We start from the raw sequence: 144,179 nt of genomic DNA, 5'->3' as shown, positions 1-144,179 counted from the left end.
TCTCCATTTGTTTTTTTGTCACTGTCTTTGAAATTTGTTCAATGTAAATATAGTCAGGTGTATTTTTAAAATCAGTTGTCAGAAATGAGTCAGGAGTATCAGTTGCAACATGTAACATTGACTTTTTAAGGATTTAGATTTTTTGCCAGTGACCATGACCGTGCTTGGAATAAAAAGGTAAATGTTACTGCATAAGTTAACGTTATAGTAATTGTTACCCATATAGCCCTGGAGAATGTGTCCAAATCAGTCCGACTGTGGAAGACGGCAGTTGAGCTGGAGGAACCAGAGGACGCCAGGATTATGCTCAGCAGAGCTGTGGAGTGTTGCCCCACAAGTGTGGAGGTATGCTATTGCTCATGTCATCATTTCATTTTGTTTCCTGCAACAGGAAGCAGTGTACGTATGATTAACTTCATCCTACATAAGGCAATGCAGCACAAACCTTTCCAGCGATGCCTAAGGATTTCTGTGTGTCTTCTAGCTGTGGTTGGCACTCGCCCGGTTAGAAACATACGAGAACGCCCGTCGCGTCCTGAACAAAGCCCGCGAGAACATCCCCACTGATCGCCACATCTGGATCACTGCTGCCAAGTTAGAGGAGGCCAATGGCAACACTCAGATGGTGGAAAAGATCATTGACAGGGCCATTACTTCCCTAGGAGCCAACGGTGTGGAGATCAACAGAGAGCAGTGGATACAGGTGTGTTCCTGTTGTTGTCTTGTTTTTTAAACCAGCTGGGATTTCTGAAGCCATTTATGTGTTAAAACTTCCTGTCCAGAGTTTTCTCTGGTCATGACAAATGTATATACCTTCAGTAATGGAAATCTTCAAGGAAGAGGAGTTCTATTTGACCAATGGCAGAATAAAATAATGTGTTACATTCACTGGTGCGAGTTTGTCAGATTTGAAGTGACAAACACAGGGTGTAGTGAAGGGGTTCTGCAGTTACTTCATGATTGTAGTTTATGAACTGTGTGAAAGCTGCATGGGGGGCTTGTTAGAAATACAAATGCTGTTATTATCAGCTACAAGCCATTAGCAACATGTGATGACAGTGAGTTAAATCAGTGTCTGCTTCATTCAGTTCAAAAGGTGAGCACCGAGCGGTGTCCTCAGGTGCTCTTCTTTGGTGCACCTGCAGTTACAATGAGGTGTTTGTAGTCTCTCATCAATACAGTGAACTCTAATAAAGATTAAAGTCATAAATTTATGAAGTGAATTATTGAATGCTCCAGCCTTCAGTTCTGGTGTTGGAGGGTGTTTGAACTGCTTCATGGGTTTGGCAGCTTTCATTGCTTACCAGCATACTTTGGCTGAGCACTGCTATTCCATCTGGGTGCAACAGAATGCGTGCCAGCATATTGTGTTGATTGCAGTTGTTTTGCAATCAGAAGCTGTATCTGCAGTGCTGTTTCATACTGTGTGTCGTTTCCTGAATACCTAACATGAAGTAAATGCACTCAACACCAGCAATAGCTTTATTATAAAATGGCATAAAATACTTTTTGTTACCTTAAACTATTTTTTTATTCTACTCACAGATATCGTCTATCATGACCGCTCATAAAAGACTGATTATCTCAATTATCTCAGTAATCTAAATTTATTCCAGTATTTCCTGCCTTCACTTTTCTCTGACATGTAAGGTGTATGTTTGGTTTTTGTGATTTTATTCACTCCTTCCATTTTTGTTATCTTTTCCTGTATGTTAACTGCATTGTATTTGCATTTGATGTTTTGCTGCAGGATGCAGAGGAGTGTGACAAAGCAGGCAGTGTTGCTACCTGCCAGGCTGTGATACGGGCTGTCATAGGGATTGGCATTGAAGAGGAGGACCGCAAACACACCTGGATGGAGGACGCAGACAGTGTGAGTTTTAATCAATGCTACAGATAATTTGTTTTCTCTTCTCTTACTTGTGTTCACTTAAAGTGGCCGTTCTTATATTCCTTCCTTTCCTGGCTATTTGTGTTTCAGTGTGTGGCTCACGGGGCGCTGGAGTGTGCTAGGGCTATCTATGCCCATGCACTGCAGGTGTTCCCCAGTAAAAAAAGCGTTTGGCTCAGAGCTGCGTACTTTGAAAAAAATCACGGCACCAGGTGACCAGATTCTTTTCTTTTTTACACAGTAACAATTTATATTTACCTTATTTATTAAAATTACAGTCACTCGTATAGTTTAGTGAATTTTCTCGTTTTCTCCACTGCTCTTCATCTCCACCGTGCTTTTCCAAGGGAGTCTTTGGAGGCTTTGCTCCAAAGGGCTGTGGCTCACTGTCCGAAGGCTGAGGTCCTGTGGCTGATGGGGGCCAAATCCAAGTGGCTGGCTGAAGATGTACCTGCAGCTAGAAGTATCCTCGCTCTGGCCTTCCAGGTAACAATAAGATGCTCGCGTGCCATCTCTAAATCATCTCAGTACAGTAATCTAAATTTATTCCGGTTTTTTCCTGTCTCAATCCCTGTAGCCAGGAATACTCCCGCTTTCATATTTTGCTGTTTCCTCCCTTCTTATCCTCTCATGCTCTTAATTTTCCTTTTTAGGCTAACCCAAACAGTGAAGAGATCTGGCTGGCTGCTGTCAAGCTGGAGTCTGAGAACAATGAGTATGAGAGAGCCCGTCGACTGCTGGCCAAGGCCCGCAGCAGCGCCCCCACAGCCAGAGTGAGTGTTTGACTGACAAAGCAGAGAAGTCTCTATTTTTTAAACTGTCATAGGGATCAAAACCAAAAATAAGAGCTGAAAGTTAAACGGATTTAGTGACTAAATGATGGACAATGGCCAGTTTGGATTTAAACACATTATCAAATAAAAGTTTTGGTAGATGTTGTCTTTTGATATTTGCTGGTGATAACACATCCAGAAAGATTACAAAGATTGACAGATGTTTCCTAAACTTTTTTGGCACGTCGTTTGTTCAGCAGAAGATTGGCTGTGCATCTCAACATTCCTCTTCGTTTACACTTTCCCTCTCCGTGACCTTTGTTCGAGTGCACATAATTTGTTTTTTATTATGAAATGCTCTCTGACCCGTGTTTTAGGGTTGGTTAGATCACCAGACTTTGTTCTTCTGGGAAAAAGCCAGTTTTTAACGTTTGGTTAATAGCGCACTGTTATTTTTTTGTTGTCTACCAACATGCTGTCAGGTTTCTACGTCTTAAATAGTCAGCATTAGTCAGGTTGATAGATGCTGTCAGCAGTGTTATAAAACTATCATTTGGAGCCACTGACCTGGCAACATCCCTGATGGCTGTATTTATTCCATTTGATGACAGACATGACAAAGAGTTTGATGTTCACTGCAGCGATTTTCCCCTAGAGACGTGACATCTATTGATGATTCCAGTCAGAATTCATCTGGTTTTGGCTGTACCCTCAGAGTGTGGTGTTTATTTTCCTTAGTTGGTATTTATAACATTTTAAGGCAGTTAGTTTCCAGTGTTTCCAGCGTTGTTAAAATGCTCAGTATTAGACCAACCCAGGGAAAATTGTAAGATGAGTTCTACTTCCTGTTCATATGTATTGTTTCAGCTGAATAGCTTTGGTGTTTGTCGTCTCTCCAGGTATTTATGAAGTCGGTGAAGTTGGAGTGGGTGTTGGGAAACATCGAAGCTGCCCAGGAGTTGTGCACAGAGGCTCTAAAACACTATGAGGACTTCCCCAAACTTTGGATGATGAGAGGCCAAATAGAAGAGCAATGTGAAAACATGGACATGGCCAGAGAGGCCTACAATCAGGGGGTGAGTACAGAGAGGCCTACAACCAGAGGGTGCGTTTAAGGGTGTCTTTGGATTCTGTACCCCCAAAGGCGAGAGGTTCGAGGGAGAAGTTAGCTTCCAAATGCATTTTTGATCAAATGTATGTTGTTAAAAATGGACATTTGCCCGGTGGCCAATGCATTTCTGTTTGTTGCTGCAGCTGAAAAAGTGTCCCCACTCAGTTGCCCTGTGGCTGTTGCTGTCCCGTCTTGAAGAGAGGGTGGGGCAGCTAACCAGAGCCAGAGCAATCTTGGAGAAGGCTCGGCTGAAAAACCCCCAGAGCCCTGAGCTATGGTGAGAACAGAGAAATGAACTTCTATAGATATTTACACTGAGAGGTTGCAAACAATTGAGCATGAATGCTATGTCTTGTTTAGAATGAAATGCACAAATATTACAAATAATTTGAACAATTTTTTTTTATGTCTATGTCTCTGCTTTTCAAAAATCTTGTTATTGTCATCGTTTTGATCAGGTTGGAGTCGGTCAGACTGGAGTTCCGGGCTGGACTGAAGAACATCTCCAACACGCTGATGGCAAAAGCCCTGCAGGAATGCCCCAATTCAGGTAAGACTTCCACCTGAGCATTTATTTGTTAACCCCTAGAGAGAATATCCTGTTCAGCAACAGGAAAAGATAAATTATTCATCAAGACAAATGCCGTTTGAAGTCATGTGTTATTTACACATACAAATGTTTCTATTTTAAACAGTATTCGTACTTTTAAATTGGTAGATTGGACTAAAATGCCGTGTTGATGTTTCACAATTGCCAAATGTATTATGTCTGTAATCTCTAGTCTCTTTCATCCCACTCTCATTTCCTTCCTACAAGGTATCCTGTGGGCTGAGGCAGTGTTTTTGGAGGCCAGACCCCAGAGGAAGACCAAAAGTGTTGATGCTTTAAAGAAGTGTGAACACGATCCTCATGTTTTGCTCGCTGTAGCCAAGTAAGACGGCAATCTTTTTGTTTTTTCAGCCCTCCTTCCCCAGGAATAAACAGTGTTCTTTGTGCTTCACCTCAAAATGTCTTAATGTTCTATGCAATCCGGTATGAAAATGAATTGAGCAAACCTGCATGGGGGTTCATATCACTTGTAATGTTAATTATGTGCACACCTTGTAGGTTGTTCTGGAGTGAACGCAAAATCACCAAAGCCAGAGAGTGGTTCCTTCGGACAGTAAAGATCGAGCCAGATTTAGGAGATGGTTGGGCTCTCTTCTACAAGTTTGAGCTGCAGCATGGTACAGAGGTAAAGACCTTATCTTCTGTGGGTGTAAAAATTGTTTAACTTTTACAAGATCCAGCAGTGACATATTGCTGGCTTTTACTACTTCAAAAGTAGAAACAGTCTCTCAGCCCCTCTCAGGTTTACACACAGCAGCTTCCTTTGAAGCATTCCTAATTTTTCACAAATGCAATTTATTTTTTTCATTGCAAGGAGCAAAAGTACAAATGTCCATGTTACGTGTGGGTATGCTTTGGGCATGCATGGTGTTATCGGTATCTGATGTCCCTGTTTGGCATCCAACAGGAGCAGCAGGAAGAGGTGCGGAAGCGCTGCGAAAATGCAGAGCCTCGCCACGGAGAGCTGTGGTGTGCCGAGTCCAAACACGTTCTGAACTGGCAGAAGAAGACGGGAGAAATCCTAGCAGAAGTAGCCAGTAAGATCAAGAACAAATTCTAAGAACGGAGGACGTTTGGACTGAAAACGCCCGAAGGACTCAGACAAAGTCCGACGGGGCGCTGCAGTGGACGGCTGGACTTTTCCTCGTTTGTGGAAAAAAATTCAAGTGTTCACGTCACCCTTTCTAGTTTTATGTTTTGTTTAATGAAATCATCCCACTGTTTGTGTTCAAAATGCTAGAAAATTATTTGATGTCAAAGCATTGTCAGTTGGCTCAAACTTCTAAAATACTCTCAGTATAAAACTCAAACTCATTATGTAAACAGCCTGACTGTTGTTAACAGTTCTGTGGTCTGTCCTGGGGTTTGCACCCCGGGTTCAGACTCAGACTCACCAGGAAGTTATTTTGTTGGTCTTAAAAACATTTTTACATTAGTTTTCCTTTGTGTTTAAAGTATCAGGTGGGAGGTCAACTTTCCTACAAATGCATCTCGCTGACAAGCAGGTTTTACTGATATTTTGGTTTAGTTTGCTTCTTTTCTCCACTCAGATTGAATCTCATTAAATTACAATAAATTGTTTTTGTCGTCACTTTGACATCCAAATTTTCTACTGTTTTATCTTTAGAATTCAAATTTCTGTTTTGACATTCTCCAAACACGAAGAGTCAAACATGGACATGAAAATAAATGAGACCTGTAAAAGAAATGTAGTGAACACCTTTACATCATATTTGGATTGAACTTTTTTGTATCGAGTAAAAATATATCATTCTCGGGGAAAAAAAAACCCCCTGTTTGTTAGATGTACAAAAATGATCAGGGGGAGTTTCTTTGTTGTAGGTTGGCCATCCAGCTAGTGTAAATAAAGTCGTCAAGAACTTCATATTAAAGCATTCATCATGTTGAAAGAATGAACAGCTTTTTTTTTTTACCTAGTTTGCTTCAGATGTGTTGAAATACTTTGCAGGTAACTAATAAACATTGTGTACTGCACAACCACATGTTGTAAGATTGTTATTCAACTTTTGGATGCACATCATGACTTCCTTGGAGACGATTTCAGGCCAACATTCTCACCCACAGTTATCATCCCATGCGTATCCAATACAAAATCAGCGTTTCAATTGTCCTGTATGGGATTTCAGTGTCATTTTATACCGGTTTTGTTTTTAATGGAACCACTTAGCACCGTAAGTGCAGTAGTTTACACTGCTAACAGGTGTTCCATTTCAAACAAGGAAGCTTTTTTGAAATGAATGCATAAAAACACCCACTCAATATCGCCCGATTTTTCACCTCCTCATCGGTGTCATGTCTCAGAACAGAAAGGGTAAGGAGAGTGATTGATTGCAGACGTTTCCCCCCGACTTGATCTGACTGGAGTTTGGTGAAATCTTAACCTTAACGCTTCAACAATCCATGACGGGGAGAGGAAATCGGAGCAGCTCTGGTGATTTTGGAAAACACGGAGCGTCTGTAGAGATCTTCCAGCCACCAAGACGAAGCGTGAGAAAACTGGGTAAAAGGCTTTTGACGACGATGAGCGTGGTTAGATGATCGGGGACTGCTTGGATATCTCTGCAGCTGATGGGGATGATTTTGCTCGTCTGATGGTCCTGCAGTAGAAGATGATAAATGGTACGTGTCGCTTTGACATCTGCTGCGTTTTTACGCACGACGAGTACTCGTCTAAAAAGTTATTGGGCATCTGGTTATGAAGTCAGCACACAGCTGCATTTAATGGGTTAGCATTAAACGTGATGCCACGTTCAGGAAACGGCATTAATCCAGCAGACACTTTAATGCACAGCGATTCTGTGTCGCGCTGCGCGCTCTAGCCAATTGTTCGATGCGCACATTACGCACACGGCTTCTCTTGGTGCGCTCCAGTCGCTTCTTTATCTCTTCTCTTCATTATGTCTCTTTTCCATAGTACCTGACTGGAACTGTACTCCGCGGTGTGCTGATGCTTCTGTTGATGGCGAACTCTTGTGATGTACGCAGATGTAACTATAAAGAAATCCTGAGATCCTACACAGGGGTCATCTTCGTCGAGCTTCAGAAGTTGGTATGATGAGATTGTCGTAAACATGTTTGTTGCTTCATGTTTGATCCTGATATATTTGTTGTTATTTCCTCAAATAAGAGAATTCAGATGATGGGAGTCAGATAGTTGTGACAAACTGGCAAGAGGTTTGGAAATGCCGTCAGATGACGCGGTTTATGTCACTATCTTCACTGTATCACTACAGCGCAAAATGTAGAGGTTTTTCCTCTTGAATCACAGTAAATTTCTTGCCTTTGGTAATTCCGTATTTGGATATTCCTCTGTAGAATATGACCGACCCATCCAACACTTCAAAAGAGAGGGACCCCTGCCGCTCAGGAAAGGTAAATACCACAACAGTATGAGCGCGTTCAGGTCACCAGAAAGGCTCACAATATGTATCAAATGAACTTGGTATGATTTTAAATGTATTTCTTTCTCTCTTTGTTTTTTCCTGTTCAATTTCCATCGCCCTTTCTGACACATTTACGCACTACTGCCGACGGCAGGCACGACACATTCTGGTCTCCATCCTCCGTATGACGCAGCAGATGCGGTGGTGTTGGGGTGGCAAGCAGATGCTCCACATCGATCTACCGCTGGAACACATGGAACAGCTCATCATTCACAACTGCAGCCGTGATTATCTGGTGAGGAGGACTTTAGAGAGTTGTGTTCTTCTATTTTCTAAGTGGAAGTTTCAAACAATGTTCCATTTCCCAACAACACGTGATGCCACAAAATTAAAGAAACATTTTTTTAACTGCTTTACCACCTCTACCTGCCTAATCATTGATGAGATGGAGATGAAGGCTTGTTTGGGTATGGACATCTTATAGTAATCTAAACAAGAAGTGACAATGAAAATTTTTAAAATAAATTTCTGAGTAAAACACTTTATTAATAGTAATGATACTTCTTGTGTCATTTCAGGGGAGTAAAGTGTCCTGTTCATCTGTGAAGAAAATAACAGGAAAAAAGAGAAAGAGGAACAGGTTAATGAGAGTTATTGAGGCATTGATCACTTGTTGGCAGAAGCTTCAGAGTGTTTACAATCACTCAATTTAGGATATATTTCTCTTTGTATCCTGTAAGCTTTGTGTATATTTTTCATGACGATGTCAGTCTAAATCCACTGATCATGTATTTCATGTAATGTATGTATCAGTGGATGTTTGGCTGACAGCCCACTGTTTGTACTTCAAATGCAGTACCACAAATGTTCACTGTAGTCAAGTTCTTAGCGTTTTGCATCTTATTATTTTTTAATAAAGAGTTGTTTAACAACCAAATATAAGTTAAAGATATACAATTAAAATGTAAAAACTTTTAAAAACAAGTAACATGCTACCATACATGTCTTTGAGTATAGATGATATAATAAAACGATATTAAAAAACTCCCAACTAATTTCTTTTCACATGAAGTCCTGGAACTGTGATGATGATGATGATGATGATGATGATGATGATGATGATGATGATGATGATGATGATGATGATGATGATTAACCAGTAGAACGATCAGAATGAATAAAAATGAAAAGAAAGAATGTGGAATATTTATTTTATATATATTTTTTTTTTTTTAGAAATACAATTTAAGGTATATTTTCATATTTGGTACACCTTTTCAAATTAAATGTTCTTATGTTTGTAATTTGTGAAATTTTCCCCATGCTTCACTTTTCTCCATGAGTATTTCTAATGAAATATTCTATGTAAATATATAGAACCCCTTTAAAAACGACAGGTCTCTATGTTTAAAAATATGGAGCTCCTCGGTATTGTCCTCGTTCCGTTTGAAGCGGAACTCTTATTTTCTATAAGCGGAACTCTGTTTCTTGTCGGAGCAAAAGTCCTGACGTACAGCCCTGACCAAACGATTTCCTGATCGCTGCGGAATATCAATAACTACGCTAGGTGTCGGTACAACACATTTACATCGTTACTGGCACCAACACTACGTTTAAAATCGGGCTACTTTAAAGAACCGTTTCTGATATAATTTTGCGTTATTTTAATTTGTTTAAGATAAATAGATAAGTGTTAAAAAGCAGCATCACATGCTGTCAGTTGTATGTAACTCAACGTCGTACACATGTGTTTAATGTCACAGCATCGTCTAAACATGAAAAACTAACACAAGACTTGAAAGTGTTGTCTAGTTTATACCCAGAATTGGATCAATAATCAGTAAGTTTGATTAAAGTTGCCTTTGGCCGAGCAGACATGGCCGACAGAGGTGCAGTAGACATGGATCCGGATCTTGCCCAGAGGCTGTTCGAGGAGGGAGCTTTCCTGGTGCTGCTTGGTGTTCCCCAGGGGACGGAGCTGGGGATCGACTGCAAGAGTTGGCAGGTTGGTCCTCGCTTCAAAGGCGTGAAGATGATCCCTCCAGGCCTTCACTTCCTCCACTACTGTTCTGCGAACCCGGCGAACTGTGGAGGAGAGATTGGTCCAAAAACAGGCATCTTCCTCAGTCTCAAACCCAAGGAAACCCTGTTGGCCAAATGGGATGCTAAAAATGAAGATTTGGACTTCTCAGCTTCCCAGAATGAAGAAGAGATGAGTCGCATCAGGGCGAACTTGAGAGATCTGGATCCTTTCCTGGGGCCCTATCCGTACGAGGTGATGAGGAAATGGGTGTCCCTCACTGACCGTCTGAGTCAGGAGCTGGTCGACGTCCTGCAGCCTCTTTCAGGTCGAATATGTGCATTTAGTGATGTCATCCCCGAGATTCAGTTCAGACACACCAAAGACAGAGCAGAGCAGCCGAGGAATGACACAGCCTGTCAGAGCATGAAGGAGGGCCTCAACAGACTCCCGAAAATGAAGCAGAGGGAAGGGACGGAGTTACGTTTCTCCGTTATCCCAGAGCGGACCTATCCTCCTGGGGCAACACCGGCCGAAATCACCCGGTGCAGCCTGGACCTGAGCTATGCCCTGGAGACTGTGCTGGAGAAGAACCACCAGCTGCAGCCTCTCAATCTGCTTGGTATGTGTTCGATACCTCCAATATGTAGGAAGAGACAGTTGTATTTGTGTGTATATAACAGATTTTTTGTCTCTTGTCCTCTCAGGTGAGTTACAGTTTGCCTTTGTGTGCTTCCTGGTTGGGAACGTCTACGAGGGTTTCGAGCACTGGAAGAGTCTCCTGGTGCTGCTGTGTCGATCAGAGGAGACGATGCGAAAATGTAAGGAACTCTATCTGGGGCTGATTGCTGTGCTTTACCACCAGCTCGGAGAAATCCCACCGGACTTCTTTGTGGACATTGTGTCTCAGGACAACTTCCTCACGTCCACTCTGCAGGTAGGTGCTCAGTAAATTTGATAAATTCTAGAATTACTTTAAAATGCGCACAACTGAAAGCGGTTATGCAGCACACACACATTTTGTCAGATTTTCTGGTGGGTTAAATAAAACTGTTTGGTTCCTATGGCTAGGAACCAAACAGTTTCACCTGTGATACAACACTTCACTTGTAAGCTGTACCAAAATAAGCTAAAGCTTAGTTAACTGTGTCGCTGATTACCTAAATCTTATTGTTGTCATGGGGTTATGCAGCTGCAATCCATAAAATTCTTTGTCTCATCTTTTCACAGGACTTCTTCCAGTTTGCTAGCGGACCGGGCGTCGATGCCACACTGCGTAAGAGAGCAGAGAAGTTCAAAGCCCACCTTACCAAGAAGTTTCGCTGGGACTTTGATGCTGATTTAGACGACTGTGCCCCGGTGGTGGTGGAGCTGCCTGGAGATGTTTCAGTGGACTGAAATAACAAAACTGGAATAATATCACTGTGAAGGAGACCAATGAACCCTGGTGTGTAATAGTATGTGGGTGCAACAGCATACAGATTTTGTCCCGGGTTACAGTATAAGAAGTTCTGGTGCTGCCCTCTAGCGGTGGTTTTCCTCCAATCTAAATAAACAAGTATTCTGTTGCTTGACATTTTATACAAGGTTATTTTGTAAATGTTGTGTTTCTACAACTGAAGTATTTAAAATAAATAAATTGGATTGTGATAAACTCTAATGGTGCCAAACTTTTAAATACTGATCATGGCAAAAGTCATGAATTGTCGTAATAATGACTGTATTCTCCTCTCAATCTTTCAATAAATATGTTTTAGTTGGCTTTGATTTATTGAATTTCAGTTTATTTTAATAAAGCACAATATAAAGTGATTCCGTACTGTTATCTCAGTCCCGTCCACTAGATGGCGTACATTGGTTTCATGTGAAACGGTACAGCTTGGTGTAACATTACCAATGTTGTGATTGGATACACACTGATGGTAAAGCTGTTGTGGGCAGAAGGGATAGATTTTTTTAACTGCAGTGGGTGCTCACACATGAATGTCAGTGTGGGAATAATCTGCTTTCTCCTGATTGTAATAAAGATGACAGGTGGAAGAATAAATGAGGGGTGAATCACACATTAAATGGACAATACAATTAAATACAATTTATTATCCCTGTGTGAGTGATTGTGTTCCATCTTAGAGAGGGATGAATGGGGCAGACCTGTTGGCCCATTGATCCACCCATTCATTAATTTAACTTCCCTTTCTCAATAATTTTTTATTTTCTCCAGCTGTATGTTTCAGCTTGAACGTGTTTCGGCTCCATGGAACCATCAGTAAACCCGAAGTCACTGAAAGAAAGAAAATCAAACCCGACTTATGGCATATGAATCAATAAAGTCTGGGCCTGTATATGAAAATTCAAATGCCAATGCATGCAAAAAGACATCTATTTTCTGTCCCAAAGACAGATTTTACCGCTATTGTCAAGGTAATGAATAAAATATCCCCTTTAGAAAATTTATGCACATCTTAAAAGAAGGTCAGAGCAGTATTTGTATTCCAGTGGGTCTAGTTGTTACTCTGCTTTTTTCCTTCTGAATGCAATTAGATGGAGAAAGTGGCTTGGAACACATGGTGGAAACACATCAAAACAACATGGAAGGAAATGTATAGCAATTATTTGTAGATTAATTTCTCTCTCATGGGGAATGATGACAGTCTCAGAAATCACTATAGGGACCCTCTTGGCATTCCAGCCCCTCCATTAGTGCTGGAATCACAATGTAAGGCAAGTCAGCGTACGATTCATTAAGTGTCCGGCCTTTTCTGGACCGCATGAACCCCTTTCACCCTCCGCTGCCATGTTCCGGGTATGGCAACCATTTTTCCTTTTAAACTCCTATTTGTTTCGTTCGGTGCAGTCACCCCCTTGGGACCGAGGCATGCTGGGAACCGGGTCGCTTTGATTGTGAAAGTAAGTCAAAGACAAGCGGGCTCTGTCAGTCATGGTGGAGCTTTCACTCCATTAAATGTGAGCTGGCCATTTCCATGGGGCTCACGAGCTGCTCGGCCCCGCCAGTGTAAACACAGGCCCCTCTGTTCCGTTCCCCAGTCATCCCCCCCCCCCCGGCCCTCCCGGCCTCACGGCAGAGAGGAGGCTGGATGTTCTTGACTGAGAATCGACTGCGGTTTAAATGTTGATTATTGCAGACCGAACTAATCCTGGATTCAATCAATCATCAATCGATACCTTTTTTTTGTTGTCCCCCTGTGATGGAAATTTAGAAATCAAGCGAGAGCCACACAGGTTTATCAGCTCCTAGAGTCGGTGTCATTCGACAGCTGTTGTTTCTTTGCCCTCCGTCACCTTATTTCTCCACATACTTCTAGGGATTTCAATTTCAGGCTGCTGTTTCTCATGTTCTGACTCTTTCTGGACAGATTTCTCCGCCTCCCGTCTGGCTTCCGCCCACGACTGGGAAGCCTGTTTCTCCTTGTGACCTCTTTTGATGTATGGCTAGATACATAATTATAACGAATAGCTTGTCAAAAGTTGGGCTTTTTTTTGGTAATTGCCCGTGTCCCACAATTAGCATGTGCGGAAAGAAGTTTGTACAGGAGTGGAACTCTGTGGCTCGTCTTCGGTGTTTTGCAGAAATTTGTTAAGGCAAAAAGCAGAGTTGCAAATATTTTGGCAGGATGGTGTTGCTGGGATGCTTTTCAGGTGTGACTGTTAACACAAACAAATTTCCCAGAAAACGTTCACATGACTTGCTTGCTGTAGTTAAGTATCCGGCTTCCTTCCAACCCCCATAAAAAACACACAGCTTAGGGGAATTGATCGCTCACAATGGGTGGGAGTGTGTGTGTGTGTGTGTGTGAGTGGGTGTTTGTCTTTCATGTGGCGCCGCCGTGCGCTGACGATGTGCCCGGAGTGTACCCCACCTCTCGGTCGTCAACTGCAACATCTGGTGACCCGCAAAGTGGAAAAGCGGCTGCAGACGAGTCGATTATGTTGGTCTGGACGGACGGATGGATGTTTTTACTCGTGCATCCGTGGTGTGGTTCTCTCCACCGTCCACACACACCAGTGTCAAGGCCTGTCATATGTATTTCCAGTATAACCGGACCTCCACATGTGTGTGTCTTCATGACCGGGGTGTGATTCACATGTCTTCTCTCCGTTTTGGCGGAGCTTCACATGTCTGACTCGCATGACCCGAATGTGGAGCGAGCACGTGTGCATTTTCCCAGGACGCGTACTTGAGTGTGCAGCGTGGGGCGTGTGCACAGCGTGAGCACTAGTACCAAAACATACGAAAAAAGGGGCATGTGTGTGTGTGTGTGTGTGTGTGTGTGTGTGTGTGTGTGTGGTTGGTGAGCCATAAAAAGCAAGGATGGACAAAATTAAAATTCCCTCCTTGAAAATCCATATGCACCAGGGGAATCGGGAGAGAACGTGCACAAGAGTGTGTGAACAATATGTTCTGTTATAGTGATCTGCTGAAGTGATTAGAGGCGGGAGCTCAAAACAAGGCGGTAAACCTTTGAGGCCTGGTCAGCAGGCATTCGTGTCTGTCAGCGTTGGTTCGTCTGATCGTGAGCGGCGTGAGGGCGCGACAGCTGGCCAGTAAACGTCACGGGACTCGAACCAACTTAAGGTGTAGAGGTGAAACCAGAACATGCTGTGATTAACACACACACACACACACACACACACACACACACACACACACACACACATAGAGATGTAGCAGAGCAACAAAGATGGAGCTCGCCGTTGTCACAGAGCTCATAAAAGCGTCGGCGCCTCCGCCGTAAATCATCCAGGAGAGATGAACCAAACGCTGGACGAGTCATTTTGAATCAAACGCCGTTTAGCCAAACCGCAGTAAAGCTCCTTTACTGGCCCCGGCTTCCCCCCCCCCCGACTCCACAGCCCATCAGATACGTTTCACCGCCCCCCCACCTGCCCATCAGATGACTGATCTCTGACTTCCATTTTTAGTGAGTGTTGTCTTTGGCTGTGGCACTCAAAGCATGAACTCTGACAGACCCTGTCACGGCAAAAAGGCTTTGAATGCCGCCGCACACCGAACACACACACACACACACACACACACACACACACACACACACACACACACACACACACACACACACACACACACACACACACACACACACACACACACACACACACACAAACCTCTTTGCTATTGCTCACTTTCTCTTCCCAGCTTTATTTTTCCTCAACAGTTGTGCGTCTGTGAGCGAGGCTTTTGGGGGTGAAAGCAGAGACCCCTCTCCTGGTGCCCCCCCCCCCCAACACCCAGGGGACGAGCCGTCGAATAGTTACGAGGTGGAGAGAGGAAGGGCAGGAGGGAAACCCTGAGCGGAGCAGGCCTTTTCAGACGGCGCTCTGCTCTGAGGAGGATGAAACATTCATCACTCGCTGTTTTCTGCTGGGTATTAAAGTCAATCCTGTTTCCTTCTGTCTTTATTTCTGCTATTTATCAATTTCCTCTATCAGTGTTCCCTTGACTATAATTCAGGCTTCTCAAGAATCACACAAACACACGTTGGTTTTGTCTTCTTTGAGCTCCGAACAGATGAATCCAAATAAACTGAAAACTATTTTTGAATTAAAATCATCAATCTGGAAACTAAATGTCACAGAATTATTCTTTTAATGCTCCCCCAAATTTATTTCTAGATTGAATCATTTATTTTAAGATTTCTTGACAAGTAAAAATTTCAAGTATGAAGCCATTTTCCCCTCGTATGTCAGTGTTTATTTCCTGTATTTTAGCAAGTCTTTTTTTTTTTTTTTTTTTTAAATTGCAGCGTTGGATCTCTGGGTCAGTCCACGTGTGGAAGAGTCTCTGAGCACCAAACCCAGATATTCTTGCAGGAATTCCAGTTGTTTTTTTTGTTCCTTCCTTTCATATTTCCTACCATTACTCTAAAATGTAATAGTTGGCTTCATTCCTTCAGCTTGTACTGCAATAAAAAAGAAAAAAGAAAAACCCCCATGATTTATTTATTTATGAAAATACAGAAAAGACATTCTTCCATTCATTCCGATCTTTTAACCCTTTGTGGAACCACATGCTACAGACTGAGAACTGAGAGGGATTTGAGCACACAGGTAGCTACCGTAACAAAATACAAAAACAACTTTTTTTGGTGTGTTTAAAAAAAATAAGTTGACTCTTTTCTATTTCCGTATTTTTAATCCCTGATTTTTCTTTTTTTTTGTGTGTGTGTCACATTTTAAAACTCTCTCCGTGGGCAGAGCAGATGTGTGTACAGTAGTTCTGTCTCATTAATCAAACGGTGTCTTATTCTGAAAGGCACAGGATTTGTTTTGTGACACAGGGAGCTTTTTAAAAAGCCTTCAGAAAACATCCGCACCGCCGCTGCTTTTTTTATTCCCGCATCTCTTTCACGCAATAGTAAATTTTCCTCTTTCCGTCTCCTCTGTGTATTTTATTCCCATCCCTCTCTCTGCTACCATATTCCACTTCCTCCATCCGTCTGCCGTTCCCAAGTCCCGGACTGATGTTGAGTTATAGGACAATCACCTGGAGTCGCAGAGCGGGTCCTGATTGTCTAGTTTGCTCTCTTCTACATTCAGTTCTCCAACTTTCAGTCTTAATCATTCACAGACCTAACACAGCGTGTTTATTAGGGATATTAAGGCGATAATTTCCTCTTCTTTTCTAACCCAAACTCTCCCTCGTCTCTAATCCCAGCACCGGTCGACTCTCGTCCCATCCTGCTACTGTCACCACTGCAATTAAGCCTGTCTAATAGTACATGCTTCTGTGTGTGTGTGTGTGTGTGTGACCACACACACACACGTGTCTGGCTTCACGTTGAAGCCCAGGCTCGTTGGAGCCAGGTGGCCACGTGTTTGGCCCACAGGAAGCCGTTTTTCTATGGATGCTAAACCACAGGCAATAAACACAGCAATGTGATGCACACAGCACAAGGTCTGATACCATTCCAAAGACTTGGCAGGACATACGTAGGAAGTCATAAGACGTTAGCAAGGAATAGGACGTTTTGGCGAGTATGTTTGAAATTTGACAGCAACAAAAAAAAAGAAAAAAGACCAAAACGCTGTCGTGTGAGTTTTATAGCAAAGATCTGGATCTGCGACGAGGAGATGATGACCCCCAGATCGGATCTGGTCATGTTGTACATTATTACAAACAAAACAGAATGACAACTGAAAGTATTAAAGCCGGTTGCTCCAGCAACCGTCCAGTAACATGTTAGGTGTGGTGTATTTGTGTCATGTCGGCTTAATGATAACCACGGCTTCAGCCGACCAACCCAGATCAGTAACAGCGTTCATAAGCTGATTGCCTCTTTCTGCGGTCAACCCAGCGGGAGTATCACTCAGATGTTTCCACAGACACTCGTCACTCTTTCTCCACACACACACACACACACACACACACATCGGCCCTGCCTCTCCTCACGTCACACCCTTTGTTCTGTGGCTTTGCCGGGAGCTGCTGGTGATGTTTACTCCTCTGATCCGCGGTGTCTGGCCAGTAAACACACACTTTGGCCACGGCCCCTGGAGCTGGACGGTCTCCATGTTTCTGTTGTGAGCCTTCTCCATATTTGCATTACCGCTGAACCACAGCGGGCTAATGAAAGTCAGGCCTTCGACGCAGCATTCCTGCACACAAACCGCCGCCGCGTCCTGAGAGGAATCTGTGTGGACGTGTAAATAAATATAGAAATCAAGCCTGGATTGGAAACAATGACATCAGGATGAGATATTTATTCAGATTATTAAAACACTTTTTTTTTTTTTTTACAGTAGTCTTAATAAATAAGATAATCTATTAATATAGATTAATCATATGGAGAAACGCTCCAGTTTTCTCTTTTCGGCTTCAAGCCCGAGTTTGATAAAGTCTTTACAAATGCGTAAGTATGCGTGTTGAAAGATTTTGTGCATGCATCCGTATGTATGCATGCGTGTGTGTGTGTGTGTGTGTGTGAGTGTGTGTGTTTTGGACATCCACTAAAACCATTTCCTCTGTTTTGCCAGGTGGGTTACTAGAACCTGAGAGGATTATCCACCTATCTGTTCAGGAATCAGGGTGTCTTGTTCTTGTAGGCTCTTGAAGGGAAGACATCCAGTCCAAAGCAAACATTTGATCCGGGCGCGGGTTCAGTTACACGAAAGCTGGCGCTACAATAAAGGCAGAGTTTTGGCCCTGTGTTTGAGTTTCTCTGCAGAGATGCAGGGTGAAGGTCTGTTTTATGACTAACAATATTTTACTCTCTCGGCTTCCAGTCCGCATCCTCTCCTGCACCCCCAAAACACAACGGCTGCCCCAGATTCACGGGTGGACAAACAACGAGCGATAAGGTGGCGGAAACACGTGCATCGAACTCGTCAGATTAAAGAATCAAGAGAATGGAAAGCCACCGTATTGATCTATTGATCGTCACACATCTCTTGGCGTCCGTTACATTTGGAGAGGTTCTTTTTCTTTGTAACTACCGTATTCCTGAGGTTCATTCTTTTTTTCTGTCATGTTTTAGAATCTCTCCCTCCTTTTTTCTTTTGGCAGGCCTATCCGTCCCCGTAAAAGCAATGGAATGATTGGCAAATCAGCGGGCCGTCACACCCGACCAATTTGGACTCCAGCCTTTCACACAATTATTTCACACGCCCAGGAGAGACCTCAGACTCCAGCAAAGGACATGGGAGTGTGCTGTAAATGTGTTTGTTTGAGCTTTAGTGTGAGGAATAAAGATCCTAACTTCTCTGTTAAAGGATTGCTGAGGGGATGAGGGGTTGGGGGTGGGGGTGGGGGTGAATACCGTGAGGTTGTATATCAGATGCATACATACCGCTGCTGACGCCCATGTGCTTTAGAGGGATTGGGGCTAATCTTACAGGATTCCTGACCGCTCCGATTGGGAATTGTTTTCACTTGCAGCCATGCCTGACATTCAGCATCAGTGATAAGTGGATCCAGTTTGTATCAAGGGTCACCCGTCACAAAGTCCCACCTTAATAACCAACCAGCTTGAAACACAATGAAATCTCCTTAATCCGACATATAAAGGTGATTACATGCGCATGCATGAACTGTTTTGCTGCCCCCCCCACCCATACACACACACACACACACGTGCTTGACTGGCACATGTTCTGTGATTGCTATCCCTCATATCCTGTCCAGTAAAGGGCATTTGTTATTTATTAATTTATTTATTTTATTATTGTTCTTTTTTTAGGCTCCAGGTCGTATTTAAACCTGCAATAATATATTTGTTAGTTTTTGAAATTCCTGGATGAGAAGCGAAATTCATTTTATCGCTGCTCTGTAAGGCCAGCGATTTTACTTCCATTAAATACAATCCTCTCTAAAGCAGGTGAAATAGCTATCACCCCTGTCACCATGTGTGGACTCAACTTTCACTTTGCCAGCAAACGTTTTGCCAGTTTATCCCAAATATATTGAATTTTTTTTTTTTTCATATTTAAAATCTATTATTGCTGAGGATGAGAATCAGTTGAACGAGATGAAATGAAAAGGAAGTTCATTAGTGCTGCGTGCCTCTCATTAAAGGCCTGAGAGCTCACCTAATAGGCATGAAGGTATTTCATATGATAATAATAGAGTCGGTCGATGGGGGGGTCTTCGGGTCACGGGATCTGGGTTGGGTTCAAAGACAAGGTCATAGAGTTACCAAGAAAGTTCATAGATGGTTTCCTCTGTTATGATGACTTGCTGGGGGGAGGAGGGGTTGTTACATTAGAGATAAGTTGTTAACAGTGTGGGTTTTTTTCTGTTTATGAGCCTTAAATCCTACTCTAGAGTGATTTGTGTCTCTAAAACCTGTTAGTTAGGATTTACATAGCATCAAATCCTTGAACCTTGTATTTAAAATCAGACAGAGACATCATCAACTTTTTAACAGACATTTTATTTGAGACAAATTAAAGCAGTTGTGAAGAAACGTCAATGTACATCACTCTCATTTTGCTCTATTTTTGGTCTCCACCCACTATTGAAAGACACCAGAAATCACTAGAAGCTCACGTCTACATTATATCCATTAGTGAAGAAGAGAAAGCATGATTCTTGTGAATTCAGCTCCAAGTTAATGCGACTCCTCTTTAGTCCAGGATCCATCCCTACGGATCAAAATCTGTTGACATCATTTTTAAGACGTCTTGCGGGCAACCAGACGATGTTTGGTGGATGTCTGTGCAGGAAAGGAGACCAGAGTCCACCGAGTTTAGAGAGATTAAAACGTTAAATACGATAGAGAAATGATCCTTCATAGTGGATTAAAGAGGCAGGTCAATATTCCAGTGAATCCTACAGATCAGTTAGTGGTTCCTGTGTGGGACTCCTAAATCTGCCTCCCGGCCAAACTGGGATTCAAGTCTTTTTAAATTATAGAGTATTACCTCAACCTCTAAGGAGAAAAGCTATCGTATTCAGATGTACGCCTGCCTGGACAGACGTTTGGGGCACAACCAGAGTGGAGAATGCAGTTATTGATCTTCCAAAGTCATTTTAAATATACAAATCACGTCGTCATACCTGAAAGCAATATGCATTCCCTTCAGTGTTCAATCCAATCAGGTCCCGGTCTTTGTTATAGTCTGGAGAAGAATTCCTGTCTTTATTAAAACGTGTGGTTTGTTTGGAATAGCACTCTGTCATATAAAGGATTACACTGGCAGACAAGAGGGTCTGTGTAAGCCTTCCAACGCTTCTACTGTTGCTCTCATTTAAAACCAACATACTCCAGTAACGTTGTGCGCTTCATTATTGATTTATCGACACTGAGCCATTAGACGTGATTACATTCCAAAACTGTGTTATGGAAACTTGTTTTGCACGCCGTGTGAGACTCGGAGGCCCCGCTGAAACGACGCGCATCACGTGGATGCTTTGGATTCTTTCGGATAGGGTGAAGCGCCGTGTACAGTGGAGTTCAGGCGCTGACAGCAGCTGCTGTATGTTTGGTATTCATCTGCACGGTGACCTTACTGGTGTCATTGAAAGGTTTGTCAGGCGTGACAGCAGGCTGGTGGAAAGGAAAGCAGGAATCGATGCTTCAGTTATTCTGGATTTAGAATGAATGAAGCACAGTTACAGATTGTGAGTATGCATGTAGCTGTCTGCTCAATACATATAGCACTCCCTGTAGAATTACACCTTAAATGCAGTCCAGCTGTGAGAGCCTGCAGTTGAAGGATCGATCAGTCGTTCATCTCAATCATTGATTTTTCACCACATTAACCAGACAGCTGTGTTTTCAGGCTTTAGTTTTGTCGACACGTTGTCAAAGTTTTTGCTTTTAGTTTTTTTTATTTCATTTCAGCCAAACCAGAGTTTGTGATTGTGGAAAGGCAAAAAAACAAAAAAAACCAATTTGGTTTTAATGATTTTTTTTGTTCTTTCAGTCAGCGTTGAGTAAAATTTATTTTACAATGAGTTAACAAGGGCATTGGCTTCTTTTGGTTTAATTAAATTCAGAAGTTGCTGTTTTATTTTATTTTTTCTTTTATAAGGGAGGTTTTTTTATTTATTCTTGAGACCAAAAAAAAATTATAGTGTTTGTAAAGTTAATTGTGTCTGAGCTGAAACTAAAGGAGGGCGACAAACTGTTGGATGATCACCTTTCGACCCACAAAGACGTGACGACAGGATGGCTGGCCGCGCTGGTAATCATGCTCATGTCTGCAAGTCAGTGTAATGAGTTTTCCCCACATGTTAATTCCTCAATTTCTGTTGTTAATGCTAACAAACATTACAGCAAACATTATTTGCCGGTTTATGAAAGGTCGTGAACAGATGTGGTCTCCCCACATCTGCTTCCACACGCTTTACAACTCACTGAGAAGGAACCAAATCAAACTAAAACGTAGGGATTTTGGATGAATACACAAACTGTCTTACATGTTTTTCATGCTAAATTGTATTCCAAGAGATCCCCCTTCCACACACACACACACACACACACACATACACGCCACCACCGTGTGATTGTTGGAGCCCCGTCCTTCAGAACTCTCCGTGTGTTCTCCGTTCTGACCTTATGCCAAAAGCTGTGAAATGAGATAATTACTTGGGAGCCCCGCTTAACTTCTTCTCGCGGTCACGACAGGACAACTCAGGGTTACAGAAGAGTTTAGAGAGATTAAAACATTAAATACAGGAGATAAAAGATCCTTCATAGTGGATTAAAAAAGTAGCTCAGTAATCCAGTGATTCCTAGATTAAATTAGCAGTTCCTGTGAGGGAAAAACCTCCCAAAATAAGATTCAAGATTCAAAATGATAAAATATCACCTCAATCTCAAAGGGTGAGGCGATACAAGCTGCTTTGTTCAGTAATGTGACGTTTTGGACGGACATTTGGGCACAAGAAGAGTGCAGGAGTGAGGTCACGACAGGACACCCCAGGGTTACAGACGTGTGATGGATGGAGCTGAGATGCTGCTGCACCACAGATGCTACGATACAAATAATAAATTCTCCCACATCACAACAATTAACTTGCATTTTTTCGTGCAACTCGAAGTGGGGGGGGGGGGGGGGGGGGGGCTGATCCAGCCAGATAGAGAGACGATGGAGGCAAAACCATCTCCCTCCAGTTCAGAGCTCCTCTCATAACCGAATCCAGATTGAACAAACATTAATCTGGGCGTGAAGCGCGCGGCGCTCACCTCTTAACCTACGACTCCTCTCTCGCTTTGCGGAACCTCTTCTCCCTCGTCTGCATGACTCTGCTTCTGATGGCATTCCCTGCATACCTGTGCTCTCAACTGATGGGGCCACATGCTCAGGTCACAGGTCCGCGGCGGGGAGCGGATGCACGCGTATTAACTCAAATCTCCAGTGACAACTCCACTTTGCCGTTATTGCGGATTAATCTTTCCCAGGCTGTGAAGGTAGAGGGGGTATCAGTCAAGCTGGGTGATGTGGGGGTGGGGGGGTCACGGTGGGTATTTGAGCGAGAAGTTTCAACACTGGTTGAATGTGACCTCTGACCTCCTAACGTGAACCTGAGGGATGCTCAGCGCAGACCGACCTCCTCTGACAGTAATTAGCGTGAACGATAACGCACAATTGGCTACAGTTGAATTAACTTGAACTAATCTAATAAGGCATGCGATGCACTAAGTGACTCAGTGAAGCGCTCAGGTTGGGGAGTGATATATGCTCTTTGATGCTTTAATGAAAGGCATCGCTCTCTCTTCTCAGTTCACTGCCTGCTTGATTGCCATATGCATTTTGGGTAATGATAGAGGTCTGAGGCTCCTGGAATGAAAGGCTGCAATGAGTGACCCACTAAACACAAAAGACTTTTCACAATATATTTTCTTTTGCCAACTCCTATATATAAATCTCGATTAATTAAATTTAGTCCCATCTCAGTTGCAAAAAGATTCTTCTCTGCATTCTTTGGACCCACTTTAACTCCAGGGGAACACATTCTTCCAATGATTCTAATGGAATTAAATGCATCTATCACAAGTCCCGTCTCGATTTGGTCTGGATCTTTTGATTTTGTAATTTATTTAAGTAATGTAATTATGTCAGTGCTATATGTTATAAATACGAGGAGGGCAGTTTCATTGGTTTGATTGAATGCAACGAAATCAAAACCTTCAAAAGATAATGTTTCGGTTTTAAAAGTCAGTAATCATAAATCTGCATGATCAGACACGCCTCGCTACGTAATTCTCATGATGCAACTACATTCAGCTATAAATTCTCAGTCAAATCTTTTGAATGCTGTTTTCTGTTTTTATTTATTACACAAAAGCCTTTGTATCGTAATGTGGAAATCTGAGTTGTTTTCTGCTATCATGAAAACAGATTATCAGCAAGCATTTCTTTTACAGCAAAAATGTAAATCCTGTAGTTCAGTTGGACAACAGGTTGTTTCAGGTCAAAAGGCCAAAGTCCAAGTGAAATCATGACTCATTAAAATGTCATCGAGACACGAGAGTTGGAAGTCCAAGTTGACGGACATCAGATTCATGACTTGAGGCTGACTTGCATCAAATTCATCTGACTTAAGTCCACATGCTTTCTTAAATCTACCTTGTCATCACATGTCTATCGTCAGTTAAATACAATCTGGTCCAAATTCACAAATCCTGTCGACCATTTGCAGGCGAGGGTGTGCATGAGGATGGAATAAACCTGCTGCAGCAGCAACCCCTTTCTGCACTTTGGCTAAGCTTCCCCTCCAAATCTAGTATAATAACCATCTATACTGTCGATTTTTAGTTATGTTGGTATTGCTGCTGCATGTATGTGAGCACAGTAGGTAATAAATACTTATAGCCTTGACACTGCAACAGTTGGTACACTGTTTGAAGCATATAAAAACACATATTAATAACAAATAATCTTATATATCCCAAAAAAGGTGAACATCTTGACGTGTGACCCTTCAAGAATGTCCCGTTTACACTCAGTCAACACACCGGACAGCACAACATTTTCCGTGAGCTTAATATATTTTAACATCCTGCAGGAGCAGATGGGGAATATTAATCAGATCCAGACTTGATTTGTGATTAATCTTCTGAGAATGTCATCAAGTAAATATGTCCAAGCATTGCACACATTATCCATGAAATTAGAAGCAAAATATTTGTAATCATCCCATTCCTGAATCAAGATCTGGATCACCACCAAAATCTGTTCCTGAAGCCGAAACCTACCTGTAGAAAATATCATCAAAATCCGCTCGTAACATATTAATAAACAGACAAACAAACAAGTACTGAAGTACTAAAATATGTCATATTGTACTGTTTTATTGCATAGTAACAAACATTTATTATTTGTTATTATACTCGTTTTAAAATTTGAATAAACTTTTGCTTGACTTATGATGTGAAGGCTAGGATCACATGCTCAGAACAAAAAAACAACAACAAGTAATAAATGCTTCGTAGACCTTTTCCCTCCATTTTCCACCTTGTAATTTCTCCCTCTATTGACTCCCATCACCTTTTTGCATCGGTTTAAGTAAAGAGGTCATAGCTATTTAGGATGTTGATGCTCTCCACCCACACTCCAAATCTCTTCCCAACAGGCTACTTCAGTAAACAGATGTGTTGATTTTGACCAAACACAAAAACAGCACTGCCCTCAACTGCACCATCTGCTGTGGTTTGTGGTATTTTCTCCCAGCATCCAACAGGAGTTTCCAATATTTCTTCCATTTAAGAGAGAATGGCTCACTTCCAGCCTGTAAATTAAAGGAATATTATTCAAATATTCCCATTACTTTTCCCCTACAATGACCTCTGGATCCCCTTTTAGAAATAGTCTTATAATAAACTATATATTTTTGCTGCTGTCATTCAATGCTGTATTATTATCACGTGCTCTGCTATACACTTCCGTTTCACGGAAAAGTTCATGACTGTGTGACCTTAACACAAATGATGAGGTGATCACTCACGTTGAACCCACACTCACAAGATCTTTGACAAAGACTTCAATGGAATTTCTTTTCTTTTTTTTTAACTGCCTGCAGTGATGATTGACTGCAGCTCTGTCATTGTTTACTGTGGAGATAATTCCAAAATTATTAACAGAACTGAGTGGACTCCAGAACCACTCTCTGGTGAGCAGCCTCTCTGTTGCTGTTTTCAGCTCCTGACCAGCATCCAACAAGCCTGGAGCTTCTCTCCCTCCTCCTTCCTTCTCCGGTCCACCTCTGCAGGCAAAGAAAGAGACTGTCTGAATGGAATGCACTTGATCATTTCAAATGTTTGTATTGCCATCTTTTGAATTTCCATCTTTTCCTCCCCTGGTTCATTTAAGCTTGTAAAGAAGTAAATGCTATATGTCTTCTAACAGGATGCATTAGAGGATATCCTGAATCCTTTTCATCTGATCAAAAACTGTAACGAGGGGAAGGGCATTAAAAAAAGAAATACAGAATCCCCGTTGAATGTGTGGATTTAATTGCAGTGGGAGAATGTCACGGGACAAAGCATGCTAGGCCGGTCCACGCAAGCTGTTTCCTGGGGAAATTACTCTGAGAAGCGCTTTCTGGCTTTCTGTTGATGCGGATCAGGAGCATATCACCAGTAACACATGCTGTCCTCATTCCCTAATGCTCCCTGAGGTTCACGTTCTTTGTTTCTGTATATTAACATATAGGCCGTGCAAAAACTAGATTTTGCTGATATGGACAAATCAGCTACTTATCTTGATTACTTTGCCTGCAGGGGAAAAGGCACGCAACAAGTTTCCTGTAAAAATTATAGTGTCTCTTCATAATTACGGAGTCTGGTCACGTGTTACGATGCAGTGGCAAAAGGTCTCGGCTCACAGCAGAATTAACAACCAGGAGTTTTATAATACACACTGCCAGTACTATTAAGTTGGAGCCCGGGTGTCATGGGAGGACTTGCCTCCATTACTTCTGATTGGCGATGCTGAAATTATTTCCATTCCTCCATCAATTAAGTTCAGTGGTAGAGGACCCATCTGTTTGTGGTTACGACGCCTGGCTCGAGATCCGTCTACCTTCCACCATTCTTTTATTCTAATACCGAGTGGGGTTTGTTATAATGAGAGAAGGCTTTAGATTATAAAATACCATTCATTACTTTAAACCTATCTCTGTGTGTATGAGGATATGCTCATAACTGAAAGTCGGCTCTGGTCCATTTGGCAGCTTGAAGGGAAACTTATCCAGCAGCACTGCATGAGTTTTCACCAGTGATTATGTTGTTTACCATGCTTGACTTTTCACACAGTGGACTCAGTAGTTTTGGTCCTGGTAAAAGGAAATCATCCCATAAATCAAGTTGATTAAATTAGGTTTATATTGCTGTTTCTCGCCTGTAAAGAGATTTACGACTTTACTCTGGGAATTACAGCAGTCTTGCTTTTAAATGCTTGGGAATTAAAAGTAGTTCAGCAAAACATAATTTTTTAATGCAATACTCATTAACTACTGAATAGTTTGCAAACACATGTGTATTTGACTTAAACTAGTTGTGCTCTGTAATCTAGGATTTGTTGGTATACAAAAGAGACATCTTATTAAGTCAGGATACTTGGTGGTGGCGGCGGCTAATAATCCTGCTGGGGTTAAATTCTGATGAAGATGGTGATTCCTGGGAGACTAGAAAGTGATGGGGAGCTGGAGGAAAGCAAAACAGTGGCATGAAAGAATGAGAGGAATTCAGAGAGTCGTTTAAAAAGAGCAGCAGCAAGATACTGGATGGGCGTGATTGGCTGATGAACAGCTGATCACTCATCTGACAGCAGAAAAAAAACCCAAGTCTGAGCATTCCTGAGAGGTGCAAATGACAGAATGAGAAACTAAACATAGCGTGTGTGTACAAAGGCTTCGTCCTCCTGTTTGAGCTTCTCCTAGAGCTTCAATTAAAGCTTTATTAAACTAAACACAAAAAAGAATTCAACAACACGAAAGTGTAGAATTAAAGATGTAGACTGACACATGATACACATACTTATTAATCCAATCCAATTACTGTAATCCAATAACAAGACAGTCAGTTTTTATAAACTGCCACTTCATTCAAAGTGACATTTGTCTTAATAATAAGACATGAAATCATAATAATCGTCATAAATCAGACAAACCTGGATTATACACGTGGACAGAGATTAAAAAGACAGCAAAAGTAAGACATGAATTATGTTTTGGTGAAGTTTTCTCTACTTTGCTTGGTGTGCTCATTTTCTTATATGGGTATTCTAATTATCTATCTTCCTAAATTGGTAGTATGCCCTTATATGGCATTGTGAGATAACAAATCTTGAGAGAACAACCCACTCCACACAGGTGGATGCACCACAGTAAATATCCAAATAACTCTCAATCTATTTTTCACTGAATGACTGAAATCTATTTAGAACGTCTTGAGTTATTCTTCTGATGTTTTTCCAAAAGGGGGAAAAAAAAACAACCTCATGGATCATGCATCACTGAGCATCAAAAGTGGTGCCATAATCAAAAGCCTCAATAACAGGAATCATCAGAGAAAATCAAGCTGTTTTAAATTAACTGATGTAAAAAAAAACAACTTGTATGTAGCACCAGGTGTTGCTAATTGAATTAGCAATGGCTCCGTGATTCAAGAGTCCCGGTAAATAATCCAAATAAAGTAAATTCTTCAGATCTTTGCTGTTCCCACAGTTTGAAGAGAAAGTGGGTTTAATGTGTACATGGTGTGTGTGTGTGTGTGTGTGTGTGTGTGTGTGTGTGTGTGTGTGTGTGTGTGTGTGTGAGTCACTGGAATGAATGTGTTTGAAATTCTTGGCTGTTCTTGTGGAGAGATGGCTTCGGTTTTTATGGCTGCAGTCGTATAAATTATTGTTCTGTGCCATCAGCTTAAACCACAGACTTCAAATTTGTTGGTAATCTGTTTTCATCTAAGACGATTTAAAATGTTGAGGGATTTTTTTTTTTTTAAAGTTACGAAGCCTTTAAGAATGAAAACAATCATTTTTACTCCAAATTTTGAGAATTTCTATTAAACACTTCAACGTCAACTTTTTGGGTGGTCACATTTCCTTTTCCTTCCCGGTGGATATCAAACATTAATATATTAACAATTTGCACGAGCACACATCCCATCAGCGGTTGATTTGCAGTTCCTCCATATGGCAATCATATTGAGTTCGAGAGCATAGAGAAAGGGATCATAACAGAGCAGAGCCGTAATGATGTGCTTGGCTAGTAGCCTGTGTTAGGAGGAGTTGTGCGGTTCAGTAGAAGTGACCAGAGTGATTTTCACTGATTTTCTTTAGCAATCTTGTCTTTTTCATGTGGCTCCAGAGCTTATGCAACAGCCTGGCCAGCAGCTGCTGCTACATCAGCATCAGCAGGATGGCAAAGTCCTTACAGTAACAAGCAAAACCAAAGCCGGGCTTGTGTGCATGTTGGCATTACAAGAGGGTGCTTGTTGTCTTGAGGTCATCTGAAGAAATGCTTTTCCATCTCCATCAAATTTACTGGAATGTTAAAAAAAAAAACTTGAACCAACTGGTTTCCAACGTTCGGTAAATGATGAACTTCTGTTTGCCCAAAAAGGTCAGTGGTCAAACTTCACGTATCTGCTTGTCTGTGTAGTTAATCTCACTATTGCCCCCCCATAAACAACCAGCTGTGTTAATAAATGTGTCTTCACGTGTAGCCATCTATAGCTCAGACCTTTGTGCGCTGACCTGCTTGATTTCAATGTGACACAACAAACAAGAAAGGTTAGATTAGGGGTTTGCAGCAGTGTGTCGGTTGAGTTTCAGGTTCAAACTGTGGCGATAAAAGTAATCTGGATCAAAATCTGAACGTAGAATTCTTTTAATAGGATTCCTTGTATAAATATATACTTCCCGTACTCTGCACTATACATAATTACCATGCATATACTGTTCATACTTATTTAATCACTGCTTACGCACTTATGGTTACATGCAATCTGCATTTCGTTGCTTTGTACCTGTGACATAATGACAATAAAGTTGAATCTAATCTAATCTAATTCAATCTACCACTGTACGGCAGATAAAATCACTTCATCGGTAATACCTGCAGTGATCTAGGTCTTGCAGTCGGTGCATTATATCATGAGGATCATGTTGTTTCTAGGTGTAATGACATAATGAGCTGTCTCAGAGAAGGAGAGGCAAAGAGGAGTTTATCTTTGTGCAAACAGTCTAACGTCGGAGTCACGGTGAAATGTGTGCTGCAACACGCCGGTTTTATAACCGACCGTTTCATCATACACACACAGGTCACCCATTCCTGTCATATTAACCGATGATGAATCGATGCACAGCAAAGATAAATGCCTTGGTAAGTGATATTTGTTGTCCGTAAATCTGAATCCATGTCGCTGTTGCCCTGAAACACAGCACAACAATGAAACACGCCCTCACCCTGATGGAGAGCCTAACCAGATGTTTGGCCAATATTTTTCTAACAACCTCGCCAATTTACACTCAGCCTCCTTCGTGACGTAAGATTGATTGTGTTTTTGCACTCTGAGAGACCTCTGCTGTGCTTCTCTAGCGACTATGACTCTGAAGACTCTCTATCTGCTCACATGTTCGGCTTCGCTCGATCGCGAGCATGCTAAGGCTCTTTTCTAATTGCTCGGAGATCTTGGGAATAACCTGCCTGGATAATTGCAAATTCGGCTTGGCGAGAAGCCACGCGGAGGCAGGAATACTAGATCATTATTTCGTCTTTCTCTGTGACCCTGTCTTGATGGATCAGCTTAAACTCAGGATTCAGAAAGAGATGACTGGGACCTGTGTTGACCCAGGTGGTCACTGTTACACCATGGCCACTGCAGAAGCTGTGGAGATCACAGTAGATTAGCGGCACTCAAGTCTTTTAATGAGGTTATTATATCATGGATAAAATACAAAGGGAGTGTGAAGATGATGTAGCATTGCAAATGAATATAAAATAACTTTGTGGAGAGGAAGAGAGGAAAAGGCAGCGGGGGCTAAACCAACAGTCATCAGTGGGGTCAAAGGTCACATTAACAACAGCAACATGGTGGTCCAAAACACAGATTGCAGAGATCTGGTGTCTAAAGAGGTCAACCGAAGGGGGAGATCAATGTTTCAGTTGGTGCTGGTGAATGATTAGAAAAATTAACTTTACATCTTTATGGCTGCATTGATGAAGAAAAGAGTGTTGGGGATGGGGGGGGTGGAAAACAAAAAACCGAGGTGCATGGGTCATGAGTTGTTTGGGAGTCAGTGAACTGTGTGACAGTGAGTCTAACAGCCGCTCTGCAGGACGGGTCTCCACCTGTGACTTTGATATTAGACCAGTGCAGAACAAGACTGTTTCAAAAACATTTCTGACCTATACCGCACAGAAGGAAGGCCATAAAAAAAAAAAAAGAATAAAAAAAAAAGAGAAACAAGCCAGTGGAGATATTTCCTGGTGGGAATGGGAACCAATACGGAATTCTGGAATTCCAGGATTCCTGAGTTCCCCGCTGCTGCTCCGGAGCTGCAGGAATCAGATTGTATTCAAGTGGCAGGATGGTGCAAAGTCGGCTTCCTGAGAGGATGTGCATCTCCGTAGAGGAAGGGGGGAAAAGATTTGTCTCGTATGTCTGCCCTGCTTTCCTCTCTGCACAGTTAATCCTCATTTACTACATTAGATTCAACCTGAAACTTGAATTTGTTTCACCTTTTTTTTATACTGAAACATTTTAATATTTTCAAAAACAAGGTTTCCTTAAAATAAAGAAGTCCGTACAGAAAAGTGATCACATTCCTGGACTGTCATTGTTAAAAGGAACTCCAGCAGAGATGAATCTGACTGTTTTCAAGTTTCACTCTCTAATGTCACTCATGCTGTTTGCGTTGATTTGACTTGTTATGCCACTTACGCACACGAGACCCCACTCCGACAAAACTACAAACACGTGAAGGGATCCAGTGGCTTCTTTTGTGCTGTTTACGCTTGAAAACAGTGAGTCACTGTGTTGGAAAGCAATTCTCGGGAACGATTTCTGATTATTTGCAAAGCATGGTAAAACAAAAAGCAGAAGATGACATAACATTTTAACAAAGCAACCACTAGAAGGAAACTAGTAAACTAGAAGAGGAGCCAGAGCACGAAGCACTCTGGGAAACGCTGAGACATCCAGACCTACGCAGGGTCACCCCAAAAAAAAAAAAAAAAAAAAGACACACAACTGTTTCCTGTCCTCCGGGAAAAAAGGTGCTGGTGTGTTACACATTAAAAGTCTGTGCTCTCACGCAATAGATAATGTGAGGAAACCGCTCTATCAGTAGTCTTGAACAAATTGCGTATTACAATTTGCTCTTTTACAACGTACGGTAGCCTCAAGTGCAAACAGAATGCAGTCAGCTTCTTCATTCTCGCCCACGCTACCAGTCGCTCCTGGCATTTTGTCGAGCATGTGGAAGCAGTGTGTGCAATAAAGGGCTTTTTACTTTGTTGGCCAGACATGAGAGACTACACAGTGTGAGAGATAGAATCTCAAACACTAATCTAGCTGTAAATTCAGAATGCAGATCGCGGTTGTGCTGCCTTTAGCCCCCTGTATCGCGTTTCACACTCGACTCTGGTGTTGAGCGCCAGCGAGGGACTTTTTTACAGTCGAGATTTGTGAAAATATGTGATATTTTATACATCAGGAAAAAAAAGTGATGCTGGGTTCACGTTTGTGTGTTTGCATGAATTGTAAATGCATCCAGATAGGACAGTGTCTACTTCAACAATCATAGTTTTTTGCTGAAGCATCCCTGGGAGTATCCTGATATCTGGCAAGGGTGGTGATTATTGTTCTCGAACACACTGAAAACACACACACACACACTCACACACACATGCACCGCAATCTCTGACTATCCGCAATCAAAACCCACAGGGATGTGTACCGTCTGTGAGAATTCCAGCTGATAGTTTCCTCTAATTTTCACAGTGGGACACACAGAGTTGGAATTTCTTTTGTGTTCCAGAGCATAATGATATCTCAATCTGTCTAGAAACAGTGATCAGATTATGGCCCTAGTTAACATAATTTGAAATTACTCTAATGTTCATTGACGTGTCTTGGATTTTCGTAGCAAAATGAAAACGGCAGAGAGGGAAGATAAATAAAATTCTTGTTTGGATGATTTTCTGACACATTTTTGCATTCATTTAACTTCTTATCTGAAAAGGCCAACCATAAAGGGATTACAGGCTGCAGGCCTGTAATCCCTCGTCGTCACTGTGGGCTCCGAGTGTCAAGCTGTGTTAGTGTCAGCATCCCACCAATAAACATATCCGTCCCCTTGAATTAAGCTATAAATCTACCCCCGACCCCGTGGCCCCCGGGACAGGCCACACCTGGTTTAACCTGTCCACAGAGGTTGAGTCTGTTTGGATGAAGGAGCAGAGGGCAGCTGCTGACATGGGGGGGGGGCGGCGCTGGGACGCATTCATTGGCTGAGTACCAATGTTTGACCCATAATCTAGTCTCCTCCAGCTCCTGAAGGACTTGAAGAGTTCAGAGGTTCTGTAATTTATTAAATAAGATACGTTAAATAATTTTATAACCTTGGATTGAGAAGACTGTAAAAAAAAAGTTTTAGATGATTGACCAGAATTGTAATTTTGATTGAACCATTTTTTTTTGTTCCTTTTTTTATGAGGAGCTTCTCGTTCATCCAGGTGACGCTAATCCCAATGGATAGAATCACTTCTCATTCTCAGAGCTTCCTCTGTTCTAACTGACTGAGGGGGGCACTTCCACATTTTCGTACCCCCTCGTAAGGTCAGACTTCAATGACCCCAACAATCCTCAATACTTCTAGGTGGGTCAATGACACTCATGTGACTAGAACTCCTCAACAATGGGGAGTCCGGCCTTAAAAACAGAGCTGTCCTCTTTTAAACCCATTAGAAATATATTTGTAATAAATTACTAAAAAAAACACCATTTTCATTTCGGGACACGAAAAGTGTCTTAACAGTCACGACAAACCTCCTTCTACCCTCATCATCATCATTCCCGTCTGGGGCAGTGAATGCATCGGGGTCTCAGGACAGGACGGATCCCGTACCCACATCTGCTGATCTCCTGGGTACTGATGGGTTCCAGCTGCCCCCTCCTCTCTCTCACGAGTCTAATGCATCCCAGATATCTAACGCTGACCAGCTGAACAGACTCACAGCTGGTTGGGAGACAGAGAGAGAGAGGAAAGAAATAGAGCTGAGGGTACCTGCCAGACCTGGATAGCTTTGGTGGTCTGTCACACCGAAGTCTTTAGAACTTATCTGTCTCAGCTCAGTACAGACCATACAATGCAACGGTAATCATCTCTCATGGGGGAAAAAAAAAGTGTGTATTTGTGTATTCTGAGATAACAACCCTTCATGCATCCGCGATCACAGAATCACAGATAGGTACGCGCTTGTTCTGCTCCAAGGCAAAAACGTGAAAATCAACTTTCCTTTGTTCTTCTGCCCATCACAGATGCTTTTCTATGGTGGTGATTAGCTATGCATTACTTTCAGGTTTGAAATAGACAGGAAAAAAAAAAAAAAAAAAAGAACCGGTGCGTTAAACCTCGCTCTCATTGTGCATGATGGGAAAACATTTTCCAGAGCAGTTTGCTGCCACAGTGTCAGCAATCCAACATGCTTCTAGAGTCCAGTCACACTGACACTCCCTGCTAAAGCTGCCTCTCTTCTTCTGTGACCCATAAAACTCATGCATGTGCTGCACAATCTGCAAACATGCACTGAACACACAGGCAAGCTGGCTCTCAGACAGCCTTTTGTCCCAAGTGCTTTTTTTTTGTCTGGAACAATCCATTAAATTGCGGAACACACCTTTAAAAGAAGTCCTCAGGGATGATACCTAATGTGTGTTTCATTAAACGTTTTGGCATGCTGGTTTTTTTATTTATTACAGTGGGTTTAAAATAGTCTTAAAGCGTTTTCCAACATGGCAGTTTGTCCATCTACAGTATTATTGTCTGTGGTAGAAAAGACTAGTGTGTCAAAACTAAACTATCTCCGTTTTTATATCTTATTAGGATTTATTTCACAAACACTTAAAGATGCTGAGAGATTCTGAGCCACACAAAAGAGGAAGTATAACTTGTGATGGATCTCGATGTTTAGTAAACTTGTCAATCCTGTAAATCCTAAGTGTTTTGGAAGTGAAAAAGGAAAAGAAAGTGAATACAGCTGACATCCAACCTTTGATCGAGCGTCGCTTAGGAAAATGAAACAAATCGGGACACTCGCAGTTTTTCTCACGGCGAATGTGAAAGTTCCTTTGAGGTTTTTTCCCAATTACCACCATTTTACAACAATGCATTCTCCGCTCACTGAATCACATGTTTAGGCTTTGACAAGGTGCTGGAATTCACGCGAGTGTGACCGTCAGTCCTCCCTGGGATTTCTTGTGGTATTTTAACAGCAGATATTCACGTCAGAGGCCCGTCCAAAAACAGATGGTCCTTCCATTACTTTCCCCCCAAAAAATCAACCTCAGGACAAGCGATGGCAGCACGTGGCGCGGCCAATGACATGTTGATATAAAAGTAATGAGGAGGAATGCATTTCTGCTGCCTGTATGTCATATCTAAAACAGATTTGTTTATGGCCAGATTCTCAAACATTTAGAAAACTCTTTGGTGACTTACAGACATATGAATCCAAGTAATTCACTTTTTTCCATAGTGTCACTGGACTTTTTTTTCATTACCACAGCAATAAAAGATGACTTCAAAAGTGGCATTTGTCACTTTTACCTAATTATTGGCATCTTTTACCAATTAGCTGAACGTGTTTCTGTGTTATAACATCTGTGTCAATAAAATCACATTGGGAGGCACTTTGTCGGTTGGAATTAGCTTTCAGTTGAGTGTTTCTTCACTCAACGTTGATTGACTAATCCAACATAACAAAGCATAGCAGGCCAGACATGCTTTGGACTTCCTCACATGCTAAAGTATTGTTTATGGGTCTGCTGTGAGAATGATGCTCCGTGTGGAGTCACGAGTGTGGATTTTGTTTAACGCTGCAAACATTAACATATGTGGTTGACTGTTTTACTTTCTATTGACTGTTTCAAGATGGGGGACATGTTTACCTCTCCTCTGACTGTGGAGAACCGAAGTCAAAATGTTCTGAACGCAGGCGTCGTCACGTTGCAATGCTGCCATCATTCAAAGTCTTGCGGTCAAACCTTCACAAGACTTCTGTTAACGCAGACGTCCATCTTCACTGAGAGCGAGTCTACGCAGTCTCATCACCTTATGACAGTGTTGTGTATGAACGTATTCAAAGAAGGCATTCTTAAACAGTGTTAACAGTTTTGATGGATTGAATGCATCACTTTTCAAATCAGGATTGTGAACATTAACGTGTTCACATGATGGTGCTGAAAAACCATATCGTTCCCAAAACAGTGCAGCTACAGACACTGAGGATGTTCAGTTCTATTATTAAAAATAGCAAATGCGAGGCATGATTTCTGTTAGTTTTCTTTACCTGCTGGTTCAGCAAGTTTTGGCCATCGAGCGGTAAAACTGATAAAATAGGAAAACTTGAGGGATCCGATTAGCAGTGTTTCTGGTCCTGGATACAGAAATAAGGATTTCAGGATGTTGGAAAGGCGACACAAGTTCTGGAGTATGTCTTCAAATATCTACACCTGTAGTACATTATTATTAGGAGGTGTGATGGGAGAGGTATCTATCAAACTCCACGCTTGTATTTATCTCTTCAAAGGAGGTGAAGCTGGTAGAAGGGCTGAGCATCAAATTTTAGAAACGTATCCATGGTTTCAAATATTCTTTAACAAGTTGAAATAGAGCCTAATTAAATTTTTTGTTGTTTTTTTAAAAAATCAATTCCACAAAGATAATTCCATTTCCAGTATGATTTGTTCGAAGAGTGGAAGAAGAAACCATTCAATTATGGACATGATGTTTTTTTTATTTACAGATAAAGGGCTGGATTTCTTTAACATTGCGAGAAAACTGAGAGCAGCTTTGTAAACGCTGCACATGTCGGGGGCCTGTAGGACCATGGCAGGAATGTGTTTTCCACTGAATGCCCATCAAGTTAGCATTACAGTTTGTGACATGTTTTCAAGTATTTGCAATGGAGTCATGTTTCTGTGGACCAAGTTATAAATTATCAGGAGGTTGGCGTGGAAAAATATCAGCGCTTATCAGTGACATCAAGCTAGACAGTCTTCAGTCGGACGTGGAGAGAAACACAAGTGGCAAAAAAACAACAAAAAGAGCAACAGCTGATGGGCGGCAGTATGCAGAAGATTGTTTTGTGATGTAGATTCCTGAGATCATATGTAGCTGTGAGCAGTGGCTGCATGTGTGAAAGAGCTCTTTGTCTGTAGACCAGGTTCTTGGGTTCAGCTAATCAAATGGATTAGAAACGGCTTTGAAAATGCGCCCGTTGGAATTGGCCATCCATCCACTAGGAAACAAACACAATGTAGTGGCGACGTTCGCCACGGCGCCTGTTTGCGTTTGTGCATAAGGGAGTTCACGTGTCAGCATACCAGCATGTTGGACTGTTAGTGTTTTGTGTGTGTGTGTGTGTGTGTGTGTGTGTGTGTGTGTGTGTGTGTGTGTGTGTGTGAGCGAGTTTATACGCAAATAAAACAAACGTGTTCTCTGAGCAAGATTTAGAAGCTGTATAATTCATTTTCACACAGGAAGACAATGGTATGGAATTAATTTGACATTATGCTGTTCATCATTTCAAACTGACATATCAATGCTTCAGTCCAATGTCTTCTCAATATATGGTGATTTAATAAAACCCAGAGCTCATTATTCCCCACCCCATTCTATGCTTTCACCAAGCAGCATCTGTTTGCATTGTGCAGTCAGATCTAATCAATAGTAATTACGCATAAGCAAATGATTGATTAAAATGTTTCAGGATGTTTTCTGAAAAAAGCTTTTGCTTTCCTGTAGATGGTTTATATTTGACAACAAATATTTGGGGCTTTCGGTCCATCGCCAAACGCAATTAAAAAGCTTTATATCTGGCACAGGGTCATTCCCCTTTCAGCTGTGCTTTGTACAAGATTTCAGTTTGTAGGAAAGATTATTTTCTGTTTGAAAAGTTGATCTAAGAGGATGGTTGACACCGTTTGAGGTCCCGCAGGTCAGAGAGTGCTCGGAGAACCGCTGAGCTTATCAGTGTGGATGCAGACTTGTGAAGCTGCTCCAGATCCTACAGCTTGATTACTCAACTCTCCCAAACACTAGGGAACACGAGGACTTTCCACTTGATAGTCCATGTGCATGATTATATGTATTTGTATTTTCTTTCCACTGTGTTCAAGAGTTTCCACTCAGTGTTTGCTTTAAGAGAGGAAAAGGTCAGATTGTGCAGGATTCAACTCACTCTGCTGTTTCAGACGTGGAATCCCACAAAGTCTTTCTTTTTTCTGCTCTCGTTAACTTTGGTTGTGTTTTTTTAAAAGCTAGGCACCCAAAAAAATGTGCATGGATACAAGGATTCACACAAAAACAAGTATCAACACACAGAACTCCCAGGGGGTCAGCGAACTGGAAGGGATCATGTTGGGCAACCTAGAGGAAAAACAAGTTTTTCCATAAAAGAGTACTAATATAGCACATCGTCAAAGTCTTAATGAAGATCACAGACATGCACATGCACACACATACAAACACATGCACAAAAGAACGTTTATATAGCTGTAAATGGATCAAATAACAATGAATACATGGCGCTAAACACGCTGCTCTCTGTACTTTAGATTTAATAGACCAGAAGTAAACTATTAGCTCTTTATCTTCAACACCAGTGAGTTTCAAAGTCCTGCCTTTACAGTGAATTGTTTTATTTTAAGCCACGATGGATTAGAATATTCTTATCTGATCTGCAGAGCATCAATTCAATTACCGACAACAGAAACAGTCTTAGAAGTTCCAGTGAAAGTGTTTGTTCCCCATTCTACATTAAATGTGCTGACAAGGCAGCATAAGAAGTTAATTATATGAAAGAAATTCTGAATATCAACACAGAGCGTAGACCCTCAGTGACTCATTCTCGCCATAGCAACTGTGACACAGCTGTAAGCAGCCTACACTACCTCTCTGAACTTCCTGACACTTAGAACTATCACAAGGTGTTAGAGGAGATCCTCGTCGCTCCAGGCTGGGGTTGACATCCACGTAGCCACGTAGCATGTACGTATGTATTCATCAGCATCTCGCTATTGATATGGGGACATCGAAATATCTTCCTAGTGAGACTGTCTTGTTGTTAAACTTCCTGTCAAACCATATTTTCTCTTAAGAGACGGGGTCTTTTAAACTCAGTGGGGTCATAGGCTTTGGATGTTGCTAACATAACATTATCTTTCTGGCTCAAAGTTAAGCCAAAGGGTGTCACGAGTGCAATAGAAACATCTATTGTTGCCAAGTTAGTATGAGGTTCCTCCTATTCAGTGAACTAGTTGAGAGATGTGAATAATGATTCTACTGCATAGGAACTTTATGAGATGGTAATAATTGCATCAGGGTATTACTCATAGAGTCAGGTGTTACCAGAGAACGGCTCATGAAAATCTTTCTATTAGATTGCAAAATGCATGAAAAAATCAACTGTAGTGTGTGATGTGAGTCAGGTTCACATGAACCTACAATCTCTTTGCTTTGCTGTGAGGCAAATATTCAACCCGCTATGGAACAAAATGAAAGTTGTCTCTGGCAAAATTGAACTGAACACTGCATCTGATCCACAATTGATAGAGTTGAAGGCATAAACGACTGTTAGCAGTCGCTATGTGGCTGTGTGCACCAGAGACCATAAGAAATGTAAGTGAGGGATTTCAAAGGAGGGATGTTGGCTTTCTACCCGATCGGATTCAGGAACAGTATTGATATATTCTGTACCAACTTTTCAATTTGATTGAACAAATAAAATGCAATTTCCTTCACTTTGGATTGGGTAGGAAAAAAGAAAAGTTCTGTGGTTTGAGGCCAATCTTGGCCCAATCTGCCAATCCCCTGACCTTATGGCGAGTGGCCACTTTACCACTGAACCACTGCCAAATCTATTTGCCATTATAATGTTTTCAATATGCCGACATACTGTTTAATGCCATTACTTTAGGTTTAGCGAGAGGTCACATGTCACAAAAGAACAAACACATTAAACTGGTGCTGATGCTCTAGCCTTGGACGACAAAAACGATTTTACATTTTTGCTCTGCATGTGACACAGAACTGTCATGACGAAATCATGCCGGCAACGCAAAATAAAAAGTTTCATATGTTCTCACTTTCTCTCTTGCCCTCCTCTTTTTGTATTATAAAATGTAAACGTGTCACTGCCTTCCCTGCTGGTATTTGTTTCTGCGCTCACTTGAATATATCTCTGGTCTGCAGATGCCAATATTTGTTTGTAGGGTTTCATCTGCGCAGCTTTTTGATGTCTGTCTCTGTATGCACACTGCTGAGGCAGGGCTAATCATATAAAAAACAAAAAAAAAAAAAAGACACTTGGCTTTATGTCGTCTTTTGATCATGATGACCATTCTGGTGATCATGTAAGCCCTCTGGATGAAAACTGCAATGAATTATGATAGATTTTGTGTCAAGGAGAGCAGAATGCTTGAAATATGATGATGAAATAAGGAGATAATCAGTGAATATATCAGCCAAGGTACTCAAATTTGGAAAATATGTCTCACTCCCTCCAGATGTTTGTAATTATGAACAAGCCAAATTTAAAAATAAGGACATTGCCCCTGGGGTCTCCTGGACTATTTCCTTTGTGTTTGTGGTGGTATAATGGCAGATGAATTAAAATTCTTTTCCTGGCTTTAATTGAAAATTTGCCTTGGGCAAAGAATTACTGTAATAAGTGCATTTGGACATTGTTCATGTCTATAAGAGCATTTTACAGTCACACCTTCTGGGGACAGAACAGTAGGAGAAACATGTCAAACAGCTAGACAACACTCATTATCTGTGTAAACCCTGACAGACAAGGGTATGGATGAATTCGATTCCACCGATGTGAGATCAATGACTATCATAAAGGCTGTCACTCTCGGGCCAATTCAGCAAGCGTTCTCCTCGAGTTTCCATTGAGCTTCATATCCTTTTCTCATTCATCTCACTCGGCATTGTCTCCCTTTGTTTTTCTTCCATGTATGAAAGCAGTGCCAAAGTCTTCACTTTCCACTGGATTTATCTCCAGTCGCCGCTATCTAATCCTGTGGATATTCTGAACTTTGCCTCTTCTGCTACCAATTATACCAGAATATCTGTTCCCAGTTTCTTTGGATTGTGTCCCTGCGGTCTCCCAGGGCCCAGGGCCTCGCTGCGTCCAGCTGGCATGGCTTAGGGAACTGGGACAGCTGGGATCTTTGACCACCCGGATTACAGCAACCCACTCCATCATCAACAGCCCATCAAGACAAGGAGTTTTCCACCTCAAACCCTGCGGAAATCTCTCCAAGTTCCCAGTCATCACTCCAACTGTTGTTTCATACTTGGACATAAAACAGAGCTTTTCTCAAAGCCACGACTTTATATAAACCTAACCACTTCCTCCAGTAAGTGAGTGTTTTGGATATATCAGTGATTTCATTGTTAAATCTCATACCTGGCCATTAAGAGTTGAGAGACAAGTCCTCCTCAATCTCCAGATTGAGGATGTGTGGACTGAGAACACATTCTGACATCCAGGCAATGCATCCTCTGTGGATATGTTTCCTTAAATGTGTGTGTGTGTGTGTGTGTGTGTGTGTGTGTGTGTGTGTGTGTGTGTGTGTGTGTGTGTGTGTGTGTGTGTGTGTGTGTGTGTGTGTGTGTGTGTGTGTGTGTGTGTGTGTGATCACAACGTGCATACGGATATGTGAATGAAGAACAGGAAACGGCTTTCAGCGGCGATACGCCACTCCAAAATCTAGCTTCATCAATCTACTCAAGTCATGGATCTTAATCTGTCAAACATTGATTATGTCAATGACAGGCTTGACAAGGGCTGTTACAGATGCAGCGTCATCGCTGGTGCTTTCCCAGCTCTCCAACTTGTTAAAAAACGATGGAATTGAAGTGTCAGGCAAATCACTGGTCATTATGAACACAAGGGAAACTCGTGCCCAGTGTAATTTCATTATTACATTCATTCTATAGCATTCCAGTGTATTTTCGCCAAGCGACTAGTGCTCAAGAATACTTCTCTGGGACTCCTGTTAAGTTACATTTGTATGGACATCTGCAAACAGATAAAGTTTTAGGGGATTAGTAATTATATATTCAATTTTCTGGATAGAATTTTCTCCTTGATGAAGCACAAACAAATGTAAGTGACATTTATTGTCGCATTAAATCATCAATTTGAGCTGCAGGTAACAGTGGTTTTATTGGGGTTTGTCACCCTTCCTCAAAACCAATCCAGATATCTTGTTGAGTCCCTGTCTACGTTTTGTATGGGGTGTTCTCTGACTGATATGTAGTTTGAGCTACCAAAGTTATGCCGTGTTGTTAAAGTATTCATCTTTTGAGTTAAGTCATTAATGAAAGCCATTCTTCTATTAATGTGGCTTCGTGATGTTGCAGAATCAGCTTTCAGAAGAAGTTCAGAAAAGAAAATTGAAATATGTAAAATGACACGACAACATGGTACGACACAAAAGGGAGTTCCATTAAAGCAACATAAGAGATGATAATACATAACTGAAAACTCATAAGAATTCTTTGTTTATCCATTATTATCCATTATTAGTGAGAGCTGCAGAGAATATTCCTATCATGTGTATATTGTGTCACTGATGAGTTCCATGAATCCCATCAGCTCACATAACCATCTTCTACACACCACCCATTGAATCATGAGGGTTGAACCCATTCTGGTTTGTCCTTGGGGGTCATACATGGGCAGGGGACATAGATGAATTGACCCCAGGCCCCTGTTTGGCATGGTGAGGGGGCCTCTCGGTGCAGACTAGCAGACTCCTGCCTTTGTTGAGTACGTCCCTGTGAGAAAGCCTCACATCCGAGGTCTGAATGTTAACCCTACGCGCTAATGGTAAACAACAGCTAAATGCCAAACAAACAAAAGCAAAAACAAGTAAAGATTCCTGTATGATCTCTGTAATGAGCTCTTTTCTATCTTTGCCCGTTCCATCGTCTTGTGTTCCCTGGAAAGCCTCAGCCGTTAGTGTGCTAAATTAACATTGGAACACAAAGTGAGAGGCCAGCACCGGCAGCAACCTGGAGTTCATTCAGACGTCTGATGAAAATCCGACTCAGCTTTGTTTACATATTCATTCCGGATCCTTTTTGGCTCCAAAACCGTTGGATTTTCTCGTCCATGTTGGGTTTCATTCACCCTTTCCCCTTCATTTACTGGATTTCTGAGAGCTTTGGGAGTGATTTGGACACTGAACTAACATACTTGACTTGTTGCTTGTTTATACCCTCTCATGCTCAGATTTACGCACAAATTTACACAACACAATTTAGGAAAAAAAATCACATTCATACGAGTGCGTGGTTCCAAAAGCGCCACTGGAACTATTTGGACTCGTGATAGTTCATGACTTTGCCTGACTCTGTCATGCACACAAATAAGCGACTAATCCAGTGCCAGTGTCACCAAGCCAAATGCTTGTTATGAGGTAGTCTGTGGCAGGAATCCATTGGTTCTGGCCTAAACGGAGGCACCATGTTCCAAGCCTTGACCAAGCAACACCGGCTCACTAGCCTCTAAACCCATTAGCAGACTAATGCCTCGTGGATTTGTAGTGATCGACAAGAGCGACCACACTTTACATTCCAGCGTTTGCCTGTAATGGAGAAAAATCCTGTAAGCCCTGATAGATATTATCACCAGTTTAAAAACCCACACATCATTTGATCAAACCTTGTTGCCCTGATCCTCTCGACATTTAGTGGTGTGTTTTAAAAGCAGCATAAGTCAGCTTTCATGTACAGTACTCCTGTTTTTGGTGTTTTTTTAATTATAGGACAACCAAGTAAAAATAATACATGCTGCTCTTTCTCCCACTGTTTCTCTGTCTCTCCGGTTGTTGTCCATTCAGAACTTTTTTCACTGTCTTTTCTTTTTTCTTCCTCCGAGTGTTTTCCTTCAGTTGACTACGCCTTCTGTTTTAGAGCTCTGCTTTTCATTGGCTTTATGAGACCAACTGTAAATTCCTGAGTGTGCTCTGTGTCACAGTGGACTCCATCCAATTTTTTTCCTTCACCCCACTTTTCTGCCCCTTCAACTTAAACGTCTGGCAACCACTAACACTGAAACACCTTTTCGCACATTCTGTTTGCCCCGTGAACACGTGGATTGCTAATTATGGAGTGATAATTATTTATTGCTGCCATTGAAGTGTGCACTGGTTGTGGTTTTTAGAATCAAGGCTCCATAATGAGCACAAATATTTCACAGACACAGTGGAAAGACAACAAAGCAACTTTTTAGACATCTTTCCGTATTTTATTGCAATGCAGAAATTAGGTTAGCCAAACACAAAAAAAAGGAAAGATCCTGTGAGGCAGTGAAAACATCAATACGTTATACGACTTTATCATTGATTCCACAATAAATCATAAGTCACTTTATCACAAAGAAACAATGCGTGAGAGAGGGATACATTTCCCGGATATCATGTTGTGTTGAAGTGAAGTAATTCCAAGCACCGAGGTGAGCGTGTGTGTGAGTAAGTTCCTCGTCTTTGAGTATTTGCATGTGTCCTGAGTGCATCAGCACGTGAGAGGGGATGGAATTGAGGAAATGCAAAGTAACGGAGCCAGACATGGCGACTAGGAAAATGGAATAATATAGTGAGGTAACACAGTGTGTATTTGTGATACGCCAGTCGAAAGGAGGCTCCTTAGACATCTGTTAATGATTTTGCGAATGCGTGTTAGGGACAAAGAGGGGTGAATTTCATTTTAACAACAGAAGCTGCATTGTGCTTTGTCTAATTTAGGTGCATTATGTTCTATTTTGTGAGCCAGGAGCGCCGAGCGTTGGCTCGCAGTGCTTACTGAGTGGATACCATCGTGGTGACTGACATGCCAGTATACTAATTCCAACTTGCAAGGCAATGTGCATCTGTGCATAAAAAAATTGTACAGGCACAGATGCAAACAAAAAGTAATATAGCAGTAATGCCATTAATACCTCAGGTATGTCCGGTAGCCCTTTGAACAATCTGACACAGCTTCTGTCTAATAGAAAATGGACAAAGGTCAGAGCTGAAGTGTCTTAACAAGAGGATATGAGGTTGGAGCTCAGAGCTTTGACCATGATATTAGCTGCAAACAAGAGACATACTTGACTTGTAAAAAGGGTTAACCTTTGCTGAAAGATATGTGGAAAAATCTGGAAAAGCTACGCTCGTCTGACTGCATTTGATTGGAGGAAAGACACGATACCCCATCCTTAAATCAAGAAGAGGCTGTGAATGACATTCCACAATCGGCCCCTTTCTTTATATGGTGATCCAGAGAAGCATGAATGAAAGACGTATAGAATGAGAGGCAAAGAGTGGGATGGTAGGTGAAAGAATGCACTAGACAGTCGTGGTGGTGGGAGGGGTCGTGAGGCTGTGGAGAACGAGGGGACGGTGGAGTTGAAGGGTTGATGGGTTTTGGTCTGATGGCTCGATGTGCATCACTGATTCTGGTCCACTATCAGTCCTTATACACTCTTTCAGTGGGGGACGGAACCACTTTCCCACTTGGAAGGTCAAAGCCTCAGCTTTGTTGCTATTTTGTTGTGCAGATAGTGAGTGGCATAGAAAGAATTTGTTTCTGCACCCCCTAGACTCCTACAGTTCCTACGTTGGCTGTCGCTGCTCATGTGCACTTGGATACTTCAGAATTACAATACTTTATTACTTTATAGATATATATACTCTGATGTTATGCATTAATGTTTATTGGCACAGGTGCATTCTGCAGCTTGGTGCACCCCTTTGAAGGTACCAGGGAGTCAGGAAGTCATAAGAAAAAGGAATTTGATGAAAGAGAAGTGGACCAGTGTGAAAGGTGAAGGTGTGTATCTTACTAACACCAGATGGACACTGCAGGTGGTTTTAGTATCAATGGTTGAATCTTATGTCAGCCGTATTCTTGTGGTGAATATTTAGACATTGGTGAATGACTTTAGACAGAGGATTAACATTTAAGGAGAACGGTTCTTCACCAGCTCTCAGTTCTGCAGGCCTGACTTGTGTTCTGTTCTGTGTGTAGCCATTAGTGTGTCTCATAGTGTTTCTGTTCAGATGGTAGCTTTGCTGTTTGACCCCCAAGCTGTGGAACCACCTAATTGTGGTTAAATTGTGAAGGGAAACAGATGCAGCAATTAGACTCTGCTCGGGTGTAGGTAGAGGAAGAGCAGGGGAGTCTTTGAAACCAGAGCGTGATTCTTCATCCTGAACATTTTAAAAGGTCCACATTGTCTTGTTCTGCAGGACCTGGTGAGGAAAAATCTTTGAAATCCTCTCTATTGTGTCAGAGTTTATAGTGTGCAGACTTCTTAAATCTTGGTAGGCCAAGAATTCTCATTCTGGATAGGTTATTGGACACGACACAGGAAGATCTTTTTGGTTTGTATTGAATTGGGAGGCGGAGGAGGACAGAATAAATCCGTATCAAAGGGTGCAATGACACCTTTTTATCAGGGTTAAAACAAGGCGTTGTGTTTTGTGTTTTCCTGTGTCACCAAGACTTGACACAGGACACACACTTTCACTTTAAATGTCTTTGATTTAGGGTGTCTGGGGTTTGCCTGAACCATTAGTGTGAACATAGGTTGTGTATGTCTGCCTGTAGTCGCACTATATTTGTTTGCTCGAAGGTTAATATTCCCAGATTATGAGTTTAGGTTTGTGATTGCACACATAAACAAGAATACTGTAATTTAAGCCACGTTATTAACTGGAAAACAATGATGTCATTTCCCAGACCCATTGGTTTTTTAGTCATTTTTCAGATTCTCTCAAACCTCACTAGAGTCTCTGGCTCAGGACTTTGTGGTGAAGTTTAACATAGCAATGGCTGCTGGCACAAGTCCGTGCGGCCTCTGTTGGGTTTCCTGGTTTTCTTTTATACCTAATTGCTCACCACATACTGTATGTGACAAATGACGCCAGATTCCACAGTGGAGAGAAATCAAGGCCTCTAGGATTTAATGGCTACAAAGAAACAGTTGGCTTTATTTATAGAAGCATTTTTACGAGACCTGGACCCAAGGAGCGGAGAGTGACTGGACTCTGTGCCAATCCAGTCTGTGGCACGTGTGTTCCATTAATTATACTGAGGTAATTCAGTCAGGTCTGTGGAGCAGTAGGTTGTATTGTGTCACAGTGTTTTTGCATATATAGAAAATAGTATAAATTCATGCATTTCAAAAGAAAATGTATTTAACAGTTCATTAAATTAACCACTAATCCACATTCTAACAAGAAATAGATGTCTGATAAATCAATGAAAAACATAACTATGGAACCACCTATTCATCCAGGAACTGTTTAAGCTTTAAGATGAAAAAGGCTCTACCAGGAAAGATTGAATGATGTGGAAAAAAAAAGTCATATATCTATCCGTTTTACTGGACGCAATCCCAAAACTTACTTCTTCTTTTTTTCTTTTCTTTTTTTACATGTCCCACCTTTCCTCCCAAATTCATGGCAATCCATCAAATAGTTTATATGGAATATAAGGAAAATGTTCCAGAAGTCTTGCAATGATCAAAAACACCCACTCTCCATCCCAATCCAGATCAACAGCAAAATATAATACAGTAGATTCTTCCTCACTAGGTGCACAACCAAACTACTGTTTACCAGGAACATATGGCTACTTATGAACAATAGATAATAGATCAGGTTAAAAAAGAGAAAGAAAATTCCTGATTCTGCCAATTTATCCAAATCCACTCAAAAACGGGGTCTTCCCTGTTAATTCTATTAATAAATTCTGACTCATCTTCTAAGGTTGACCCTGTTTAAACCTCTTTACCAGCTTGGTGAAGGTAGAAGATTGTGAAAACGGGTTGGGCATGTGCCCCAAAAGAAATGATCCAATTCTGGAACTACTGTAGATTCCTGAAGGAAACAATCTTAAGGAAAATAATAGAAACAGCAATGCGATTTTCAAACAGAGTTTTATTATCAATGAGACTCATGCTGAAGGTCAGACTAATGTGGGTTGTTGCTTTAAGGTGAAATGACACAATGGGGAAACTGAGTTGCGTTGGCAGATGTCTGCACTGGCTGAGTGTTGACTAGTTGGTCCACGTGTGTGTTGACTTTCTAGTCTCAATCCTTATTTCCCAGTGTGCCACAAGTGCAGCTGTGAGGTGAACTCCTTTGTGTCCATAGAAATAAGAGGAACATATGACTTCTGTTCGCATACACAAGCAAAGATGGGGTCGGTGAGGAGCCTTTGATGCTTCTCCCTTGTCTCCTCTATCCAGTCTCAGCTCCTCTCGGTATGCAGGCCAGAGGTTCTTGGCATTTACAGCTTAAGAATGCAGCCCAGATGAGCCCTGCTTTACTATATGTTTGCCTTGCTCCACTCACAGGAAATTAGGGAGGATGAAAGCAAGGCTTAAACTGAGAGGCATGATTTGACCATTTTAATTTAAAGTTTACTGTATGTGAACTCGGGTGACGGGGTTTTTCCATGAATAAACAAGCAGACAGGTGATGAAGAGTCGCAGTTAAAGCGCTCGTTTGGAGTTGAGCCCATTTGATGAGAGGTCCTCGGAGACAATGACTTCTCAGCATCCACGTTTGCCCTGGGAATGCTTAGGAAGTAATTTAAGTAACTGATAAATGTAATGAAGGGCAGGCTGATGTATTTTCTGTCAAAACAATGCCAGCATGTGTGTCCCAGGAGGGTTGTGTTGGTGATGAAGGTCAAAAAAAAAAAAAAAGAGAGAAACAGATTAAAAGCGGCTCTGCAATTTTCACTGGAATGATAAAAGCCTTCATCACAGTTGATCACAGCACGTTAAATCGTCCCTCTTGGCCTCCATCTGCTGCAAAATGAACCTCTTTTCTCCCTTTCTTCTCTGTCAGTGATGTTTATAAATCATTTAATCGCCACTCTGCCAGAGAAACATCTTCTATAGATACACATCCATTGGATGCTCCTTGTGTTTGCGTGGGGAACACATGGAGCTTTATAGAGTTTAGAGTGGCTCACATTTTGAGAGTTGGAATGGTGTCAAATCCAATCTCTAATTAGACTTGCTGTTTTACACTTCTTCTCACTCGTAGAACATTTCTGTACAAATTGTAAATGTGTTGTCTTCCTTCTTTGCTACTTGTCAGTTCTTACGTCACTTTAATTTGGCTTTGAATAATCGGTTCTAACTCATTTCCACCAGATGTATCTGAACAGAAACAATCCCATCAATGTTAGGATTTTCTATGGACAGGACACTGGGACCCCAAAATGCAGAATTAGAAAAGTTGTGAGAAGTTTATTGCTGAAGCAAAAAAACAAATTAAAACTGAAGGCAGTGGAGCAAAAATGTAGGGGAATTTTAAAAAAAAGCACACAAGGGGAAAAAAGGAGCAGGCAGCTGAGAGACAACCAGGTACACGAACACAAATGAATTCTCTGGAAGGTGAAGAGGAGGAACGGCTGGTCAGAAATAGGGAGGATGATGACGGATACGGTTCAGGTGTGTCTCATCTGCTGCCTGTTCGCCTCCTCGTCAACAGGAAACCGAAACACCTGCAGGCAGAGAAAACTCAACAGGAAGGAACAGAACACAAACACAAAACACATGATCGTAACAATCAGCATGTTAAATATTACCTTTATCACATCAAACATACATAAAAACATAAAAATAATTATCCCTGCTTAACATTTTAATGTCAGCATTGTCATTGTGTTTATATTCTTATAAATTTGTTTGCATTTAGCTGACGTGGAGACAATATGCCATCTCCTAAATAAGACACAACTCTGATTGACCTCTTGTGTTAACAGTCTCTGGTTTCCCAGATTTGTGCTGCACAGATCCTGGATCTGAGTCTGGAAGAGCAGCTGTCCTCTTATTTTGACTACTGCAACTCCCCCCTGACTGGTGTTCCTGCTTGTGTTACCCAACCGGTCAGGCCGCTGCATTCAGGACACAGCAGTTTGGCTGATCGTTGTTTTATCCTACACGACTCCTACACACCCTGCATTAATACCAGCGACATCACAAATCTGATTTGTCTACCACGATGTAAACGTTCCAGGCTGATTCTACATCCATCTCATGGTTAAAACACACAACCTGGCCTGCTCACAACACTCCTGCTGTTACCCATTAGTTTGCTTGTTCAAGGGGGGTCTAGCTTCTGCTCAACACAATCTCGACTGTTTTCCTGGAACTTCGGTAGGGGAAAAGAAAGCTGCCCATTGACATCCAAACAGCAGAAATTACAAATCATTTGTGCCAGACTGCAAAATCATTAGTTCAGAATGCAGGCAGGCCTAAGAAATTAGAAAAAGCTGATGTTCTTGCACATTTGGAGGTGTATTCCTTCACATTGGCGAATGCGTTTATTGGAAGCGATTGACATACTAGACGTAATGTCCCAATGCAGTGAAACACAGCTCGGTTATGTCTACTTTAGTATCTGCTAATCAGGTAATTCGATCGTGTTTCACTTTCTCCCTCCATGAAACCTTTTATCATTTGAGATCTTACTGTTTTTGGAGGCTGGCTGTCAGCAGCTGAGTGTTGAGAGCTTTGCTGGTTTTGACTGGCACCCTGAAGGGCATTTCAGTCAAAGACCTTTTATTCTAATGGGCCAGGAGAAACAAGTTGGCCCCATTCCTTGATGCTGTGGCAGAGCTAAAGCTAATTCCAATTCCTGGCACTTGGTTTGCATTGTAAAGGTTTTTGATTTTGGACAGTGTCCGATTGTTTCATTGGACGGTGACACCGAACCCAATGCAGGTAATGCATGGAAGGCTATGGAATTAGATAGCTGCTGCTGGAGAACTAAAAAATTAAATTCCTCTATTATGATGGAGTGATGAAGGGTGAAAAGATGGAGGGGGGGAAATAGTTAGGTATCACAGTATGGAATGGAAAATGAGTTTCTGTCTGTGTTGCGCCATAGGAGGAAATGGGACGAGGAGGAGAAGCAAAGAAGGATGCAAAACAAGTATTTCAAACAATTGAATGATATTTGAGGACGAGGGCAATGATGGCTTTATTATCAGGAGTTTATGACCCTTTAAAGTGCTGACCTCACGTGAACCATTAACAGCACCACAGTGTGCATGGGAAAAACACACACACACACACACTCAAGCTCAAACAAATGGGAGCACATGGAATCACCAACACCTTCACACACACTACACAAAGCTGCATGAGCGACTGGCTCATTGCTGTTGTTTTCACTACGAGGCAAAGAGAAGGAGAGCAAACGCGGGAGGACAAAGCTGCTATTGTGTCTCAATCTCCAGTGCAGGTAAGAAAAGGGTAGCATGGGATGTTATCAGCCCCAGAAGCTTATTTAAGAAAATTATTTATTTATGTTTTTAGTGTGAGAACCCACTCAAGTCATGCCATAACCTAAATATCACTGTGCACTACATCATATACCAAAGTATGAAAATATATAGAGAAAAAAAAGTTGTGGCCAAGACTTATTTCTCCTCTTCATCCAGTTAAACCACAGCAAAACTCCTAAACCTGCTGACCCTGAGTGGGCCAAATACTGAAAAACCCCGTTTCAAGTCTCCCCAATAATCTCTCCTGATCATCCGCGTCTATTTTGCTGCAGAAGAAGTTTCAGACAGACTGAAACAAAAGGGTAGGAGAGTGTTTCACACATGGAGAAAGTTATTCCCATTCAAACACCCTGCAGCGTTAGCATAAGACACAGCCCTGTTAGCTGGGCTCTCTAAGAAAAAACATGTACAGCACATACCAGTCTGAGCCATGGATACCAGCTGACTGAGAACTAATAATATTATCCTCACAATATACTGATGCTCAAGGATTTGCTTTTTGTTGGAACAGCAGGCAATGTTCTGACTTTTCTTGTTCAAATATAGCGACTGATGAGTCAATATTTTGCTGATAACAGGAATCCATCCATCATTGAACAGCAAAAATAAGGACAACAAGGAAAGCAGTAAATTAGTCATTTATATTTTTAAAACATTATTATGCAAATGCAGAATATAAATGCATTTCTTCTAAAACATGCCAAACATTTTCATCTCGCAGGGTAAAATAAAATTAAGAGAAATTGATCAATATCCAATTTTATGCTTCTGCACACCACTAATACAAAGAATAGACAGAGAGTTTCTTCACATGGTGCAGTAACAGTCAGATGGAGTTCAGCATCAGCAGAAACTGAACTTGTGGTGTGGTGAAAAATGCTTCAAACTTAGATGTGGCTGGAAAGAAAGTACAAATTCTCAAATGTGGACAATGAAATAACGTCACAGTTTCCACAACAGCAAGCATCCATCTGTTTTCTTGCAGACAAGGTGACTACACACAATTTTCCTCACAATACCAATCAATCAAATCAATTTTTTTTTTGCTAATCTTTGACTCTAATTATCCATCCATCCATCCATCCATTCTCTTCCGCTTATCCGGGGTCGGGTCGCGGGGGCAGCAGCTTAAGCAGGGAAGCCCAGACTTCCCTCTCCCTAGCCACTTCGTCCAGCTCCTCCGGGAGAATCCCAAGGCGTTCCCAGGCCAGCTGGCAGACATAGTCTCTCCAGCGTGTCCTGGGTCGTCCCCGGGGCCTCCTCCCGGTAGGACGTGCCCGGAACACCTCACCAGGGAGGCGTCCAGGAGGCATCCTGACCAGATGCCCGAGCCACCTCATCTGGCTCCTCTTGATGCGGAGGAGCAGCGGCTCGACTCTGAGTCCCTCCCGGATGACCGAACTTCTCACCCTATCTCTAAGGGAGAGCCCAGACACCCTGCGGAGGAAACTCATTTCGGCCGCTTGTATCCGGGATTTCGTTCTTTCGGTCACGACCCACAGCTCGTGACCATAGGTGAGGGCAGGAACGTAGATCGACCGGTAAATAGAGAGCTTTGCCTTTCGGCTCAGCTCCTTCTTCACCACGACGGACCGATACAGAGTCCGCATCACTGCAGACGCTGCACCGATCCGCCTGTCGATCTCCCTTTCTATTGTACCCTCACTCGTGAACGAGACCCCAAGATACTTGAACTCCTCCACTTGGGGCAGGATCTCATCCCCAACCTGGAGAGGGCACTCCACCCTTTTCCGACTGAGGACCATGGTCTCAGATTTGGAGGTGCTGATTCTCATCCCAACTGCTTCACACTCGGTTGCGAACCGCTCCAGTGAGAGTTGGAGATCACGGCTTGATGAAGCCAACAGCACCACGTCATCTGCAAAAAGCAGAGACGCAATACTGAGGCCACCAAACCGGACACCCTCAACGCCTTGGCTGCGCCTAGAAATTCTGTCCATAAAAGTTATGAACAGAATCGGTGACAAAGGGCAGCCTTGGCGGAGTCCAACCCTCACTGGAAACGAATCCGACTTCCTGCCGGCAATGCGGACCAAACTCTGACATTGGTCGTACAGGGACCGAACAGCCCTTATCAAGGGGTTCGGTACCCCATACTCCCGAAGCACCCCCCACAGAACCCCCCGAGGAACACGGTCGAACGCCTTCTCCAAGTCCACAAAACACTGGTTGGGCGAACTCCCACGCCCCCTCAAGGACCCTGCGGAGGGTGTAGAGCTTGTCCACTGTTCCACGGCCAGGACGAAAACCACACTGCTCCTCCTGAATCTGAGATTCGATTTCCAGACGGACCCTCCTCTCCAGAACCCCTGAATAGACCTTGCCACGGAGGCTGAGGAGTGTGATGCCCCTGTAGTTGGAGCACACCCTCCTGTCCCCCTTCTTAAAAAGGGGCACCACCACCCCAGTCTGCCAATCCAGAGGTACTGTCCCCGATGTCCATGCGATGTTGCAGAGGCGTGTCAACCAGGACAGCCCCACAACATCCAGAGCCTTTAGGAACTCCGGGCGGAACTCATCCACCCCCGGGGCCCTGCCACTGAGGTGCTTTTTAACTACCTCGGTGACCTCAGCCCCAGAGATAGGAGAGCCCGCCTCAGAGAACCCAGACTCTGCTTCCTCATGGGAAGGCGTGTCTGCGGGATTGAGGAGGTCTTCGAAGTATTCACCCCACCGAGTCACAACGTCCCGAGTTGAGGTCAGTAGCGCCCCATCCCCACTATACACAGTGTGGATGCTGCACTGCTTCCCCCTCCTGAGACACCTAATGGTGGACCAGAATTTCTTCGAAGCCGTCTTGAAGTCGTCCTCCAAGGCCTCACCGAACTCCTCCCACGCCCGGGTTTTTGCCTCAGCAACCACCAAAGCTGCATTCCGCTTGGCCAGCTGGTACCTATCAGCTGCTTCAGGAGTCCCACAGGCCAAAAAGGTCTGATAGGACTCTTTCTTCAGCTTGATGGCATCCTTTACCGCTGATGTCCACCAACAGGTTTCTGGAGTTGCCGACACGACAGGCACCGACCACCTTACGGCCACAGCTGCGGTCGGCCGCCTCGACAATAGAGGCGTGGAACATGGTCTACTCAGACTCAATGTCCCCCATTTCCCCCGGGACGTGAGTGAAGTTCTGCTGGAGGTGGGAGTTGAAACTCCTTCTGACAGGGGATTCCGCCAGGCATTTCCAGCAGACCCTCACAATACGTTTGGGTCGGACCGGCATCTTCCCCCACCATCGAAGCCAACACACCACCAGGTGGTGATCGGTTGACAGCTCCGCCCCTCTCTTCACCAAGACATGCGGCCGCAAGTCCGATGACACGACCACAAAGTTGATCATCGAACTGCGGCCTAGGGTGTCCTGGTGCCAAGTGCACATATGGACACCCTTATGTCTGAACATGGTGTTCGTTATGGACAGTCTGTGATGAGCACAGAAGTCCAATAACTGAACACCACTCGGGTTCTGATCGGGGGGCCGTTCCTCCCAATCACACCCTTCCAGGTCTCACTGTCATTGCTCACGTGAGCATTGAAGTCCCCCAGCAGAACGATGGAGTCCCCAGTGGGAGCGCTCTCCAGCACCCCCTCCAAGGACTTCAAAAAGGGTGGGTACTCTGAACTGCTGTTTGGTGCATAAGCACAAACAACAGTCAGGACCCGGCCCCCACCCGAAGGCGGAGGGAGGCTACCCTCTCGTCCACTGGGGTGAACCCCAATGTACAGGTGCCAAGCCGGGGGGCTATAAGTATACCCACACCTGCTCGGCGTCTCTCACCATGGGCAACTCCAGAGTGGAAGAGAGTCCAACCCCTCTGGAGAGGACCGGTACCAGAGCCCAAGCTGTGTGTGGAGGTGAGCCCGACTATATCTAGTCGGAACTTCTCCACCTCACACACCAGCTCGGGATCCTTCCCTGCCAGAGAGGTGACATTCCACGTCCCAAGAGCCAGCTTCTGTAGCCGGGGATCGGATCGCCGAGGTCCCTGCCTTCGGCCACCGCCCAGCTCACAATGCACCCGACCCCTATGGCCCCTCCCACAGGTGGTGAGCCCATGGGAAGAGGGACCCATGTTGTCCTTTCCGGCTGCGCCCGACCGGGCCCCATGAGTGCAGGCCCGGCCACCAGGCGCTCGCCTTCGAGCCCCACCTCCAGGCCTGGCTCCAGAGGGGGGCCCCGGTGACCCGCATCCGGGCAAGGGAAAACGTGTTCCAATGTTTTCCATCATCATGTGGGGTCTTTGAGCAGTACTTTGTCTGGTCTCTAATTATCACCAAATTTTTTTTGAACCTTTTTTTTAATAGTAAATTATGAATAAGTAAAACATTCAAACTGGCATTGAAAGGTTAAAATCCTGAAAATTATTTGATGTTCTATTGTTTTTAGCAGGTTTCAAGTTCATTCATGAAAAAAACAGAAAAAAATATTAATATATGATTAATATATGATTTGATAACTTTTTTTTTTTTTTTACACATGTATGTTTTGTAATGAACGTGTCCAGAGGGCAGTAAATTTGAGGAGGGCACAAGAGTAAACCTGGTGGATCAAGACTTTTACTTGTATTCACACTGCACACACTCATAGTATGCCCTGAATATGCCTGATTTTTGTTCCCTCGAGATCCAACCAATAGTACAACCCAAAAAAAAAAAGTAAAACAAAAAATGGTGCTATCTTGCCAGAAAGTGGAGAAAAAAATCCTGGCTCCATTTCTCTATATGGATCCACACCAAAATCTAATGAGGTCTATTTTGGCTCAAAAAACATTCTCCTGCCTAGTTTCATGAAAATCAGTTCAACAGTTTTTCCTCTTATAGACATCAACAAACAAATGGATGACAGTGAAAGCACAGTGAACATGACCTTTGACCATGGATGTATGTATGGATGTATATATGGATGTATGTATGGATGTATGGATGGATGTATGGATGGATGTATGGATAACCTTTAATTACTCTTACCTTGGTTATCGAAAGGTCTTAATTCAAGTAAGAAGGGTAGAAGTTTGACTTGTTAATGTTATTTCCCTGTTCCTTTATTTCTTTGTCAATGAAACAGGTTTTAACTAATGGATATTAACATCATAAATGTGCGAAATTCCACCTTTAATTTGATAAATGTTGTTCTTTAAAATATGAATTTGTCATCTGTGTTTAATAAATCTATGTTAAAGAATGCATCATTAACTGACTTCATGGTAAATTTGGTTATTTATCTGTCTTATTCATTCTGCAGGTTTGCTAAAGTCAGAGCCTCATCCTGCAAACAGGGGACCTCTTGTGTTCCAGTAGCGTAGCGTTTTACTTCCACTCCACATGTGCTTCGGTCTCCCTCTGCATGCATGTGCACGTGAGGCTGTTTTTGTGCTTACCAGTGCGTCTGCTTGTCCCTCTCTCTGCCTTCAGCTGGGCAAACCTGGAGGATTACATCACAGTTAAGAGAAAAGTGCAGTACTCGTCTTAAATTAATTTGAACTGAAAGCACGTTTTTGAGGAAATAAGGGGCTCATTGTGCGTACATGTTCATCCCAACACACCTCGTAATTCCTGCAGACCCCTGACCAGCTCTGCAACTTTTACAATAAAACGCAAAGCGAGCAATTAACATGCTAAGTGTTTTTGCAAGTACACCTTCTAAAACATGTGTGTGTGCTAATGTATCCTAACACTGGGTCAAGATGCTGTGTGTTGCAGCATTTAAGCACTGAGGATTAATGTGAAGTCACTTTGCCACTCTGCTTACTGCGCTTCTGTTTCTCAGAAAGAGCTGAGCATGATGAGGTATAAAAAAATTAGTGGGACCGTGTGTGTGTGTGTGTGTGTGTGTGTGTGTGTGTGTGTGTGTGTGTGTCTTTGTGTGTGTGTGTGTGTCTGTGTGTGTGTGTGTCTGTGTGTGTGTGTGTGTGTGTGTGTGTGTGTGTGTGTGTGTGTGTGTGTGTGTGTGTGTGTGTGTGTGTGTGTTTTGTCTCATGATAGATCTGGTTGGGTTGGGTGATGGTGGTCTGGCTTTAATGTAAACCAGATGTGGACCCAACTATTGTACCAACTGGAGGGAGAACGAAGATTGTGTGTGTCTGTGTGTGTGTGTGTGTGAGTGTGAGTGTGTGTGTGTGTGTGTGTGTGTGTGAGTGTGAGTGTGTGTGTGTGTGTGTGTGTGTGTGTGTGTGTGTGTGTGTGTGTGTGTGTGAGTGTGTGTACTGGTACATACTGAGTGCCAACACTGATTACCATTCCAGCGTAATTTTGCGTTGCACCAACCACAGTTGGCACAGGGTGGATACGGAGCTGGTTGGAATGAGCTCATTCTTCAGAGGACTGACCAACAAATCATATTGGTGGGGGCCAGCTTTTGGAGAATACAGATATTGTTTTGAGTGATTTAAATACATAAATAGATCAACTATGCCAATACGTAATGAGTCTGTTTGTCATTTAAAACCTAAAGGGCTGCATGTATTACGTTTCCTTCATTCATTCATTCATTCATTCACTCATTCACTCATTCCAGTGGCTTTTATCAGGGAGGCCAATTTGAAATCTATTGATATATTCAATCCCGCATTTTGTATCCGGCTGCCAATCTTTTCAAGTTGTGGTATCCTGTCCTGTCATATTTTCAGAAGCATCTTTGAGGGAGAAAGAATGGAGAGTCAGATGTTTTCCATCAAGACGCCAGGATGGAATGAATGAATGGGAATAGTCGTGGAGTAAATCAGAGTTCATTGCATACATTTCAATGAAACATACTCAGAAATGTATTCAAACCGCCTGTAAAGACTCTGTATAGTATATAAATTTTGGTGTCTGTGCCCTGACCTCAGTCTCCACAGATCCAGGCTTCTCTGTGTGGGAAAAGCAGCAGATGTTATGTGGCCATTCTTCAACCGGGCTCCTCCAACCGCTGTGGAAAATATACTTAACAAAGACTTTAGAGGGTTAAAATCAACAATCCACATGCCAAACCTTACTGAGACGTACCAACTGTGCAGCATTTAATGATTATCATACACACACTACAGCGGCCTCTTTTAAAATCTTCTTTAGCGTTGATAGTGAGCAGATACCCATCAGTGTGTGGATTTGTGTTTTAGGTTAGCGGTTAGTGCAGCTGTGTTGTAACAGCAGCGTAACGTGTGGAACAGGAACAATAGTAGTTTAGATGTAATCTCTGAAAGGAAGCTTAAATATCTGTTGGTGTCAGTGGTCGTTTGTCTCCCACCTGCAAAGAACTGGCAACTTATCCCAGTGTTTCCCCATTTCCTGTGTGTGACATTGACATGCTACAGTCCATAAAGATCGTATTGCAACAGAACATTCAAAATGGCAAAGACCTTCCCCCCAAAGGAAAATAAAATAAAATACATCCACCCACATGCATAATATTAACAGTAATATTTCAGCACTTCAGAAATCGGATGCATTTACGTATCAGTGTACATCTGACTGCACCTGTCAAGCAATAATGGGAAGAAAAATGACCTCAGCTACTACCAGGGACACGTTAATGAAAAGTGGTTTAGACTTCTGGCTCAGGTTAGCAACTCACTCAACCTCATTTTTTTCCCTCTGAAATTTTAAAACTTTTTAAAAAAAAGGCACCATTAAAATTGAAGAAAATCTGTGGGAGGAAAAAGAGGGCACCTTTACAACCTCATCTACTGGTATTTACAAGCGCATTTACACCTTCTGAACTGATCAGAGATCTGCTTCAGGATATAAGTTAGCAGAAATTGTTCTCTCCGTGTTTGTGGCGAGGGATGGATTGCTAAGTGTTCGTTTCTCTCTCTCTTTTTAGTCAGCACAAAGGAACTGATGTGCCATGAGTTATATATATATATATATAGCAGTATGAGTGAACAAAAGATGCACAGAATCATATTTTCACGAAATAATTTCACAGTGATGAAGGAGGTCTCTGTGCTGCAGTGTAAATGTGACCGGTTAATGAGAAAAGCTGACAGTTAATTGTCAGTGTTGGATGACGGCCACAGGAAAATAATGCTTAGCATAGAAGGGTATTATGAACAAACTATTATGAACATTGGATTATAGCAAAATTGTGTGACCGAATAATTTTCCACATGGAGCAACACCACTGCAATTTGTCTGTATCACAACCAGCCCTTCACTTAGTGTAATGTAGCCTCTGATGACCTCATACTGATGTTCTGGTGGTATGGTTGGTGCAAAAACTAGTGCAATAGTTCAGATCAACAAGGAACACACTGAGTCTTTCACTGCCGTGCATCTGCATCCTGTTGTAGTTCACTACCCAGTGTCAGAAACTAAAACCAAGTGCTCAAACAAAGAGCCACCATACTGGAGGAAAACTATGAGCTTTGTCGTCTCCGTCCGATGAAACCGCCAGGAAGTTTACAGGTCATCTCCAGCTCACACTCGGACTCTGTTTCAGCCACAGTTGTCACATTCTCACAGCCAGGATTGCTGCTGCCGCCACAGATCCAAAGAGGTGCCTCTCTGTCCCAAACACACACGGTCCTTCTTCTTTCTCTGTAATCCATTCATTCCCTGTTGGTCTTATTCTGGGATCTGGGCAGACAATAAATGGTCGCATACCTGACATGGAGAAGGGCCTTTTTTTGGTGGCAAAGAGAAAAGGAAAAAGTGACTTTTGTTCCTTCATTTAAACACAGTGAAATGTCATTCCGCTCCCACACCTACATCTTTATGAGTACATGTTGTATAATAGAAAAAGAGGATGCTTCCATCACAGGAAGGCCCCTTTGACCCCTGTGAAAATCCTGTTTGCTCCCTCATGTCTAAACACAATAGCTCCTCTTTAGCATATTGTTAAAAGAAAGAAAGCACTGTCAAACTCTTAGAAAGTAATCCAAAAATAGGTTTTACTCAAGAGCTACTGAAGGGAGCATAAAGAAAACTATCCAGTTTTTATTGGATCAGTCAAAACAAGCGAATAACGTGAAATCAAGCTTACTATGAGCATCGTATGAACACATATGTGAAATCTCAACCATCTCTGAGCCAATGTGGACCACTTACTCTGTCACCGGTTGAAAGTCACCAGTGGGTGTTTAATGCATGCACAGCAGAAAGTGAGTAATTTATCACTACCCATTTTGTATATGGAGGCCCAGTTTTACAGCTGGTGTCACATGGTGTGTGAGTGGATTTTACTGTGGAGGCGATAGAGGGTTAAGCCACCCTGAAATGAGCACACTTAGCGGCTCAACTGAATATGAAATTCATTTTGTAGAAGGTTTTGTGAGTGGTTTTCAATTAAAACTATAAAGAAAATATTGCTTTTTCATTTTAGGCTGGTTTTGAGGAGAAAGAATGTTTGTTTTTATATACATTCCAGCTGCGTTATAGTTCTGTTGCTTTACAGCATCTTTAGTGCCTGAAAAAAAATTTTTTTTTTGTGCACCAACTAAAAAAATATCAGCTATTCTCTTAGTTTTTACTTCATAAGGAAGACTGGTTCAAATCCCAGGTCACCAGTGTAAGAAAGGATCAAAAGTAGCTGATGTCACCAAATTGGAATCCATGCTTTTTTTTTCTTCTTCCTCACTATGACCCATAAAATCCTAAATTCATGAACTTTTTCTCTTATAGCTCACGTGCTGTGTGCAGAAAGTTCCCATCAGGCACTGGGGAGAGGGAAAAAGTGGACACAGGCTGTATATCACTCGGAATAGGATAAGATATCCTGTGTCCAACAACCGTATAATGATGGTAGATACTGCATGTTGAGCAGTGTAATATTTTATATGGATTTCAATTGACTGCAAAGGCAATATTATTATATTAGCCAAACCCCATGATACCACAGAGTTTTAAAAGAGTGCAAAGATTTCATCTCAGATCTCCATTGAGTATGTATAAGTATGGAATCCGATGGGAGCAGATAAGGATACTAGAAACTACTCACAGATGTAGCACAAAGGCATTAAGTCCATCATTGGCAGAATGACCATGTATTCTACACACAACACAAGGAAATGAGCAGAGAACAAACGCAGATTCACGAGACTTAAAGCCAACATAAACTATTAAAGTTCACTAATTACACCAAAAAGCAGCAAATTAGATTTTTTGGCTTATACTAAATGTTTCATTATGACTAAATGTTGATTCTTTTCATTTGCTATTTAACATGATGTGTTTTGTTTGGACTTTTATTTCACTCTCATGGCCAAAGCGATTCTCATTTCACATGCTATATTTTGGTTGGATTGTTTGTTCTTTTATTGCCAATATGATTCTACTTAACATCCTAAATTATTATGAACTCATAAGCAAATAGTGAAGATTTTAGAGATATTATTCCTCCACATCTGGACGGTGCTGTGGAGACATCTGCTTCAGACCGTCAGTCATTCCTGTGAAAAACAGGCTTCATTGCGGGACTGTCTGCCAGAGTAGACATGGATTTAGAAGAACTTTCCTTTTCACTGTCTCCTTGTTTTTGTGGGGTTTTTTGAGGTTGGAACTTTATAGAGTGATGAAATGAATCTTAATCGGGAGGTTTAACACTGCAGCTGCCTCACACATTGATCTGTGCAATAAACAAGAAAATGGTAGAAAAGAAGCATCATCAGGTTTCATACTTGATTTGCATAGAATAAAAAAAGAAAAATATAAATAACCACAACAAATATGTGTCATTTTTGATTGTTCTTCATTCTTGTGTCTGAGCTGGAAGGTCGTCCATGGTTGTGAGTCTTTTCATAGTGTGAAGCAATGTGTTTTTCTTTCGCATCACCCTGTAAATGAAGTGTAAATAAAGCAGAGTAAATGGTGCCCAGTCCACGCGCAGGTGAGAAGAACACTGTGGACCATTAGTGCAAACAAAGAGGTCATTTAAACCACAGGCCCCAAGTATTACTTCTCAGGTTAGTGACTGAAATCTGTCACTCTGATGATGCTGGGATTTGCCGCATTGTCGGTGTCATCATATTGGTAATATTGGCACCAAAAAAACAGGAAATTATGAATGATTTTCGGTCATTCATTCATCCTTATATCTGCTTCGTCTGCTTTTGTGGAGATTATCCCAGCAGGCTTACGATTTACAGATGGGCACGACGCTGGAGCACCGTGGAGCCACACAAAAGACAAACAATCGCTCACACGCTCACGGCTACGGACAATCTGGAACAATCAATTCACCTGAAGTGAAGTTTCATGGGGGTGGGAGGAAGCCGGAGAACCCGGAGAGAACCCTACGCAGACACGGGGGGAACATACAAACTCCAACTCGGAAAGACTCAAAGCCAGAACCTTCTAACTGCTAGGTGACACCAATGTGCCGCCCCTATAAATTTGAACTACAAAAGTTTGAATCATGCTCTCAGAAACGCTGACCTGCAAAGACAACGGACAATGGCATTGTTTCCCAACCTTTTATGCATAAAATTTTCATCTTATATAATTTGAAACCATTCTGAAAGTACTATTCAGTCTGGAATCACGCAAATTAAAAACGTTTTTTGATGAGAGTGTCTAGATTAATAGTAGTTTAAGCTAACACAGAGTCTCCTTCTGCTATAACTGAGCCTGGATTTTTTATTTTTGTCTGGCATGGGACTACAAACCTTCTGACAGATAAAGGAGGTAGCTATGCATGCACTGAGCTACATGTATGTGCAATAGGACATAATGAGTGGGCTGAGACACAGAGGTCGTCCATTGTGTCCAGGTCTGCGGTATGGATGGCTGCAGCTGCAGCCACTATGGTGCTGCATGCTGGGGCTTTGATGTGCAGCTAATCCCAGAGCAGATGGTGTCAGAAAGGGAAAGGCGACAGGAAATAAAATCATTATGGGATTAAAGACACGGAAATTAAGATAGGTGGAGATAGATCACAGATGAACAGAGCAAAAGAAAAGCATCTGTATTCTGTGGATCTGACTTAAATATGTGTGTTTATTTCTTGCTTTGGACGTGATGCACGAGGGAGGGAGAGGAAATGAAAGTAGGACGACTATTTAGTGATCACCAGATCACTTTCTTTTGCGGTGCAGTCAGCCTGGACGTTTGGGGTGGGATATGTAAATGTAGGCTGTCTCTGCCGGCCCCTCCGGAGGCAGCAGAGCAGCACGCTGCTTTGTGAACACACAGCCTCACTCATGCCTTGTGCAGAGGACTCGGAGGGTCCGGTCTAGTCAGCAGGTCTCACGCACAAATGCATGCATGCGTGTGTGGATCTGTAACTTTCTTAGAGACACAGGCGCACAGTCCTCCCTCCTCTCCTCTGTCCCGCTCCCCTCTTTTCTCCTTTCCCCTCCTTCTGCACACCTTTGTGTTGTTTTCCTTGCCCCTCTTCCTTCTTCCCCCTCCCTCTTCAGCCTCACTAGTTTTCCTTCTGCTCTGTCCTCCCAGCTCAGACCCGCTGGTGCTGGCGTGGACTGAAAGTGGACTGGATGAGATGCTGCTGATGCTACAGCTGTTTGTGCTCCATGTCTCCTTCAGGGCCCACTGAGGAAGGCGAGACTACACGTGAGCTGGAGGACTTCAACGCAACACTCTGAGAAAAAAACCCCACAACTTTCAGTTTACTTCATCAGACAGCTGCATTCTGGAATGAAGTGAGCATTTTAAAGATTTAAAGAAAGAACAGAACTGACAATGAGGAACAAATTGTGTCAACTGGCTGCACAGTTCTTCATCTTCGGAGTGTTGCTATCTGTGGTGAACAGCAAAGGAACTTTCTACGGGGGTCATGTCAACCCTTTCTATGGAAACAGATACAACCTGTACAAAGCTGGACTCAACCCTCACCATTCGCCAAACAAGCCAATGACCCGTCACAAGTAAGTACAGCATTTTTTGACAAACCACAGGCTTTAATGCTTGTTTCATGTCCTGCCTTTTTTCACACTGGCGAATATTGACTTTTAAATTCATTCCTCATACCTTAAGTGCTCGCAAACACAACCACGAGTCACTCTATTCCCCCTTGAGAATGAAATATCAACAGGAAGTTGCAAAAAAAATAAAATATGGTTTTAGTTAAGACATGGGTTTGGTGGGAGATCCTTGAATTGACTCTGTGTTTCTCTCTTACTCACCATCATCATCTCTTTTTCTGTGGTTCACACCTAAAACCATCTGCGGCTGGACTTTTAAACAGTATATACAGAACAACAATCGAATGCTGCCTTATGAAAACAAAGGCATCATTATAATCTTAGCAAAAGGAGCTGCACAGAAATGATGACAGGACTGTTGATCCCTCGCAGCCTCTGCGTTCCTGCATGTGTGCATGTGATGGGAGGGGCGCCTGCAAAAGGGAACGGTTTCGACAACAATCAATATTCAAGACGATGAAACGACGAGTTAAAACCGAGTTCATACCGAAGTGACTAATGAGAATTTATTTCCCGAGTCTGTAAGAAGATTTAGCTTTGCCTGTTTTTCATCAGGGATGTGTGATGTGTGTAAATACGAGCCTGGTGTCATCAGGACCTCAGAGAAATACAACACTCTGTATGCCTGTTATTTGAAAGCCACAAAGCTTTGAGGTGAAATACGGCCTCCCTTTGGTTTTTTCTCCTTCCTTTCTCATCTCATTTGCTTGACTTCCCTTTGAGAGCTGTTATGTTTTTGGACAGTTCCACCGCCGCCTGCTGCTTCACACAAACTTCTACACAACTCAGCTGATTGAACACCCCAACCTCCTCCAATGTGCACCTCCACCTCCGGGGAAAAGGGCTGCATGCACCCCGAGAGCAGAGTCCACATTCAGTCTCCAGCTTTACCATATAAACACCTTCCACATTCTATATATTATTTATTTTTCAATTTTTAAAAAAAATATCAATGTATTTTTTATGTATTTATTAATTTGTAGCTACCTAGCATTAACAAGTTAATCAACAAATGACTGTTTCGGAGAGAGAGAGGTTTACCCACACGTCACACAGTAATGGACAGAAGTCTAATGATTATATTTAGTCATGTGAGATGAGGTGAGGACAAGACACTCAATTAACTGAGACGTCTTAATGTGTCTCATCGTGTTTCTCCATCAATATTATTTATGTGTTATTTGATATTACATTTTAATTCACGAGTGAAAGTTTCTGCCGTGTGTGAATCCCCGCGATGAATCGGTCGTTCTGCTCGAAAGCTAACTTGGTCTTAATGATAGCTGGTCATTAATGATGTGCTGCTGCTGATATTCCCACTCGTGTGTGTGTGTGTGTGTGTGTGTGTGTGTGTGTGTGTGTGTGTGTCCAGCTCTGGTGTTAATGCCTGAGCTGCTGACCCACCTTGGCTACAGTGGCCCCTGGGGACATGTCTGTTTCGGACCACCACCGCAGATATATGAGCTGAGTTGTTGTCAGCCTGACCACTCAGTGGAAATAGAGACTTGAAAATAACACACGTGTCATTGTGTGTGTGTGTGTGTGTGTGTGTGTGTGGGTGTGTGTGTGTGTGTGTGTGTGTGTGTGTGTTTTGTGGCTTCTGTATTTGCTCCTTTATTTTTGTGAAGGATGCTCGTCATCCGCTTTCACTGCATCTAAATGCAAACTTGTTTCTGACTACGTCATCATCTCCAAGAGCATAAAAACTATTATTATCTTCATCACATTTAACATTTGTAACACAAAGAGCGACGACAAAGACAAGAGCCGACAAAAACGAGTCCAGCATCCATCAACCATCTCTAACCATGTGGGCTTTTTCATGATGTCATAAATCAGTTAGGATCACAGCGGTTGCCAAATGTCTCCACTGATCAGATTGAAACATATCCCATGATATGTGAGACAGAGATCAAAGGTTAAAGGTCGGTGTGTTGTGTCGAGGTTAGAGGTTATGGGTGGCGGTTACAAGTTTGTGTTGAGTGTCCAGTGGAGGACAAGAATGAAGCTTGTCTCCTGCAATGGGATCCTGGTTAGGAACAGAAAAAGATCTAATTTACTGCTCTCCCCCCACTTTGAAAAAGGTTGTTGTGATCTTTTTATCCACATTAAAGTCATCCTTAACCGACCCTTTCTCATGGACAGAAGCTCTGAAAATATAGATGGCGACGCAAGTATCTTTATGTGGAGCTACAGACGCTGCTATCGGCCCGACGGGTGACTCACATCTGGGTTCTGGGAGGCAAAACGCTTCAGCTCAGCTGGGCCCAGTAGCAGCTGTCCAATCAGCACAGTGAAAAATAAACATTATGTCTAATGTGGGGTGGAGGTGGTTACCTCTGGGTTTCCATCTAGCCTGTTTCTGTGGAGTCTCAATGTTCTCCACATGTCTGTATGCGTTCCCTCTGCGGTTCCCCTCCTACAATCCAAAAAAAAAAATCGACCACAGGGGTCAAACCTCTGGATCTCACTGGTCTGTAGGTGTGAATGTCAGTGGGAATGGAGTTTTTGTCTTTATATGTGTCAGCCCTTGTGATGAGTTCTCGCCTGATGTCAGCTGTGATAGGCTACGACCTCTCCGTGACCTCACAGAGCATGAGCCAGTTGGAAGAGATGAACGCTCAACGTGACATTGCTTGAACAATTACGTTCTGCGTTTGTTTGTAAGGGCGTCTCATTATCAAGAGCTGAATAATCTGGACATTTCTGGACAAAGCCTCGCCAGGATTAAATAGATGATGACTGGTGTTTCCTTCTAACATCTGGAGTTTGACTGCTGCGGCTTTTTAGAGACATGATAAACTGAATAAAGGTGAATCCAACACTTTCCTGCGGTTATATTCATTTGTTATGTTGAAGTCCTCCATGCTGGTTTGAGTCTGTCAGAGGCTGCGATTCTGACTGTGTGACCATGTGCCAGTGCTGATCTCAGATCTGATGTCAACTTAAATTATACTTCCTGCTACTAGTTCAGTGTGAACCAGAGCTGATGTTGCATCTTTAGAAATAGATGAGCCATAGAGTGTGGAGCCCAATAGACTTAAAATTGAAGGATTGTCCCTTTAAAACATCTTTTAATGACATATAAATAATCCTCAAACAAATTCTGAAGAATGAAAGTGTTTAATTTAACGTATAAAACACATGAAATTCTTAAAAATGCAACTACCAAATAATCGCAACATTTTTTTTTAACCTTTGCGAGCCGTTATCTCCCACAAATCACTTCTCTCAAATGCGTTTCTAGGTGCAGACAGAATAATAAGCCTAAGAAATCAAAAAATTCGGTTTGAATCCCCTTTTTATTTAAAGAAACAGCGAGCCATTGTTACTTCAAGAAGATTAAGTGCTTTGGGAAATGCCTGACTAAAAGTGTTTTTCCACTACTGTTTGTTTAAGCCTCTTAAGGAGAAAATTACTGCAGAACAAAACAACATAAAGAACACACCACGTATTGGCAGATGTAGCTGTCAGATTGAGTGTGATTGTAAAGTTGTGAACACTTCCCACATTTACATGGTTTTATTGCCGTAGTACAAATCACAGGCAGCGCATGTGTTAAAGTAGCATGTGTAAAACTAATGTTCTGTCTCTGAGCCGGCGGTGAATGATGACGTTATTCCTTTTTCGGTCCTGGAGCTGGGAGCATCACATCTTTCCTTCAACCCTAATCAGAAGCCACCAGAGTAGCATCAATCAAGCCCACACTAGTGGGCCTTCAAGACCTGCCAGTTGGCTAGAAATAAGTTTCATTTAGAGTGTAAAACAAAAAAGATGGGCCCTGAAGGAGAGCTGGAAGCCCGAAGACTGTCGTTAAAAAGGTCCTATTAAGATTGTGGGGTTTTCTATCTGGCCTGCTCCGGTCGTAAATCTGTCAGAGGCTACAAGCAGTGGTCTGGGTTCAAAAAGTCAGGAACTTTGCAGGTGAGAGAGCGGCCAGCAAATGTGGAAGGCGAGCCCTTTAGTGCCACAGTGTCAAAACAACAGAGGCATTGGAAGGAAAAGTGGCTTGTTAGCGCGCCAGAGATGTCAGAGTTATGATGAGCCAACACAGAGGGGCTGCGAGAGCAATCTAAATAGAGAGAGAAAACAAATTCCAAACAGAGGCAAGAGCAGAACTGGTATGCTTAGATAATAAACAGAATTACCTTCAGTTTGTAGATTTTGCAGTAAAAAAAAAAAAAAAAAAGGGATGGGGAAGGAACGTTATGAGAAAAAGGAGATTTGAAAGGTGAGTTGTTCTGGGCCCAGTGGAGGGTGGAGGTCTGGCAGCAATAATATTTGCCGAAAATGTTCCACAAGAGAATCTGAGATGGGAATTCTGCTTTCCCCCTGGGAGGCTGTGAAGCGATTTAGGAACTGTAATGCTATACTGGAAATATTTACAGTGGGACCAGACTAGAAGTCAAAAATGACACGGCGTAAGTGACGATAGTTTGGGGTTGAAAGAAGGATGTGAAGGTAGAGAGAGAGAGAGAGAGAGAGAGAGAGAGAGAGAGAGAGAGAGAGAGAGAGAGAGAGAGAGAGAGAGAGAGAGAGAGAGAGAGAGAGAGAGAGAGAGAGAGAGAGAGAGAGAGAGAGAGAGAGAGAGAGAGAGAGAGAGAGAGAGAGAGAGAGAGAGAGAGAGAGAGAGAGAGAGAGAGAGAGAGAGAGAGAGAGAGAGAGAGAAATTTAGCAGCTTGACGTTTTACAGTCTACTCGAAAGGAGGAGAAGTTTTGATATCATTTAGGGAGGGAGAAACTAAGGTCAGGAGGGTCACACAAAAACAGCATAATAGATTGGGATGGGTGGTTCAGTGCAGGGTCACATACATTCTAAGCTTCCAGTAATTTGTGTTTTCTTGCTCTTTGCAATGTGATTTGACAGATTCTGGTAAAAAACACTTAAGAGCAGAAAAAAAATTGGAAATTCTGCCAGACAGAAGTTTACGTTTACCTCCGTGTCACCTTCATCCAGGGTACCATAGCAACCAACTCAAAGTTAACATCATTTAAAAGAATAAACTGATGGTGAGATATAACATTCCAAAAGCGGATGATGCTGCAAAGAACTTTTAATGTTTTGGTTGGCAACTATTGACAAGATGTGAATTACAGCCCTTCAGTTCCTTTAAATCAATGTCAGTGTTTTGGCATCAAGTTGCCACTCTGAAATTTACATTTGACCATTTGGTATATGAAATGTCATCACCTCATCATTTTATTGCCAATTTGTGATCGTGTTGTCATAAGTGATAAATGAGTTTTGAAGAATTTCTCTCTAAAGTCACTTTTCAGATACAACAACCTAGAGAATGACAAGGACAACAAGCTTTATGGTGAATCATTGTCCAGTATATTGTGTTTATTCCCATCAGCATCACCTTACTGTGTTCAGTGCTAAAGAGGCTAATGCTAACATGGAAACATTTAACGTCATCATAGGAATGTTATAATCCTGACTTTAGCATTATCTCAGGTCCTCACAGAGCACAGCTCTAGGCTTTATGATGTGTTCTATTGCCTCCCTCCACCCTAACCCCCCACCTCTCACAGCCTGTGTTCCACATTATTGCCGTTGTTACCCCTCAGATTGGTTCACCTGCCTTTAAATCACGTCTTTAACTCTTGTTTGAAAGCAGTTCACCTCTCCCCAATATTTCTTTCATGCTTTAAAAATTTCTAATGACCTGCGACTCACCTCGTGGGTCACGGATCTGCTGGAGCCCATCTGAGAGGCGGGGTACACCCTGAATGAGACGCCAGCTCATCGTGGGGCCACATCAAAAACAAATAAACACCCATGCTGACACAGACAATGTGGTGTGACCAATTCATTCTAAGCTGCCTGTTTTCGGAGGAAACCGGAGAACTCAGAGAGAACCCACTCAGATATGTGGAGAACATACAAATCTTCACAGACAGGAATAGAACCCAGAACCTTCTCACTGTGAGGCGCTACCCACCACAAAGTCGTACTAATGGATCCTTCACACTGGGGGTGGTAGTGATGAACTCCAGGTGTAATTTGGGGACTAAAGTCCCCAAACAATTCACACTAAAATGACAGCTGGTAGAACTAAATTAAAATGAAATCTGACATGACAGTAATAATATAATTGGCTGATTTAAATAGCATCAAAATCTGATTGGCTTGAATTTTTTTTTAAAAAAAGGAAATGCCCTGGAACCTGTGATATTTATGAATCAGTGACCTCAAAGGTCGTTTTCTCATGCTGTTTGTTTGTTTGTAATGCGTTCTAATGCTGCTTCTATTTGTGTCACGGATCACGTCGATTTGATCTAAATGACTTCTACTGTCTGGCACTTCATCGGCTTCCTGTTCATCTGTCACTGAGCTAAAAGAAACATCACAAAGTATTTGTACCTTTGAAATCCAGTCTCCTTGTGTCGCATTGGCTGAGGGATGAGGTGTTAAAATAGCCCCGAGTTCCCGTGTCTCTCTCTCTCCTCTGATCATTCTGATTCATAATCCAGTCTTTTTTTAGGATTAAGTGCTATCTCCAGAGTGTTCTTCCTCTAAACACAGACATGATTGTGAAATGGAAGTGGTCACCAACGGGTCCCAGCTGGACAAAGTCTGAGAAAACTCCAAACACCCCCAAAAGAAATCACACTTTTCTTCCCACATTTGTCCACTGAAGCAGCTCAGGTTCATGTTTCTGGTAATAAAGTTTATACAGACCTCCTCCTGTGGAGTTGTGTGGTCTGCATAGATGTGACATAAAAGGCTGCGGGGCTTCAATATGTGTATAAAAACACACACATACACGGCTCACACACACACGCACACACACACACACACACACATACATACACAATATCACTATCTCTCAGCATTCATCCTTCAAAGTCTGTTTTTACACGGCGGTAACCTGCGGCTTGTTCCAGTCGACACAGAGACACGATTTTTTTAAAGCTTGACTTTGATTCTCATAAGCCAGAAACCCCCCCCCCCATCACCACCACCACCAACCCCCCAGTCTTTTCACAAGTGGGGATAAAATATCACTCACAGACCCAAATGGCATTGACAGATCTGTGAAAACAGGCAAAAAGCAGTCTGGGGGGGTGGGGATGGGGGGGTAAAGAGATGCAGAAACAGGGACGTCCAAGAGAACATAGTTGTTTTCTTTTTCATCCGTCGTACATCTGGATCCTGTGATGTCACAGTCTGAAGGTCATTGCACCCCCCTCCCCCCCCAGATGTGCACTTGACAAGCAAATCAGAGAACATGGTCACTTTACACAGCGCTGATCACCACTGCATGCAACGTGAGAGGGAGGGAGGGAGGGGGTCACACTCTGGCTGCACCGTATAACAGATTTATGCACATTGCTTTCCATCAGCTGTCCAAAAAATCCGTGTGTGGCTTTAGTTTTTCCGATACCCAAAAAAAAAAAGTCACAAAGCTGCATGTCACAGGTAATAAATCATTTATATATGAAGAAACCCACTCACTACTATAGAAGTTAACAGCATAATTTATTATTCTTAATGCTGGGAATCTCTCCTACCATCGGCGTGTGAATAGGACTCTATGTGAAGACACTTGTGTTAGGACTTTCTTTATTCTCTGTGAGCAGCACAAGAGATCAGTGCAACCAGTGTTATCACCCCCCCACCCCCCCCTTGGGATTTAAAGAAAAAAGCAGCCTGCAGGTGGGGTGTTGGCCAGGGAAAATGTATGAATGTCAATTTATTAGCAGCAATGTAACATTAGCAGACTGGGCCGTGAACCAGCGCTTTTTTTTGTTTTTTTTTACCAGATGTTAAAGTCTTGATTTCTTAAGCCTCAAATACAATCTGATACATTAAAGCAAAGTGGTCAAGCCCATAATAATAATAATAATAATGATAATAATAATCCTAAACAAATAGGAAGTGGCCTGTGCAAGTTTAAAGTGCTTTGAGAACACCCATCCTACCACATCAGCTCAGGTCAGAAGCACCACTTCCTTAAAAACACATGATTTGACAGCATCCTGTCAGGCTGGTATGAATGGAGCTCTGTCAGTCCCACTCCTTTCATTTTTTTTTTTTCTCACCGCATTTAACATATGTTAACACACACACACACACACACACACACACACACACACACACACGCTTGCCAGCACAGTCAGCATTTTGGAGAAAGCAACCACCACCGCAGTAGTTTCTCATAGATTCTGACAGACTCCGGCGCCTGTTGACTCTCTTAACCCGTTAACTGGTCATGCGGTCCCTCCACCGCCACCCCAACCCCCACCCCGGGGTCCCTCCCTGCCCCCTCCAAACACTTCTATTTGTCTTGAAACAGCTGTGGAGCACCATTAAGTACAGCATGTGTTACTAAATGTTCCCCTCTGAATGTAAGAAATGTCTCTCATGTGAGCCCAAGGAGCGCAGATCATCATTTCCTGTGTTGCACGGAGCCAGGGAAACATTTAGCAGTTGCTGTAGTTGCACTGGCAATGAAGCAAAAGGAGATCGAAGGTCCAACTCCAGCGTGATGCAACATCTGTTCAAAATAGAAAAATTGAACTTCTAATGTCTTGGTCCGGATACACACTGTATCTGACCACTTTCGGAATTGGAAACAGTCTTGACACAAATCTCATTACAAAACAAAATGTGTTTTGAGTGGGGAAAGAAGTTAACAAATTATCATTTTAAAGAACAAGGAAACAAACGGAGGTATCCATAAATCTGTGGTTAATAAAATTAAACATGGAAACATCACTCAAAATAATTATTCCAAATGCAATATAAAGCTCTTCTATGAAATCCGTTTCAAAAGTTGTAACATCTGGTTATAGGGTTCCAAACAAAGACGCAAAATGGAAATGAATAAATCTAATCTGAGGCTAACTTTATCAGGAACAGACACGTCCTTATTTCAATCGATTAAAACAGGAATTTGGGAAAAGTGGTGCAAAGCTGCTTATAAAAACTAAGAAAAGAGGAAAACAATGAAGGTGCAGAACAAGACAACACAGATTACATGCAGGGATATTAATGAGCATTACAATAGAGTTAATGAACGCTTCACACGCAAATAAAAACTTGTTTTCGAGCAGCTGGAGGTGTCGAGTAGCAGCAATGATACTAAAATAAATGAAACATTCTCCTTTCTGTAATTAATAATGTTAATGAAAGCAAAGCAGATGTTCTTTGAATTTAATGCACTCGAAACTTAAATCTTATGATGTCTAATGTTAGAAGCATTAAGTTTCATACAAGAGCACAACTGTTATTATTTTATCTGTGGTGTTGATGTATTTATTTAACGCTACCATCGCTCTGCTATCCACACAGAAACCACTGTGCCTATGTGGTCCAGAAGAACATCACATGCACCATGCAGGATGGAGTGTCCACCTTTGTGAAGGCTGAATACACCACCAAGTGCATCTGGGGTCAGAAGTGTCCTGTTGTCATGTGAGTAATTCAAGGAAGAAAAAGATAAGACATGAAACTGGAATAAATTAATCTGTTAAAGCTTCAATGTTAAACTTTTGACGGTTCAGTCGCAGTTATGAATGTATAATTCAGGAAACAGCAGCAAAGAAATAATGTAGACGATGGTTTGTGAGAATGCTGCCCTCTAGTGTTCAATTTATACAATGATAGGCAGTCAATGCTTGAGTGTACTGTATGTATGTATGTATGTATGTATGTATGTATGTATGTATGTATGTATGTATGTATGTATGTATGTATGTATGTATGTATGTGTGGATGGATGGATGTATGTATGTGTGGATGGATGGATACATAGGATGTGATAAACACTATAAAATGAAGTAAAGATGTCAGCTGACAGTTTACTGTGGTGCTTCCTTCAGGTACCGGACCTTCTTCAAGCCGAAGTATAAAGTGGGCTACAAGACAGTGACGGAGCTGGAGTGGAGGTGTTGTCCCGGTTACTCTGGAGAAAACTGCTACGACGGCCCCACGATGCTGCCTGATGGAATGACACCTTTTAAGGGTCCAGGGTTCCCCCATCGCCCTGGGATCAAGGGTTTCCCCTATGGCCCCAAACCCCCCGTGGAACCCAGACCAGGAGAGGGTCATCTGCAGCCCGGTAAACCTCTGCCTGGTGTTCCTGACCACAGAATAATCCCTGGTGGACAGCTGCCTCCTGGGAATGGAAGACCCAACTATGGTGAGAACACACATACACACACACACACACACACACACACAGCCTTGAGGTTCACACCTGCCCTGTGTGAACCTGCGTGTGTGAATGAATCTGGACCGAATAAATATTTTCTATTTCTCCTTTCAAACTCCCTTAATGTACAAAAAAAATCTCTTAATCTGTTTGATCCCTGGTTATACTGGAATCAGGGGTTTCGGGAGTGACTGGAGAACGTTTGGACCGCATGGAGGAGGACCTGCGACGCCTCACCCAGGGCCTGGACACACTGAACGGCGTGGTGGCCGGCCTCGAGGAAAGACTTCGCACGTCCCTTCGAGAAGATACCAACAAAATCCTGGTGTCCCTGATGCCTAACGGTCCTCGTGGGTCCGACTCGGTGGGATTTGGGGTGATTCCAGATGGGACTCCTGGTGGGCTGGACGTGGAAGGAAGCTTTATTGGTTTCGGAGACTTATCAGGAAGAGTGACGGAAGTGAGGGATGAGCTGCGTGCCAAAGTTCACATGATAGAGGAAATACAGGTAAGAGCTTGTATTAAACTCATTGAATTCATCATCAACATGGATTGATTGGGTTTCATTCATCCTTCTCCTCTTAATCCCATCCTTGTGTACCCTTAGGGGATGGTGTTGGGTCATGATGGACAGCTGAAGAAGCTGTTGGAAGGAGCTAGAGGCAGACCCGTTCCTGGTCCCAGTTCCACCGCTCATCTGGACGAGATCTTGGACGTCAAACTGGCCGGAGTGAGAGCGGAGATCCTGGACGGCTTCGAGCGCCGCGTGACCACGCTGGAGAACCACTGTGACACAAAGATCGGAGAGGTGCAGAGGCAGTGCCACAGGGATCACATCGACGGTCAGGAGCAGATGCAGCAATCCCTGGATGGAAGAGAGACCGGGATCAGGGAAGAACTGGGGTCTTTACAGGCGCAGATCCAGGGTCTTACTCTGACTGAGAGCTGCTGTGGACAGGTATGACATGGATGGGATTCATCAAGTTTTTAAAAACACTCCAAGTGTGGTTTCATGTTAGACATAATTGACATAACTATTTATATGAAATGTAGGATTAGTTTAGCTTTAAAGCAGAAAAAAGGAAAACAAAAGGCTGAAAAGATCCATCAGCACCAGATGACCTGGAGGTGGGCTATCTCCCTTAAACTAGTATCTGAAATAGTCTCCTTTGTAAATCCAATATTGGATTGAGGAGCTATTTTTGTCCCAAGCTCTTCATCTTCGTTTGGCTGTAACTCAGTGCTTTGTGTTAAGGGGTAGTTCAAGTCTGTACCCCAAGGAGCAGAGACTGACACAAACGTAAAAATAAACAGTTTTATTGCTCAGGCAAAAACACAAGTGAGCAATGACACCAAAACAACAGAGCAAAAATTAATAAAAATCTACAACACTGAAAAGAGCATGTAGCAGCGAGAAGACTAGGGACACTAGCATTACGAACACAGGACAAAATAATCTGGCACCCTCTTAGGGAAAAGCCAGGCCTTTTAAAATGAGGCTGATGAGCAGAGTGGGAACTGGTGTGGCTCGTCAGCCGCTACGATCCAGACACGCCCTCTGCCACAGCCACACCTGTCAGGAGAAAATGAGTCTTCACAATAACAGACCTGTCAAGCACACAAACAGAACCATGACACTTTGCTTATAATTGATAGGAGTTTCTGCAAATAATCACATTTCTCTAAAGGTCAAACTGTTCCTTTTAATTAAATAGTACCATTTTCAGGGACTGTATGCCACAGGCAAAGCAATATGTCCAGTATGTACTAATACGTTGCTGGTTTTTGCAGGTGAACAGTCTTTCTCAGCGTGTGCTGCTGCTGGAGGAGTCCGTTAAAGGGTTAACAGAATCTCAGAGACACCTCCAGACCGCCATCAATGACCAGAGCTTCCACGTGGAAACTCTTATTGAGAACCGCCTGGTGGATATAGAAAGCCGCCTCAATACCACAGGGGATGGAGTTGACGGGGTAGCAGCGCTCCCTGGTGGTGTGGATGGCTTCAAGACCATGCTGGAGGACAAGCTGAAGACCTTGGAGGAGAGAGTGTTCGTGGCTGTGGAGGAGCTGAGTAACGCCACCGCTCCGGCTCTCCTGGAGGGTCAGGTGGTCCCGGCGCTGGAGACGGAGATCGAGTCCGTGAGGAGGAGAGTGGAGGGGGACCTGGATGGTATTCAGAAACAATTAATAGATCTGGAGCTCCTCTGCACCTCCTCCTGCTCACCCTCGACCCCATCGGCGTCAGGCGTCAGTGTCACTGAAGTAGATGAACACTGTGAGGGGATGGAGAAGAAAATGTCCAACCGCCTGGACTCCCATTCGGACCAGTTGCATCGCCTCAACAACACCCTGCAAAACGTGCTCTTCCGTATCGCCCAAGAGGACATGGAAGGCAACGTCCACGGAGAGATCACTCTGCTGAAGATCAACATCAACTCCGTCAACCGCACCCTGAAAGGTTTAAAGGAGTCTATTAACTTTATTGCGAGTGAAGTGGGTCACGCTAACGACACGTGGCAGCAGAGAGAGAACCAGCTCGTGAACCAGGTGCACGGAATCACCAAACTGGTGGGCCATCAAACGTCCCTCCTGGGGGCCGGGGAGAGGCGGCTGGCCCTGCTGAAGGAAGAGCTGGTGGCCCTGAAGAGACGGCTGTCCGGGGAGCTGCACGGCTGCAGGAGCACGGCCATAGAGGTGCAGAAGGAGGTGAAGGATGTCGATAGCAGGGTGAGCCGAGTGGAGGGCCAGTGCAGCACCCTGGGGGAGCTGGCGGAGCAACTGGAGAGGATCAGGGCAGAGCTTGAGAGACACTCGGACTCATATCTGGCTCAGCTCAACGGCTCCCTGGCCGTCCATTCAGAAAAGCTCGCAGAGCTGAAAGGGGAAGTTAAAAACTGTGCGGACAAGGAAGGTGTGAATCAAAAAGGAGACCAGTAGCATTTGAGCTATGGCGGGAAAAAAAGCAAACAAAACTTTTCATTAGGATGAAGTGACTTCCTCAGCTTCTTTACTATCTTTCATGCCCTATATGTATAGCTGCACATTAACTAAACCAGTCATTTCTCATAAGCTCCCTCCGCCGATGTCTCTAGTGAAGCGAGGAAGTCACAGGATACAAAGACACACTTATGATTGTATAGCTGGGCAATGTTATCCCTTGAGATTTTATTCTATAGGGCATTTTTTTTTTCTGATGTTGATTGTTTTGTCTTCACTTTTTACCTTTTTTTTTAACTTAAACAAAGTGACTGCATTGCTCTGACGTTAAACTGTTTTATTAGAGAAACTATATCAAAACAAAGTGGATTATATGGGACTAATACGCTGCTACGGGTTTCTACTGACAAGCACACTTGACATCCTCTGTGTGGACACTTGTCTGGTTATTTTTTTAAATTTTTTTTTCGTTGTTGTTTGAAAAAATACTGTAAGTCATCTTGGTGCTATTTACATTTTTTTGTAAACTTCTGTTTGACACATGTTTGAGAATGATAAGTATTTGTGTTTTGACAGTTTTTTTTTTTTTTTTTTAATTTCTGATTGCATTGCTACACGTTGCAGAGTAGTTCCAAAATTGACCATTAGAGGGCAGTGACAACATATTTCTTGGCGTGGTAGATGGAAAGAAATAAAATCTCAAACACTCCAGAGTAGAAGTGTTTTCTTACAGTAAAACAAAATCACTCCAATATAATTTAACTTACACCTGTAATAAGAGTTATATACATGATCAGCATTCTCATAATGTTATGGCTAAACTCTCTTCCCATTTATTTCTTTATATTTTTGAAAAATACGTACAACAAAAATGAGAAAAAAGGCAATTAGATTATTAGTTTCGAACTAAGGCTTCAAATTTGAAAAAAGTCATTTGTTTGTCATCACTAGAAGTGAATTGCACTTCAAGCGTGCAGCATGAAAGGAATGCATTATTCCAAAAAGTGCTCTCTGTCAGTCTGTGTCCTCTGTTCCAGCCACAATGTGGACATTCATCCCTGCACCTGTTAGAGAACTGGACAGTTAATTTAAAGCTCATCTAAATAAATGGATAACTAATACTCAGCTGCACCATCTAATGCTGTGTTGTGTTTTAATATATAAAATGAATAACAATGTAATTCTAATTTCATACTGGTTTTTTTTTTTGTTTTTTAGGGTGACTTTGTAATATCTCTCCGATGACTACAAATGAAAAATCAGATTTATTTACAGCTGTGCTCCTTCATGTGGATTGTCGCTGTTAAATATCCTACGAGATTAAAATGTAATTGAATACAAAACTAAATTAATATTTTAGTATACTACACCAACTAAAGCAATTAAGCATAACTTCACTGGTTATGCTACTTCATTTGTTGATGACAAAAATAAAAATCAAGTCTGTTTTGCTTTCACTAGAACTCTTTTTTTGGTTTGTTTCTGATATGAACAAATAATAGGAGGAAGAAGGAAATCTGTCATTTTTAGCAACACACACACACGCACGCACACATACACACACACAAAGGGATGCCCTTCACACACATAGTGGAGTTAAAGGCGGCCATCTAGCAGCCGCCTAGTAGCTCATTCATGTTGATTTTTTTTAAATAAATATGAGTAGTGCCGGCACGAGAAAACTGTGGAAATGAAACAGCGTGAATTCGTCCCGACTGACCACATTCATACTAAACCAGATCACTAGACTGTGGTCATGTGAGGCAGTCAGATGATAAGGTGAGGTCACGAGGTGAAGAGAGGGGGATCGTCGTGTTTACAGAGGCTGGCTGAGACTCAGCGATAAAGAATGGAGCTGAGTGATGTGAACCGTGAAAATTAGTCGACCTCATAACACTCACGCTCTGTCAGCAGATCTTCTATGTGGCATCAGCACATAGTTTTTATAGAGCACATCTCTTGGTGACCAGAACAGTATGAAGCAATCACAATATTAAAAAAGAAAAAAGGACTAAACTCAAAATAGAAATCTGGAGGTGCAGTTTGGAGTGAATGGAGAGGCTGGAGGTCAAAGACAAAAGCAAGAATGGATCCGGAGTGGTGAAGAAAAAAACCCAAAAACCTGTTGATGGATGATAGTGAGAAAACTGTGAACCAGGACACACAAAAAAAATAAAATAAAAATAGGACAGTGGGATGGCATCAGAGAGCAGACAGTGCATGAGTCAGTGTGGAGAAGAGGCAAACTCAGATAATGAGCCTGACTGGCTGAACTCCAGCCGATGGACGGCATGTGACGGCGAGGGAAAGCAGGAGCACAAAGGATGGACGCGGAGACAAAACAGTGCAGCCGTGTTGGGGGGCGGGGGGCAGAAAGAATGTCCGTATCTGAAACAGATTTTCCCACTATCTGGCCCCTCAGCTGTTTCCCTTGTATCCTAACAGGAAAGAATACGCGTGCACGCCCATAATGCATCAGCTGCATCAGGGCCAAAGGCTGCAGCGCCAAAACCGAACCACAAATACCTGAAAGACCCACAGCAGGAAGGGGAGGAAAGAGACTCGCCGTCCATCCATCCATCAATCATCCATCCATCCATCCATCTTGTAGATGGTACAACTGTAATCATTTCGCTTCTTCCACTTTAGGTCTCCTGGATCCTATCCTGGCTGCCAACGGGCGAGAGGCGGGGTACATCCCGGATACATCGCCAACGCTTTGTGGAGCCACATGAAGGACAACCACTTACACACCTACACACACACACACACACACACACACACACACACACACACACACACACACACACACACACACACACACACACACACACACACACACACGTAGAGCTCATGCTCATACCTGAGAACATGACAAACAGTTGTGTAATGGCAAGGTGACATTCTGAGGTCATGTGACAGCTACACACGGGGACAGTGGCATCATTGTTCCTCTGCATACAGGAAACGAGACAGAGTACGTACAACATCCCATGATGCACTTCTGCTCCCTGTGAGTCAAACATGAGACTTAATGAGAGGCAAGGCTCTTTGATCCTTATCAGTAGATAACATATCAGATGGAAGGTTAACACTACCATAACTACATTTGAATGGAATTACTGTTGTATGTATGTATGTGTGTGTGTGTGTGTGTGTGTGTGTGTGTGTGTGTGTGTGTGTATCTACATGCTTAAAAAACGCACAGAGAATCGACTCTGCACCACTGAAAGCCACAAAGTTCGTTATTTCCTGATGCAGAGTCTCCTTGCAGATGTAGTATGGGGTGCATCGCCACACACACACACACACACACACGCACACGCACACGCACACGCACACGCACACGCACACACACACACACACACACACACACACACACACACACACACAGAGCATATAAAGGCCAACGTGTCCCTGGTGTATTGTGCCACTCAGAGGCTTTGAGTGGCACAGTGGTCCAGGGGGCTGCGCGTGGATGAATTAATGGCGGATGCATGTGTGTGTTGGCATGTGTTCTATACACTTTCCGGAACAGCTCTTCAGATCTGAAGCGCTGCCCTTGTAGCCGCCTCTGAGAGCTTAGTGACGCTGGTGTCAGCAGGGCCTTGTGTTTCCCAGACTCCATTAAGATCTGGCCACTCCAGCCAGGCGCTGTTCCGCTGCCAAGCCACTAACACACACTGCGACTGCTGTTACGCAGCAGGAGAGCTGAGGACAGTGTTTTCAAGGAGGTTGAATTGATATTTTTTTTCCACACTTTCAATGGCAGCACATGACTTACTGTCTTATCCAACTCATTCATTTATTTATTTTTTTCCCCGAGGAAATAAATGCAGATATTTGTGCAGATATTTCATCCTGAGCACTTAGTATTTCCTTTTCAGAGAGCATAATTAAATTATCAGCTGTCACTTCTGTTAACAAGCAGAGATGTGCAGTTAATGTGCTAAATGCCACAGGGCTGGAGCCGCTCGGATTCAATGAATCTTAAGTGACCTCCCCTCAAAGCATCTCATTCTATTCTGGTCGTTCTGCTATGGGTGGCAGACTGTAAAATCCCAACAGGCATCATCTTTGTCTCATGCTTTTGGAAGTGTATACACACACACACACACACACACACACACACACACACACACACACACACACACACACACACACACACACACACACACACACACACACACACACACACACACACACACACACACACATACACACACACACACACACACACACACACACATACATACACACAGTCCATTATTCATTGGAAATGTTCCTCAATAATAATATAGCACCAGGTTTTAGATTATGGGGAGGCATTCCAGAGGGCATCAGTGAATGTAAAATACTCTTTTTGGGTACCGATGTGCTTCTGTAGGATTTTCAGTGAGAAAGTAAACTGTTTCTATTCCTGGAAGTCGTTTCAGTATCTTTTCATTAATGATCAAGCAATCTGTTTTTGGATGGAAGTGTCACACGACCTCTGTGTGGGTGAGGAGGTGTGTATTCTTGTATATTCTTGCTTACAGTGCAGAACTCATGCAGGTCTTCAAACTACATGGAAGCATAGCTCAAGATTCTTTTGTATTGGAATACTTATAAATATTCACACAAAATTAAACAGAGAAATATTAGATTTTTTTCCCCCCTAATATCCTCAGTCTCGATCAATCAACATCGCAGAGTGTTACCGTCGATCATTGCCTCTTACAGGATAAATGAAACCACAATATTCCCAGTAGGGCTCTTTCACTGGCTGTATTCTAACTGTGGTCAGACTGTGCTCTCATTTTGGTGTAAGTAATGAATAATAAACCAAATTTATTTTTACAGGAATCACATCTCTGTGCCACTGCCATAGTACTCAATATAGCCAAATTATTTAGAAAAATGTAAATCAAGCCACAGACCACTGAGAGAAAATGGTTCGGTAGAGGTTTGATAAATTAAACGGACTCCTGAAAGCCGCTGGACCGCTCTGGAACCAGAACTATAAGAGTCAATGAGAAAATATAGGAAATATAGAAAGAGGAAATATAGCTTTACATGTTTTAGTTTATTGGTGTACGTTGACAATAACAATGATGGTATAAAACAAAATGTCCATCATACAAATTTCAATAATCAAAAAAGATAATATGCTGATACACAAACAGATCCATGTTAGGCTGACATCAGGTAGGTTTTGACAAATGGCTTCAATTCAAGGATTTCTCCCCTAACAATCAGAGAATATGCATTTTAAATTTAGCTGTAATTTTTTTTGTTTTCTTATTAGCTGTCATAAAAGTTGTGTTGCTGGTTTGAATGCCTGTAATTCATTGCATTGTAAGCACGAGTTGGTTTCTTTTTTTTTTTTGGCTGACACATCATTAATTCAACTGATGTTGCCATCAAGGAGACATCACATGCTGAATGAAGGCCTGTGATACTTTTCTGACGATTGTCGCCGACATTCCTCATGCATGTTCCTCCAATGGCTGCTTAAGTGCAATGAGGCAGGCCTTTCAGGAATGCAGAACACCACAGACACAATTTTTAATTTATGGGACAGGTGTATTTCTTTTTTTTTTTTAAAGGGTATACCAGGAAGTACTGAATTAAAAAAAAAAAAAGTTTGCTGCATGAGCATCACTAGCACTCAAATGGCACTGAATGAACCCTCAGCCAGATCCCTCCCGAGCCTTGTTCTTTAATGGAGCATCCGTACTGATTTAAGACCTTATGGAGTTTCTAAAACACTACACACTATATTTACAATGATAGCTTTTCTTAATATACACTTTAAATGTAAATAGTTTTGCTTATAAAACAAATCTTATGTGAAATGAAATAACAACACTGCAATGAATTAAGAGTTAAGGCTGCTGGTCTTATCAGGCTCCAGGACGGCCCCTTCATTTAAACCAGCATCAAGTGGATTGGAGCAGGTGACATTATGATGACGCCTTGTGAATGAGCAGCAGGCCTGGACTATTTTAATTTATATAATATATATATAAATAGCCAGGGTGTCCTTCCCTCCAACTGAAAACAATAGACTGTCAGTTTTAAATAAAATTCAAACTCTCCCAAAAAACCCACAGTATTGATTGCAATGCTGCTCATTCTACGTAGTGGGTTTTAGACTCTGAGAAAATCTACATCATCCAGATGATCTTATCTTCAACGGCCAACTGAAACCATTTGGCTTTTTAGTAAACGTCCATCTAGTTAATTTAAAATAAAGAGGAAAAAAAAAACTTTACAGTGTAACTTTTAATTGTCATGAACTAGAAATGAACCTGCGAGTTGTTTACAGCCAGTACACTAGAAATATTCTTTTTTTTTTTTTTACTCAGTGCTGGAAAAACAGAAGGAAAAATCAAAAGCCTTGAACTCCAGATAGAGGAAGTTCAGACCCCTGAAAAAGATTCAGCCATTTCACTCAAACACACAAGGGAAAGAAAAACGTAAAACAAATTCTGCTACGGTCCCCAACTTTGACTGTGCACCTCCTGAGTGACTGGCTATGAGGCAGAAATGTGCTTCTGTTTGTGGTGATGAACCAGAAGGAAGAATGCACAATTTAGTGTAACCTATTACAATAAAATGGGTTACAAAAAAAACAAAAACACAGAATGTCTGCTCCACATATATACAGGTAGGAAAATGTGTTCCTCTATCTTTGACGGTGTTTTTCCTGCAGACACTCGCTTTAGTGACGTCGGGCCTGGTTCCAGTAAGCACGTAGAGAGAGAGACGCCCTTAAAGGGAGCTCTGGAAGGTTAGCACCATTGATTTATCAATTAGTATAAAGGAGGTGTTCAGTCAAAAGAAAGGAACCAATAGCGTCGTCTGATTGGTTGTCGTTCTCTTCCTGTGGTTGTCACACAAAATGGCCTCCTCTAACGTCTCTGTTCATTAGAATAATACACACTGGGCGACGGGGCCGTGTTCCATTTCATTTGAAAGGAAACAGCTCCCCGGCTGCACAAACCTGAACCTCACAATCTCACACAAATACACATACGCTTCAGTGCATCTGACAGTCCGTCACATGTCACCTACTAAATAATATCTTCAATCCTAAAAAATAAAATAAAAAAACAAATTAAAAAAAAAAAGAACAACCAAAGGAAAATAATCCACACACTATCAAATAAATAAAAACGAGGTCCTGCCTCTTCTTATTCTATTGTTGGAATACAACAGTTTGTCAACCACCCACAATTTTCCATCCATAAGAAACATCTTAAACGCATACAAGGCGATTTGTGTGGAATGAAGCTGTGAGACTAGAGGACAGACTGCGAGAAGAAAAGTGTCTGTATTTTTGTAAATTATCTATGTTTACAGTATTGGGATTTTTTTTTTCTCAAAAGCAAAACTGTCAAACACACAAATCAGACATCAGACATTTTTTTTAGAGACTGCCATCTGTGTTAGTGCACAGTGCAGGGCTGTATGCCACCGAATAAACCTCTGGTTAGTATGGATGGCTTACACAGAGACTCACTGGCTAAAGCTTGGTCACAAAGTAAAAAAAAAAAAAAAATCAGTGGTGTATCACTTGATGTCTATCCACATGAAGACATGTCAGTTAAAAAAATAAAGGCAGCTATACATTGGTTGATACAGTTTTTAACAGCATTTACAACGGAGAACACTAGACAATCTGAAAAAATAAAGCAAAAAGCTTCTGTAAACACCAGTGACAGCGACAGTGATCAAGTATTCTATAACTCAAAGTCTCTCCAGTAAAACATAAAAAAAATAAAATAAAATGACGTGAGTAAACATTAAGGACGCGGGATTGAAAACTAAAACAGCGACTGTATATATCTATCTCTGGTCTGGATTCCTAACCTGCATTCCAACTGAGGTCTTGAATCTGTCGTTCTCAGTTTCCTGAGGTGACGACACTTTTTTGAGTTCACCCTGAAGACCTTGTGTTAAGGATAAATACAGGATACAATGAGGACCATTTGCATAGCTCTCCCTCAGCAATATACAGACACAGACATGCACAGACACATGCAGGTTCTGAGAAAAAAACAAAACAAAGTGACATGTTTGCTTAGGCAAAGGTGTGTCGAATGTGAAGTTTGCATATGCAGTCACTCCTTCTCTAATTCAATAAGGGTATGCTAGCACCCATGCTATTGCAACTGTATAGTGAGGAAGTCGGATCCGAGTTCTGCTGTCTGATATTACAGCTTATTGCTAATAACATACAGCCACTTGAAGGCAGCCAGAAATTCCAATGCAACTATACGCAAACACAAACATCACAGTCTTTAAATGGTATGTTCACAGGACAAAATATTGTTGGTGAGAGATGACTTAGATATAAATACTCTCTAAACATAGGTCTTTTGACTATTTCACATATACACGACTGAAAGCACACACTCTGATTCTTTTTTTTTCTTTTTTCAGATCTTTTCTCTTGCTCTCTACACTTGTAGATTTGGCATACATTCTGCAGAACCAGCTGCAGGATTCCACATGAAGCTAAAATTGCTGTGTGGCCCCTGTGTGCATGCAAATTGTTTTCACAGGTTTACTGCATTTATTAAAATAATAAGTGCAAGAGCAGAGTAAAAATCAAAGCCTCAGGAACCATGTCACAATTGTGTGTGCGTGTATATATGTGTGTGTGTGTGTGTGTGTGTGTGTCTGTGTGTGTATGCGTCATGGCCTGTTTTCATAAGCAATCACAATAGTGTTGGAGTAAGCTAATCATTGACTGAACAACGTGAATGCGTGAATGGATGCTGAAGGCCAAAAATGGTGCAAAAAGCGTGTGGAGACTGAATGTTAGATAAGCCCGGATGAGAGGATGATGGTCTGTGGCAACAAGCAAGTGCAGCATTCATCCTTATTTTCTTTGATGATTTATCCAACAACACTTATTTGAGTCTCCTTTTTTGCATTAAAAAAAAAACAAAAATTCAAATAAAATGTCCCAAGCAGCGCTGCAACTGGTGAGATATGGCTGATGTCCCAGAGGACTTTGATTCCCAGCTGTTTTTGCAGTCCAGCTGAGCCGACATCAGTAGTCGGCTACCGGTGCCAGCTTTCTGCTCAAGCAGACTGTGATGTTGGTGTAGAGAGGCCTCCTGGACACTAGGGGGGAGTAGTTCAGGTTGTTGAGGCCATCTACTTTCTGTCTCTCCTTCGAATGCCGTAGTAGACTATACCTGTAAGAAGACAGGTGTAGGAGAGGAGATGAGGATTACGTGGCACCTGAGACAATATGTACAGGAACAGTTTTCATTATCATCTGTAAACGAAGAACTGAAATTTATTTTGACAGAGAGGATCACTGCAGTGTTGTTGGACTGAACGCAGTAGAAGTATCTTGTAAATCAGGCATGGCTATCTTAATATTTACACAGATAATTTTACATTCTTAGGCAACGCTTCACTGTTTTTACCCATAATAAATTCCCCAATAGCTTTTACTGACAAAAAAATAAAGAAAAAGATCATTTGGGTGCTTGGTTGTTTGAAGCAACTTAGCGTTTGATCAGACAGAACGGTTGCAATTCAGCCCTGGGCCATACAAGAATGTCACATGCAAATTCTTTGCAAGAGTTAAAATTCTCTCAAAGTCACGGTGTTGGCCGTGCATGTGACCGGCTTACACCACATGAGCATAAGCCTCATTCCAATTATCAGCTTCTACTTGTAACCAAATGGGGTGTGTGTGTGTTTGTGTCTCGGTGTGTGTGTGTGTATATGTGTTAAGAAATGTGTTTTGATTGTGCAAACACCGACCTGCCCAGGAACTGGGCTTCTCCACGATGGTGATGAGGGATGGACATGTAGCGCCCCTGCTCCCCGTGAGGCCTGCTGACTGTGTAGTTGGCGAATCTCACCCTGTGAAAATATTTAACATCCATTACTTCATAATGCATGAAGGCAGGCCGAGCAAAACACAGACGCGGTATACAACCCGATCAATTAGGAGCTGCTGGTGTAGTCTGAGAGCACAGAGTGTGTACAGCTGCCTGGGTGCTGTGTAGGTGGAGGGAGGGACAACAATGCAATGTGGAATAGGAAATGGAAATACTGAAACTATTACAAAAGCCCGTTGTGATTCAGCTCGCCAGTTCACTCTGTTTGACCTGCCTGAGCTTTAAGTGTGCGTTCTGTGATGTCTGTTTGCACAGACTGGCATTCATCCAGGTCACGGCAATCCCAAGAGTCAATAAAAACACGAAGCAGACTTTTTAATGTTTTAAGACGTATCAGCTCTTATCCAGGGGTCAAAGCATCTTCAAAATCTTCAAAATCAGTCTTGTTACTTATTATTTTCACCTCTTATGATATCTTTATAACTCCAATACGTGTCTATCTGTGTGTGTGTATTCAGTATTTGTGTGTGTGTGTGTGTGTGTGTGTGTGTGTGTGTACAGTCCTCACCTGTTCCACAAGTCATCATCCTCTCCACCCCAGCCCCAGAATGCATTAGGAAATCCATTAATCTTTTTGAACTGCTTCACTGTCAGGCCACTGACACCGCCGAAAAACTCGTTATACGGCAGCCTTGGGGGGGGGGGACAATTACACATATTAAAATGACGTCTGAGTGAGGAACATATTTGTTACGCACGCTCGCAGAAAACACGATAGGGGACCCACATGTAGGAGTATTTGTCTAGTTTGACCGCAAAGTGCCGGGGCATGTTTGTGCAGCCGTAGTAGTTCCGGTCGTTCTCCATGAGGTGGTCCACGTCGTGGAAGATCAGGCAGTCCCAGTCCAAGTCCTTGACAGCCTCTTTGTATCCCACGTTGAACAACATTGCTCGGTTGAACGGTTCAGTGCCCCCCTGCAAAACAACAAGAAAAAAAGAAACACTTTCATATAAGGAGTATTTGTGTTTTTAGGAGTAGTATCACTTCCTGCAAGTCCAATACTCATTACAGGAAAACTGTGGATACCTGCCAGTGACCCTGAACGGGTGGCTGCATACCTGCTCGATGAGGTAAAAGGCAAACTGGAGTCTCTGCTTTTGCAGCACTGGCACCAGGTGTCTCAGGAGAATGGGCAAGTGTTCGTGTCGGTTTCTGAATGGGACTAGGATTGCCACCTAAGGGACAAAAAAAAAAAAAAAAAAGGATAATGGTAAAATAGATATGAGATGACATGCATATAAATGTGAGCAGGAATCTCCAAAAAGTGAACTTAAACTTTGTGCACCCGAGTAGAGATGTAAGTTCTCAGCGGCAGGTTAAATGGGAACGTGGGGGTGAAGACTGATGACAGATGAAGGACATCGAAATCTCTTTCATGCAATGAAGGCGTTAAATGTTTGTGACGGGTGGTCACTTCTTCCTCGTGACAGTCAGTATTTTTAATCTTATTTCATCGACAAAAAAAATAAAACAAAATGCTAATTGTCTCAGGAAGAACTGAAAATGAGTAAAATGGAAAAGACTAAGAAGAGAGACGGATAGAGAGTTGGTTGTCAGATTGTAGACAGCCCCCCCCCCCTCCCTGCCCCCCGCCCGGGGCGGATGAATGAGACACAGACAGACAGATGGCAGGCAGGATCGCTCGGTTGGATGAAACACAGAAATGAAAATGAACACATCATAGGAGAGTAAGAAACTGCAACGACGAGCACAAGGCGAGGATTCATGTGTGGCCTGCTTGCTGTACACTTTGACCTATGACTACATGTGTAAAGTCCCTGTATTTGAATGTCACAACAAAACCAGTACATCGTCATTTGCACAGTGAGCAGTGGAGTAAGTGAGCACCCCAGCGGTGTAAAAGCATGTATGTGACAGACACTGTTTACAGTATAATTGTGGACTGTCAACGCTCTGACCTCCAAGTAAAAATACAATGATGCTTCTCAGATTCAACCTTTCAAGCAATGAAACTCAAAAACATGTTTTTCTCTGGCTCACTCTCCTGTCTGTGGGTTGAATGTGATCTTCTAAGAGGTTGGAAGCAGCACAAAAAAGCTCAAAGCAGCAACAATGCGTTTGAAATGCAAGAACGAGGTAATAATGGGATGTTCTGAGCTTTGAGCAACACCAGTCAAATGCTATTTGGTGCAGAACATTAAACTCCTTTTTGGTGGTTCATACCAGGCCGTTTCTTTTTTTTGTTGTCACACATGACACGTTCACTACGAAGTCAATACAGACGGACGAGCAAAACAATCGCTACATGTGTCGTCTAAGATGAGAAATCTAAACTCCAGCCTCTTTCACTCGGCTCCAGTTGCTTGCTGATCAATGCTGATTGGCTGCCGAAACCCCAGAAAGTGTTTTTTTTGTGGGGGCTGTTAAAACCCTCCTCTAGAGCACCTGTAGCTCGTATCCAGACAGGTAATCCTGCTTCAGATCCTAGCCAACAGCTGACAAAAGTGGCTCCTAGTCATCCGCTTGCACCGCTGACAGCGGGCAGCATCCAGATGCAGCTCCTGCATCTGCCGGTGGTGTTTACTGAGTTCACATCTGAAGGACGCTGTGCAACTTAAAACCCATCGGCGCCTGTGGGACCTCACATAATATATAAAAGCCAAATGCAATGAATCCAACATGCTGGAACAACAATGACACGAAGAAAGAACCAGATCCTCTTCCAGGCGTGAAAATCAAAGTGTAAAAGTGATGTCGAACAATGAATGACAATGACAAGAGCAAAAAACTATTGAGGCACCGAGCGTCAGCGGCAGAACAAAAAGTTCCAGTGTGAAAACAGCTCGAGTCGTTCAACAGCATCCCGTTCACACTCACCTTCCAGCGGGGTATACAGTCTCTGGGCTTCCAGTAGCCTCCTGGAGCCATACTGGGTTGACTCTCCAGCAAGGAGCGCTCCACCTCCTCCAGAGAAACCTCACTCATATTCACCTCCAACCTTCCCTCTGCGTGTGTCAAAAGCAATAAAAAGAGAGGGAGAGGAAGAGAACAGAAGGTATGAGATGAGATATAAGATAAGAAATATCAATAAAATAAATAAGGATGAGGGGGAAAAGATATGAAGAATGGAACGAACAATGGACAAGAGGTAGGAAAATGATGACAGGAGAGGAAAACAAAAAAAGAGTACAGTACTTGTCAAAACCTGCGACAGTGGAGCAATCCAGTGCTTAATTTGCTTGGTTAAGCTATTCTACGCTATTACAACACATTTTCATGCACCATCAATCAAAGCTGGAAGTGCAACACGAACGCTAGACGAAACTCATTATTAGAGCAAATATGTAGAAGCTCCATTAACATTCGCTTCAGGAAACATTTTTAGAAAAAAGAAAAGCAAACATGTCGTCGTCATACAAGATTAACGAAAGAAAACGCTGGCTTTTGGGTTTTTTTTCTGTTTGGTGTTTTACATATATTACATAATCATCAGCCAGAATTAAATCCAACACACAGTTTATCGGTCCACTTACTCATGGAGAACAGCCTCTCTGGGCAAACGTCAGAGGGGAGGTAGGTGAAGCCCTCTGGGAGGTAGGTGGTGGGGGGAGCATCGCTCTCGCTCATGTTGAAGTCATAGGAATAATCTGGGGTCACAAACAGAGGTAGATTATGGATTATATCACTGTTTTGATATATCTTTATAAGCTTTTTAACTTAAATGAGTTCATTACGAAGCAGTTACCTGTTCCATTGACGCTGTAGGCTCCCCTCACCACCTGCTCCAGAACCTGAGCCCCGATGGTCTTCACGTTCTCTCTGATCTGGATCCCTCTGGCTTGGACCATAAACACATATTCATTGACTGTGTGTGGGGGAAAAAGAAAAGGGAGAACATAGCCGTGTTATTATTGGACACAAGACACCCTAGCCTAAACAAATAAAAACTCATGACATCTGCATTTCATTCATCTTTCTTATTTGACAGTAACCCTAATTGTGATTCTCTGGTTTACACACACAGTTCCACCTGATATGAACCAAACTCACTACTGGCCTTGACAGAGGAAGAAGAGTTTCCAAAAAGGTGCTTTTATTGCAAATATAACAAATATTAAAATGTTAATCTGAGATACTGTGACTGCAGGACAAAGAGAATACTGTACAACTAAAGCAAGAACTGCGTTTAAATGTGGGTTGACCTAAATAAAACTACGGCAGAGGACATCCTGACACCGGTGCACAAGAACAGAGGGGATGTGGTAAAACTGTGAGACACTTCAGTTTCATAACTGGAATCATTCATAACATCTACATCCAAGCTACAGATAGCACTCATTTTGGAATACACAGGAAACGGATGTGTGTCGATTTTAAACATGAATGTAACAAAAACAGTCCTGATTTCAACAGATAATGAATGGACAAAACTGATTTTTCCTGAACTCTTGCTCTAAGTTCCAGTATCATTGACTTCTAGTCGTGCTTCTGTATTGGAAGCAGGATGCCAGCACTGTGCTGCTAAATTGATGGACCCAGTGAAACTGAATCCTGCTGCACAATCTCTCTGGCCATTAATCCAATCAGTATTCATCTTAAAAGCAATTCCAATGGGATCCACACCCCTCTGTGAATGCACATAGATGTGTGTGTGTGTGTGTGTGTGTGTGTGTGTGTGTGTGTGTGTGTGTGTGTGTGTGTGTGTGTGTGTGTGCGTGCCGGTAAGTGTGTGCATTAATGCTGCCGAGCTAAAAAAAATCTATGGGATGAGATTTGTCATACGGAATTGTATTACAGTTTCCATGACATTCATCTTGTTTTGTGCAAACGTCCAGGCCTGCAGGGCTAAAGACAAGTGGCTAAGCAGTAACTGGAATCAATGTTTTCATTTCATTTTCTGCAACACACACACACACACACACATACATACATACACACACACACACACACACACACACACATATCGCAAAGTGGCCCAAGCAAACCTGCAAAGGATAGTAACAATAGCGATAAACGAAAATAATACAGACAAAGAAGAAACCGGTCAATTTCACCCATAATGCACGCAGATTTAAACAGACACACAACACGCGTGAGCGTTCGCCGTTTGCGAGACAGCATATGATGGAAAAACGCTTGGAGGCTTCAAGAGTGTGATCCAGACCCCCACCCCCCCACCCCTTGGCATCATATTTGGAGAATGTTGGCATCTCCTCCTCATCTGCCTGCCAAATATAGTGAGGTATATTATATGTGTGTATTAATGAAAGAGCAAATCAGGACACAAATATGTTTTTACATGCACACTCGCAAAAAAAAAAAAAAAAAACCCTACAGGAGGCCAAGAGAGCCAACACGTGATGTGCGGTGTACAAAGCAGTGGGCATACAATTCTCTCTCTCATCAAACGTGCGCTCTGGAGGCTGGAGTGAGGGTTAGTGCTGAGGTATTCAAGGCTACAAACTGTGACAAATGCAATTAAACATGAGAGACCTGGACCTTGAGTGTAGTAGGCAACAACACAAGGCCATTAGCACTAGACAAATAAGCAACATACACAATACACACAAACATGCTGATGCATCACCCCCCTATAATAATAATAATAATAAAAAAAAGAAACAACCACACACTCCTCATCCCTTCACAAACGCCCATCTGTACCCCATCAAGCATGACAGGAGTCCTTGAACGACCTTGTCCTCTGTAGCTCTCAAAGAGCACGCCTGCCTGTTCGCCAAGCCCCGCCCACCACTTTTTTCCCTTCCTTTACTTCTCTACATCCCTCCTCCTTTCCACTTATCTGTCCATCCCTCTATTTTCCCCTCGTCCATCTCTCTCTCTCTCTCTCTTGTCCTGCCGTCTCTGCGTGACGTGGTTTGCATCAGTTTGTGTCGAGTCCTTTTGTTCCTATCATTTAAGTAAATCATCAGAAGGATGGATTGCAGGCTCGCGAGGACACTTCCAGGCAAGGACCCTGCATCTTATGGTAGAGGTCTAATGGAAAAAAAAAAGAAAGCCAACAATTAAAAAGACACACGCACACACATACACAAAACCCCCACCCTGCTTTTCCCCTAAAAGGCAATTAACTGAACACAGATAGTCCTGCAGTGGGAGGTGATTGGTCTCGTTCTGGTAGCTCTCTGATAACAGCTGAAATGCTGTTTTTACTCCCAGCAGAAATGGTTTGTGCATGCAAACACACACGCACGCGCACGCACACGCACACACACACACACACACACACTATGCACTCACTCATAGTTTTCAGGGTTTAAAGCTGTCACTGGCAGAAAGGGTCATTTCAACAGCGCACTGTATCAGTGACACCCACAGACCACACACGCATAAAAAGCGTTCAGGAACTGGGGCACGATGGGAACAAAGACATCACTCCTCAGTGAATGTTGGATGTTTGTCAGCGTAAAGGTTGAGCGAATGACACTATCAGCAATCTAACAGTCCAAACAGCCCGTAAAAAAAAAAAAAAAAAACATATTGGAAAGCAAACAGGCAATTACTCCGAGCATTAGCACTAAATTACTCACAACCAACCCAAACAATGACTGTTGTCTGAGCAACATCGACCTATTGATGATTGGAACAAGACGAATGGATTTGCCATCGGCTGCATGTTGATTTTTTTTAAAAAGACATACGTTTTGTTCATGTGCAACTATTGGAGTTTATTGTCTCTTGACCCTCTGGAACGGCTGCAGTGCATCAATACAAACCTGCAGCAGCGTCGATACGCAAAAACACACAGTGAGCAAATTATACATTTATTTCTCCTTAAAATCACACTTTCAGACTTTTGTGTTATTTTCATCAGGAAAAACATTGCTATTACAAGTTTTTATCTGATAACGACGACGACGACACTGAACAACGACCTGAATTTTACATTCTGTTGTTCATCTGCATTCACTCATTGTATTTTTCTAGTTCCTGTTCCTCATTTCTTTACACCCCCACCCTCCTGATTGTTTGGAATTTCAATTGATACGTTTAAAAGAAAGAAAGTTTATGGGAGTAATAAAATTTTATGCATGACATTTTATAACTGAACTGTAATTCTAATGTTATTGCATCTTTACTCTTTTTGCTTTTCATTTCTTATTTCTAAAGGCAGCTTTTAAAATCCTCATTCAGACAGGTGTTAAAAATTTGCATTTTCCTTTATATAACTGAAGCAAACTGAAGGTGTTGCATGGGCCAAGTAATACAACATTTTAAAGAAAAACAGCTAAATGTCTGGCTCAGTAGAACCACCTGGGTCTCATGGCTGATGGTCCCACTGCTGCTCGATGCTACAATAGGCTGCCAAGATGCGCTGCTATGCTCCTCCATATGATATGGTGCGCGAAGTGGAAGACAGATACACGCTTGGCAGATGGTATTTTCAAAAGATGTGAGAAAGTCGACAGGAAAAACAGTCTCCCGACATGTCTGGAGAGAAAAGTTTGGATTTATTCTTCCTGCAATAAGCTGCACTTGGCCAGTGTGTCTATTCTGTATTAAGTCTGTAGCGGCTGTGAAATAGGAAATGCTGAACGCCATTATGAAGCCAGACAAAGACACTTGGATCAAATATACCATCAAACATCCAAGGTGATGACTACATCTACATGGATGCTCGTTCCATCCAAGCATGAGTATACAAGCATTTGCTGAGAACACAATGGATATTAGGAGTACATTTGAGCTCTTTACAGATGGAGAAATGGAAAATGAGTGTAAGCATGTAATGTTTGAAATGCTTTCTGATGGAAAATAAAAACATGAACTCAAAGAAAATATCAAAATAAATAGATCTTTTCTACGATAGGCATGAGAAGAGCTGTAGGAGAGAATTAACACGGTCTGCATAGTGACAGATGAACGCTGCTATTCAGAGTGGATGAATGACGGCCAGGAAACCATGTCTTTAAACACACAGCGGTGGGTGCAGGACAATGACCTGGAATGGAGTGCACCGGTGGCAGCAAAGGGAAATTTGATGATTATATATTGCATACATTTGTATGACATTTGAGTATATAGGATCTGTGAGCCGTAGACAGCAAACTCAGATCCTCACACACACACACACACACACACACACACACACACACACACACACACACACACAGAAATAAATCTTACTTCCCGATTGACCAGTCCTCCGGGAAAATAAAAGGAAACATTAAAGTAATATTCTAATGTGTTTTGTAGTGTTCGTAGCTCTGTCCCTATTTTTTAAAAACTTTTAAATCTACAGTTCACACTTGATTCTGAAGGTGTCCACTTCCTGATGTGTAGACAGGAATGTCACGCCTGTATTCAAATGATAATTGTCTATAATAATTCTAATCTCAGCAAAGGAAAAGCTCACCTAGCAGAACAGGCACTCATACCAGCCCAGAACCTTCCACCACAGAGTGGGCTGCTGGCCTTTGCAGAGATTTGTGGTTTTCAACAGTCTTGTTGCCGTGACACAAACACTGTTTGCAGTGTTCTAGGACACAGGACTGACACCAGAGAATGTCCTTCCTGCACCCGTGTGTAATTTTCTTGGCACTATTAGAGAGTTCATCTTAAAAACTGTACGGGTCTCTCTCTCTCTCTCTTTTCCTCATCGTTTGTCTTATGATGCTAATTAATTAATGTGAGGATGACTCTGCCTCTCGCTCTGTTCATCAGCGTGTTTTTACAGTCGGGAATTGGGTTGACAGACCATGAGGTTGTTGACAAGATTTATTGATCGTGAAATGGAGATGTTTGCCACTTCATTTACGGAACGAGCAGCAACTACGTAAGAAGGTTGTAGGGAAGTGACGCATGTGACAACAAGGAAAACGCAACCGTCTGTGATAAAACAGTGAATATAGGAAGTAAACAGACTTTGTAGTTTGCCTAAAAATATACATATGAGACATTACTAACCACTATTTTTATACATGAAAACTTTATGTGCTGCTTTCACAACACTGAAAAAAAGACATTTGATATCTAGAATTTAAGCACTCTGAACATATTAGGAGATCGTGAAGCTAGAGGATGAAGGTGGTTTTGTACAGATGCTGAGGGCAGCTGCGAGAAGTTAATCCAAATTAAAGGCAAATAAATATCAGGTTTTTCCCTGTGAATGTGTTCCTTAATTCGATTTGCTGTCTTGCAGAAACAACATGACTCAGGTTCTTAATGAGGATATTAGTCAAGTGCTATTCAAGGTCACATGTTACTCAGCCAGTGGGTCACAAGACGTCGTCCACCACATAACGACAGACACACAATCACATGCACAAACACACAAAGGTACGCCCACACACACACTTTGAGTGTGTGTGTGTGTGTGTGTGTGTCTGGGTTTGCGCTAACCATTCGCTACTTCGCCATAGGCGAAGTAAATTCCAGATTGGCTACAAGGTTTTTAGACTGGGTAGCCACAGTGGCGTTCTTATTTTTACGGAAAAAAGGCTAAAACTTAAAACTTTGTCGCTCGCTAGCGTCGCTCGCTATTTCCGCTAGCGCCACTATTTCCGCATTCCGATGGAATTTAGCCGAACTGACCTGAACGCTCCTGATCATTAAACATGCACTCTGGTCATGACTTCCTCTCGTCCAATGAAAAACAAAATATTGTTTTTTTACAAGCTGAACCCGCAAATTTGTGTACAACAAGGCGAGGACGATCGATCAAAAGAATCCAGTGTTTTATAGTAGAGTTTGTGTTAAAGTCCTCATTAATAAACAAATGGTGAATGCTGAGAGGGGGTAGGAGTGGTGACAGACCGATCAGAAGGTCAATGAAAGATACTATCAATACTTGTTTGTAGTCTTAGACTTTTGTTCCCTATGACTGGCAGGAATAACCAGCGATGCATGTAAATGTGTATTCACCTCACTTGCTATTTTTCATGCCTTTTTAAATTGAAATGAAAAATCATGTTGTTGAATTAAAAAAAAACAACTAAACTATGGCATACCAATGGTGTTGGTGGTGGTAAAAGTTAAAATGTCTTCTAGTCTAAGTAAAACTTACAAGTAAACATTGAGTAATATTTTGTATGACTGTATCTTCACAGAGTGAATGGAAGTTTTCAATTGTTGAATCTCACGTTCATACCTGCATAAAGTAGGACAGAAATAAAGTTGACTTCAGTGTATTTTTGTAGGTAACCTGAACAGAAGATTTTGCACCAGAATGCAGGAAAACAACCCCATTTTCTAAAACATTTCCTGGGGGAGGCACCCCGGACTCCCCCAGGGGGTGTGTCCCCCCCACGCCCCACGTAACGAGCGTCGGTCATCCATGCACTGCGCCACTGTCTTGGACACAGAATGTGGCTTTTTGTGGCTTGCTCAATTTTTTTACACTGAGTGGCTTAGTCATACTACCTCCTAGTGCAAGCCTAGTGTATAGAACCACAACGACAGGAAAACAACATGATTGCATCAACAAGAATAGTTCCTTCATTGGACTGGAAGACAAACAGTTCGGCTTCGCTGATAAAAAGGACAGAGAAAGCGAGGGTCCGTGACACAAAAAAAATCAACATGGAGGAGACGCCTCTCGGAGCAGATGTCTCTTTTACAGGCTGAATGCTCTTTATTATCTGCAACAGAAATGACGTCAGCACTTATCACAGTCTGTGGCACCCTGCCCACTTCCTGAGAGCATCCGAACTACTTGTGCTTTCATTCCTCTCTCAGCTTCGGGCAATTTCTTTCATTCTAACTGTTATCTGTTTCACAAATTTCACTCTGCTTTGCCTTCACCACTCCGCGACTTCTTTATTTTATCTACTAAAAATTTCAGAAATACATTTGCTGTTGTGCTTTACAGCAATATCTAGAATTTATTTATTGTCTGTGACTTGAAGGTGAAAATAAAGACACACTCACAGTGTCCATGTATGTCAAAAGAGGAAAAAACAATTATTAGGTAAACCAGTTTTGAGCAATATGTGGCACATGAATGAATGATTTAGCATAGAGAAACACAGACGCTAAAATGTCCCCACACACTGTGCTTATAACATATTCAGATTTCCATCCACCTAAACGTATGAGATTACAAACAGTTAAGGGTCACTCCCCTGCTGTCAGAGTGCACCCGTGGGGGTGAAGGAAACCCTGTAACACAATTCATCATCAACATTCAAATTTTTGGGACCAGAAATCGAAAGAATCAAGTGTGGGTGGGTCAGATTAGCATAAATGTAATAATTTAGACCAAAACAAAATTAAATATTGGCAGCTACCAAATAGCACAGCGGCACACTTCAAAATTTTATCAGTCTCAGCAGAGTCATCAGCCACCACCACCACTACCACTACCACTACAACAACCATTGTCAAGGTGGTTTTATCTCACTGCTGCACAAGGTAGATGCCCTTCGTTCACACTGAGGAGAATAAATGACTTCAAGGCAAATTCCAGATGCATACTTCGTTGACTTATCCATTGAGAGGACTAATACAGTTTAAGACTTTCATTTCAATATCGATACCATTCTTATTTGCCCTTAAGAGTAAAGATAGAACCCTGACAAAAAGGGAATTTTTCTATGTTAATAGACAAAATTTACTCTGATAACAGCTAAAATGCTGAGCTTAAGGGACAATCGTTCAATACAAAACGAAAATTCAACAACCAACAAAAATAAGCCCAAGTACATCCCTTCATATAATTGGTGAGCTTAGTGCAATGAATTACAGGAGGATAAAAAAAAAAACTCTTTTAAATAGCAAATCAGACAAATCACCCTGCATGAACACATGCCAGCAGGGATGGCATTGGGTCCACTCCGAGTTCATTTTTGGTCTTGAACTAGGCATTCTGCCCTTCCATCTGCTCTAATGTTCCAAGTGTGTGTGTGTGTGTGTGTGTGTGTGTGTGTGTGTGTGTGTGTGTGTGTGTGTGTGTGTGAGAGAGAGAGACCCTCCCTTGTGTCATCGTATCTGCTGAGCCGCTACATGGCAGAAAACCACAGGAAGCAGACATGGTTAGATTTGCATAAATGACAACGATGTCAGGACCCCTTGTTGTCATTTCACTGCTAGCAAATACTTGAAACAGCTCTGAAGCAAGGAAAGAGAAGTGAGAGAGGAAGAGTGAAAGACACACAGATTGTGTGTATGTGTGTGTGAATATACGAGACATTCTTTTTCAAGCACAAGAGACACACTACCTCTTTCTGTCTGCATCTGTTCTATTTCTATTCCTGCCTGTTGAAGAGATATGAAGGTGGAATTAAAGGTTGGGACTTTCTTTAAATTTGACAGAGGCAACATGAATTATGGAAGAGAAATTGTACAAAAGGTTAAAGTTCCTGTATTTACACTAACTTTAAAAGAAATCAGCACATATACATCAGTTCGGCTAGAAAGAATACAGAGCGTATATTTAGCTGAGGTTCTATCTGGGTAACATCAGCCTCAACCTCTGCAGGCAAAATAGTCTGAAATGCATCTACTTGTAAATGAATACATACAGTAGTTGAAATAAAGATGTTTTTAAGCTAAAAGTAGGTTTCATTAATATTGAACTAAACAAATCAGACTTCACTCATCGTTGTTACATCGTCACATTTCTGTCATTGCAGGTGGATGAAGGGGCTGAAGATGAGATGATTGGGATTGTCTCGTCTACAAGGAAATGGATGGATGGATGGACTGGGTGGTTTTCCAACAACTCTGGGCCCCCACATGGTGTAAACTTTCAACAACCTTCCACCTACCTGTCCATCGCTTCTCTGTGCTCATTTATTTAGGGTGCAGAGAAGCCCTGGGACTGCAGGTGTCGTGATACTTCAATTTAGGTCATGTCAAATGCAACTACACGACAGGTTTCTCACGAATCCTTTCAGTCTCTTCCGTCTCTCTGTGGTCTCTCTTTCCTTTTCACTCTTTTTCTTAAGAATTCTTCTGCTAACCCAGGTCTGCTCTTTCTGCCGTCTCCCATTTCAAAGCAGAGCATTTATTGCTAAACATACACGTGCATGTATAATCTTACTGAAACCCAGTATGGCCCAGTATTTTCCCAATCAATGAGTAATAGCGGTGAGAGCGCTGTGGCCTGGCAAGCAGTGATTCATTCCTGCGGTACCATGCTGCTGCCATGTGCACGGCCCTTTTTCTTTTTTGTATATCTGGCGTTTGTCCAGAGCATTCTTTTGCTATTGGAGTGCCTCGATGACACAGTGTTTACAGGGCATGCATAAAACTACAGAGGACAGGTAGTAATATGCAGCAAAGCATACTGTACTAGCAGCCGGTTTCTACCCCAGCTCCTGTTCGCTCTGCTACCCCCACGCCCAACAGTCTCACAGCTGCAGGACACTCCTGTTGGCTGCACAAATGGGCCAAAGCAAGCAGCTCAAACACCTCCCTGCAGTAGTAGCTGCAAACGAGCAAGTCCGCTTGCCCGTCCCTATTGATCTCCACATTTAATTCTCTGCAACAACCAACAACGCTGCTATATTTTCATGCTCCTGCTGTTCAGCAAATATACAACAATTCTCCAGGGTGTTGTGGCTGGAGCACACACCCAAAATCCCTGTGAAACTAAAACAATTTGAATGATCACACCAATACAAATATGAACACAAGTGATTTTCATGACTGCTAGTACACTGGCAATAGTAGTACACCGAAATTAGTTAATGCTTGTCAGTTAAACTGCAAACAGAATTTGGCAGGCTTGCTTGCTGCAGTTTGTTTCATTAATATTTAAGAAGACGGTATTTGATGCTTTAATGCATTGAGTGTGGTTCAGTAGCATACTGATAGCTGGTGAAACGTCGAGAAGGTTTTTGGTTCTGATCCACCCTGGGACTATTCAATGTTCTCCCCACATCTGTGTTGGTTAAACCATTCATCGGCTTCCTCCCACAGTCCGAAAACATGCAGCAGATGTGCTCTGAATGGTATCGTGTGTGTGAATGACGGTTGGCCCAGTCATCAACCGTCAAACCCGTCCAACGTGAACCCTGCCTCTCAGGAAACACGTCAGCTGGGATGGGCTCCAGGCTCACGCAAGGATAAGTCTTGACGGAAGATGGATGGATGGATGGATGGAGTGAACAATTCAAAGAGGAGTCTCAGTTCATTTCTGTACAGCCCAAAATTTGATGCCTTAGAAATCAGTAAAACAACAAATATCTGCATTGAGTTCTAAATGATCAGAAAAGAAAACAGGGTGAACGGTCACCGAACAGGGAATGTTTTCTTTGCCACAATAATGCATCCTTTACAAAAACACTGCTCAATTCATATGTCGAGTGACATTGCTGTGTTAAACTTCATGCATACTTTGCTGGACAAATGCCAGCAAACCTTCTAAAAATCACACACCAGAGCATTGTTGTATGGTTCAGAGTGAAGAAACAAACAAAGGTGGCATGAATGCACTTTAGTACAGAGCGGTTGCAACGTGCTTCCGTGAAAGGAAACTAATTTGAATGATGTACCATTGAAAAAAACCTGTTTTACAGGAGAGGCTGGAATTAAATTGAATTGCTCGTGCATAATAGAATGCAAGTGATGGTGGGGGATTAAAATACCAAGCAGGAAGAAAAAGTTCTGTATTGTATTTATGACAAGCTGCTAAACATGTAATTATGTTTTCATCATCGAATGACAGATAAATTTGAGTCCATGGTCATACATGTTTGAAAAGACTCACCACCCAAAAAGATTTAGGGTCCCAATAAAGGATGTGCGAATTTACTTTGACTTTTATCTTTTTTTTGTTGAGGATATGGATAGAGTATTTTATGTATGTCCATAACATGTAAGATTAGTAAATGATACAAAATGAATGGGTAACCTTATACGCCCCCTACCGAAGGGGCATAAAGACATATTTTGTGCAATTCTACTTGAAGATTCACTCAACAGTGTCTCATCTGATCGCTTATAACCTCTAATCTAATGCAGTCCCACCAAAGCCCAATATGAAAAAATGCTAATACGCATTAAGTGAATTTGCTTTATTATCATACAGTGCATGCAAATCAGCTCTGACCTCTGCTGTGCTTTGTTAATCAACAGAGCCGCCCTCCTGGGGTGTTATTACCGGAGCCTTTTAATGACGCTCGTAGGTTTGGTGTTGGTTGTTTATGCGTGCTGCCATGGCCAACCTAAAGTGTTGATCTGGATACCCGATAAAGCGGCAGGTGTGCACCAGGACACGGTGCATTGATGACCATATTGTGTACAAGTTGGATTCACGTTGATTTGTACTTTGACTTGAACATGAAGCTTGGTGTTTCATCAACACACAGCAGCATAACTGTATGTAAATATCTTTGGTTTGAATTTGACTTATTTTCCATAACTTGGAAAATACATAGTCTATCTCTGAGAAATAGAGATAAACAAAAGGGATTTGCATTATAATTATGAATCAAAACTATCATGTGATTCAGATCACAACTGCAGTGCTGTGTGCAGATGTTCAATAAATCGCAACTAGACTCCCAAAAGTCCTTTCTTTCACTTGACGGAAAACATTTCACACACTAAGAGGACTGCAGAGGTTCTTTACCATCCATAGGATGACAGTCCTGTAACAAAATAGACAGGTTTTTCAGCTCTACATAGGAGTGACAAGGAGGAAATGAGAGCGTCAAAAGAACACTCAAAGATCACAAAGCAGACCATGTTCTCCATTACGTCAATTCAACTGAGAACGTCAGACCTGTGAAAAGCTAACCTTTACATTATGACTCCATGACCCTGAAAATGTTCACCTAGCAGCTTGCATCACATCAGGATTCTTTCATGATCAGTGGAGGGTTTTTTTTTCTTCTACAGGACCTTGCTCAATATTTTGACACCAACCTGAATCAAACAAGACCCATGAAGCTAATCAATCTGAATACTATCTCCAGATTTGGTGCTGGTTGGTTATAGATATGTCATCTGGTAATTTTGTCTAACATTCTGCATCAAAATGGCTGCTTTAAGGGTTCTGTTAAACTTTAACAGCTAAAGTAAGTGGTTGAGGGGGGGATCAATGACCCATCTTTTTAACTAGCCGGGGCAACTCCAGGACCTTTTTACGAGATAAGAACTACAAATAAACATCTTTCAATGAATGACACTTTCATTTCCACAATAATACCTTTATTGAATGAAAAAAAAGCGATTTTGACAAAACCAAGATCAATTAAATACAAGATGTTACATTAGAGGCAAACAAATTAGTCTGGTGGTCAGCAGTGGTGCAGAACAGTAATGGATCAGTTGGATAAGGTCATTCACTGAAAAATCAATTGGCGCTTCGCACCAGACGTTCAGGGCCAGCCCATCAAAAAAAATATACCAAAGATTTAACCATATTTAACGAAGCCTTTACTCTATGAATGTAAGATAATGCACACACCCATATTTTCACGTGACTTTTTCCTCAGCATTTTTGATATCCCATAACTTTCACATGGATTTTTTACGGGATGAGACTAATTCAGTTTTAAATCTACTCCAGGTATCTCAACTGAAAGCCAAGATCTGTTTTTTTTCAGGATCATTTCTTTTCTGTCAGAAATTTTGAGCATCAATATCATGACATACATCAGTTTCAGTGGCAAGACTGTACCAATATAATGACTATGATCTGGAATAACAGAAACAAGCACTAACTCAGATGTATTATCTGTTTTCTAGCCTTTAAAAGGAGGCAACCTTTAAAAAAAATAAGGCATATGAATCTTTATCTGCTTGTTGTCTTCAGGCTCAGGTTCTAGCTAGTCAAGATAATTTTAAATCATAATATTTAATTATTACAAAATTCAAGCAGGCCTAAATAGACGGACAAAACATACTCATGTATCCAGATGCTCTCCAAAATTCAATTCTTTTTAGGATATGTCCCACTTTTCCACGATGTGTCGTGGAAATCTGTCCAGCAGTTAAATGTCACTCAGGCTACCCCCGTTATTTCTATGGCAACGTGTCATTTAAACAATAGTATTGATTGTGACACGTCAATCTATCATTAAACTTTGATGGGGAAACAGGTGCAGTGATCCCATCAATGATCCCATCAACGGAAGTTAACCTGGGATGAACATGTTTGGATATCCTCACTGGCATCATCATCTCTCCTCACGACAGCTTTATCACAGGTTACAGCTTGACTGCCCACAAACACCAAAGTCACCATGGAAACAGTCTCAATAACAAAGGGAGGCTCAGTGCGGGTCAACAAAGACTGGGGTTCTCCTCAGGATGATTAGGTTACGTAAATGATTAGCGTCTCAACATGAGACCTCCAGTCCACTTCTGAAATGGCACGTAGGTTACGTCTCTGTCTAAACATTGGTATGCATCCACTCTCCTCATCTCCACTGCGCTCGGCTCTACCATCTGTCTGCGGTAAAGTATCCAAGTAGCAACACGAGACACCTTACACACAGCATTCTAATCCATAAAGCCAGACATGTGTGGACATGGACCACCTGCAGCAGAGAGGCCCCATCGGCTTCAGATACAGGACTCAGAGTCCAGAGAAAATAGGTTTACAAGTATTTTACACAGTAAATTGTTAACTGACAGGACTAAGACTGAAAGGGATTTTTATTTTACTATTCTTCATTGCATAATTTCATTTATTTTCATGTATTGCTCAATATTCTTTTTTCCCTTGTTACACAATTTTCTGTGTCTGATGCTTAATTAACTGAGAGGGATTAGGGGATTACACATCTGAAACTTTTCCATCCCCATACCAGCTATGTTTTGTCACTTGAGTAAGGTTGACAATCTGAGAAGTAGCATGCCTAGATTGTTCAACTTCAAATAAGCTAAAAAAAATAAGTAGATAAAAGTGACTTTCCATGTTTAACTATCCAAACAGTAACGCACCTAATAACTGGAATGATTACTGTGTACACATTATTCGGAAAATGTCACTGAAATGAACTGCTGATTAATCGCTTTAACTTTTAAATATTTATCAAAATTTAAGTCAAATAAAGAAAAAGCAGACACTTCCTTTAATAATTTGGAATATACCACCAAACAATGTCTTTTTGTGACTGAATTGATTGTGAATGTTTTGTCTACTCCTAAAATGTTATAAACTAACAGTGTTCCATGCTGTCTATAAGTCTTTAAAATACTAGATGGAGTGATCTCTTTATTCTGTTTGGGTTGTGCACAAGAAGTCAAACTTTGTCTTTTATACAAGAAAAGGAACATTTGAAATTCCAGCGTCAGCGTAAATACTGATGTACAGTAATCAAGTTTTGCTGAAGGAGCTGCTCAGTGGTCCTGCGTATTGTAGCAAACCGTGGTTGGAATGAGTGCAGGAGGTGTGTGTGTGTGTGTGTGCATGTTTGTATGATGAATGACTGCAGGTATCACGAGGTCAGAACTTTAAGAACATTGCACACACACACACGCACGCACGCACACGCACACACACACACACACACACACACTTCTGACTGACTTAGTGCAATGAACTGACACTTCAGTGACGTTTAACTACTGTCCTTTCTTAAGGAATCTCTTTGCAGGTGCGCAGCAGGGAAATTTTAAATATGCAATGTCTAGACAAGAGCAGCAAAAACAATTCTGATGTGTTTGTTCAAGTAATGAAGTGTTGTCTTGTCCTGTCATTGATAGTTTGCAACAGAAAATAAAGCCATTATCTAAAAGGTTTCATCCTAGTTGTAACAACTTTTACAGCAGAATCCCTTTTGTGTGCAGACGTCGTCCACAAACTGTCTGTTCAAAATCAGCCAAAGATTCCAGATCATCTTGGGAACCAGGGAGGCATGTTTCTGCAGTTACTGTGACAGAAAAAAAAATGTCTGTCCTGGATTGGAACAAGCCCTTGGGGAACCATGGCAACTACAGTTAAAATACCAAACGCCAGACCACAAGCGCTACAGCCAGAGGAATTTCACTGACTGAAGTGCTGTGTATCCAGCTTTCCATGTTTCCCTTTCATTCTGATTTGATACCATTTGCCTATAAATGTTCCATTTTTGCAGACAATAAAGTGTAGAGAATAAATAGAGGGGCTGCATAATGTATCGCTTGTTTATTCATAAACTTGTTTATTCACGACGGAATCTATGTGAGGCAGCTTGGCACCGAGTTAATATTTCACCCTGGCTATTCCTAGCTTCTGGAAATTAGCCTTAAGAGGCTGGCTGAGTCAAGCTAAATGGATGGATCAATTAAGAAGCAGGAGGAGGATTGAAGGTAGGGTGGGTGAGGGGGGTGGCGTTTACAGTGGGGCCTTGAGGACGATAGATGGATGGTTTTAATAGTGCCAGAAAAACCCGACTGCATCAATACCAGAAGCACATCAGCACTGTAACAACATGAGTGTTAAACACACATGGGCACAACTGCTGCCAATGGCACCACCTTTCACAGACACACACACACAAAAACACACACCCCCTAACTAAGCATTACCTTGCATGAAAGCATGCCCAACTATTTTACAACCAGAGGAATTGTGTGTGTATGAGCGCTGTGGTTACCTCCATCAACACCGTAAATTTTCAAGTCCATAAACCTTTAAGGAAAAGAAACTTCACAAGAATTATGAGAGACACTTAAACCACAGAAAGTGGTGATTTGGGGTTTATGTCCCCTGTGTCCTCAATGGTGTGAATAATATTCATCAAGTGAAGTCATTTATCAAATAGTGCAGTTTTAGCTTATCTGTGTGGCATGAAAAGGCTCCAGGCTTAAGAGGTTGAGCCGTACACCTTCCATAGCAACAAACTCAATGGATTACTGACGTAAAAACCCGGCTTGGGTAACAAAGGCATCTAATGAACGCTGTCACCAAAGCACGACAACCTGGATGAAGTGGAGAAACATCTTCTTCCTTCTTCTGATGCAAAGCAAAAACAAAAATCTGGAAGCTCTAAGATAGTCTCTACGAAAGAAAAGTTTTACCCAAATTAGAATGCAAATGTTAGTGTGGGAGAGTCAAAGATTGCGTTTGGGGAAATCAGGCCTAAAGGAAGTGGCTGCACGAACAAAGACACATGTGGATGGACAATCGCATTTGTGCACACTCACACATAGTTTCATGGGTGTGAGCACAGGAAATGTTTAAGACTGCTCTGGGAAAACGGCTTTCTCTGAACACTTTAGAGACCAGCGTGCTCAGCAGTGGTGAAGGAAGACCATCCAATTAAGGTCAAATGTGCACAGAGTGATAGTATGTACAGTAAGTGGCCTATGATATTTTAGTCATGAAAGTGATGACAAGGCAAAAATAAATCATGGTCTTTGCACACAAATTTAATTCCTGTAGGTAGGGGAGGGGTGAGAGCATCCAACACTCAACTATCAAATGTCATACTGTAATTACAGGATAATTCATGATACCTGCTTTGCCCATAATGACAGCATCACTGTTGAGATAGACCCCTGTAATTTATGATGTATTGCAAAAAAAAAAATCAACACATCATTACTGACTGTGACTGTACATAACCTTCAGATGACAAAAAACATTTTCCAAAAAAGTGGATATGTACTGATGACACACGAAAAAAGAAAAATCACAAACATGATATTCTTTAAAAAAAACAAAACACTTTCTCAGTAAAGTATTATTAAACTACTACTTCATTATATCATGCAAACATATTCCTACACTATCACCGGATTTGATAATAATTGCAAGATATATTTTACTGAAGACTACCAGATTACTTGTTAAGTTTAAACTGATTTATATTTTGAACTTTACCACAAAGTTCATCTTACATTACCTTAAATCAAAAGCCTGCTGTTGTGTAAATGGAGTGACTGATTGCTATTGAAGCTGTAAAAGCTGAGTGGTGACACTTAAGTGGAATGGTTCAGTCTGGCAGGCAAACCCTGAGGTTCACATGGATTTCTCAGGTAGCTTATAGATCCCAATACTAGCTCATCTACTTCTTTATCAAAGAACTGAATAATTGTTGTCATAATATTTTTTACAATAACAGACTCTTAACTTGTAATTTCATTGAGATGCACAGGGTATATGATTCTATATGGACAATTTAAAAGTCTAAAAATCGGGGGCATGCAAAATTTGACTGGGCAGCACAGATGTTTATGACTAACCGTTAGAGTACCTGCTGAGAAAGCAGACCACCAGTGGCACATCTGCAGTCATTTCCCGGCTTTACTAGTAGGAGGGGCCCTTATGTCACAAGGCTTTGGCAATCATTTGTTTCTGAGATTTGTTCTTACTTGCAGATTACACGCTCAAAACAATTGCAGTGAAATTACGACAGGTAGACGAGGCATTCCCTACATGTCAACCAGTCTTACGAAAAGGCAATAACACAACTGTAAGATTGCTTTCAAGCCATGTACACAATCACGAAGCGGAAACAACAACAGTCGAGGCTGCATTTCCATTACGCAATGTTTTGTTGTTCCATGTTGAGTAAAGGTAGTGTATCGCCGTAAACAAGTTTTGTAAAATTAACGATGCTTCACAAAAAAACGCCTGAGTCTGGATTGCTTCACACTGTCGAGGATGGCTTTTGGAGATTCACCACTGGCTGCGTGTGACCGAGCCGCACCTAGAAAAAAATCTGGTCCACATTAAAAGCACAGCATTACAGACACAGGGCCGGGACGGATGCGCGCACGCAAATGCACATCCAATCCGATGGGAGGATGAGAGCGGTTGCTGGAGACAAGAGGGAAGCACCTGCCTCCGCTGCTCTCCCAGGATGCAGAGACGTACGTGCATCTGTGTTCAACCCTATAAATAGAGCCTGTGTCTTCCCTAGCATTCACTCCGGTGGGATCCTCTCATGTTTTAATTAAATAAACTGCTGCAATCGGGGCCCAGCTGTGGCCTGCATTCCCAGCCCTTCATCGGTCTTGCGACCATGCTCGGGGTGGGGGTGGGCGACGTCGCTGCTGGGGCGACGATATGAGACGGAGAGGCCGAACGAGAGGCGGAGGAAGATGAAAATTAGCTAAGCCGTGAAACTGGGGCAATTCTGCTGCGAAAGCTGAGCTCAGGTGTTCACGATGGGTTCCCCCCGATGTGAAAACCAGCAGAACGAAAGCAGCCCAGCTCATCATTTTTCATTCTACCTTCTTTATTCCTCCCCTCCTCCTCCTCTTCCTCTTGGCCTTTCCCCATCTGTTTTTTCTTTGCTCTGAATTATTCTGCTGATTCTTTTGCAGCGTTCGTTGCTATAGGATCCCTGTTCACCTTTAATGTGTCACCACACGATGATAAATGGAGCACATTTGCAGAGAAAACTCCCCATTCTGGGGTTACAGGAGACTAAAACAGGAAAATTGTTTAGTTCAATTATTGTCATGCTGAAAGGTAATAATGGCTACCAGAAAACTGCAGATGATCACTTACACACACTTTTACTCGGACAGCATATTCGAATGGTGTTTATTACTATCATGAACAAGATATGATGTAAACAGACACCCTCTCTGAGAATTCCTTATTTATATGCTCCTAAGAGGTCAGGCCTATGTTCAGGCATACAGTCAGCTGCTACTTATCGGGAGGAAATATTGATGCAAAGACATTAACTATGACCACATGGAAAAGTCAAATCAAATAAGATCCACGGGGCACTCGTTAAACTTCTCTGCACAATAAAACCGTAGTTTTTGGTTAATAGAACTGTGATACCCGGAGGTCTAATGGACGATTCTACACTGAATATCACGTAGTCTGTTGGGGATTGTTAAATCGACTGCTAATGTTGTGTTGTGGCTTTAAATGTTGCCTCTGCTAGTTGCCGTTTTATCTGTCTGACAAGCTGTGGCTCTACTGGTGCATCTCCAAAAGCCTCAGATAATGATCATGTATCAATATTACTACTACCAGTGAGTAAGACACACCAGTTTGGGGTTGTTGTTGTTTTTTTTGCAAACTGGGTAACAAGGCCTCCTCAGACTTTGCGTCCCCTCATCAAATTGCTGATTTGACCTTAAAACTCATACATTATCCTATTACAAAACATGCAGTCTTCTTTAAAAGTCACCTTTACAGTAAAAAGATCCAGTTGATGTCAGTAAACAATATCTCTGTTCAATAAAAGTACTACAACTGCTTCAAAAATACAATATCCATGACAGATAGACCATCAAATGGTCTTATGCTGCTTTTGTTTTCACGTTACTTCAATGTCTCTTTGGGGGGTTCTTTTTGTCTGCATCGCCATCTTGTTGGCGCGCTGCGTGTTCCGGCGACATTTCATTCATCTCATGTTCAGGATCTGCTGACTTAAAAAATGAGATTCTCACTTTCTTGTGACCTTTCACGCAGCGCCAAGTGAAAGAAAGCCAAGGGCCATCGGGGGGGGGCAAAGGAAGGTTGGATTTTTTTTAATTTTTTTTTGCTTCTGACACTGAAAGCAAGATCAGAACATCACCAGGGATCAATTAAAAAATATGACATGACCCACTGGGATGCTCCATTTTTACCTCGAATTGTCACTCGCTCAGTTTGTTTTCCCTCGAAACTCCCTGCAGTTGATGTCAGAAATTCATTTAAGCCCCCCCCCCCCACACACACACACACACCACCTCATTTCCCTTTTCAGAACTGATGCAGGAGCTCCACCAGGCACTCCAAGTGTAAAACACTAAACTACAGCTTTTAGTAACAGCAGGATAAGCTGCTGAGACCATGGTTACCATCTATATTTAATGGACTGGTCCTTGTTATGTTTCTGAACAAACCACAAGTAAACCACGTGGCCATTACAACCCAACGGTAGGCGACACCCAAGAGGACGGATAAGGTCGAGAAGAGCTCTTTGTCAGTTACCATCATCAATATTTGAGCTGGAAAAAAAAAAAGAACAAGTGAATAAAAAATACTCTGGGTTATTTATCTGTTTATTAGTTTCCCATTTAGGACGTCACTGATCTCGGTTATTTTGACTCATACCAGCTATTCCCGTCAGTAATGTGTTTTCTATACAGGAATCGATCCAATTCATTGATCATGTTGTCCACAGCAGGTAGAAAGTGTGAATGGATCAATATCCATTTTGATGAGTAAAAAAGACCAGCCCTCTCTCTGATGTTTTAGAACGGCTACACTGGTGAGCATTAACACTAAAGTCACATGTGCAGACATTCCTCACGCCAAAAGGATGTCAGCCATCATAAACAATCAAAGTTGAAATGTTTACAGACATCCTCTAAATCATAGGATGTCGATGGGTGATGGGTCGTGGATTTATTACGGCTGATACCATCTTAGGAATTTTTCAAGCAAAGCACGGCCAATCGGGCCTGTTAAGCAAGTACAACAGGATATCCTACTCATCTTGGTTTTCACTAGAAATTTGTGAAACGTTCTAACAATCGGTGTCAAACTGTTCCTCGTGTTTCCTCTGGTTCCCGATCCATCTCGGTGATAAGTTATAACTGACTGATTCTATCACAGATTCAAGGAAGTAACAAGAAGTCTAAAAGACATCTACGAAGGAAGATATGCTTCATTGTTGCCAGCATGCTTGACTTATCTGGGCTGAAAAGATTTTTCACCTTTTTAAGATGCAAAAGGTTGGAGGTAATAAAGGTTGAGTTTGCTGAAAATGATTTCACGCACGGTCAAGAGAGATGGAAGGAGTGACAAACAGGGATGATTGGACACATTAATTAATGATAGGAGGGATCCATTACATGTGAGATAACGCGACGGCATGTGACTTCCAGGCAGCTGATGATCTCATGAATGATCCGCTCGGGTTAAAAATCACCACTGCTATTTAAAGGCTTATGCAAACATGAATGAAAACTTGTTTTTATCCAGCTAAATAAATAATAATTTTTTAAAAAAGCCAGACAGGCATGAGCTGCCTGTGGGCCTATATCCGCATCTCTCATGCCAACAATAATCCCCCCTCCCAATAAAAAAAAAAAAAATCAACGCTGGTGGAAGATGATATTTTTCCCCGCAGCGTCTGTAAGAGTTATAATCGTGGATGTCACGTCTGGGAACACGAGGATGATAATTGCGGTCGCCATGATGCTCATCAGTATCGCTGTTATTATGGTCTATATTATAGGCCTGCTTCCAGCATCAGCTGAGCATCAGCATCGATTGGGAGAGATGTGAGGCTCCGCAGACGCGCATGGCTCCTTAGCTGCTTTACACTCCCCCAGAAACACATGACCGAGCGACCCGCTCTAAACACCCTACAACATCCTACCGTGTAGGGGGGTAGGTAGCATTCACCATGTCCGTTCGGTTTGACTTACCTATTCCGGGGGCGGAGTAGATGAAATACAATGCAGAGGTGGACAGTGAAAACAGGAATAAAAGCCCAAGGAATGACCTTCTCCGGAACCGCAGATGTGTCGGCATTATCCAGGCAGCAAGAAGCGCGCACACACACAACACACACAACACACACAGCACACACAGGCACGTTTAGGTCTCGATAATGACGTTCGGCCAGTTCCGATGTGCCCAGATGCCACAACCAGCGGTCGGCCAGGCGGGTAAATGGGCTAAAGCAGGGTGGCCCGTCTGCGGCAGCCGTGATGAGGAAAATAGGCAACGAGGAAGTGTGCCTATGTCCGAGGCAGGTCGAGCGCTTCGGAACGGTCCTAACGAAGAAATCCAGATTCCATTCCGCTGAGATGGTTTGAGTTGCGGTGGAAAGACAACGCCAGTTATCGAAGAGAAAAAGAAAAAAAAGCTAACGACGGTTACTAACTTCAACCCGGCCTCATATTTTCAGTAACCGGCGAACATTTCGCTGCCTGCCCGCTTGGGGATGTTCAGCCACTACCCGCCCGCTTTACGTCCGATGAATGAGGCTGCCTGGGCGAAGTGAGCAGTTCCGAAGTGGGCGTTAACGGGACGCGACCGGAGAGCACGCGCTCACAACAGCATCTAACGTAACAACCCGGCGACGAGAAGCTCGTGGCGACGCGAGCGCTTTGACAAACGTCACGTGACGTCGTCTCCCCCCCCCCCCCCCCAAAAAAAAAGATGACATGCGACGTATTATGAGTGGCTGGCGCTTCGAGATCGATGTGAGTCACGGGAAATGTGGTTTAATTGGTGATTAAAAAGTAAACGCGTGTCTCTGCAGCGACTTGGACCCCATCGCGTCCTTTGGACGGAGAACCCACAACGTGAACACTGTAACTGTAATAAACCGCCAAGGTTATTTTTAATCAACTGAAAACGTTTTCATCCAAACGTGTATGATCTATCACGAACATGCATTTATGATCATTAACCTATGCTACTAAGAGTAAACAGTATAATTAGGATGAAATATTATTAGGTTTGACCTTAGGAAACATGGATACCAGAAATATTTAGACCTAATCAATATTGTATGAAACATGACATTCAGTTTAACATTAGTTCATGAAAAGAAAATTGATGTACTGTGTTACATGAGATTAACGAAGCCTGGTAAATGCAATGCAACTAGGACGTGAACTGCCAAAGTAATTCTCAGACTAATAATAATAATAATCCTGTGAAATTAAATCCTTAGATTAATGTAAAGTTGCTAATCTTGGTGTTATTTTCGATTCAGATTTAAAGATTAAGTCCTACTGAAAAGAGTACAGTTGTATCTGTCCTGAGCTGACTTTACAATTTTTTAAAATAGGGTTCTGTCCAACTGAATTTTAAAACGCTTCTTCACTATTTGCCCCAGGAACAATAGGATTTCCTGCTGTTTGGTTTTTGAAAATTCTGAAAAAGAAGCAATGAAAGGTTTTTTAACTTTTGTCATTTTTAGAGGGTCTGATTTCATTGGTATAATCTCAGTGCAACTAATGTTTTATTTGATTCATTTGGTGTACAATGTATTCTATGATGTCTTTATAGTCAACATTTATCCTATATGTGAAATTCCTATTTATAGTATTTTAGATTATTGTTACCTTCGGTGTTGTCACACATCTTCATCTTAAGTATTGTTATCAATTCTTGCAAAGATTTCACTTGATTTGGAAATGCTCTTCGTTATAGTGCACTTTTGAACATTGAGTCTTATTTTTTCTTCTTCCCTTCTTTTTCATTATTATTATTATTATTATTATTATTATTATTATTAGTAGTAGTAGTAGTAGTAGTAGTAGTAGTAGTAGTAGTAGTAGTAGTAGTAGTAGTATTTTTACGTGTTTTTTGTCTTTTTTACAGATCTGCTCATCGACCTTACATCCAGCAAACCCTGTGCTTGTTACATCGTCCACGGGAAGTAGAGCGTAGAAACTACAATTCCCTACGACGCCGTGACCAGGAAGTGAATTGATGTCAACGGCTACACGTAGCTGTCAACATGGAACTTCCAAGTTTATTAACTGTAACTCTTCGGTTTTGGTTTTAAACGCACCTACCCGGTATCTGAAAATGAGAGGTGTTTTTCATGCGTTTTTATTGCTGTTCGTTTTGCTGCTGAGCCTAAATTCATGCCTGTCAGAGCGAGAAGAGAAGAACTCGCCCGTCCTGTATGAGAGAGACGACGGAGGGGATGCCAACCATAAGGATAATGACTCTCCGTTTATAAAGCAAGTAAAACAGAATGAACTAGATTTACGTGAAAGAACACAACAGAAGAACGTACTGTCTACCAGGTGTGGGTCAACGAACATTGATTCAATGATTTGTCTTTCGGATTAACTTAGTCTGATGCAGCTAACTAGCTAGCAATAGCTTCGTTCGTTAAATTGATTTCAGGCAGAAGAGCTAACCGTGAGGTTGTTGTGCTCAACAGCCGCTGACAGTTATTCCACATTTACGTCTTCAATGAAAAAAGTCACAAACATTTTAATAATCCTTAATATGATGTTCAGAGTAAATCATTTAGGTTTATAGTGGCGTTGCCTGTTACGACTCAACACAAAAACAAAACTTTAAATAGAAGATTTTTTGCGTTATGTAAGGATAACTCAGTTGTTGTAACTTTATTATATATAAGAGACATTTTAGTAGAGTTGCCATATTTCACACTGTAAAGTTTTAAGAGGGGTCAACACCAACAATTTAAGGATATTTCCAGCTGGGACGCCTCAACACAAATTAAACAATTTCTGGGACAATTTCTTCAACAGAGCTTTTCATTTACATTCAGTCATTATATAATTATGTAAATTTAATTCAGGGCTTGATTTTTCGTCCTTTCTTGATTTTGAAGATTGTTTAATTTTATGCTTTGCAACAAACCTGAATTTTGTCCTGTGTTCACGCAGCAAGTCCAATGACACTGACGGCTATGGCAACGACACCCTTCACCTCACACCGACTACTGTTAAGCCGACCCTGGCACCCCCGACCCCGAAGCCCATTCTTCCTGTGCAGACAGGGGTCAAGGCCCAGGAAGAAGAGCAATCCAGTGGATTGACCATCTTCTTCAGCCTGCTGGTTATTGGTCAGTTGTGCCTCTGTTGCTGCATTGCTGAATATCTGTTTGATCTATCTAGAAAGAAAGGAGGACATGTGTACATGATCAGAATATTATTTTGTTTCATCCAATTAAAAAATGTCACAGCATTTACGGCAAATAACTAAACTCAAATGTATAGCCACCTTAGTGGATAATTAGAGCCTATGTGTCTTGCAGATTTGTGTGCATGTGAGGACATGAAGTGACACAAAAACCTATATGTTCCAGAGTTAACTAAAGATTGAGTCAATTCCATTGTAAAGGGTTAAACCGAGGAAATGGTATGGGTCATGCATGGGGTTACCAATTAGACAGGTTATTTTCTGTTGAACAAAGAATGCCAGTGTGGGAATTTAATTATGTGTTGTAAGTTAATTTTCATCATCAGTGGTTTGACACAGATGCTTCAAAAGATGCTAATAAATGGAGGATCACTGCAGACTCTTATCTAAAGACCACCTCCTAACCACACAGTAATCATTAACAGCAGTTCTCAGAAACTGCATTATCTTTGTGGCAACATTTGACACAAGTAGTATGTTTTTAATTAGATCTGCATTTACCATGTCCTATGACAGATCTCTGAGTTTGATGAATTAACCCCTGAGTGCTTAAGAGTAGCATACACCTTGTGTTATTAATATCTAACTTTACACACTACATTTTGTACCACATGCATGGCTTGCTATGTTTATGCTGTTGTGGCCTTGTGGTTTCCTAATAAAATTATATTGGTATGCATATGTCCAGACTTAAAGCATGGGATTGGGATCAGTTATCTTTTATTACATGATGAGAAATGTTAAGCAGCTGGTTTGCAGTCATTTTTATGGCAAGCAATTTATTTGACCTAATTGACATAAAACACTATTACAGGTGGACTAATTGTGATTTGAGATCTCGATTTAGATTTTCAGCAACAGGAAGTCAAGTCGGACATTAGTTTATATATTTTTTATGGCTATTCATGCTGTATTAGGTTATGTTGAGGAAAACATCCAGAGATAAGATCTTAACGCTCGATGACATGAGCCTTATTTTTCTGACATACTTGATGTGACAAGATTTTCTGGACATTTTTATATTTGTCCTGAATATTCGTTCAGCGTTCTTTGCTCTTCCCATTCACCCCAGGTATCTGTATCATACTGGTGCACCTGCTTATCAAGTTCAAGCTGCATTTTCTTCCAGAGAGTGTGGCTGTCGTGTCCCTCGGTGAGTTCTTATGTAATGTGCTTTCCTCAGGGAGTGCCGGTTCCTCTTTTTTATATTATTTCATTTTTTTCTACATTTTTTTTCATTTTTATATTGACCAGAACAGTTTCAGTGCACAAACAAGTGCTCAGAATTGCATGGAAGTTTATCAGAGTCATCCATGTTCCCCTTACCTACTTATCTGTAAGTAGCTTTTGCCTGTTATGTTTTCTCGCTAACATAGACAACATGTAAGTTGTAAGATAATTGGCAGTTTATGTGTTTCCTGCAATTAATTCAGAACAATAAAGATAAGATTACAAGAGTTAACAGTTTTATCTTTTAGATTATTCCTGTCTAATCTGTTCACATAGGTGACATTCTTCATTCATTTTGTGTACATACTGAGTTACACTCACTCAAACACACTGACACACACCCGCCTCGACCCAGAAGGACCTTTCCTTTGGCTTGCACTGAATATGACACAAAGCTTGTTTCGGTATTTTGAGTAGGCGACTCTGTGGAGGAGCGATAACACTGCTTACAAATCAGGAAGGACCACTTTTCCTTCCTCATTACTTCCTCTGTGTCGTCTACTTTTCATATGTCTCCTTCATGATTTTGTTCACTGTGCCTCTTTAAATCTGTGTCTTACACAATGCTTTTACTCCATATTGTTGCACCCACTTCCTTTACGTGAAATTGTGCTTTCCTCCTTTTAATTAATGTTCTGTTGGCCTGTGTAACAGGAGAGCTGAGGGTTCAAGGGGACTTTCTCAAAGGCAAAAGTAGTCAAAACAAAGACAGCTGCTCTTTTAAACTCTGTATTAAAGTCTTCTTCTTAACTGCAATGCCATTCGACTGTCATAACCACTCAAATAGCTATGTCTTAGGTTTGCATTCCATCTGTTATTTAGTTTTATCCAAATTTATATATTAAGTACGAAAATATTTGACCATTTTATTTTTCCTGTCTCCTTCCTTTTCTTTTCCCCCAGGAATTTTAATGGGAGGCTTTATTAAAATCATTGAATTTCAGGACCTGGCCAACTGGAAGGTAAGGATGAATTCCTTCTTCACACCCGGCTTCACTGCTCCATGTTTCCTGACTGCAGGTTCATTGTAAACAAAAGTTTCTGACCCTGGGTTAATTTATCCTGCATGAAGTAAACATTCCTAAACCCACCACAAGCAAACATGCAATTCAACAGCATTTTGCACAAGGATATTCAATGTCTATTGCATCTTATGAAACGTAATGTCTTAAATTGTTAAGAGTTGCTTCAAATCCATGAACCGAAGAATTATGCACACTGCATTCTTCATATTTGCTTTATTTTTTTACAAGAAACTAACATCAGCATTTCTGAATCTCTGGATTATTTAAAAAATGAGACATTTGAAAGGGTTTCCAAGTAATAGTAGGATGCAGTTTTTCTGAGAACAAACTCTTTGGACCCCCTCCCCTCCTACACTGTCCCCTCAACACAATCCAATAACCATCTTTTTAAGTTGGATTTTTATCTCCTTTTATGTATCTGCCTTTTTGATCAGTCATTCATTTCCTGGACACAGTTTCTAGTCACAAATCGCATCTCCCCATCTCATTCAGTGGCACACAACTCCTGGGCCGCCATCTTTCCCTTTGTGTCCTTATGAGCGCTCTCCTTTTCCTCTTTGTTCTCCCAACCTTTAATTAACATTCCTTGTTCTCTGCCCGTGTTTCAGAGAATGAATGAACAAGAGGTAGAGACAGACATGTACAACGAGGGGGAAGGGAGGAAAAAAGGACAGGTTGTGTCAATGTTTCTTGCACACTAGTGCCATTGTTTGCAGATTGGGGCCCCCAGGATGTTGCTGAATCATCCCCAATCGTAAGCAGAGCGCCCCTTTTACCCCTCTATGCCTTTCCTGTGAACCTCTGGGCTATTATCTATGTATTTGTGTTTATCTTACACCAAGCAGAGATAGGCACCTGTCCTTACAAGGGTCAGTACATTTGAAAATTGCTAAATGATTTCTTCAGAACACCTCAGGGTTTTACCACATGACGCAGAATGTAATACTGTAATGGACTAACACATTTGTTCATTGATTTTCTGCACTGCTTATCCTATGTAAGGTCAGGGGAGATGTGGGGCACTTCCTGGATAAGTTACCATTTAGAAAGACAAACAACCATTCACTCTTGCAGCCACTGAAAGTTGGCAATTCAGTTGGAGAGGCTTTTTTTTTTGGTGATGGGAGGAACAAATGAGACTCATGTAGATTCCCAGATCCTCAGTTGGATTTGAACCCAGGACCTTCTTGCTGTGAGTCATCGGTGCTGTTCACTGTGCTGACCTGACTAACACATAAATTAAAATCCATCCATCTTCAAATTAAATTCATTCATTCATTACTGCTTTAACATTATTTAAACATATTAAAAAAATTTAAAATAGTGAAATACATTTTTGATATCTTATACTACAGTATCTTATTTTAGAACATGCTGCACACTTCACACAACTGTGATGTAATCTGTATTTAACATGTGGGAAAATCCAATGTCAAAATTACTGTATACGTTAAAATGTTGTAACAGGAAACTAGTGTGCGATGAGAAAAACCACAAGATGACAAGCCGTTAACGTTTGATGGGTGGAACCGAGAACAGGGAAGGGAAAGTCCATCAGGCCAGCAACATGAAATCTTCTTCTGTAGTCAAACGGTTTTGTTAACATAAAACCATCAGCAAGTGTGAGCAGCAGTATGACACATTCAGAATAGTTCAACAAAAGAAGTCAAGACTTCAGTTAACTTTGTGTTGTAAAGTAAGAACCAAATATAATTTAAAAAAAGAGGTTTGATCAGAAAACAAGAGAAACTACTACCTGCTGTCAGTAATTCATGTAATTTCACTTTAAGCATTAAAAGAGGTCATTTTTCTTTTCAGATATCTGTGATCTGACATTTCTCAGAATGTCACTGAACCTTAAAGGTGATCTGATTTAATCAGAAATCAGCCTTGAGTCAGTCCAACAACATCAACAGGTTGTTGTGTTAGATTATTTGTGGAGGTAATATTGGCTGATCACCAAATGATCATGACTATATCAGAAATTGAAAATATGCCACTGAGCAACTTTAAAAAATGTTACTGAATAAGTAATGTTAAAAAGTTGTATTCTTTGTGTGCTTTGCTGGGATCTCTGCACAGTGCAACAAGTGATCTGTTGAAATTTTATAAAAGAAAAATGGCCGGGTTTCCGTATTTCAGTTTGTGGTCAGGTCCCAGGAAATCATCAGCCTCTTGTGCATACGTTTGTGTATGATTGCATATTGGTATTGATGTATTGAAATATTCACTTTGTGTTATTTTAAAAGTAAATTGTTGTTTAAATTATGGTTGCTAAACTTCAAAAGTCAGAAAAGTTATTACAGTGTTCAAAAATCAGATCTATTCCCATTGAATTGACATTTTTTCTTAAAGCTCATTTCTTTTAGATTTATGTTTATCTATTATTTATTTATTGCCATGAAATTTTTGCAGAAATACCATTAAGGAAAAACAAAAATCATTGTTTTGCACTGGATTCCAGTTTAATCGGTGCAGCTTAAGTCTTTCATGAGAAATGCCGGCGCTTTGCGTAGATGAAGTTATTTTGGAGCCCTGAAAACTTCAAAATACCCAGGCTTTGATGCAAATCCATTATGTCTGACCTATTTGTTGTTGAGAGAGCCCCCAAGAGCAGGATGCACCATGTAAACTGTTCCATGAGTAACACAGCCAATGGCTACACTGGATTCTGTCAGCATCGCTTTTTCAACCACGAGTCTTGAAACTGCATGCAGTGCTTGACTCGCAGGTCCATCTTTTGTCCTCGTCGTCGACGGAAGGCATCTGTCTTTATCTCACTGTCACTAGCTCATTGGGCAGGTAAAATCTAGATGCATCCCCATTCTTGCAGCTACATTTGACGTATGATGTCATCTTTTCCAACTGGCTTATTTCTAAAGCTGGCCCATTTCCCTGATCTCGCCAGCCTCAGGGAATGCCCACAAATGAAGGTTATACAAACCCCTCAGGCGTCAGCCTCCTGTCATCGCTGGCTTTGAACTCTCTTTCCACTGACAATCTGCCTCCTTTGCTGTTTCCTGCTGACATCTCAATCTCCACTTGTGTCCCTCTATTCGAACAAGTAAAAAAACGTTTTCCTTCAGCGCTTTCCTGCTTCTGTTCCCTGCTTTTTGATTTTGTCTCCTCTGGTCGACGCTCCCCTGTGCTCTGACACAGATCGAAGAAGAAATAGCATGCTTGTAAGAAAGAACACGTTAGGAGCGCTTAGAACTCACACAGAAAGTGATAGGTGGGCATATTTACGTTTAAATATTCTAGTTGTAGTGCTACTTGTTACCTGGCTCATTGTTTCCCTCAGTGGTTGCATTGGTGTGTTTGTCTCAGAGGAAAAAGTGACACAAGGGAAGCAGATTTAATTGTGGTTTCAGGGGCCCATTTCTCATGTTGTGATGTCATCACGTGTCAAAACCAGTCCTCCAGGGAATCTGTATTCCGAATGACGGTCTCTCCGTTGTTCCCTTTCATATCCTTTCTTTTATCTCCAAACCGTCTTTTAACTACCCTCTCTTCATCTTTGGCATTCATTTTTTCTCATTTAGTTCAAGTTCTGTCTCAGCACTTCCCTGGAGTACTCCCATCGTCTTCTCTCTGTTTTATCCATTTCATCTTTCATCTGCAAGTATTACATATATTTCTCTACTGCCTATCAATGTCGCTGTTTCTGAAATCTCTTTACACCTCTTTACACGCCACAGTTTCAAGACGAGGTCAATGCAGTACGTTGTGACCTCAAATCTGGAGTCACTGAATGGAGAGAAATTCAATCACAATTTTAAGTTAATATCAGCCTTTTTAATGGCATAAGTGTTAATTTTTTACTGCTTTTCTTATGCACACACACTCATATAGTTATATACATTCAGGATATACAGTACCTACAGTATATATAATGTGGTTGGCTCTTCTGAGATCAGACCTTTGGAACGTTGTATTAAGATTTTTTTTTAAATCAATCGAAACTAGAATTGTGAAATTAGAGATCTTAATAAACTCCTACATCTACAAAGATTTCAAAATGCCACACCTGCTCTCTGGATTGAAGTCTGTGTGTGTATGAGGTCTGTTTGGTCACTCCTGTGGACATTTTATGTGGCAGTAAAACATGTGGGTACTTGAGTGCATGCAGGCTGTAGATATCAGTGCATTCATGGCATATTTCCTTCTGTCACATGAGTTATTATTAATTCTTGACCTTTCACATGCTATGAGGGGTAGAGTTATTAAATATTAAGATACCAGAGTTAAATGTCAGGAAAGAGTCGCATCCTGGAGCCTTTTGCAGAGTCTTTCTGAAATTTGAATGCATAATAAGACAAACTGAAAAGGAATGCAGCCTTTTACTCCAGCGTTCTTTATAGGCTCTCCACCATGCCTGACCTATTTTATGAGCTTGTAGCCAGAATCGCAAAAGTTTAAGTGCAGACAAACGTGTAAATAGAAGAGAGTTCTCATCTAGAAATCGGTTTACAGTTTTTATGTACTGTGTTGTGTTATTCTGTCGTTTTACCTACCAAAACGTTCCCCTGTGGTCTTGGAAAGCAAATGTGATTTTGAAGTTATCATCTTCCTTGTTAATCTTCTTTCCATCTGCTTTGGGATGACTCCGACTCCTGTTGATAAAACTGGATCAAACCATAATGCATTTATTGACTGGATGGAGTAAATATGAGCTTGACCTCTACCAACTTTTAACACGAGTGCAATGTTAGCCACGACCCAGAAATATTTATTTCCTATGAACGTCCACTAATGCATGAGTGTATTGATCTTTGCATTACTAATAAAGATTAAAACATACATGTATGCACGCACACACACACACACACACACACACACACACACACACACACACACACACACACACACACATGCTGCACAAGAGAACGCAGTGTATCGTGTGCAGACACATCAGCAGCCAGAACACACTCAATGGGCGAATGATGCCGGTGTCTGAACCAGAGGGCAATCTGAGAGGCAACAATGATTTCATTCTAATGGTTGAAAAAAAATACTAGGGGGCTAAGGTCACCAAAATGTGTGTCTGTGTCCGCGTGTGTGTGTGTGAGTGTGCGTCTGTGTGTGTGTGTGATTGTAAAGTCAACATCCAGATTTGTTTTGTCAGCCAAAGATCCTGGCCCTCAGGCATGGCGTCCCTCATCACCCACTCCGCTAGTTGACTGCCTGTGATTGGGCGAATGGTAGAAAATATTTGTTGAGGTTTGTGTGATAACCACAACCCTGTGTTTTATTGTTCCATCACACATACATTAACTCATACAGTTGTACCAATTAGCTTTATTGTTCTCTAATTTGTTAAAGGACCACTTGAGGCTCATTTCAGATGACAAACGTGACAGAATGTGTAAAAGTCCACAAACAAATGCTTTTCATCAATTTTCTTATTGTAAACAGCATCTGGTTGTTTTTTTTCCCCCGGAAAGGAGGAAGAAACGTTCCGACCCAACATGTTCTTCCTTTTGCTTCTGCCGCCCATCATCTTTGAATCTGGATACTCTTTACACAAGGTATGCATGTCTGGTTGAACAGAGGAGACCCCGTGAATGTAATTAAATGTTTGCTAGAAGAAACATGGGAATAGATGAACACTACAATACATGAAATTCAGGATGAAGAAGCAACATTTACATGAACTGTTGTTAGATATTATCTTAAGTAAAGATTATAGTTCACTAACTGAACAATTTGCTCTTAAGCCTCATTCTATTTCCTTTGAAACAGTTCATATATGTCATACAAGGCTACGTAGGCACCGATGTTTTACCTGTACTTTGTCCTGTTTTTTCATTTTAAAGCTGGCTACATATGTGTATGTAATGTGCCCATGTAAAATTTAAAATGTCATGCTACTATAAAACATGAATATTATGTGTGTTCAGGGTAACTTCTTCCAGAACATTGGCTCCATTACACTCTTTGCTGTGATCGGGACAGCAATCTCCGCCTTCATAGTCGGAGGAGGTATCTATTTCCTTGGACAGGTGAGGGCTGTAATTTTATCCACCAACAAGCCCTTTCAGAGATAGAGTACAAAAGTGTTTACAGAGATCGTGTGGAGCAGACAGCCGCCATCACGTCATTTTGTTTTTTGTATAGATATTGACATGACGACATGTGTTTGTTGCACATCTAAGCCGTGTGTGTGTGTTGGTGTGATTTATTTAATTTTTTTTTTAGGCTGATGTGATCTATAAGATGACCATGACTGATAGGTGAGTGTTAGTTTTCCACTCAAAATAGCAATTAATTTTTTTTTTACATTCTTTTGACATTGGATCAGAGGGAACATCATTCCAGACCAGAGTGACTTTAAATAAATGGTGTTCTTGTTCTTCGTAGTTGCATGACACATCTATATAACAGCAGTTTGCTGCTCAACAGGATGTAGGGTTTGTCAGGAATGTGTTAGTGGGTTTTCCTGCTCAGCCAAGAAAGAATTGAGTCTCAATACAACTAAATAAAAATGAGACTTTCCTAAATTTAAGTTGATTAAAAGATCGATACAGTTTTCTTATCCCCCAGACTATCCTTACATGAGTGGACACAAAACTTGTAGAAAGAAGGGGCGCAGACCAGAAAAGAATCTGTTAGATTTAGGCTTGAATTCAAAAGTTTCACTCTAACTTTGTTATTTAACTTTAGCTGATCACTAAACTAAATCTAATCCTCAGTAACAGACGGGCGGAGGACAGTTCTAGTTTTTGCTGAACAGAAGATCATTGTAGTTGAGAATTTTTTCAGAAAACATTTTTTTTTAGGAAGTAGGTAACACAGACGCTGTATGCCACATTTCTTTTAACCTTATACAGACATACTGTAAATGTCATGGTTTTGGCTGTGTTATGTTCCTTTATTGCTGTATTACTGTGTTCCTTTTTTTTCTTTTGTTTGACTATAAAATTTATTACTGATTAATTACTTTGTTGCTGTAGCTTCGCCTTTGGCTCACTGATATCAGCTGTGGACCCCGTTGCCACCATCGCCATCTTCAACGCCCTTAACGTGGACCCGGTGCTCAACATGTTGGTGTTCGGCGAGAGCATCCTCAACGACGCAGTTGCCATCGTCCTGACAAAGTAAGAGTCTCTTGCAGTCCAACTGTGATCATTATTTTTGAAATATAAGAGAGGGGCATTATTTTGCATATTAAAATGTTCTAAAATGAAAAAATAAGAGAAAAGTTATAAAAAAAAGTCGTATCAAAGTTAAAAAGTAAAAATCGAGCGGAGCAGCTGAAACAGGCAGTATGCACTTATAATTATTTCATCACATGCCTTTGTGAGGAATTATACAATCGTCAAGGTTTACACAGCATTATTAACGTCAACTGGGGTCTGGACAGACATTTTACGACCTTCGAACTCCTATTTGCATTTTTGAAATTACACACTGACGTTAAGCAAGAAGAAATAGCAGAACCTGTGATCCGTTTTATTACCTGACATACATCTTTTGAAAAAAAACACAACAATATCACTGCATCACATGTTGTGTATGTGGTTGAATTTTTCTTCCATGTCTGATAAATCAATGAAGTTCATATTCTGTTTTTTTTTTAAATGTTGGTCAAATGAATGTTGGTGCTGTTCTTTTTTTTTTACACTCAGAACGACAGAATTCTTGATGACATTTTTTTGAGAGCTCAGTAATTAGAAAAAGTCATGAAACGTATTGCAGACATTGTGGACCATTTATTTTGAGTACCAGTCTCGAAGAGTTGTTACTCCAAGCTTTTAAACTCGTCATACTTGGGGACAATACACCTGAAAAATCTTGACAGACATGTTTGGTGGAATCAAGGGTTTGACAGTATCCCCTTGTTTACATGTCATCCCATTTGCTCTGGCTGTGCTCACTTTATTGCCGTCTTATCTCTCCTGCTCACAGCCATCTAAATGTGCAAAGTGATCTCAAGTGTCTGCATGCCCTCGAAGAGCAAATGAATGCATAAATAATAGATGGGCTGAACAGCCTGGCAGTTTGCTTGTTGTTAGCACCTCACAGATTAGCTTTCTTAGAAAGCTACTTTACACATTGTGCCACTTGTTTATAGCAGCTACACAGCTAATGCTTTTGCTCAGGAGCTCATTAGAAAGCATTAAAGTCTGATTAGTAGATACATTGTGTCGTCTGGCTGTTTGGTTAAATAACTGTTATTACAAAAAGGATTGAAATGTCACTCTAAAATCAAATGTTTCTGTTTCTGCTGCATCAATAATGACTAGATGGATTCTGTGTGTGGCTCAAGTTTATTTTAAATTCCTTCAATTCATATTCAAATTATCTGGATTACAAAGACCAGATAAATGTAAGCACATAGACAGACACACACACACACTGGAGCTCTTCTGCCCTCTTGTGTCTATTTAAGGTATAACAAGATCGTCTGAGGCTTTTTTTTATTTTTATGGTATTTACTTTTTTTTCTCTCCATTTTAGCACAGCGGAGGGATTTTCCCGGTCGGAGAACTCCATGGTAACAGGCTGGGAGACTTTCGTGCAAGCACTGGGTTATTTCCTGAAAATGTTTTTTGGTTCTGCTGCCTTGGGAACCCTCACTGGACTCATCTCAGCTGTTGTATCCAGATTTATTATGTGTGACAATATTTCAGACATCTGCGTGTGTAGGTGTATATGTGAATGTGTGTGTGTGCACATCATTAAATTCCCTAACGCATTAATTAGTTTTTAAAACACTTTGATCTGAGGAAAACACCGTCGTTGGAGTTTGGTATGATGATAATCTTTGCGTACCTGCCCTATGGCCTGGCCGAAGGCATCAAACTGTCCGGTAGGTTCATGCGTGCACAATCGCATTCATATTTTTTCTTCATAGGATTTTTGTTAATGCCTTCTGTGGCCCAACAGGAATCATGTCCATCCTGTTTGCTGGGATCGTGATGTCGCACTACACCCATCACAATTTGTCTCCGGTCACCCAGATCCTCATGCAGCAGACACTGCGCACAGTGGCGTTCATGTGTGGTGAGCGAAATCTGTGTTTTCCACCAGAATTCCTCCTTTGTCTTCATTTTACATTTTGTTCTGAATAATTCTTTTTCAATTTCTCCCCAGAGACATGTGTGTTTGCCTTCCTTGGTCTCTCTATCTTCAGCTTCCCTCATAATTTTGAAATATCCTTCGTCATCTGGTGCATCGTAAGTGCTTTAGAGTTTTCTGTGTGAACGTGTTGTTAAAGGACAGGGAATTCATGTCTGTGTTGCTTTCGTAGGTCCTGGTTCTTCTTGGCCGAGCAGTGAACATCTTCCCTCTCTCATTCCTACTGAACTTCTTCAGAGACCATAAGATCAACCCAAAAATGATGTTTATAATGTGGTTCAGTGGTGAGACAATTCACTCTGTTATTTAAGTCATGACAATGACAGGCTGTGTGCTCTTTGGTATCGTCTGAACCTTTGGTCTAGGATCAAGAGGGAATCTCTGGGTACAACTGTCAGTGGCAACAACTGGAGCTCAAACAACCTGTGACTTAACCAATAAGTCCATTGATTTTGAGAAATTACTTTTTAAAATTAGTTTTTTGTTGCTGTTTTTCAAGCAGTGACTAGATTCCCAAATGTTTGACACTTATTTGGCAGTTGTTGAAAAAAATAAATAAAAGAGAATATGAAAAATCAATATAATTATTTACAACCTTGGGTATACTAGTCTAAAAAAAGATGTAAAAAAGATGGAAAGGTAGTGAGTGTTCAGATTATTATTATTATTACTAGTATTATTATTATATTTTATAGCAGATATTTTATTGTATAATATCAATGTATTCATTTGATTAAATAATATATGTAATAAATACGGTATTGTGTAATTATTAAAGGATGTAACGTAAATTCTATTCTAACTAAGCGTTTCTGTCTGCTAGGTCTGCGTGGGGCTATCCCCTACGCGCTGAGCCTCCATCTGAGCCTGGAGCCTTTTGAAAAGCGCCAGCTGATCGGCACCACCACCATCGTCATTGTGCTGTTCACGATCCTCCTCCTGGGGGGCGGGACCATGCCACTCATTCGCCTCATGGACATTGAGGAGAGCCAGTCGCGGCGGAAGAACAAGAAAGACATCAATCTGAGCAAGACCCAGAAAATGGTAAAGGATGAAGCGTTGCGATTTCACTGCAGTCTGAATACAAATGGGTGAAAAAAAATCAAAGGATTCGTTGTGTGTGCAGAAAACACAGTGAGGAGCAAACTGTACACGTTACACAAACAAACCCTAAAAACTCTGCAGGTGTTGACAGGCTACTGCGCTGTTAAAGGTTTGATTTTCAGTCTGATTGGAGATAGCTGGTCTTCCTTTTGATGTGCTGCTATTGAAGTCATTGGTGACATGTGGTGGTGCATGTCAATGACTAATGTGTAAAGTGTTTGCATGTTTGATGTCTCCCGGAGCTTAGTGTTAATACCCCGGCGTGGCAGCAACCAGATCTACTGGTCCTCCGTTATTTTTTGATTTGCCCTCTTTGACGCTCCCTCTGCTCTCCTCCATCTCCTCCTCAGTCTCCTTCACATCGACTTCATTTATCGGCAGCTTTTTTTTTTTTCTTTCTACTTATCCAACGGCCCCTCTCATTCTTTTACTTTCCTCTCCAGGGTAATACCATTGAGTCCGAGCACTTATCAGAACTGACAGAGGAAGAGTATGAGGCTCAGATCTACCAGAGACAGGATCTGAAGGGTTTCATGTGGCTTGATGCGAAATACCTTAACCCCTTCTTCACTCGCAGGCTCACCCAAGAGGTAAGAGACACTAACAGACTCCTGGGGGAGATGGCACGTGATCTTACTCACAATCCTTGGACATTCTATAGTCATGTTTTATGCAGTAACTTCTTTCACATACAGTCCTCTTGTATTTACAGTGGCTGTTTCTACTCATTATGATTTACAGTTAATTCTGCTATATTGTACAAAAGGTCTGCGGAATTTGTGAGAAATTTCATGGAATTAGGGAGAAATTTCAAGTTATTCTCCCTACATGCAGCTTTAGATACATTTCTATTTACTTTTGCATGTGCTGTTGTGTGTAAATGTGCGCTTTCAGGATTTATTACATGGCCGAATCCAAATGAAGACCCTAACCAACAAGTGGTACGAAGAAGTCCGCCAGGGGCCCTCAGGTTCCGAGGATGATGATGACGAAGCAGAAATGCTGTAAACTGGAAAAAAAAAACTGCTGATAAAAGCAGAAACTGGACATTGTTTCTCCAGGGCGTAAGGAGTGTGTGTGTGTGTGTGTGTGTGTGTGTGTGTGTGTGTGTGTGTGTGTGTGTGTGTGTGGTTGCATGAAGGCGATCACGCCATTTCAGTGTCAGTCACACACATTTGCTGTTTGTTCGCCTGTCTAACCTCAGGCAGAAGAGGCTCCATCAGTGTCCACAGTGAATCTGTGGCAACACGGGGTCAAATATATGAAGTTCTGTTCAACGCTGGTTTGAAATTATTACTGGATGAAAAAAATCCAGTCAGTGATGCTCATGCTACTTACAAAAGAAATGGTTCATTCTGAAACCTTTTCCCAGATGTTGATTTTGCTTGTCTGAAGGGAAGTTGAGAATTCTTTGAGGTAAAGCAATACGTTCTAATGTCGTCTTAACTAGTCATTCCACTTTTTTCAGTTAACTTTTATTTTGCTATTTGCTGCATGACACTGGCTTTATCAAAAGGTTTATTTGGAATGGGGCACAATAGGGCACTAAAATCTCACTATTTTAACCCTGTGGCACTACATATGAATGAACGTTGTTTCATTCTGGTAAAATAAGTTCATCACTGACAGATAATTTACGATTCGGTTCATTTATTACTGTAAAATATTTGTAGAATTTGCAGTTTGTGCAACTTTCTTGCACCGGCACATCACTAGTGATGCATTTTATACTAAGCAGCAAAGACTGTTTTCCCAGAGTTAAAGAGCGAGAAATCACAGCGATGTCGATTTTGAAATGTCACACAGATTCGTCAGTGCTGTTTGTGTAGCTCTACTTCCTGCCAGAGGGGGGAGACAAAGGTCAAAGTGGGGTCTGTAATAAACGACAGGTGATAGCTTAGAGCAGCCTCCTGTTGAACTTTGTTAAATTACCTCTTGGTGTCCACATTTGTATTTAGAACTGATTGATTCGAAATAATTTTATATATATATATATATATATATATATATATATGAGAGAGAGAGATATACACACACGTGGACGTATACATCAATGCACCTACATACACACAACAACCAAGCCAAATGTTAATATAAAGTATGAATTGTTTTCAGAACTTCAAAAGCCATAATGAGTTACATAAAAGTGAAAATAACTTGATCCTGTTTGGTGTCACCATAATGACTGCTTATGTTGCTTTTGTGACATTTTTCCTGTGAATTTCCAATGAACACCAATGAATGTGCGGGTAATTGGGAATATGAATGATTATGTATTTTTATTATTTATGTATGAGATGTTTATTTGTTTGTGGGATGATGGTTTTTCTACAAGCTCCAAGGACACAGCAAAATTAAAGAAAAGGTCTCTTTCTGTATTCCTCTCATCAATATATTTAAAATGATCATTTGCAATATTATAAATACACATTTTTATCAAGCTTAATTATCCTAACTCAATTTCATCCATCACACTAATTAGAAAGTTTTTCCCTTAATCCTCAACAACATCTGGGGGATTGACATGACATAAAGATGTTACAGATGCGAGTCAAAACAGTTCAGAGACTTTCTGAAAGTAAATGAGTAGAGATTCCTCTTTGAACTTGTTAATATCCAACAGAAATCAGACACTTGTGGAACCAAGAGCTGATGGAAGGAAGGGAGGAAAGGGAACCTCAGGCTGACGTGCAGCCACAGCTAGCAGCCTGCAGTGAGATGGTAATGAACCCTCTACAACCCTGAGGTTCAGACACCCATCATTTTGACCCCTAGAACCAACAGCAGCAGATTAGGATACTGAAGGGAAAGCTGGAGTGTGATCTGCAGCAGGAGAGGAATGAGGTCAAGATGCCTCAAATTAAATTGACCGTAGTTGGACATATTTCTTCCGGAACTAAGGAGCATGAAGGCTATGGAAATAATGGAGGATTCCTATTAAGCCCGTGGAGATTAATCCCTTGCAGAGATTGTAGAGTTTCCTGGTTCCTGGACCAAGACTGATGATCCATGTCTCCACCTCCAGCTGGACAGAACCTTGTTAATAGAAGACATGAAGAGATTCACAGTCTGGTTTGAGGCGCCCCATGAGGAGAAGCGGTACAAGAAAGAAAGAAGCTGAGAATCATAATCAGCCCTAGCGGCAGGCAGACTAGTCTCAATTAGACCGCTGCAAATAGAGCTCAGTTTTTGGACCTAGTGGTAGTCGCAGTTTGTCCATAACTTACACCATGTTCCAACATGTGGTGTCCACAAGGGCACTTGATACCAGGATACCCTGGGTTGTAGATCGATGGTTGACTTTGTATTCATATCAGCTGATTTATGGCTATAGCTTCTGGGTAAAGAGAGGAGCTGAGCTGAACTGATCGCCACCTGGTGGAGAGTTGGATCAGGAGGCCGGAGAAGATACCAGACAAACCTGGGAGGTCTGACTACACAGTGAGGGTCCAATCAAGTTAGTCGACAACTCCCACCTTTGACAAAACCTTGATTACATTTCTTGGGTGACAGAGAACATGTATTCTGAATTGTCCATGTTCCCCCCTGTCATTGGTGCAAATCTGCATGGATAACAGAGGAAGTGCCTCTGTAGTAACAGACTGGGGTGGTGGTTCCCCTTTAGAGCAGGGTTTCAGACATGTCCTTCTGGGGGGAGACCCAGGACCCGAATCCTGATAAGCAATTGAAAATGAAAAACAGGAGAGTTGCTTCATTTGAAATCATGAGATAAATCAACAACCTGAAAAGAATTCTGACTGTGTAAATCTATTTGCTATTGCAGTCAGATAATAAGAGAAGCTTCCAGAAAAGTATCACATCTCTTTAAATCAGTGTCAAAGCAAAATACATTAAAAACAATTATTTCTTAGTTCACTGTTTATTTTTACGTTTAAAAAAACTTCTTCTTCAGCCATAGATGTTTATTATATATTCATCACAGCCTTTCCAATGTCAAGCAGAGCTCTGCTCATTTTATACGCAGTAGGTGCAAAGCAGTCTATATAAATTGCACAATTATGATGTGGCATGCTGTGGAAGAGTGCCAGAGCAGTGCTCAGAATAATTTAAATACACAGAAAGGTTAATGTGAGGTCATGCTGAGGATAATATCCCATGTCCAACACCAGACTGACGAATCCTTGAAATCTCATTAGGTATATTGGTGAGGAACGGAGTGTTATCCTATATAATTAGATCACATGACATTGCCCATGTCAGCGGTAAAATTAATGTTAGTGAGGGCTCCATACTGTACCTCACAGTACAGTGTAGAACATATTTTGTAATCTGAGTTTTGGAAAATAGAAAAATTGGATTAGTATTTGAGTTCACTTCTTCTCCTTTCGGCTTTTCCCTTCAGGGGTCACCACAGCGAATCAGTTGCCTCCATCTAACCCTGTCTTCTGCATCCTTTTCTCTCACACCAACTACCTTCATGTCCTCTTTCACTAAGTGTGTGAGGTTTAACAACAGAAAATGACACTGAGCAGCCCACAGTGGATGGAAATCAATACGCAACATAATATGCTGCTGGTTTTGAATGCATAAGAAGATCATTGATTTAATGTTGTGTTTTTTTAAGTTACTTGTCCTTTGTTTGGTAAATTGATTTCCTAATAAGAATGCAGCACTGAGGCTTCAGAATGTGTAGCAAAGCAAGATTTAATTGGCCTCCAGCAATTTAGAAGGAACAAATATCCTTCCTTTAGATATCATGACTTATTTTACAACACCAATGTTCCCTTAGAGTTTAGATGAAATAAGTTTAATACATCCAAGATCCCTGTTGATGGGCAAATAAAAAATATACTGATAAAAAAAAAGAATAAGACCGCAGTGCATCTTGGTTTGCACCACCTGTGAATTTAAATGCTTTTGATAATGTAAATGTATGTTATATATGTGTGTGCAAATATTCATTTTTAATGGACTTTAATGTAAAATTAGTCCCATTAAAGACAGAATTGTGTGCTTTCGGTGAGAGATTATTGATTCCTCTTTCAACTCTTGTGTAAACTGCTCCTTACAGGGGATTGTAAATTCAATTTTTAAATTCATGTTTTACATTCATTCTAGATTCTCTAAATTTCCAGCCAATGGCATTATACCTAATTTCTTTTTTATTCACCAAAAGAAGCTCGCCTGGTTTGCATTCTCTTTCCATCCAGGTTGATGGGATGATTTCCAAACTCTTACTCCTCATTTATGACCTTTAAAACTACCTGGCTGCTAAGCAGGGCCAAAACTACTGGCATCAATTTAATATCTGGCAGCAGCTAAAAGGCTTCTTAGCCTTCCAGGTTGTTCACACTAAAGTGCCGTAATCAGACTCAATGATAAAGTGGATTGGATGGAAAAAGATTTGCGTCCCAACCGATAGTCCTTTGTTAATGGGATGAATCCATCCACTGTTACACACTTTGATTCTGTTAATGTAAAGCCTTACATAAATGAGAAAATTATTTAGTCAGACGGAGGTTACTCTAATCTTAGATGTCACAGATTTAAAGCATGTTAACAAACTCTTGTTTCGTCAGCAGGACACTTCTTAGACGTATTTCACAAACCACGACGTCTGCAACCGCCGTTTTTGTGTCCGCTTGACAAACTGATGCACACGTGAAAGGGGGGGAACACGGAGCGGATGAGCGCAGGTTGAATTGACCACTCAGCACATAGAGTCACAAAGTAGCATAAAGTCAATGATGGCAATGAGGCGATCAATAAAACAGAGAACAGACTGATGATTAAGGTTTTACTTGTGTTTAGAGGAAGGGAATAAGAAGCTTTAGCCTGTGGCTAACTGCATTGACATTTCTTGGGACACAAATCCATAAGGAGCATCGATAGCTGCACCCCTTATATTGTCCACTACGTTTAGTAATCTGCATTTATTATAAGGCACCTCAGGAGGGATTTGAGCCCCCTGTTCACACTTGACATTGGTGATGACTCACCTTCTGCATGATGGACTCACGGGCTTCATAAAGGCTCACTGAATTTGAATTTGGTTACATAGTCAATCAATCAATCAATCAATCAATCAATCAATCAATCAATCAATCAATCAATTAATCAATATCATTCAGGTTTTTTCTCAGGTTTTTGTGGCAGACCTTCATAGATTATTATTTGTTTAAAGTTTTCATCTGTCAAAGACTTCTTTAAAAAAAAAAAGTAAAACATGGGGACAGAAGCAGTCAACTTGGCTGAGGATGGGGTTGGGGGGGGTCTATTGGAAAAACCCCAAGTGGGTTTTATATACCATACTACCAGTGACCAATTTGCAAACATTATAACTTATTCTAACCTTAAGCATGAAATAGCTTCGGGTTTGACGTCACAAGCTGACACAACCTTGATGTCAGTGCAGCTCTCCTATCATGACCTTCTGTTAGCACAGAATACAACATGTAAGACCATCATTACGATGGATTCATCCATTATTGATGATCGGCATGCAGTCGTTCATCAGGTCATAGACACCTATTTCTATCTCTAAGCTCTGGAGCTTGTAGTTGCATATAAATAAAACATCACAAATTCCATAAGTCAATTTCGATTTCATGTCAGTGGGTGTGGTTGAGAACGGGCATGCATAGATGCACATGTTTCATCACATAACCCATCTTGTTACCAAATCCAAACACGTTTTAAATGCCCTCTCATGAATATTGGAACATATCGTAATAAATTACAAACACATTATTGAAGAATCCCAGAACAAGAACCTGATGTGGATCATCACCAAAATGTAATAGAGAGAGAGTAGAGTAGAGCTTTATCCCTTAAGGAGATTCCGTCAGGGAAATTAACTTATCCGTTGCACTACACACAGCACATTGAGTACACAAAAACACAGAAAAAGCACACAGAAAGTAGCACCAGCACATAGAAAGTAGTACCAACACCAGATAGAGAGAGTAATGAATAACCCACATAGGCATAGGAATAAAAAGGCATAAATAAACAGGCCTAGATAGGCATGGGTAGAGTAAAGTGTCTATAGTGGTGTATTAATTGTATTATGTATGTGTATGTTTATTATGATATAATCACTACTAGGATATGATGAGTTGTTCTTATTTTTTATTTTTTTGGATAAATGACGTTGCTACTCGGTTGTTGGAATCTGCTGTGCTGTAGTTTATGTCTATTTTAAGAAGCTTCCCCAGTTGATGCTGAGACCAAACCTACATTCAACCTGGAACCATCAGCATATGTGAAAACCAAAGACTGTTTCTGTCGTGTATGTGGTGAGTCTGCATTCCTCCTTGATAGCCTTCTTGGTTTGGAATTACTGTATTTTGTGAAACTTTGGTTGTGTTTAATATTCTGCTGGTCTTTGTTCTCACGTCTCACTAATACACTGTAATAAGAACGGAAAAAGTTTACTCTGTACAGTAAATTGGGCAGCACAATCCTGAACTAATTTAGCTGAAAATGCATACAAAACCTCTCATTATAGGTTTGTAACATAACTTTTTCCCCTAGCTATGGAGTAAACATGACAGTAAACGTGACCTTCCTCATACAAGAGCCTCCTTACTTTAGTTTTTCTAACTTGATGTATTTTCTGAGTGTTCAGCATCTTTAGATGATGAATGCAAACCACACCAGTGTCCTAATATAAAAACAATTAATATCATACATGAAGCAAAGTATCGTGTCTATCAAATTGTGCAGAGCACAGCGATAATAGATGCTTACGTATGCATCTTTTGATCCGGTGACTTTAATTACACAGTTTTTTTGTTGTTCTTTTTTAAACTCGTTCATTGATTATAGATTTCATGTTGACCTAAATGCTGCATCACTTGGTTTATGATATTTGCATGTGTTGTTTCATGAGCTGTAACACTGGATGTAACACAGGGTGTAATTTGCTGGCTCACTGATTGCATGTAGGTAATTACCTCATAAGTAATATTTACCATTCAGGCAAAAACGTGAAGGAAGCAAAGAAGCTGGTCCACATCTTCCTTTAAAATTGAACAGAATGATGAAGAGTGGATCATTACAAACCTTGAAACCTTTCAAATCAAATTAGCCCACTGTTTTCTCAATAGCAAGGATCAACATGTTCATTAGCACTGAGGTGACATTCGTTACAGCAGGAATATGGAGAAGAAACACATCCCTGACCACGCCATTGATGTGTTTTTTAGTCAACTATACATTATTAACATTCATCTAATAGTTTGTTCATGATTTATGGAAAACCTCCTTGGTAAATGCAATTAATTCTAACTAGATTAACCTTTTCAATCAGAGAAAGCAAAATGCAAGGGTTTTAATTAAATACAAAAAAAAAAATTGTTAATAGGACCCATATTTGGAATTGAACAAATATACGTGTATAAAATTCCAAACAAACAACCATTTGGGTCTGAAATGTTTTCATTAGCAAAGATCTCTAAGGATGACTTATAAAAACTGTTCTGGGGTTTGACCTGTAATTGCACTCAAGACAGTTTATACGCCAAAGAATTTATATATGGAAGTTGTCACTTTGCAAAGAGGAATCAATTGCGCAGTTGATCGCACATACTGTGGATCAATGAAGAACGATGAGGGAATGGTGACCGACCTGAGAAGGGGGCTGCATCGGTGCCTTTCACTCAACAGGGACTTGCCCTTGAACATAAACAGCATTCTTACCAAACAGCACCCTATAAAACATGGGAATGGTAACCATGATCGCCCCTGAGCGCAGGGTGCTGGAGACTTCGATATGTGATTGGATTAACAAGGAGCTACGAGGGAAGTGGTTCCATCCCCCAAAGCCACTGTGAGAAACCACATTACCCACAGACATCCAAAGACATTTGTGAATAACACTCTTGTCCATCAGTAGTGTTGAAGTTAAATTGAATGCATCACCTGTGAAATGGAATGAAATGTGCCACTGCTGTTGCAGTCTGAGATAATAAAGCAACACAGTGGACAGTGAAAGCTGACATGTATTGCTTTCACATAATGTTCATGTCTATATTCAGAGGGATTACACTGCTGGTTAAAATCAGATCGCAGTATGTTCAGAAGAAGTCAGAAACAGATACCTGGAAATGGAGGGAAGCACATATATCACCTGATAAATGATGAAACAAATGGATTAAGGTGCATAAATAAAGCAGACATCTGTGAAGGGAAGCCAGTTCACACCAGCACATATGGGGCAGTAGACTGGGTAAGATAAATAAATGAGCGAAAACTGAAATTAAAAGTATTTTGCTGTACGTCTTTCAATATTAATCAGGATTTTCCTCTCATGCTCCTCTGTTGCATCCAGCTTGTCTGGTCCTCAGTCGGTGTGAGATAATGTATGGCCTCCTGCCACCCCCTGGAACCTCATGCAACATCCGCTTCCTTCTGCTGCAACGCAACGCAATCCAACGCACACGATAATCTGACAGCGTGGGATTTGGACGTGCAGCTCTGTGCATGCATAAATTAATCTAAATGAATCCACACCAAATTAAAATATCCCTGTAACAGAAAACTTTTTGTGGCGGGTCCTCAGTGGAGGAGCTGATGATGGAAACGCTCTTCAATAGACATTAACTTATTTTTTCTCTTGATTGATCTCCGTCAAGGTTGATATTTTCCACCTGCAGACTCTCACAGTCTCCAAGAAGTTATAAAGGAGAGAGAGAATTCAGTTCAATGCAAAACACATATCATAATTAACTCCCTTCCCTCTCTCACCTGCCCTTGAGTGCTAACCAAACCCCCACCACAATAGTATTTCAATAGTCCGTTGTATTGGCATGAAAAGGAATATGTAGTGTGGTACTTGACGAGGCGTACACCCCCTTTACAGACTCTGCCACCCCCTGATGAATGGCAGGACGATCCACGAATCCTCCCTTGAGTGTAACGTGGTTAATTCTATATTTTCCCTGCTAAGAGACAATTGACAAGCGGCAGATACTTATCATTTCAAAATCTCTTAATCTGTTAAAATTACTGCTGCAAATAACTGGTGGATTCTCTTTAATCTGGGAAGATCAGATCAGTTGATGCAAAAATGTGAAGACAAAATCAGATGAACAAACAAACCAGAAAACAAAGCCATAAAGAAAATGTTTGTTCATTACAAGAAAACAGCCTCTAAGACAAACAAGCCTGTTAGTCGCCAGCCTCATTAAATATTACAGCATAGCCAACTCAAAACTGTCCCACAGCACACTGACACAGGAAGAGATTTGATGCGTGTTACGGTGCTAACGCACAAAACAAGCAATTACAAAGATATGTTCCAATGCAGGTATAAAATATTAAATGGAAATGTGCATATTGAAGCATTTTCCTCCACGCGGCCCAGCAGCTCAGGTCACAATGAGGTAAAACTCCAGGAGCCACAATTACCTTGATAAAATGGAATAAATAAGTATTCACATTCTAATGGGAATGACGAAACATGTTCAACCCTGACCAGCAGCACCTGCATGAAAATGGAGCCCAGCTTCCAACAAACACAGAGAGTCTGACTCACAGGCTGTGAGTCACAGCCATCAAAAAACATCACTTCCTGATTAGTCATGTGACCCTGGAACTACGACAACATGTGACCCTGGATGTTGTGAAGTGAATGTGACACAGGTATGTTGCGTCACACCAGACAAACACATCCACGTGAAAGAAAAGGATAAACTCTGACCCCTGAGTAACAGAAGGACGGATGAGTCTATTCACAAAACCTGACGTCATCTTCATCATCTAGTCACTTATCGTATTAGAGCAAATCATATAACGGATGCTTTCATTAAACACAGCATTAACCGTTTTTCCAAACGTCTGGCAGATTATAATCATCATAATAAATGTATTCACATTTTTCAATCAATCCTTCAGGATTAACTATCAGAGCCGAAACATCTGCAATAGCAGAACCCCTCATTCCACGTATTAACAGGCATTCGTCTTCTGCATACTCACATGGCAGGCTCCATAAAACCCCCTATACGTTTAGCTCTGTGTTGGTTTTTCCCCCATTTATTGTCCCCCCATGGTTCCATAGACTGTAAGTGTTATGTATAGAACACATGATACACGTGAGCAACAGCCACTCGTATGCTTTACTGGAGGGCTTTCCATATGATGTACAGGACAGAAATAGTCCCTCTTTAAATGAACCATGGATAGTGACTGACGTACCAGTGGTCTCCAGATAGGGGGGGGGGGGGGGGGCTCCTAATGATGCAGTGCACATATGCATGTCTGCATGAATCCTATGGCGTTCACATCCGTGTCATTATCCTTTCTATTTAATTGTCTGTTGGAATTGAAGAGGATTAAGATCCACAATCTTTTGTCGAAGACCATAAAAGTAACGGATTAGTACTAAAAGGGAAAGATGTTAAATAAATCACCCAGAATAGTTTCATCTCCACATGTCAGGGCCCACTCTTCTCAAGCTGGGGCTGGAGCAGAGCGTGTGTGTGTGTGTGTGTGTGTGTGTGTGTGTGTGTGTGTGTGTGTGTGTGTGTGTGTGTGTGTGTGTGTGTGTGTGTGTGTGTGTGTGTGTGTGTGTGTGTGTGTGTGTGTGTGTGTGTGTGTGTGTGTGTGTGTGTGTGTGTGTAATGTAGAGGCTGATAAGAGTTTCTTAGACGTGTCCTCTGGATGTCACAGAGGAGCAAATCAGGGCCCAACAAGAACTGTTCTGCTCTGTGATTCGTCTGCTGTCGTGGTCCCCCCCCCCCCTGTTTTATTCCAGCACTCCACCGACGGAATCATACAGTCATTAAATCAACTGATAGTATGTTTTATCCCATTGTTGATTAAGTTAATCTTAAGATATTTACTCAGTCACGTGATCATTTTATTTTAAAGGGTCCTTTAGTGTTAAGCCAGTATAATGGAGTCAGATCAGATAAACTTATGCTTCTGCATATTCTCACACTAAATGTCCTGTTCTTCATGCACTCAAAGTCTGGGTGATAACATTCAAGTGTCAAATGTCAAAGCGTTCAGAGCAGACGGCAGAAACCATTCAATAAATATTCAAAAGTTGTCATTCAGCCTCGTCTGGGGGAGGAGAGAAGATTTAGTTGAAAAGAGCCTTCCAGACGAATAGAAGAAGAAAGAAAGAAAGAAATTAACAACTATAACTTGTTTGTATAGTTTAGACTTGGTTCTTTGATGACTGGACTTCTCTTTGGTAAAGTCTGCCACCTTTGAATAAACTGTCTGCATAGTTTATGATTAATATCATTCCGAAGGACTGAAAAGTTCTGGCCTATTCAACTCCGGCACCTGGGGGACATTTGAAATGTTTTATTATATCACTGCTATTGATCTTGAACATGTATGTTACAATGGCTCAGTTCAAAAGCTCGTGTCTCAGGATGAACTTGTTTTATATTCTCTCAGTCACATTCATTGAGACCATAATACACCAAAATCTATTACATGATACTATTTATTTTCTCTGCCTCCAAGTAGATTCAGTTCACATATTCGTCCCTCAGGATGAACTGTAACCATAATCACCCTGGAGAAAAATTAATCCCATCCACATAAATCCTCATTTTAAATTTTGTGCTGAATAGCAAATATTAGCATACTGATGCCCTAAAGTAAAGTAGTAAATCACAGTGAAATCAAACATATTAGCATTGACTCAGGGTCACATGGTCAAAGGTCAAAGAAGCCTTCTTCAAATACAACTTCAGTACTGTGTAGATGCTCAGGAGTGCTGGTTGGATGGGATACAGTATATCTTGTCACACCAACAATTTGCTATTTTAAAAGAAAGTCACGTTGAATCTACTTGTCAGTTAATCATCAAACATGCTGACGATCAAATATTGCTCTCACAGTCGTACTGTAACTCACACACAGCGCCACAGCCAGGCAGCTTGCCAACTACTAATGTAATTGTCTCACATTAGGAAGCTGATTGGACTCTGTGTCTTTGGCCTGAATCCACAACTGGATGCCAACAGTCTGATGTTCTGAACGGCACACGTGACTATTTTTGTAATCCTCAATCGTGTTAGAAAAGCAGCATCTCATAGTGACATCTATGATGTTTTCACCTCCCTTCACTTCTCTATAGGGTTTTTGACTATGTAATTATTTAAGCTAAACTAAAATCTATTTATTTTAATTTTTTTTTCTTGCAGCCATTGACTTGAATTCTGGCTTATAATTAAATTGTTCAACTGTTCTGTGTCATATTATATTCTTAAGGATGATGTCTGTTCTGGTTACAAACTCTATTTGAAATTGTGAGACAATAAGTTCTGTTAATATAAATAATAATATGCAGATTGATAACTGGATTCAAATTACAAAAGTTTCACCTTTTGTAATTCATACAACAAATTAAGTTAAACCCAAATCAGATTTGCAGTCATTAATCTACTGAGTTGCTTCAAGATTAATCACACAGATTATAAAAGAAAGAACCTTCTTGGTAGTAATTAAGAAAAATATCCTGGAGTTTCAAAAATTCTGAAATGAAGGTTTTTTTATCCCAAAATGCAACAGTAAGTTATCTGTCTCATGTTGCTCTGCTGTGCGGTGGTGTGGCAGGAGGCGGGGCCGAGCTGGTGGGCGGAGCCTCGTCACCACACCTGTTGCTCGTCTCCACACCTATCCCTGATCAGACTGATTAGCCTGAGGCTACTTCTCCAGTTTATTGGATTTCTTGTGTTTCCATGATTTTTGCTTTTCCTGATTAAACTACGGATGAAAACTCGAGCGGTGTCCTGCATGTGGATCATAATCCTGCTCTGTGTGTGTGGCAAAAGAAGACACAATATTTATTTACCGCGGGAAAATTACCAGCAGGTTATGTGTCCAAATGTGAAACAGACTAACTAAAAGGGGGAGACACAAGTCTCAAGCAAATCCCATTTCATGATCCCCTTATTGTTTCCACAGCTGTTGCACTTAAGTAAAGCTTATTCCTTTACTTATTACTAAGTAAAAATAACTCAAAGATATGAGGCTCTGAACTGTTTATCAGGCTGACGGACGGCAGACAGACGTCTTTAACCACCAGGTCATGTGACAGACTGGTGCTCGGGTTTCTTTTATAGCAGGTTAACTGAAACGAACCAGAATAGATGGATGCTGAGTGATCTTATTATAGATGGATAAATTGAATTGATTAATTGAACTAATCACACGCCGTTCCTCTCATGCATGTTTTTTTTTTTTGTTATCATGTAGTGTCTTTTCACCTCCTTCACAGAGTAAAAGACATCAGAGCCCCTGTGTGTCTTCATCTTCATCAACAGGTTGATTTTTCAATTAGCTGGACAGTTTATTGAGTTTCTGTTTGTGAGCTCTCTCCTGAAGGTCATTGAGATCATGACGCTGGAAGACTTGCTTGGTTTGGAATACAAGAGAATTGACATCCTACATCATTTGCATGGGAAAGTCCTGCTTTTATTGAGTATTTTGTTGGAAACCAAATAGAGATTGGATACCCTGGAGTCTGAAAAGTCAACATACCAGTATTCATTCTACAGCATCTATGAATACTTCTACAGGTAATTCAATATAAACCAGTTTATCTCATCTCAATGCAATATACTACAAATAATCTCCTGGGAATTTGGTTATTTGATAGAATCAGTAATGAAACATAGAATTAATAGGTGAACTGAGGTGGGACGATGACGGCTGCACCATCCTGACCTGTAGACATTGATAGATAATACGGCCACATTGATAGTCCAGGAAAGCATGAAAAATGGAGTCGTTTCTATTAGCGTCTTTCAGAAAACGACAAGCAGTAATATCGTACAGACATTTATTCATTTATTCGATAATAAATGAATGCAGATGAATAGGATTTGTTGAATCAATGGGAACCATCCCATCGGCTCACGGCTCATTCGGTCGGGTTCCATTCCAGAGGTGACACTTTGTCAATAGGGAGTTCAGTTATCAGCGGTCAGCAGCGAGGATGGAAATCCAGTTGGATTAAACACAAATATGTATTTTTTGACCTCTGCCTAAGTTTGGTTTGAATTCTAAAATGTTCCACAATGAGGAAAGATTGAAAAGGCTTGAAACATTTACACACATAATTCACTCCAGTAGTAGACAGGTCAGAGTTGTTTAGCTCCGTTGGCATCATTAGAGGGAGGGCAGCAGGTCTCTGCAGAACCATAAAAGAGTTGACACTATTTTCACTCAGTTGAAAACGGTATTTTACTTGTACAATTACACGTTTGAGAGTTTCCCTTTATACTGGAAAATGGAATAGAAGAAAGTTCACATATATGCTTCATAAACTAATGCAGATGAAAGGCTGGTTGGGCCTCACACATGAAGGTTCTCTTATCATTCATGTTTCTTCCGGGTTAATTTGTACGTACTTCAAACACTCCAATCAACCCGTGGAGTTCTTGCTGACTTACGTTCTGTGTTTGAACCCCAAACCAATAAGTCAGTGACATCTAATGTGACGATAAACAGAAAAAAACACAGAAATCAAAAGGAAAAGAAATACCTCTTGAGTACATCAAAAAGGAAATTACAACAGCTGTGACTATAGTCTGTGAAATTTTTTTTTTTTTAAAAGGACAAGCTATGAAGTACTTTTAAAGTAGAAATTAAAAAAACAAACACTGATGGACAAGGAAATTACTTTTAATTCAAATAAAGTGAAAGTACAAATTCCAGGTCCTATTGATAAAACACATTTCATGAACTTGGGACTTGACCATGCCTTCACATGTGAGGTTCTTTATTTTTTATTATAAATTAACAGCTTTCAATTGCCTTCACTTGATTCCACTTGAAATCGTAGTTTATTCGTAAATTGCCAATCTACCACTTTTTATTCAGATACTCCTCATGTGTTTAAACTATACAGTCGAATTTACTTGCAAAATATCTGAAAATCTCTTGCAAACATCCCCACACACTATATTTACAGTACAGTATATAGTCAAATTTTTCAATTTGAGAAAATATTTTTTTGAATTTCAGTGTAGTAATCAAGCCCACTCGTATTATATCTCTATAAATATCACCGAATCTGATTCCGTTCACACTCTGTGCTGCAAGATGCAGTTGAAATGCATCACCCAGTGAAGGAGAACACCACATCTCCAACTGCAGCTTGAAGTGTGTACTTCACGTGAGCATAAACACTCAACGTGTATGCCTTCAGTTATTTGGCTATGAGGAAGCGTGATATCATTCCGGTGTAGCACCAGGAAAGTGATTGAGGCAGCTGCAGCAGGACTTATCTCACCTTATTCTACAGACCTGTTTAAAACCTTTTCTATATGGACTGAAGTCCCACAATCCATCACATGGTCATAATGTGTCTGCTGGGTTGAATTAAAGGCCACAAAGTCCTCGGAGGGGTTATTGAGTCCTCATTTTTTCAATCAATATTGGGTCACGACGGTATCCAGCTTCCAAACGTATAGTGTCTTTCAAATAGAATTTCTCATGTGATAAATGTGTATGCTGTATTTATATGTATGTTTTAGTGCAAAGGAGTGACCAAAATGGATAAAGAAAGAAACCCTATGAAATATGTCCATGTGTCACACGTGCATTCCTCACCGGACACCTCCAGACATGACTGCTTTATGCCTACAGATGTTGCTTTACTGGCA

At 41.5% G+C, this 144,179-nt stretch overlaps 5 protein-coding genes across 6 annotated transcripts in view; 4 read left to right on the top strand and 1 right to left on the bottom strand.

Moving 5' to 3' along the window:
• prpf6 (PRP6 pre-mRNA processing factor 6 homolog (S. cerevisiae)) overlaps nt 1–6,386 on the top strand; it is a 10,520-nt gene extending 4,134 nt beyond the window's left edge. Inside the window, exons 10-21 of the mRNA XM_068342150.1 lie at nt 227–345; nt 485–703; nt 1,751–1,873; nt 1,982–2,103; nt 2,239–2,377; nt 2,545–2,664; nt 3,564–3,740; nt 3,919–4,052; nt 4,234–4,325; nt 4,593–4,707; nt 4,884–5,010; nt 5,293–6,386. Coding sequence (XP_068198251.1) covers nt 227–345; nt 485–703; nt 1,751–1,873; nt 1,982–2,103; nt 2,239–2,377; nt 2,545–2,664; nt 3,564–3,740; nt 3,919–4,052; nt 4,234–4,325; nt 4,593–4,707; nt 4,884–5,010; nt 5,293–5,445 — 1,640 coding nt within the window. The 3' untranslated portion in view covers nt 5,446–6,386. The remainder of the gene's footprint in view (nt 1–226; nt 346–484; nt 704–1,750; nt 1,874–1,981; nt 2,104–2,238; nt 2,378–2,544; nt 2,665–3,563; nt 3,741–3,918; nt 4,053–4,233; nt 4,326–4,592; nt 4,708–4,883; nt 5,011–5,292) is intronic.
• Nucleotides 6,387–9,311: 2,925 nt separating this feature from the next.
• aar2 (AAR2 splicing factor) lies at nt 9,312–11,565 on the top strand. Its single transcript, XM_068342163.1, has 3 exons — nt 9,312–10,431; nt 10,517–10,746; nt 11,040–11,565. The coding sequence occupies exons 1-3, from the start codon at nt 9,666–9,668 to the stop codon at nt 11,205–11,207; spliced, it is 1,164 nt and encodes a 387-aa protein (XP_068198264.1). The 5' UTR covers nt 9,312–9,665; the 3' UTR covers nt 11,208–11,565.
• A 51,394-nt stretch (nt 11,566–62,959) lies between these two features.
• LOC137606962 (EMILIN-3) lies at nt 62,960–78,265 on the top strand. Its single transcript, XM_068332326.1, has 6 exons — nt 62,960–63,655; nt 73,014–73,136; nt 73,544–73,863; nt 74,052–74,383; nt 74,483–74,833; nt 75,667–78,265. Exons 1-6 carry the CDS (start codon nt 63,471–63,473, stop codon nt 76,810–76,812), a joined length of 2,457 nt encoding a protein of 818 aa, XP_068188427.1. The 5' UTR covers nt 62,960–63,470; the 3' UTR covers nt 76,813–78,265.
• A 3,593-nt stretch (nt 78,266–81,858) lies between these two features.
• On the bottom strand, nt 81,859–112,543 carry b4galt5 (UDP-Gal:betaGlcNAc beta 1,4- galactosyltransferase, polypeptide 5). The gene is made up of 9 exons (XM_068335572.1): nt 111,922–112,543; nt 90,434–90,553; nt 90,222–90,335; nt 89,566–89,693; nt 87,786–87,902; nt 87,454–87,641; nt 87,235–87,357; nt 86,587–86,688; nt 81,859–86,006 (listed from the first exon to the last, which is right to left on the bottom strand). Exons 1-9 carry the CDS (start codon nt 112,025–112,027, stop codon nt 85,859–85,861), a joined length of 1,146 nt encoding a protein of 381 aa, XP_068191673.1. The 5' UTR covers nt 112,028–112,543; the 3' UTR covers nt 81,859–85,858.
• A 1,393-nt stretch (nt 112,544–113,936) lies between these two features.
• slc9a8 (solute carrier family 9 member 8) lies at nt 113,937–129,956 on the top strand. Of its 2 annotated transcripts, none has more exons than XM_068331277.1 (16): nt 113,937–114,201; nt 114,883–115,061; nt 116,211–116,291; nt 117,272–117,330; nt 122,838–122,921; nt 123,294–123,395; nt 123,592–123,626; nt 124,347–124,490; nt 125,854–125,992; nt 126,100–126,205; nt 126,283–126,399; nt 126,490–126,572; nt 126,647–126,758; nt 127,298–127,518; nt 128,022–128,168; nt 128,473–129,956. In XM_068331277.1, the coding sequence occupies exons 1-16, from the start codon at nt 113,945–113,947 to the stop codon at nt 128,584–128,586; spliced, it is 1,980 nt and encodes a 659-aa protein (XP_068187378.1). In that variant the 5' UTR covers nt 113,937–113,944; the 3' UTR covers nt 128,587–129,956. The 2 variants fall into 2 exon arrangements, with proteins under 2 accessions (XP_068187378.1, XP_068187370.1); XM_068331269.1 differs by having other exon boundaries at nt 113,937–114,267.
• Nucleotides 129,957–144,179: the final 14,223 nt, after the last annotated feature.

This window comes from Antennarius striatus, chromosome 2, assembly GCF_040054535.1.
Source record: "Antennarius striatus isolate MH-2024 chromosome 2, ASM4005453v1, whole genome shotgun sequence".
Lineage (NCBI taxonomy): Eukaryota > Metazoa > Chordata > Actinopteri > Lophiiformes > Antennariidae > Antennarius > Antennarius striatus.
The sequence above is the reverse complement of the archived record's forward strand: the minus strand, read 5'-3'. Positions and strand labels throughout refer to the sequence as shown.

Bases quoted from the DNA above. Each gene is read 5' to 3' on its own strand.
- LOC137606962 (XM_068332326.1), top strand. From the start codon at position 63,471: ATGAGGAACAAATTGTGTCAACTGGCTGCACAGTTCTTCATCTTCGGA. The intron at 73,137-73,543 runs GTGAGTAATTCA...TGCTTCCTTCAG, and splicing joins CAGAAGTGTCCTGTTGTCAT to GTACCGGACCTTCTTCAAGC. The intron at 74,384-74,482 runs GTAAGAGCTTGT...GTGTACCCTTAG, and splicing joins ACATGATAGAGGAAATACAG to GGGATGGTGTTGGGTCATGA.
- b4galt5 (XM_068335572.1), bottom strand. From the start codon at position 112,027: ATGCCGACACATCTGCGGTTCCGGAGAAGGTCATTCCTTGGGCTTTTA. The intron at 89,694-90,221 runs GTAAGTGGACCG...TGACACACGCAG, and splicing joins AGAGAGGCTGTTCTCCATGA to AGGGAAGGTTGGAGGTGAAT. The intron at 87,903-89,565 runs GTGAGTGTGAAC...TTTGTCCCTTAG, and splicing joins ACTGTATACCCCGCTGGAAG to GTGGCAATCCTAGTCCCATT.
- slc9a8 (XM_068331269.1), top strand. From the start codon at position 113,945: ATGTCAACGGCTACACGTAGCTGTCAACATGGAACTTCCAAGTTTATT. The intron at 114,268-114,882 runs GTGTGGGTCAAC...GTGTTCACGCAG, and splicing joins AAGAACGTACTGTCTACCAG to CAAGTCCAATGACACTGACG. The intron at 126,400-126,489 runs GTGAGCGAAATC...ATTTCTCCCCAG, and splicing joins CACAGTGGCGTTCATGTGTG to AGACATGTGTGTTTGCCTTC.
- aar2 (XM_068342163.1), top strand. From the start codon at position 9,666: ATGGCCGACAGAGGTGCAGTAGACATGGATCCGGATCTTGCCCAGAGG. The intron at 10,432-10,516 runs GTATGTGTTCGA...TTGTCCTCTCAG, and splicing joins GCAGCCTCTCAATCTGCTTG to GTGAGTTACAGTTTGCCTTT. The intron at 10,747-11,039 runs GTAGGTGCTCAG...ATCTTTTCACAG, and splicing joins TCCTCACGTCCACTCTGCAG to GACTTCTTCCAGTTTGCTAG.